A 144,179-nucleotide genomic window follows, 5' to 3' on the forward strand; every position below is an offset into this window, starting at 1 on the left:
ACAACATGGGGGTCGTGGAGTCCAATTGGGTGGACTTCACCACATTTTAGCTAGAGGGTAAGGCCCATAGATGGTGGAAGTCTTATCTCTCCAGAGCAGGCTAGGAGGTTCACCTCCCTTGACTTGGGATCGGTTCACACATCTCTTCTTGGAGAAGTATATTCCACCTTCATAGTGAGAGGAGCTATGAGGTCAGTTTGAGCGGTTTTGATAGGGTCAGATGTCTGTGATCGTATGAGATGAAATTCATTGACTTGTCTCGTCATGCAGCTCTAATACTCCCCACAGATGCAGGGATGGTGAGAAGGTTTATTACAGGGTTGCACCCTGAGTTCCAGGTTTTTATGGCCCGAGAGGTAGAGATGGGGACTCTATTCTTCCAGGTTGTGGAGATAGCTTGGAGGATCGAGCGTCTCCGCAACCAGAGTAGAGAGATCGTGTCGAGGGATAAATGGCCTCAGCATTTTTGTGGATTTAGTGGCACCCCGTATGGAGGAAGGGGTCAGTTTATGAGGGGCCATCATAGCAGGCCCATGCATTCAGCACCACAGCCTACTCGGGGTGCTCCAGCGCGACCTAACTTCAGCACTATTCCAAAGAGTACTTACCGTCTGCTAGATATTTAGGGTTCCTCCAATGGGTATTCAGGCTATCAAGGTCATACTTTTGAGTGCAGGGAGTTGGGCCACGTGAAGAGGTTTTGTCCCAAACTTCGAGGCAAGGTAGTGCAGCAGGACCATTGACCCATGATTATCGCACCAGCTGCAACACCGCTGACACGTACGCCAGACCCATATTGGGCTAAGTGTTATTGCTTTGGGGCGACGCATGCTCCGGACTTCGCTATTGGGCTAAATGATTATTATTAGCGCTTGGGTAGGATCCGCCCCTCCCCCCCAGAGTCTGACATACCAGCACTGGGCACAGGCACAATATTTCACATATGTGTTTGATGATGGTCAGTTATGCCAGGCACCCGTACAATGTTAAGTGTAAATATTCGTGATGGATCCATTATGATACTTTTGATGTACATGTATACTTGACATGTAGGCATATAGATGTACTTTCCTCATGCTAACTAATAATTATCCTGATGTATCTGTGTTGGGCTTTAATTGTTATATTTGTAAGCATGCCGAAATTACTGAAATGTGAACAAGTTGAACTTGATATTATTGAGCTACTGTTTCTACGGTTTATCCATTATATTCTGAACTATTATCGGTTATTGGTATTGGCATTGGATTGTTTTTCTAAGCTCGTCACTGCTTTTGACCTGAGGTTAATATTGTTACTTATTGAGTACATTGGGTCGATTGTACTCATACTATACTTTACACTTCGTGTGCAGATCCAGGTACATCTGGTCGAGGTGATTTCCAGGCATTAGTTGTTGCCAGCTTTTGGGAGACTACGAGGTAGCTGCCATATCGTCCGCAATCCTTGAAGTCCTCTTTTTGTTATCTTTATCTTTATCAATACTGATCTTACATTCAGACAGTTGTATTAGAGGATTTTTGGCTTGTACCTTGTTATTAGTAGTGCCCGTGTACTCGTTGACACCAGATTTTGGGATTAGTTGTCGTAGCATTTTGGCTTTATTCTCATATATTTTTATGATATTTTTTTGATGTTTGATTATTAAACCATGTTATTCCATGTTCATTGATATCATATGATGGTTGGATTAACTAGCAGGTTGGGTTAGGTGCCATCACGACTTGTGGATCTGGGGTCGCGACAAGTTGGAATTAGAGCACTAGGTTGCTTAGGTCTCACGAGTCACGATCATGTTTAGTAGAGTCTTATGGATCGGTACGGAGACGTCTGTACTTATCTTCAAGAAGGTACCGAAATTATTAGGAAACATAACTTTCTTGCATTCTTATCTGTGAATTTGTTAATTCCGAAGTTTGAAAATTGACTCTTCTATTCTCTTACAGAAGGTAAGGACACATGCGATCAGATCAGGCGGATGTCCACCATTACCACCAGCTAGGGCTGCGAGAGGCCGGAGCCGCGGTAGAGGCCAAAGTGTGGCTCGTACTACAATTAGAGTAGCACCTATAGAGCCACTAGTTGCTCCAGCTGACGAGCAAATACCAGATGATGTTGAGCCGGTGGGACCAGTTGTGCCTATTTTGATCCCAGGCCTTCAGGAGGCCTTAGCCCAGATTTTGACTGTGTGCACGAGCCTGGCATAGGCAGTCTTAGTTCCAGCTACACCAACCATTTCTAAGACCGGGGAAGGTGCCAAGACTCCTGTTGCCCGTACTCCAGAGCAGGTAGCTCAGGGACTCCAGACACCGGGTCTACTACCAGCCCAACCGGTTATTGCTGCTCGGGCCGAGTTTGGACTACATATGAGTGATGAGCATCAGAAGATACTAGAGTGGTTCGCTTAAGCCTCTGGAGTTCAGTGGGGAGAAGTCAAAGAATGCTCAGGATTTCTTAGGCTAGTGTCACCCGATTCTTTGCACAACGGGTATTTTGGAGACCAGTGGAGTTGCATATACCACCTTTCAGCTGACTGGGGCAGCCTATAGATGGTGGCAGGACTATGAGTTAAGCAAACCAGTTGGCGCATCGCCACTTTCATGGCATGAGTTTTCCATTCTCATTTTAGAGAAATTTGTCACCTAGACTCGCAGGGAGGAGTTGCGTAGAGATTTTGAGCAGCTACGCCAGGGAGATATGACTGTGACACAGTATGAGATGAGATTCACAGATTTGGCCCGTCATGCTATATGTTTGGTTCCCATAGAGAGAGAGAGAGAAAGAGGATCAGGAGGTTCATTGATGGCCTCAACTATGGCCTACGTTACAGTTTGGCTCGAGAGGCTGAGACGGATGCTAGGTTTCACTAAGTGGTCAAGATTGCTAGGTGCTTGGAGATGGTTCGAACGCTTGAGTGCGAGGAGTGCGAGGTCAAGAGCCCCCGTGGGTTTGGTGATGTTAGTGGTACCTTATCTGGAGGTCAGTCATATCACAGTAGAGGTCGTCTTTATAGGCCCGCTCAGATGGCTCGTTCGATGCATCGTGGTGCATCAGCTAGTCATGGTTCATAGAGTGCTTGTCGGGGTCAGCCAGCTTTCTATGCCCTCCCAGCTCAGAGTTCATCCCGTGCTCCATCAGTTCAGGGTTCGTCAGTACCAGGTTCTTCCAGTGGCTATTCTAGTTCTCGGGGTCCGATTCAGGCCCTACCATCATTTCCAGCTCGAGGTTGTTATGACTGTGGAGAGTTGGGCCATGTGAGGAAGTATTGCCCCCATCACTAAGAGGTTCAATATAGTATGGAGTTCATTTAATAACTCTTGCACCAGTTGCTTCATCACCCGCTCAGGCAGCTCGGCGTCGAACTCAGACAGGGGGAGGTCGATCAGGTGGTCGTCAGGCTCGATGCTATGCTTTTCCCACCAGGCTAGAGACAGTGGCTTCCGATGCTATGATCAGATGTATTATTTTAGTGTGCCACAGGGATGCTTCTATAGTATTTGACCCTAGTTCAACTTATTCATATGTATCATCATACTTTGCTCGTTACTTGGATATGCCCCATGATTCTTTAGTTACTCATGTTCATGAGTCTACGTCGGTGGGTGATTCTGTTGTTGTGGACCATGTATATTGATCGTGTGTTGTGACTATGGGGGATTAGAGACGAGAGTTGATCTTTTACTACTTAGCATGGTTTATTTTGACGTGATTCTTGTCATGGATTGGTTGTCACTATGTAACACTGACGCATTAAGACCATGATATTGGCGATGTCGGGATTGCCTAGGGTTGAGTGGAGAGGTTCTCTGGACTATGCTCCCTGTAGAGTGATTTCATATCTGAAGGCCCAACGGATGGTTGGGAAGGGATGCCTTGGTGTCGGACACTCAGCCCATCTCTACTCCTCTGCATCGTATGGCACCAGCAGAGTTGAAGGAATTGAAAGAACAACTTCAAGAGCTACTTGATAAGGGATTCATTAGGCCTAGTGTGTTGCCTTGGGGTGCACTGGTTCTGTTTGTGAAGAAGAAGGATGGTACTATGCGGATGTGCATTGATTACAGGTAGTTGAACAAAGAAAGTTACAATTAAGAACAAACACCCATTAACGCACATTGATGACTTATTTGACCAACTTCAGGGTGCTAAAGTGTTCTCTAAGATTGACTTGAGGTCTAGATATTACTAGTTGAAGATTCAGGATTCTGATATTCTGAAGACGACATTCAGGACCCTAGCAGCATTTATGCATTTGATGAATAGTGTATTCCAGCCATATCTTGATTCATTTGTCATAGTATTCATTGATGATATACTAGTGTACTCACGCAGCCAGGCGGGTCATGAGCAACATATGAGGATTGTACTCCAAACACTGAGGGAGAAGAAGTTATATGCTAAATAGTGTGAGTTCTTGCTTGATTCTGTGGCGTTCTTGAGGAACGTGGTGTCCAGTGAGGGGATCAAGGTAGATCCGAAGAAGATTGAAGCAGTTCAGAGTTTTCCTAAACCTTCTTCAACTACTAAGAATAGGAGTTTTCTTAGCTTGGCCGGATATTATCGTTGTTTTGTGGAGGGTTTCTCGTCCATTGCTGCACCTTTGACTAGATTGACCCAGAAGGGTGCCCCTTTCAGGTAGTCTGATGAGCGTGAGGAGAGCTTTCAGAAGCTCAAGACTACCTTGACCACAACTCCAGTTCTTGTTTTGCCATCAGCATCTGGTTCATATACGGTTTATTGTTATGCTTCACGGACTGGTATTGGGTGTGCCTTGATGCAGGAGGGTAGGGTAATTGCATAGGCTTCGTGCCAGTTAAAGCCCCATGAGATAAACTTCCCTGTTCATGGTCTTGAGTTAGCAGCCATTCGAGTAAAGAACACAGACGACAACAGTGTCATCATCTAGAGTACTACAGAAATAAGAAGACATGATCTGAGATGAGCGATGTCATGTGGTCAGTACTTCAAAGATAATCTTGTACTATAAATTATAACATGGATGAAAGACTCTCTAGATCGACCATTCAGTTAAAAAGTGACTACTAGGACAAGCTATGATAAAAATGGAAATGTGCGAGCGTTTACAGAAGTACAACAATTTAAAAGATCAAGAATGTGATGAGCTAACATGAAAAGTCAAGTAAAAATTCTTACGAGACCGGAAAAAGTCAGAAGGCTAGAACACGATGTTGAAAAGTTGAAGCCTATCCTAAATCACTCACTCCTTAAGCGGAGCAGAAATATATGTATATCACTATACAAGGTACAATAGAAGCATTGAATAGAAGTTTTACAAGTACCAAATTGATAACTAAGATTGTGAAAAGTAAAGCGAGAACCAAGGTGAGGATTGTATTTGGGTCAAAGTGCATCAAAACAAAAATTATAAGATGGCCAAGGTCGTAGAATAAAAATTCCTGAAGTATGAACGTATGAAAAGTCATAGACGACTGGGTATTCCTAAAGATGTCGTCTACGAAAGGCATCATGAGATCCAGTAAGAAGGGCAAGCTTAGACTGAGATATATGGAACCTTACGGAGTCATTCGACGGATAGATATAGTAGCTTATGAGCTTGAATCACCTCTGGAGTTAGATTCAGTCCATTAACCATGCTATGGAAGTGCATTGGAGACCCTTTTCGGGTTGTCCCAGTAGATGGCATTCAGATCACAGAGGATCTATCCTACGAGGAGATTCCAGTGGCTATCTTAACGACGGATATTTAGGTTGAGGACAAAAAAGGTAGCCTCCGTGAAGGTTTTATGGAGAAGAAAGAATGTGGAAGAGAGGACGTGGGAAGCGGAGTAAGAAATGAAGTCTAAATGCCCCCACCTATTTCAAACTTCAGATATGGCTCGAGATGGTATATTTAAACCAGTAGATCGTGAGGTGAGCTCTTATTTTTGAATTGCAGTACTTATGATTGACGGCCGTGTGAGGCCAAGTGTTGCTATTTATTGACATTGGCCCTATGGGACATGTATAGTATGATTTCTGGCTGCGTACAAGTTGGTTTTAGTCCAATGTACAGAGGAGACTCTGGCGGAATTTTTTGCAAGTATCCAATATTTAACATTCGAGGACGAATGTTCTCGGGGGGGGGGGGAGGATGTTACACCCCATATTTTCGTACGTAAAAGTATGTCGTAAGTCAACTGATGTAAGCTTGAAAATAAAATCATCTTTGAAAGTATATAAATTGAGTTAATCATATTACCTTTGAGGTTACAAATATTTAAGATCATGAACCACAAGTACCAAAAGGGTTGGAAGGCTTTGAAGCTAAATGAATTTAAGAAAATAAGTTTCATCGAAAGTCGACAAGTTGGGAATATTATAACACGTACTTTTGGGGTGAGACTAGGGTGCTTAAAATGATAAGGAGATTATGTTATGAGTTATTTTAGTTGTATGATAGTTGTGTGCTATGTTTTGAAGTCCAGAGAGTTGTGGAACAAAAGTCGATGAATGTCATCACAAGTTTTACTGATATTTGGGTCTAATGTCACCGAGATTTTATCCCTATATACTTAGAGTTACAGGGTGATGCACCCATAAAATTTAATATCAATGAGTATAGTTTTAAAATCATTAAACCGTTCATCAATACAATATTAGAATAGATAGGTATTCACATTTTTGCGGGACTGCACAAGCAGCACCCCAAGGAGCCCACTTAGGCGGTGGACGACCCTTGAATATTTTAAAGTGGTTGGAAGGCTCATTTTCTGTCATTTTAGACCCAGGAAAGTTCCCAAATTCTCTCAACTCCTCTCTAATAGTTCTCCAAGGTTCCAATTTGAATCCAAGGTGGTTTTACCTACATCTAACCTCAAAAGTTAGCCTAAGTAAAGAAAAGAGTCTCTATGGTGTTGTGATGTCATTAAGGGTTGGGGCTTGGTTCCAATCCAAGCTTGTCACTCATCGTGTTAAATAGTAGTTTCATTGGTGATGTTTGTGCACCTCTTGTTGTGTAGATTGATTTTTGTTGTTGGACTGTTGGGTGTGTCGTAGTGCTGAAAGTATATAGTTGAAGGTTGTATGTGTTCTTATTGTTTTTATGGACTTGGGGAAAGCAAGGAAAACAAGGGATATACTGCCCGTTTTAATATAAAATAAGTTTGTCATTCGTTGTACGATAGTTGCATCTTTCATAGCTTAACGATAGCATTATTATCGTTGTTGTAGATTAAAGTGCGATGAGACGAGTTCAACCTAGTTATTGGACAGATTGTGATAAGGTATGTAAAGGCTAAACATTTCCTTCATTTTGGCATGATCCCGTAACTACATGCATTTGGTAATGAGACATAAAGAGAAGTTCGTAGTTCTAAACTTATGTACATTATCCAAGTCTTATATGTTACTGTATTCTCCCTTATTGGGAATTTATATTCAGTTAAGTATTAACTTTTTTCAGTTAAGAGAGCATAGGGTATATATATATATATATATAACACACACACACACACACACATTATTACAGTATTTTTCCCGCCATCAAGCTATAATCAGTGGACAGACCCCTATTGGGAAACCTCTGATCAGATGGTAAATTATATACCGAGCTTATTGTGGTCGAGCTCATGTGAGAGAGCCCAGAATGGCAGAGATATCGTTCCTATTATGGCCGAGCGCCTATGAAAGAGCCTACTACAGTAGAGCAGTTACACGTACCGAGCCATATAGGGCCAGACAGATATTTTACTTACTGTATTGAGAGAGTTGAGTCAGTATTAGTAGGTAAGCATATCTTTAGATCATCTTTGACTCACATTTATATCAGTTATTCTATTTCCTTATATACTCGGTACATTATTTCACACTGACGTCCCTTTTGCTGAGGATGCTGAATTTCATGCTCGCAGGTCCGAATAGACAACAAGATAGACCTTCCCAATAGACAGAGCCAAATATCAGCTTGATTGGTAAGCTCAACTCCCCCAGAGTTACCAGGCCTAGACTTTAGTGTCCATTTTGTATATACAGGTTTGATGGGTAGGTCAAGGCCCTGTCCCGACCATGATACAGTTCTAATAACTTTTGAGGCTTGTTGATGTCACGACCCAATTTTTCCCTCCTTGAACCGTCATGACAGCACCTAGTCTCTACGACTAGATAAGCCTAACACTTTGCAGAAATGAAACAAAAGCATGAACATTAACTACTAACAGTAAACAAATATCTAATAAGAAACTAAATGCCACTCGGCATATACAATTATCACCTCTGAAAAGTACGAAAAACATTCCCAAAACTTGAAAACCCTCAAGTCACAAGCTACTAAGAAGTCTTAACTATTCTATGCATCATTTATACAGAAAGAGGAAAAAATGAACATAGAGGGATAGAGGGGGGATCCGAGGATCTTCGGGCGTGGGCATAAGTACCTTGAAGTCTCCAATAAGCAGCAGCGATTGCAACTAGTGATGAGGCTGGTAAGATAAACCTAGATCTGCACAGAAAAAACATGTGCAGGAAAGGGCGTGAGTACAACACAACGGTACCTAGTAAGTGCCAAGCCTAACCTCGGTCGAGTAGTGACGAGATCAGGTCAGGGCCCTACTAGTATAAATAAAATGAAATAAGACAGAATGAAATATCGCAGTAAAAATAAATACGGAAATCTAACAGGAATAGAATCAATGAAAGACAATAGCTCAGAACACAGTGATAACAATAGGGGATCTCCCAAGATACCGTCTCGTAGTCCCAAATGTAAATGTGTAGGGGGATCTCCCAGAATACCGTTCCGTAGTCCCAAAATAAATATGTTGAATGAGGATCTCCCAGAATACCGTTCCGTAGTACCAAAGTAAATATGCTGAGCAGGGGGATCTCCCGAAAAACCGTTCCGTAGTCCCAAAGTAAATATGATGTACAGGGGGATCTCCCGGAATACCGTTCCGTAGTCCCAAAGTAAATATGCTGAGCAAGGGGATCTCTCGGAATACCATTCTGTAGTCCCAAAGTAAATATGCAGTACAGGGGGATCTCCCGGAATACCGTTCCATTGTCCTAAAGTAAATATGCAGTGCAACCAACCGCAATAACAGTTACAGCAAGAACTCCTACAGTTTAGACTAAGTTCAAGTCATGGAGAGCAGGAAAATTTCACTAGAATTGCTGCACAGAGTTCAAATAAGCAGCTAACCAAGTAGGCATGCTATTCTAGTCTAAACAGGATAGTTACATATGCTAGCATATTTCAAATAAGGAGAAAACAAGTTATGACTTAATGAAAAACGGAGTTTTACAACAAATAGCCCATGTTCGTACTCGTCACCTCACGTACACGACGCTCACATATCAAACAGTACCAGATCTTAAGGGGAGTTCCCCCACGCAAGGTTAGGCAAGCCACTTACCTCGAACAAAACTCAAATCAATCTGTCATAATGCTCTTTCCACGGATATCCGACTCCGAATGGCTCAAATCTAGCCAAAACCAATTACATAACATAAATATAGCTACAAGAAACTAATCTAGCTAACGAAATCAAAGCTAAGGCAAGAAATTAGAAAAATGCCCAAACAAGTCTCCCTGGGCCCACGTCTCGGAATCCGATAAAAGTTACCAAATATGAACACCCATTCATTAACGAGATCACTCGTACCAAAATTATCCAAATCCGATGTCTAAATCCCACTCAAAACTAAGAAATTCGGTTGGGGAACTTTTCCCCCATTTTCCCAACTTTGTCACTCAAATTCCTTAATTAAATATAGAAAACAACAATAGATTAATGAAATATGATCAAAATCAAGTTAGAAATCGTTACCTCAAGGCTCTCTCTGAAAATGCCTCAAAGAATCGTCAATTTCCGAGCTCCCAAGTCCAAAAATGGAGAAATGAATCAAACCCTCGAATATTTCCCTTTTTTGCCCAGCAAATTCGCTCTTGCGACCTATTCATTGAACTTGCAGAAATTCCATCGCAGGTGCGGAAATAACTTAAGGGACCTGGGACCGCTTCTGCGAGAAAGTGGGCGCACCTGCAGAAACTGGTCCGCTTCCATGGTATCTCTTCGCACCTGCGCTCCAGGGTCGCATCTGCGGGCATCGCAGATGCGGAATAGTACCTTACACCCACGATCCCTGAGCTCCTCCTTCCAAACCGCTTCTGCGCCTGATCATCCCCACATGCGAGTGCGCACCTGCGGTTCCCCAACCGCAGATGCAAAAACACCAGCAACCAAAAATCTTCAGCAATTGCATAAGTCCAAATTTCAACCCGTTGAGCATCTGAAACACACCCGAGGCCCCCGGGACCTCAATCAAACATACCAACCAATCCTAAAACACCATAGGAACTTAGTCGAGCCCTCAAACTACATCAAATAATGCTAAAATCACAAATCATCCTCCGATTCAAACCTAAAGAACTTGAAACTTCCAAATTCGATGATCGATGCCGAAACCAACCAAACCACGTCAGATTGACCCCAAATTTTGCACACAAGTCATATTCAACAATACGGACCTACTCCAACTTCCAGAATTGGATTCCAAACCCGATATCAAAAATTCCACTACCGGCCCAAAACTCCAAAAATTTGACATTCGCAATTTCAAGCTTAAATGAGCTACGGACCTCCAAAACACAATGCAGAGTTTCTAAGCCCAAACATCACCCAACGGAGCTAACCAAATCGACAGAACTCCATTCCGAAGTCGTCTTCACACAGTTTTGACTACGGTCCGAATCCTAAAACTTAAGCTTTCCGTTTAGGGACTAAGTGCCCAAAACACTCCAAAAACCAAAACGAAACCTCCCGGCAAGTAACAATAGCAGAAAATAGATACGGGGAAATCAGTTAATAGGGGATGGGTGCTATAACTCTCAAGACGACTGGCCGGGTCATCACATCTTCCCCCTCTTAAAACAATCATTCGTCCTCGAACGAGTATAGAGACATACCTGAAGCTGTGAAAAGATGAGGATAACGGCTGCGCATATCCTACTCGGTCTCCCAACTCACCTCCTCGACCGGCTGGCCCCGCCACTGAACCTTTACTAATGCAATGTTCTTTTACCTCAGCTTCCGAACCTGCCTATCCAAAATAGCCACTGGCTCCTCAACGTATGATAGATCATTGTCCAACTGGACTGAGCTGAAATCCAACACAGGAGACGGATTGCCGTGATACCTCCGGAGCATCGAAACATGAAATACCGGCTGAACTCCTGCTAGGCTGGGAGGTAAGGCAAGCTCATAAGCAATCTTCCCAACTCCCCCCGACACCTAAAAGGGGCCAATAAACCTTGGGCTCAGCTTGCCTCTCTTTCCGAACCTCATATCTCCCTTCGTAGGCAAAACTCGAACCAGGACCCGCTCTCCAACCATGAATGCAACATCGCGAACCTTCCAGTCCACATAACTCCTCTGTCTGGACTGGGTTGTGTGAAGTCTGTCCTGAATCACCTTCACCTTCTCCAAGGCATCCTGAACCAAGTCCGTACCCAATAATCTGGCCTCGCCTGGCTCGAACCAACCCACTGGGGACCGACACCGCCTACCATACAGAGCCTCATACGGTGCCATCTGAATGCTGGAATGATAACTGTTATTGTAGGCAAACTCCGCAAGTGGCAAGAACTGATCCTAAGAACCTCCAAGCTCCATCACACACGCACGAAGCATATCCTCATGAATTTGAATAGTACGCTCGGACGGCCTGTGCGTCTGAGGGTGAAAAACTGTGCCCAACTCCACCCGAGTACCCAACTCCTACTGTACGGCTCTCCAGAACCACAGTGTAAACTGTGTGCCCCGGTTAGAGATGATAGATATCGGTACGCCATGAAGTCTGACAGTCTCACGAATGTAAATTCGAGCCAGCTCCTCGGAAGAATAGGTAGTCTACACATGAATGAAATGAGCTGACTTAGTCAGCCTGTCCACAATCACCCAAACTGCATCAAACTTTCGCTGAGTCCATGGGAGTCGAACAATGAAGTCCATAGTGATCTGCTCCTATTTCCACTTCGGAATCTCTATCTTCTAAAGCAACCCACGCGGTCGCTGATGCTCATACTTAACCTGCTGGCAATTTATACATCTTCCCACATACTCTACTATGTCCTTCTTCATCCGCCTCCTCCAATAATGTTGCCACAGGTCCTGATATATCTTCGCGGCACTCGGATGAATGGAGTACCGCGAGCTGTGAGCTTCCTGGAGAATCAACTCACGCAAACCGTCCACATTGGGCACACATAACCTGCCCTGTATCCTCAATACACCATCCTCCCTAATAGTGACCTCCTTAGCATAACCGTGTTGGACCGTGTACTAAAGGACAATCAGATGGGGGTCATCATACTGACGCTCCCTGATACGATCGTAAAGAGAAGACCGAGAGACCACATAATACATTACACGACTCGGCTCAGAAATATCCAATCTCACAAACTGGCTGGCTAAGACCTGAACATCCAATGCCATAGGCCTCTCTGATACTGGTAGATATGCTAAACTCCCCAAACTCTCTGCCCGACGACTCAAAGCATCGGCCACCATATTGGCCTTCCCGGGATGGTACAAAATAGTAATATCATAATCCTTAAGCAGCTCTAACCACCTCCTATGACGCAAATTAAGATCCTTCTACTTTAACAGATGTTGCAAACTATGGTGATCAGTGTAGATCTCACAAGGAACGCCGTACAAATAGTGCCTCCAAATCTTCAAAGCATGAACAATAGCTACTAGCTCAAGGTCGTGGATAAGATAGTTCTTTTCATGCACCTTCAGCTGTCTGGAAGTGTAGGCAATCACCCTACGGTCCTGCATCAACACCGCATCGAGGCCAACTCGCGATGCATCACAATAAACTATATAAGACCCCAAACCTGAAGGCAATACCAATATTGGTGTTGTAGTCAAAGCTGTCTTAAGCTTCTGAAAGCTCTCCTCACACTCCTCTGTCCACCTGAACAGAGCACCCTTCTGGGTCAGCCTGGTCATAGGTGCTGCAATAGAAGAAAATCCCTCAACAAGCCGATGGTAATACCCCGCCAAACCTAGGAAGTGGCGGATCTCTGTCGCTGAGGACGGTCTGGGCCAACTCTGCACTGCTTCCACCTTCTTCGCATCCACCTTGATCCTCTCACTCGACACAATATGACCCAAAAATGCCACGGAATCTAACCAATACTCACATTTTGAGAACTTTGCATACAACTTCTTTTCTCTCAAAGTCTGAACCACTGTCCTCAAGTGCTGCTCATGATCCTCTCGAGTCCGGGAATACACTAGAATGTCATCAATGAATACGATGATGAAAGAATCAATATAGGGTCGAAACACACTGTGCATCAAGTGCATAAAGGCAGCTGGGGCATTGGTCAGCCCAAATAACATCACAAGGAACTCGTAATGGCCATACCAAGTCCTGAAAGCAGTCTTTGGGATATCTGGCTCAGGAATCTTCAACTGATGATAACCCGATCGCAAGTCAATATTGGAAAACACTTTGGCACCCTGTAACTGATCAAATGGGTCATCAATAGGAGGCAAAGGATACATGTTCTTCACTATGACTTTGTTCTACTGGCGATAATCAATACACATATGCATAGAACCATCCCTTTTCTTCACTAACAAGACAGGAGCATCCCAAGGTGACAAATTGGGCCGAATGAAGCCCTTATCAAGCAACTCCTGCAACTGCTCTATCAACTCCTTCAACTCAGGAGGAGCCATACGGTATGGAGGCATAGAGATGGGCTGAGGGCTCGGCAACAAATCAATGCCGAAATCAATATCTCTGTCGGGCGGCATGCCCGAAAGATCAGCTGGAAACACATATGGGAAATCCCTCACTACTGGAACTGACTCAACTGTAGGGGTATCAATACTCACATCTCTCACATAAGCTAAATATGTGTCACACCCCTTCTCAACCATTCGTTGAGCCATAAGAAATGAAATAACTCTGCGGGGATTATACTCTAAGGTACCTCTCCACTCTAATTGTGGTAAGCCTGGCATAGCCAGCATCACGGTCTTAGCGTGACAATCAAGAATAGCATAATGGGGCGACAACCAGTCCATACCCAAGATAACATCAAAATCTACCATGCTGAGTAATAATAAGTCAGATCTAGCCTCAAAACCACTAACAACATACAAACATGACCGATACACGCGGTCCACAACAAGAGAATCTCCCACAGGAGTAGACACATAAACAGGGGAACTCAAAGAATCCCGAGATACACCCAAATATGGGGAAACATAAGAGGACACATATGAATATGTAGAGCCTGGGTCAAATAATACCGGCGCATCTCTATGACAGATTGGAACAATACCTGTAATGACCGAGTCAGAAGCAACTGCCTCTGTACAAGCCGAAAGAGCATAATACCTGGCCTGGCCTCCCCCTCTAGGGCGACCTCGACCTCCCCAACCTCCACCTCGAGCTGGCTGAGCAGGTGGGGCGGTAGTTGGTGCTGGAATCATGGCCTGAGGACATGGTTAAGCACGTAGTGGCTGAGAAGTCTGTGGAGGTGCAACCCTCTTAAGTCTGGGGCAATCCCTCACCATATGGCGGGTGTCTCCATACTCAAAACAACCCCTCGGAGGGCGTGGCTAATGTGACTGACTCGGGCCAGGTTCGCTGGACTGGCCACTAAAAGTACCCCAAGCAGAAGGCACACTAGATACTGGCAGTGCATAATAAGGCTCACGAGGCCTAGAAGGGGCTGGAACACCACTGGCAGGTGGAAGAGCTGAATGAATGGGGTGACTCACATAACCCTTACCATGGCGAGCTACTGGGGTACGAGCTCCAAAATAAGAACCAGTCTCTCGAGACCTCTTGGCCTCTCGCTCCTCTCGGTCCTAGGGAAGTATGCCCTCCAATCTCCTAGCAATACTCACAACCTGCTGGTAAGGAATATCCATCTCCAGCTCCCTAACCTTATTAATCCTGATACTGGGGTAGAGTCCCTCAATAAATCTTCGAGCCCTCTATCGAACTGTGGCAACGAAGCCCGGTGCATGTCGGGCCAAATCACTGAAGCGTACTGCATACTCCGACACATTCATAGCACCCTGGCGCAGCTGCTCAAACTCTGCTCGCCATGAGTCCCTGAGGCTCTGAGGGACCATACTCTCTCAAAAACATATCTGATAACTGAGTCCATATAAGTGAAGTTGCCTCATCCGGACTACTCAACTCATAAGCACGCCACCACTGATAGGCTGCTCCTCTAATCTGGAAAGTGGTAAAAGAAACCCAACTCATCTCCGCTACGCCCATAGTTCGGAGAATACGATGACACTCCTCCAGAAAACCCTGAGCATCATCAGTAGCCAATCCGCTAAAGGTAGGTTGGTGGTACTTCTTGTACCTCTCAAGTCTGAGCTGCTCTGCCCGAGAAGCGGCTGTCTTGGTCAGATGCTGAACCGGGGCTACCGGCGGTATAGGAATGAACTCTGGGGCCTGATCAACTTGGACCCTCTTCTGAGGAGTGTGGGCCGCGGGAGTCTGTGCCCCTCCCCGGGCCTGGAGGGAGCTAAAGGAATCAATCCAGCCTGAGCTAAGGTGCTGAGCATGCTCATGAACGGGGCTAGACTCTCCTGAAGGGCTGGTGTAGCAATAGGAACCTCTGGTGCCTACCCTCCAGCTGGAACTGCTGGGGGCTCATCTGTCGTAGTTCACGCGGGTGCTCCGGCTGCACCGCGTGGCCGTTCTCTACCCTGGCCCTGGCCTCTAGCGGCTCTAGCAGGGGGTGCGGGTGGCTGGTTGTCAGATCCTCCAGTACGGGTCCTCACCATCTGTGAGAAAGAATAGAATAGAAATTGTTTTAGAATTTGATGCCAATAACTCGCACGACATGGAAATCAAAAGAAGTATGTTTGTTCCTTATAGTTCCATAGTCTCTCGAAGATAAGTACAGACGTCTCCGTACCGATCTGCGAGACTCTAGTAAACCGGCTTGTGACCCACGACTCCTATGAACCTAGAGCTATGATACCAACTTGTCACAACCCAATTTCTCCCTCTAAGAACCGTCGTGACGGCACCTAGTCTCTATGACTAGGTAAGCCTAACACTTTGCGGAAATGAAACAAAAGCATGAACATTAACTACTAACAGTAATAAATATCTAATAAGCAACTGAATGCCACTCGGCATATACAATTATCCCCTCTGAAAAGTATGAAAAACATTCCCAAAACCCGGAAACCCATAAGTCGCAAGCTACTAAGAAGTCTTAACTGTTCTATACATCATTTCTATAGAAAGAGGAGAAAATGAACATAGGGGGATAAAGGGGGACTCCGAGGATCTGCAGGCGTGGGCAAATGCACCTTGAAGTCTGCAATAAGCAGGAGCGATTGCAACTAGTGATGAGGCTGGTAAGATGAACCTGAATCTGCACACGAAAAACATATGCAGGAAAGGCAAAGAGATAATCTAAACATATTCATGTAACGATCAAACTGTCGAATTCAAGAGCACTAACCAGTTGCAAAGTGAAATGAGCAAAAAATGAGGTAATTAGAGTTTCAGCAGTAGTTTAGTAGTAGTGATTGAAGGAGAACAATAAGTCTCCGGTGCTTCACTGTTTACAGACACCTAAATGGGCTTCGAGCAGTGCTTGAACCGGATGAGGAATTTGAATGGTACCCAAGGTGTCCTCGGATTCCAGCCGGCCAAAAACACGATTAACTAAAGTAGTATTTAGAGAATCAGAACAAAATAGAATCAACACGAGTGAGAGATATGATGACTAAAGTTTGTCCTAAAGGGAAATCGGGGAGGTATTTATATGGTGTTTGATTCACAAAAATCAAAAAAGAAAAATATCAATTAAATCGTATAACAAAGGAAAGAATCACATGCAAACCAATTTTTAATCGAATTAGGGCAAATATATACGAAGAAGGTCAATCAACAATCCAGGCTGCCAGAGGAGTAAGGATTTACTCCTAAATATACTAATACATGATTCTGTGTAGAATCAAATTTCCCAAAATGCATTGAATCTTCTCATTCGATACTTTCCATGTTCATGCAAGTATTGTTAGGTTTTCACACAAATCTTGCAATAAATGGGCAACTACCGCAGAAATGAGGAACCAAGAAAGGTAATAAGATCATAGTAGAATTACTGGTCGATTCCAACCCAGGAAAGGAGAAATATCACGTCGGCTAGATTTTGGGAGGAGTAGGGTTTACATATGAGAGGATTTGAGGGCGGCTGGAGTGGGTAAATGGGGATTAGGGTTTGGTTAGGGGACATAAGGAAAAGGATAGGGCTATTGTGGGTCGTTGATCTCTAAAGATCAACAATAGATATTTTAAAAAGGGAAGTGGGGCAAATAGCGGGTCGTGGTCGTGTATAGGGAAACATACGAAAAAATAATAAAAAACTATTAAAATGTAACACTTTAAAAATAGTAGACTATAATTGTAAAAATAAAAAAAATGCTATTTTGACCTAAATTCATAATAAATATAATTATTGTAAACTATGGGCTATGATTGCAAAACAATATGCAAATGGTATAAAATGCAAATATAATTGTGTGAAATGATGTTAAATACTATAAAATATGCATAGAAAATTAGATAACTAGTTTGGACAACTAACCACTCAGAAATAATTTTAAAGGAATAATAAATAAATATTTATCAATTAAAAATACAAGAATCAATTAGAAATTCTTATAATATGAATAAAATAATTTGTATAAACTTCCATGATAATAATTTGATAAAACGTGTTGTGAAGATAATAGATTAATATTTAAAATATGTCATGGAATAGTAGCGCAAGAAAATATTCTATAAATATTATTTAAAAATATATTATAAATAAACTAGCTAAGTGAAAATATGAGGGTAAAATTGAGTATCAACAGCTACCCTTCTTTACCTGGGAATGATGAAAGAATTATCGGGTAAAAAAATCGAGATGATAATCAATTTTGTCTGAATAGATGAGGATGGGATATGAGATGCTAAAATAGCTACAATGCTATGAGGGAAAACAAACACGTAAGCGGGCCAAGGATTCAAACTCAAACTCAAATAGGATCAGCAGAACTCTAAATCATCAAATGTTTCAAGTCTCATAATCAAGCCGCAATCCAAAGTCATTCTGGGTGCAAAATCTTCTCATCTTGCAGTATCGTCAAAATACGATACCGGGGCAAGTCCTCCAAGCATAAGCTTCTCCAAATCATCATTCCAGAACTACATGAGGCCTGATCCTTGTTAAGCCCGAGGTATATATGCGATTCAAAGTCAGAATTCGGCCATATTTTTCCTAAATTCCCCTGAAACCTTCCTTAACATAGTCCTACAAATCATAACCTTTCTCAAATCCATAGGACGTTCTTGCAATATATGCCTAATGTCGGGACAAAATTGGCCTTTGTTCGATTTCTTCGCCAGAAAACTCTTTCATCGTCTACAGTCAAAGAGGAAAAGTGTTGACGACCAATTTTGACCCTCTCTTTTAAATTAATTTATTTATACTTAATGATTTATAATAAATGTGTTGAAAATAATTTCTAATTAATAATACCTATTTTTATATAAATTAGTAATTAATAGTGTTGAAATTAATAATTTTGTATTATAAAATTGTAAAATATATTACCCTTACTATTTTTGAGACTATTAAAGTTACCTTTATACTTGTTACATAAATTTTATAATTAATTTAACAAGTCAATCCTTAATTTTTTTATTAACCAGCCTACTATTGCAAATAGTCCGAAATAAATGTCATAATTTGAGAAACAAAGTATTTTAATAAATAATTAATTAATAACAGTAATTAGTGGTGTATTTGATGATTATAATTTCTATTATATTTTATTGGAATTAATTAAGTTTAATTAAAATAATTTTTAAAAGGGTCAGAGACTAAATGGCTATAATTGCAACACTTAAATACAAATTGGCAATCTTTTAAATTAAAACCAGCCGAAGAGTTGGTCCACTTCCCATCTGACCCAATACAAATGACCTAATCCATCCATGTTGGCAATCCATGCCACTCAATGTGCGCCAATAGCGGTGCGCCACATCACCCATCGTCCAAACTTACAAAGCAAGCACAAATAAACATACACCGTTGATTCAACTCATCAACGGCCCGTAATTATTTTCGGTTTTTCTCTTTCTTTTTCAATTCTTGCTAAAACCTCATCTCCACATTTGAAATATAAAGATCCAACAGTTCCCATATTTTCTCATAAAAAACTTTTAAAAACTTTTAATACTTGATTTATCAAGACCGTTAAACAAATGATCCAAACACCTAGATATCTTCCCTCAATCTTAACCTCAAATACCTTCGTGGTTATCCCTCAAACCCTAATCATTTTCCTTCTGGACCAGCCGCCCCCTTTCCCAAAACGCTCTCTTTTCCCTTCTTTGCTTTACTCTCCATCAGTCATGAGACCTTGCACAAATTTGTCCAATGTTGACGAAATCAAACCTCAATCAGTCCATCTTGTCCCTGTGAGGCGAATCCTGCCGATTCTTTTCCATTTCACCTATAGAATTCAAAAGCCCCAAATCTGAAACCCTAGCAAAAGAGTGAATCTTTGAATCGTTGAATCTCTCTTATGCTTCATCAAATCAGAGCATGCATGGAGTTCTTTTTAGAGTTTTATCATGCGGATTCGATACCCAGAGATCAAATGCAGTAAACTCTGGGTTTTAGAGTTTTAACCAATTGGTTTTAAGACTCAGAACGCTCAGGTAAATCGTCCAACATTTTTTCCCTCATTCTTCTTCGATTTTCATTCATTTTTGCTTGCATCATCTGGTAGTTGTCACTCCCCTCTACCACTAATTTGAATCTGCTGGAACCCTAAGTCTTGATGGCACTATAAATAGTAGACTTAATTGCTCTCACCTAACAACTTCTAATAACCTTGAAAGATATCAATATACAACCTAATACACAGTAGCATCTAAACTTTTTCACAATCGAAGCGTAGGTTCTTAATTCATTTCTGATTTCTCTTCCTCTCTTTTTGGGTTCTGAGTTTACTCACTGGTCAGAGTTTAACTCATTTCGACTATTTTTGTAAGCTTAATGTATGCTTCTCTAAGTTGAACAAATCCATGTGTTGTTGAACTTTTGTAGTTAACTAAGGACCCCTAGTGATATTCTGTACTTGTTCTGACCTTAGGATTTTTCTGATGATTTTGTTATGGTTTTCATATCGAATGTACCAGTTTTACCTTAATGTTATTTGTTGATTTGTATCATGCACTTGAGTTATTGTTTTGCTAAATCTAAGACTATGGTAATTGTTAACAGTTAAAGGACAAATACAGGGCTGTCATTGTTGCTAAAAATGCCTCAACTGAGTTGTTTAAGCTACCTTCTCTCTTCAAGTGTGTTTATGTAATTCTGTAACATCATTGTAAAGGTCTCCTGTTAACCTCCATGTCTGTACGGCCATATCTGTGACTTTCACTGTATAAATATGTCTTGAAGTAATTGAACAAAGTTCTAATGAGTTTTTGCAGTTAATCTTGTATGTATTCTGTCAGCTATTGTTAACCTGGCTTAAGCTATGCTCTTGATTTGTTATCAAGAATTTGGTTAAGAGTTGCAGCTGTTGTATTTGTGCACTATCTCATGGAGTGGTTATGCTAAACTAAACTTCATCATGTCTAGGCTATCACACTCAACCTATTTAACTGGTCTAATTATCCTGCTACTAGAAGCATGCCTACTTAATGTGAAACTTTCATTGTTCTGAAACTTCTGTAATGAACCTGATTCTATGTCACTTAATCATCTACTATGTTCTATAGTCTTGCAAATCTTTTAAGAACATCTTCTGTATGTGTCTGGGTGCCCTCTCTTAAGATTCTACACTCATTCCGGTTTTAAACAGACTTCTTACTTGCCCTTCATGCTTATGCTTCTGCTGTCATACCTCTCTTAGAACTGTATTATCCTACAAATAAGGGAACTACTCCTTCTTTATTCTAAAGTGATTAACCACATAGAATTTGGGACATAAGTCAGTTGTTATCACCGAAAGAACTTGAGGGAAACTTCTGATCCTTACTTGCCCAATAAAAATACTACATTGTGTTTATATGAGTGCCCGATCAGTTATTTTGTATAATTGTGCCCTGTTACCACCTTTTATTACTTCACACACGTGTGTTTATGGTTTTATTACTTGTGGGGTTGGTTTGTTTCGCTCTAGAAAGCTTTTGGGTTGATTTGGACCCTTAATTCTTGACGTAGAAGTTTAAATTAGAAAATATTGACCAAACTTTGACTTTTGTAAAAATTACCCTAGAATTGTGTTTTTATGGCTCTAATAGCTTCGTATCATGATTTTGGACTTGGACATATGCGCATAATTTATTTTGGAAGTCCGTATGTTGATTAATGTTGATTTGACAAAATTTGGCTATTTAAAGTTGAAAAGTTTGACTGTAAGTTGACTTTTAGCTATCGAGCTTCAAATTTGATTTTGGGACTTGGAATAGGTCCATTATGTTATTTAGAACTTGTCTATAATATTTGGTGTTATTTGGAGTTTATTTGATATGATTCAGACGTTTAGTTGTAATTCTAGAAGTTCTTGAAAATTTATTTGAAATTCATGCATTTTAGAGTTCAATTCATAGTTTTAGGTGTTATTTATATGTTTTGATCACGCGAAGGAGTTCGTATGATATTTTTACACTTGTGTGGATGTTTGGTTTGGAGCCCCGAGGGCTCGTATAAGTTTCAGACATGTTCCATAGTATTTTAGACTGAAGTTGGGCAAAATCTGGTGTCTAGTGCTCTGGTGTCGCAAATGCGAACACCAAGCTCGCATTTGCTAAGGTGACAGTTGTTGCAAATGCGACCTCCAATTCGCATTTGCGAAGTCCACAAAATTATAGCAGCGTTCGTATTTGCGAACAATTGTTCTCTTTTGCGATGTTCTTCCAGTCCACAATTGCGAAGCTTTCATCGAAATTATGATGTTGACTTGAGCTGTCAGGGTTCGCAAATGCAAGCCCTGGTCTGCAATTGCGAGGTTTTGCAAATGCATTACCTGTGTCGCAAACATCTGCAGTTGGTTAAAGGGATGTGAGACAGGATTTTTGAACTCATTCTCTCATTTTGAGCCCTAGACCCGGTAGGAGGCGATTTGGAGGGAGAATTTTCACCTACAAACCTTGGGTAAGTGATAATAATTGATTTCTAATCATATTCCATCAATATATCTTAGATATTTAACATCAAAATCATGTGAATCAAAGTGAAAATTTATGAAACTTTGTCAAATTTTCGAAAAAAAAAGAAATTGAGTTTTGAAAGTCGATTTGGACTCACATTTTGAAACCAATCACATATATTTGAACTCGTGGGGTAATGGGTAGACGGAATCTATCATTGGACCCGGGATTTGATTGGGTGAGCCCTAGGTTGACTTTTGTTGACTTTTGCAAAAAAGTGCAAAGATCTTAGCTTTATCTATTGCAATTGGATTCCCTAGTATTTGTTGATGATATTAAGTCAATTTTGGTTAGATTTGAGCCGTGTGTAGGCCGATTTTAAGGGAAAAGCTATTTACGAGCGTTGAATTGGCCTAGTTAAGGTAAGTGCCTTGCCTAACTTCGTGTGGGGAAACAACCCCTTAGGATTGATATTGTTTGATTCAATTGTGCTATGTGAAATCTATGTACGCGAGGTGACGAGTGGGTACACGGGTTGTACATGGTATTTGACCAGTTTAGGCCACTTAAACTATTTCCATGCCTTTATTCAATGCCATATCATGTTCTAATTCTCGTAGTCAATCTGTTCTTACTTGTGTTAGTTTATCCTTACATGCCTTAAATGACTACGTTAATACTTGTTCTACCTCCTAATTGATATTTTGCTCTCGTGCTCTAGTTGAACATGTTGCCTCTTTTATTGTTACATGGTATCTTATTTGTTGTTGATTAACATTATTTTAAGTTATTATACATGTTATCCCTTTTATTCTTGATTATCATTTATTGAAGTTATTGTTCATGTTATCTTTTTTATTATTTATTTCCATTATTTGAAGTCATTGCTACATGTTATTTTTTCTATTGTGAGTTATTCCTATTTAACATCATGGTTATACATCGTTTCTCATTGTTGAATTGTTGGTGTTGAGGTTGTGAATGTCGTTATTTTGTTGAGGCAAACTTATTATTGTTGAAACATCTTCCTTTTGAGCATTTTACATTCATTGTTGTTGTTGATATTCTTGTGCCTGTTGTGGTGGAGCCATGGGCTATTGTTGTGGAAACATTGATATTGGGGATTATTGGCAAATTGTGATATATGAGCACATGTGGTGCGAGTTGTTATTGTAATGTGATATTGACGTGCACGCGGCGGTATAAAGCTTGGGGTTGATATGCATGGGGCGGTATAAGGTGGGACTTATGTGCATGTTGCTTGTAGGGGAACTACGTGAAGCCACGCAGCGTCATAAGGTGGGCTAAAGTGCGTGTAGCTATTTCGGAAAAACTATTTTCAAAACCTACTTCAAATGTAAGGCTCACACGGCTGTATAATGAAAGATTGTGATTGAAATTGAGAAATGTGAATACGAGGCGGTACCTCGGTTGTGATTCTTTATTTTACGAGGTGGTACCTCGGTTTTGATTTCATTATACACGAGGTGGTACCTCATTCTGATCCTTGTTGTTTATTCATGTTGCAAAGTGTTTAGGTGGGAAGACTTCTTATTGTTTCCTTATTTGTCGTTCTAGCAGTTGTTGTCCATACATAATATTTGTAGCCCCTTTAGTTGCATCTTTATGCTATTTCCATTGTTGATTTCTGGTATTAGTTCATGATATTATCTTGTTTCGTATCAGTTATTCCTTCTTTTTCCATTACATATCCGCATTACATTTTCATACTGCTTATTTATATCCTAGTAGGTGTCTTGACTTTGCCTCGTCAATACTTTACTGAGGTTATTAGGCTTGTAGCTGCTGCTTGGGAGACTTCAAGGTATACCTGCTCCATGTCAGCAGGCCTCAGAGTCACCTTCCCTTTTATTCTGTTTACTGTTGTAGTTCTTTCAGTCAGTGATGTAGTAGTTATACTAGACTTAATATATAGAGCATATAACTTAGTTCCGCCAATTTTGGGGAGTGTATTGTTGAGATTATGTTTTGTATCAGAAGGTTATATCAGTATTACGCTTTGTTTTTGTATTTTGATAAATTGTTTCTGCCAAGTTATTTTTATTTGTTAGGCTTACCTAGTCGTACAGACTAGGTGCCATCACGACATCCTACGGAGGGAAATTGGGGACGTGACAAGCTGGTATCAGAGCCCTAGGTTCATAGGCATTACGAGTCATAAGCAGGTTTAGTAGAGTCTTGCGTATCGGTATTGGTATCGTGCGAATTGGTTGATTTTGAAAACTGAATCTTTGACTTTCTATTCTCTCACAGGTGGTGAAGACATGTACTGCTGGATCCGATGATCAGACACCCGCGCCCCTGCTAGAATCGCAAGAGGCCAAGGGTGGAGAAAAGTCTGAGGTGGGGCATGTGTTGCAGCTAGAGGACCTGCCCGAGCTGCGATAAAGGAGCCACCTGTAGCTTAGGTTGGGGGATAGGCACCCGAGGTTCCAGTTGCCACCCAAGCACTTTAGGAGACCCTCGCATAGTTCTTGATCATCTCCGGAACATTAGCTCAAGCGGGATCGATCCCACTTGTGCCAGCCACATCATAGGCTGGGAGAGGAGCACAGACTCTTGCGGCCCATACCCCATGGCAGCGGGTCCAGGTTGATCAGGACCTAAAGATTATACTGGTAGTGCCTGTTACTCCGGTCAGCCCGCGGTTAGGGAAGCAGCATCTGAGGGGGAGCAACTTAGGCTCGAGAGGTTCAAGAAGTATCACCCTCCTACATTCAGTGGATTGGCTTCATAGGACGTACCTGGTTTTCTTAAGGAGTGCCACCTTATTCTCTGCACTATGGGTATTGTGGAGACGAGTGGGGTTACTTTTACTTTGTTCCAGCTAAAGGTAACGTCACATCAGTGGTGGCGAGCATATGAGGTGGGTAGCCCAGCCGATGCAACTTCACTTACATGGGATTGGTTTTCAGAGTTATTCTTTAGAGTGTTTGTCCCTCAGACCCTTCAGGATGCATGGCCCGTATAGTTTGGGTAGCTGCGCTAGGGTGCTATGACAGTGTCAGAGTATGTTGTCTGATTCGGTGATTTGTCCAAACATGCACCTGCCTTGGTTTCTACAGCCAGAGAGCGAGTTCAACGATTTATCGAGGGGCTCAACTTTGGTATTAGATTCAGGATGGCTAGAGTGTTGGAGACAAATACTCCATATCATTAGGTAGTTGAGATTGCACAGAGGTTGGAGGGTATGCGGGGCCGTGAGAAATATGATAGGGAGGCCAAGAGGCCTTGAGGTACGGGAGGATTTAGTGGTGGTCACGTTGCAGCTATAGCCCATCATTGTATAGGCTATGTGAGCCGTCCAGTTCTTTCAGCACTTCTAGCTTCTAGCGGTGCTCCGGTTATTCCGAGGTCTCAGGTTGCACACTTTGCTCAACCACTTTCTAGTGCACCTCCTGCACGGGGTGCTTTCAGCAGTCAGTCTAGCCGATAAGGACAAGCCATTCCCAATAGCCACGCCCACCGAGAGCTTGCTTTGAGTGTGGTGTAACCCACCACATGGTTAGAGACTTCCCTAGACTCAGGAGGGGTGCACCTCCATAGGCTATTCAGGCTCCCCGCATTTAGTTAGGTCCACAAACTTCTCAGGCCATGATTGCTGCCCTAGTTGCCGCTCCACCCGCTCAGCCAGTTAGGGGTGGGGAATGGGTGGGTAGAGGTCACCCTAGAGAGGGAGGCCAGGCCAGATTCTATGCTTGTCCGGGTAGGACGAAGGTAGTTTCTTCAGACTCAGTCATTACAAGTATGGTTCCAGTTTGCATAGAGATGCATCAACCTTATTTTATTTGGGAACCACTTATTTATATGTGTCATCTTACTTTGCTCCGTATTTGGATATACCTCATGATTCTTTGAGTTCTCTTGTTTATGTGTTCATGTTTTTGGGAGATTCTATTGTTGTGGACCACGTGTATCGGTCGTGTTTAGTTGTTATTGGTGGTTTTGAGACCAGAGTTGATCTATTGTTACTTAGTATAGTAGACTTTGATATTATCTTGGGCATGGACTGGTTGTCGCCCTAACATGCTATTCTAGATTGTCACGCCAAGACTGTGATGTTGGCCATGCTAGGTTTGACACAGTTAGAAGGGAGGGGTGCATTATATTATGTTCCTAGCAGGGTTTTATAATTTATAAAGTCTCAGCGGATGGTTGAGAAGTGGTGTGATGCTTATCTAGCCTTTGTAAGGGATGTTAGTGCTGATACTCCTACCGTTGAGTCAGTTCCAGTAGTAAGAGACTTTCCAGATGTATTTCCAGCGGACCTTCCGGGCATGCCGCCCGACAAGGATATCGATTTTTGTATTAACTTGTTGCCGGGCACTCAGCCCATTTCTATTCAACCATATCGTATGGCCCTAGCGGAGTTGAAGGAGTTAAAGGAGCAGTTGCAAGAGTTTCTTGATAAAGGTTTCATTCGGCCTAGTGCGACGTTGTGAGGGTGCTCCAGTCCTATTTATTAAGAAAAATGATGGTTCTATACGCATGTGTATTGATTATTGGCAGTTGAACAAGGTTACAGTGAAGAATAGATATCCATTGCCATGCATTGATGACTTATTTGATCAGCTACAGGGTGCCAGGTGTTCTCAAAGACTGATTTGCGGTCAGATTATCATCAGCTGAAGATTCGGGATCCGAATATTGTGAAGACTGCCTTTGGGACTCGCTATGGTTACTACGAGTTCCTCGTGATGTCATTTGGGCTGACCAATGCCCCAGCAGCATTTATGCACCTGATGAACAGTATGTTCCAACCTTATCTTGATTCATTCGTCATTGTGTTTATTGACGATATCCTGGTGTACTCCCGCAGTCGGGAAGATCATGAGTAGCACTTGAGGATCGTGCTCCGGACTTTGACAGAAAAGAAGTTATATGCAAAATTCTCAAAGTTTGAATTCTTCCTTGATTTTGTGGCATTTTTGGGTCATGTGGTGTCGAGCAAAGGGATCAAAGTATATTCAAAGAAGATTGAGGAAGTGCAGAATTGGCCTAGAGCGTCTTCAACCACTGAGATTCTGAGTTTCCTTGGTTTGGCCGAGTATTATCGTCATTTCATAGAGGGCTTCTCATATATTGCTACAATTATGACCTGATTGACTGAGAAAGATGCTCATTTCAAATGGTTTGAGGAGTGTGAGGCGATCTTTTAAAAGCTCAAGACTTCTTTGACTACTGCCCTAGTGTTGGTGTTGCCTACGGGCTCGGGGTCTTATACTGTGTATTATGATACGTCACGTGTTATCCTTGGCGTGATATTGATGCAAGACGGTAGGGTGATTGCCTACGCATATCGACAGCTGAAGACCCATGAGAAGGATTATCCAGTCCACGTCTTGGAGTTGGCAGCCATTATTCATGCATTAAAGATCTGGCGACATTATTTATACGGTGTTCCTTGTGAGGTCTTCACTGACCACCAGAGTCTACAATATCTGTTTAGACAAAAAGATCTTAACTTGCATTAACGGAGGTGGTTAGAGTTCCTTAGGACTATGATATCACCAATCTATATCATCTCAGGAAAGCCAATGTGGTGGCCTATGCCTTGAATCGAAAGGCGGAGAGTTTGGGTAGTTTAGCATATCTATCGACAACATATAGGCCATTAGCGTTAGATGTTCAGGCCTTAGCCAACCAGTTCGTTAGATTGGATATGTTGGAGCCGAGTCGAATTCTTTTCTGCGTGGTTTCTCGATCTTCTCTATATGACGGTATCGGAGAGCGTCAGTATGATGACCCCCACTTGCTTGTCCTCAAGGACACGGTTCAGCACTGCAATGCCAAGGAGGTTACTATCGGAGATGACGGTATGGTGAGGATGTAGGGCCGTTTATGTATGCCCAATGTTGATGGCTTGCGTGAGTTGATTCTTTAGGAGGCCCACAGTTCACGTTACTCTATTCATTCGGGTGCCGCTAAGATGTATCAGGGATTGAGGCAGCACTATTGGTGGAGGAGGATGAAGAAAGACATAGTGGAGTATGTAGCTCGATGCCTAAATTGTCAGCAGATGAAGTATGAGCATCAACGCCCAGGTGGTTTGCTTCAGCGGCTTGAGTTTCTCGAGTGGAAATGGGAGCATGTCACCATGGATTTTGTTTTGGGCTCCCACAAACTCAGAAGAAATTTGACGCGGTGTGGGTGATTGTGGACAGGCTGACCAAGTAGGCTCATTTCATTCCGGTAGTGACTACCTATTCTTCAGAGAAACTGGCTCAGGTTTATATCCACGAGATTGTCCGACTTCATGGCGTATCGGTATCCATCATCTCTGACCGGGGTACAAAGTTCACATCGCATTTCTGGAAAGCTGTACAACGTGAGCTAGGCACGCGGGTTGAGTTGAGTTCAATAGTTCACCCTCACACGGACGGACAGTCCGAGCGCACTATACAAATATTGGAGCATATGCTTCACACTTGTGTTATGGATTTAGGGGGTGCTTGGGATCAGTTCTTGCCAGATGCGGAGTTTGCCTATAACAACAGCTACCAGTGGAGTATTCAGATGGGCCCGTATGAGGCTCTTTATAGGAGACAGTGTTGTTCTCCACTTGGGTGGTTTTAGCCGGGAGAGGCGAAGTTATTAGGATGAGATCTGGTTCGAGATGCTTTGGAGAAGGTTAAGATGATCCATGATCGGCTTCGTACAACCTAATCTAGATAGAAGAGTTGCCTGTATCGAAAGGTTCGCAATGTTGCATTCATGGTTGGAGAGTGAGTCTTGCTCCGTGTTACACCCATGAAGGGTGTGATGAGGTTCGGGAAGAAGGTCAAGTTTAGCCCTAGGTATATCGGGCCTTTAAAGATGAGTGGATTGGAGAGGTGGCCTACAATCTTGCCTTGCAACCTAGTTTATCTGTTGTTCATCCGGTGTTTCATGTCTCTTTGCTCCGGAAGTATTACGGTGATCTGTCTCATGTTCTAGACTTTAGCACAGTCCAATTGGATGAGGATTTGATTTATATTGAGGAGCCTGTGGCAATTTTGGACCGGCAGGTCCGGAAGTTAAGATCAAGGGATATTGCTTCAGTGTAGGTTTAATGAAGGGGTCATCCAGTCGAGAGGTGACCTGGAGACTGAGCACGACATGCGAAGTCGTTATCCTCGTCTATTCATCACTTCAGGTACGTCCTTATGCACGTTCAAGAGGGGGAGAATGTAGCGACCGGATCGGCATTTTGTTTAATTACGTCCCCCCGTTTCTCCCTTTTCAATATTCACATAAGTGTGTTTATGATTTTCTGACTTACGGGGTTGGTTAGTTTCGTTCCGGAAAGCTTTTATGTTGATTTGGACCATTGATTCTTGACTTAGAAGTTTAAATTAGAAACTGTTGACCAAACTTTGACTTTTGTGAAAATGACCCTGGAACTGTGTTTTTATGGCTCCGATAGCTTCGTATCATGATTCGGACTTAGGCATAGGCCCGTAATTAAATTTGGAAGTCCGTAGGTTGATTTATGTTGATTTGATGAAATTTGGCAATTTGAAGTTGAAAAGTTTGACCGTAGGTTGACTTTTAGCTATCGAGCTCGGAATTTAATTTTGGGACTTGGAATAGGTCTGTTATGGTATTTAGAACTTGTCTGCAAAATTTTGTGTCGTTTGGAATTGATTTGATAAGATTCGGACGTTAAGATGTTATTTTTTGTATTTTGATCGCTCGAACGAGTTCGTATGATGTTCTTGTACTTGTGTGGATATTTGGTTTGGAGCCCTGAGGGCTCGGATGACTTTCGGACATGTTCCGGAGTGTTTTTAACTGAATTTAACACGAATCTGGTGTTTCGTGCTCTAGTGTCGCAAATGCGAACACCAGGCTTGCATTTGCGAAGGTGACAGAGGAGGGGCAGTTATCGCAAATGCGACCTCAATTTATCTTTTGCGATGTCCACAGAATTATAGCACAGTTCGCATTTGAGAACAATTATTCGCTTTTACGATGGCCCTCCATTTTGCAATTGCAAAGCAGTCATCGCAATTGTGATGTTGACTTGAGCTGTCAGGGTTCGCAAATGCGAGCCCTGTCCGCAATTGCGAGGTTTCGCAAATGCGATCCCTGTGTCGCAAATGCGACATCTGCAGCTTGTTAAAGGGCTGGGAGACAGGATGTTTGAACTCATTCTCTCATTTTGAACCCTATACTCGGCAGGAGGCGATTTGGAGAGGAAAGTTTCACCTACAAACCTTGGTTAAGTGAATATAATCCATTTCTAATCATATTTCATCAACATATAATAGATTTTAACATCAAAATCATGTCAATCAAAGTGAAAATTTATGAAACTTTGCCATGTTTTTGAAAAATAAGTAGTTAAGTTTTGAGAATCGTTTTGGACTCGGATTTTGAAACTAATCACGTATATGAACTTGCGGGGTCATGGGTAGACGGAATCTACCATTGGACCTGGGTTTTGACCGGGCAGGCCCCGAGTTGACTTTTTTTGATTTTTTGGTAAAATTGTAATGATATTAGCTTTATCTATTGCAATTGAATTCCCTAGCATTGTTTGATGATATTAAGTTGATTTTGGTTAAATTTGAGCCATGTGGAGGCGGATTTTATGCGAAAAGCTATTTCCGAGTGTTGAATAGGCCTAGTTAAGGTATGTCTCTTGCCTAACTTCGTGTGGGGGTACTACGCCTTAGGATTGGTATTGTTTGATTCAATTGTTCTAAGTGAAATCCGTGTACGCAAGGTGGCGAGTGGGTACACGCGTTATACATGGTATTTGACTAGTTTAGGCTACTTGGACTATTTCTATGCTTTAATTGAATGCCATATCATGTTCTAATTCTCTTAGTCAATCTATTCTTACTTGTTTTAGTTTATCCTTACATGCCTTAAATGATTACATTAATACTTGTTCTACCTCCTAAGTGATAATTTGCTCTCACGATCTAGTTGAACTTGTTGTCTCTTTTATTGTTACATGCTATCTCTTCATTGTTGATTCTCATTAGTTGAAGTCATTATATATCTTGTCTCTTTTATTGTTGATTATCATTAATTGAAGTTATTGTTCATGTCATCTCTTTTATTGTTGATTTCTATTATTTGAAGTCATTGCTACACGTTATCTTTTCCTTTGTGAGTTATTCCTATTTAATATAGTCGTTATACATTGTCTCTCATTGTTGAATTATTGGTGTTAAGGTTGTGAAAGTCATTATCACGTTGAGGCGAAATTGTTATAGTTGAAACATTTTCCTTTTTAGCATTTTACATTAATTGTTGTTGTTGATATTCGTGTGCACGTTGTGGTAGAGCTGTGGGCTATTGTTGTGGAAATATTGATATTGTAGAATATTGGCAAATTGTGATATATGAGCACATGTGGTGCATGTTGTTATTGTAATTTGATATTGACGCATATACGGCGGTATGAGGATTGGGGTTGATGTGCATTCGGCAGTATAAGGTGGGACTTATGTGCGTGTTGCTTGTAGAGGAACTATGTTGTTACAACCCAAATTTGCATACCATAGATCACGCCGTAAGTTAGTCGACGTAAATCCAGGAAGAGATTATCTTTGAGATGATAAGAAGTTAATCCTATTGGTCTTAAACGATACAAGGGTGTATAAGAGTGGTTAACAAGTATTAGAAGTTAAACGAATCAAGGATGTTGTAACCCGTATTTTTGGGTAACACTAGAGGTGATTAACTGTCCCAAGAGGTCTTGTTTTAATGTATTTGAATCATATAATATCCGTATCATATGTCTTGATGTCAAGCGAGTTATGAAACAAAAGTCGATAAAAGTTGTCGCAACTTAGGTTTATAATTTTACTTAAACTTTGGGTCATATGTTACTGCATTTGTCTCCCAATGTGCTTGGAATTATGGGGTGATCTACCTATCAAATTGAATATCTATGAGTCTAGTTTCCAACACATTAAACCGTTCATCGATACGATCTCGGAATAGAGAGATATTCGCATTTTCGTGAGAGTGCGCCAAGCTGCTCTCTATGGGGCCCACAAAGGCGGTTTAAGACATATGGACATATATAAGATACCTCAACCCCGTTTTAAGTCATTATTTTTCAGCATATTCAGACCTTAAAACCCTAAAAACAGTCTCTCAAGGTTCTCTCTTGATCCAAGACGCAAACAAAGGGCAAACAATACAAATCAAATGTCGGGAATCCCGTGGGGCAAGTAAGTTTCTTGTTCTTCTTGTTGTTGCTGATTTTTGTGTTGTTCCATCTCGTGTGGGAGGTTGTTTTAAGTGTTTTATGTTCTGTAAATACACCTTCATGTTTTTAATATCAACCCTAGGTGATTTCAAGTCTTCTAAAGTAATTCTAGTGCTGAAAAACCCGAATTAATTGCTAGTTTCGCTTCCTTGTTCTTGTGGCAGAATTGAAGGGATATTTCGTGGAAAATTAAGGTCAAATTGGAGTTGTTCTTTCTGTTTAAAGGTAAGGAACCTCTTACTCTATATATATTTAAGATTATCTAAGTTGTGGCTAAGTCGTTGATGCTAGAACTTGTGAAATATATATCGAAAGGCTTGGTAGTAATGTTGTTAGTTGGTGGACTGTTTTGGAGGCTCAATATGATTATTAATGATGTTGTTTGGGCTGTTTGGTGATTGTATTGACTTGTGGGAAGTCATATAAATAGGGGAGGTGCTGTCCGTTTCATCGTAAAATAGGTTGCGGTCGATACATAATAGTTACGACGCTTAAACGATAATGATAGTGTCATTTCTCTTATTGTAGACTAAGGAGTCGTGACATTTGCATAGCTTGAGGTTGGGCAGTATATACAAGGTATGTGAGGCTATCCCCTTCATTCTTTTGCACGACTCCGATTGTACATAATGTAATGAACGAGCTCCCAAAGATACTCTACTCTTAGAAGCTAGCAGTACTTACATTGCTGCCCTTCTTATGAAACGATTGATATTGATGTTACTTCTCTTATTCTTATATTATCAATGTTGTTGGTAGTTCCTGATTCTTATAAGATTCTTGATGAAAAGTTAATCCTAATAACGTGTACGAAGGATACCGACCTTATGTCACTCTGAAAGGTTCAAAATGTGATTCCAATGAGTCCAGCATGCATCATATATATGTATCTATTTTACTCTACCGAGCCGCGCTATAGTTGGCCGGGTATGGCACCTATTGTGTAACCACTGATCAGTTGGGTTTTACCGAGCTCCACGTGGCCGGGTACGATTCTACCGAGCCCTATGATGGCCGGGTATGTTTTACCGAGCCTATTACAGCCGGGTACGATATGATGATGGTGATGCCCACAAAGACATATGTTTTAAAAGTTTATGTATATATATGTATGTATGTATTTCATGTCAGTAGCCCTCAGAGGTACCCTGATGTCACAGGTTGTATATTCTCTATCCCTGTTTACATTACTGTTCTCACTTATGCTCTCCTGCCTTACATACTCAGTACTTTATTCGTACTGACGTCCTTTTTATTTGTGGACGCTGCATATCGTGCTGCAGGTCCTGGTAGACGGGTAGACGCAGCTCCCCCACCACAGTAGGTTGTCCAGTTCAACGGTTATTGGCGAGATCCCTTCTCCGGACTTGCCGTGGTCATGGTATGCATTTTTGTTATAGACATTATGGGTATGTCGGGGCCCTGTTCCGGCAATGTTGTAGCACTTATGTTCCTTTAGAGGCTCATAGACAGGTGTCGACTTATGTATGATTTAGAATGCCTTGTCGACTGATTTTTGTTGTATAGTCTTTCATGGCAGCATGGTAGCTCGTACCTTATATATAGTTTCTTGACAGTCTTGTCGTCCCATGTTATGTATGTTCATGACATTATCTTTCATTGTTGGATGTTCATGATCCATGTCTACTATTTATATTGATATTGTCGGCCCTTAAAGATAATAAGGAAGGTTAGATAAAATGTACGTTGGTGCTCCGCAAGTATGGCCCGGGTGCTAGTCATGACCCTCCAGTTGGGTCATGACAAACTTGGTATCAGAGCAAGTCTTTCCTAGGGATTGTCTATGAGCCGTGTCTAGTAGAGTTTTGATTATGGATGTGTAGCGCGCCACATTTATAATCAGGAGGCTACATGACATATAGGGTTGTTACCTTCTTCCTAAATCTAGATCGTGCATAGAGTTGAGTTGTAAGTGTTCATATCTAATATTCACCTTGTTTTCTTTCAGCGATGCCTTCGGTTAGGAAGCAAACGATTAGTAAACAGCTTGATACAGCTGTGGGAAAGGGTAACATTCAAGTCCCTCCAGCCAGAGCAGGCCAAAGTGAGGCTCAGAGTGAGATGCCGTCTCATACCTCTCCGTCTCCTTCAGAGGATATTAGGAGGCACCCAGTACATCCAGTTCCTCCGTCTGGCACTACAGACCATGATATGCGCAGTGCGGTGCAATTGTTGACTAACTTGGTAGCTGCTCAGGCTCAGAGGCAGAATACCGGTGCTGCTGATAAACCGGTTAGTGCGAGAGTTCGTGATTTTATTAATCTAGACCCTCCATTGTTTATCGGATCAGACCCCAAGGAGGACCCACAAACATTTATTGATCAAGTTCATCGTACATTGCGGGTTATGCATGCTAGTGATATGGATTTAGCGGTTTTCTGGTATGATAGTTGGGAGAGATCTAGGGGTCCGAACGCTCCTCCAACCGTGTGGAAGGAATTTTCTGAGGCCTTTCTTCGTCACTACTTGCCAGTTGAGATACGACGAGCTAGAGCTGATAAGTTCTTGAACCTTCGACAGGGTAATGTGAGTGTACGAGAGTATAGTATACAGTTTGATTCTTTAGCAAGGTATGCTCCCCATATGGTGTCCGAGATGAGTGATAGGGTGCATCTGTTCGTGAACGGGTTGGGACCACATCTGATAAATGAGTGCACAACAGCCTCCTTGGTAGAGGGCATGGATATTTCCCGTATTCAGGCTTATGCCCAGACCCTAGAGGATTGTAAGCGCCAGCAAAGGGCAGATAGGGAGCAGGATAGGGGCCAACATAAGAGGGCGAGATTTGCAAGGTATTCTGATGAGTTCAAAGGCAGTATCAGGCCCCAATCTTCGAGGAGTTCGGCGCCACCTGTAGCTAGTGCTCCTCCATAGTTTTAGAGGACTCGGTATGATCGATTTACCTATTTTGGTTCAGGTCAGAGTGTGAGGGCATCAGGCTCACAATTTCATAGAGATACTAGTCAGACGAGACCCCCAACACCTCGTTGTGATCAGTGCGGCAAGGCCCACTTTGGACTGTGCCGTCGAGGTTCCGATGCGTGCTATTCTTGCGGACAGCCTGGCCATATGATGCGGGATTGTCCTAACAGAGGAGGTGGTGGTATGGCTCAGCCGACTGGATCTGTGTCTGGTTCTTCCTCATCAGTTCGACCTCCAGCACAAGGTTTTCAACAGTCGACAGGTCGTGGTAGAGGTAGAGGTTCAGTGCCGAGTTCGAGTGGTGCTCAAAATCGAACCTATGCTCTAGTAGGTCGACAAGATCTCGAGTCGTCTCCGGATGTTGTTACAGGTATATTGTCTGTGTTTTCCTATGATGTATATGCGCTAATTGATCCAGGATCTACCTTATCATATGTTACACCCTTTGTGGCTAATAAGTTTGGTATTGAACCTGAATTGATAAGTAAACCACTTGCGGTATCCACTCCGATAGGAGATTCTGTGATTGCTAGAAGGGTATATAAAGGTTGCACTGTGATGATTTGTAGTCGTCAAACCTCGGCAAATTTATTTTAGTTAGAAATGATTGATTTCGATATGATAATGGGAATGGACTGGTTGGCCTCATGCTATGCAAATGTTGACTGTCGTACGAAGATGGTTAGGTTTCAGTTTCCGGGTGAACCCGCCATTGAATGGAAGGGGAACATTGCTACGCCAAAAGGTAGGTTTATTCCCTATCATAAGGCAAGGAAGATGATCTCAAAATGTTACATTTATCATCTTGTTCGCGTTAGGGATGCGGAGGCGAAGCCGCCTACTCTACAATCAATCCCCGTGGTCAATGAATTTCCAAATGTTTTCCCAGATGAACTCCCAGGCCTTCCTCCTGAAAGGGAGATTGAGTTTAGCATTGATGCGCTACCTGACACTCAACCGATCTCTATCCCTCCAGACAGGATGGCCCCGGCAGAGTTGCGAGAGTTGAAGGCGCAGTTGAAGAACTTGCTGGATAAGGGTTTCATTAGGCCTAGCACTTCACCTTGGGGTGCACCAGTCTTGTTCGTGCGGAAGAAAGATGGGTCGTTAAGGATGTGTATCGATTATCGACAGTTGAATAAGTTTACAATAAAGAACAAGTATCCACTTCCAAGGATTGATGACCTGTTTGACCAACTCCAGGGTGCCAAGTATTTCTCCAAGATTGACTTGCGTTCAGGGTATCATCAGGTAAGGGTTAAGGAGAAGGATATTCCAAAGACGGCCTTCCGGACAAGATATGGGCACTTTGAGTTCTTGGTGATGTCGTTCGGGCTAACAAATGCCCCATCAGCTTTTATGGATCTCATGAATAGTGTATTCAGGCCCTATCTTGATGTGTTCGTGATCATATTCATTGATGACATTCTGGTGTATTCTCGTTCGGAGGCGGAACATGCGGGCCACTTGCGGATAGTATTACAGACCCTTCAGGATCATAAGTTATATGCTAAGCTCTCTAAATGTGAATTCTGGTTGAACTCAGTAGCATTCCTTGGCCATGTGATATCTGATAAGGGTATTAGTGTCAACACTCAAAAGATCGATGCAGTGAAGAATTGGCCGAGACCTACAACACCGTCAGAAGTCCGCAGCTTTTTGGGGCTAGCAGGATATTATAGGCGGTTTGTAGAAGGGTTTTCCTCTATATCAGCACCATTGACTAAGTTAACACAGAAAGCTACCAAGTTCCAGTGGTCTGATGCTTGTGAACATAGTTTTCAGGAGCTAAAGAATCGATTGACATCCGCGCCAGTGCTCACTCTCCCAGAAGGAACAGAAGGTTATGTGGTATATTGTGATGCCTCAGGTATAGGTTTGGGGTGCGTATTGATGCAACGTGGGAAGGTGATTGCTTATGCATCAAGACAATTGAAGAAGCATGAAAAGAATTACCCGACTCATGATTTGGAATTGGCTGCAGTAATATATGCTTTGAAGATATGGCGGCACTACTTATACAACGTCCATGTTGACATCTACACAGATCACAAGAGTTTATAATACATCTTCAAGTAGAAGGAGTTGAATTTGAGGCAGCGTAGGTGCTTTGAATTACTGAAAGACTATGACGTCGAGATATTGTACCATCCCGGTAAAGACAATGTTGTGGCAGACGCTCTCAGCCGTAAGTCAATGGGAAGCTTAATACATATTGAGGTAGGTAGACAAGGGTTGACCAAAGAGCTTCACCAGCTGGCCAATATGAGAATCAGATTGTTGGACTCTGATGACGGAGGTGTTACTGTACAGAATACAGCAGAATCATCTTTGGTAGCCGAGGTAAAAGCACGGCAATATGAAGATCCTACCTTAGTAAGATTGAGAGAGGGAATTCAGCAGTGTAAGATTACAGCTTTCATGATCGGAGGAGATGGGACACTGAGATACCAGGGCCGATTATGTGTGCCTAGTGTGCCAGGGTTGCGAGAGAAGATTATGATTGAGATTCATCAGTCCCGATATTCTATCCATCCTGGCTCGACAAAGATGTATCATGACGTTAAGGAGCAGTATTGGTGGGATAACATGAAGAAGTCTATTGCAGAATTTGTAGCCCAGTGTCCTAATTGTCAACAAGTAAAGATCGAGCATCAGAAACCCAGTGGATTGATTCAGAATATAGAGATTCCGACCTGGAAATGGGAGGTGATTAATATGGACTTCATTATTGGATTACCTCGCTCTTATCATAAGTTTGACTCCATCTGGGTGATAGTTGATCGACTTACAAAATCTGCCCATTTTCTACCAGTTAAGACAACTTACACGGCTGAAGATTATGCGAAGTTGTATATCAAGGAGATTGTTAGGCTTCATGGTGTGCCGGTATCTATTATATCAGACCGAGGAGCTCAATTTACGGCTAACTTTTGGAGGTCTTTTCAGAAGGGTTTAGGCACACAAGTAAATCTCAGCACTGCATTCCATCCGCAGACTGACGGACAGGCTGAACGTACCATCCAGACGCTTGAAGATATGCTACGAGCATGTGTTCTAGATTTCAAGGGGAATTGGGATGACCATCTGGCACTTATAGAATTTGCCTACAATAATAGCTACCATTCCAGTATTAAAATGGCCCCGTATGAGGCACTGTACGGGAGGAGATGTAGATCACCAGTTGGATGGTTCGAAGTCGGTGAGACAGAATTATATGGGCCAGATTTGATTCACCAAGCCATTGAGAAGGTGAAAGTGATACAAGAGCGACTGAGGACGGCACAAAGCAGGCAAAAGTCTTATTCCGATGTCCGACGTCGTGATCTGGAATTTGAGGTTGGTGATTGGGTTTTCTTGAAGATCTCGCCGATGAAGGGTGTTATGCGTTTTGGGAAGAAGGGTAAGTTGAGTCAGGTATATTGGGCCGTACAAAATTCTTCGACGAATTGGACAGGTTGCTTACGAGTTAGAATTGCCATCTGAATTGGAATTTGTCCACCCGGTATTCCATGTATCTATGTTGAGGAAATGTATTGGAGACCCTTCTCAGGTCGTCCCTATCAAAGATGTACAAGTTACAAAGGATCTATCATATGATGAAGTGCTAGTGGCTATATTAGATCGACAAGTCCGCAAGCTGAGAACAAAGGATGTAGCTTCCGTGAAAGTATTATGGAGGAACAAGAATATAGAAGAAATGACATGGGAAGCAGGAGAGGAGATGAAGTCTAAATACCCTTACCTATTCCAAAGTGAAGATAACGAGGATGCCGGGGGAAAGAAGGACGCAATATAAGGTGAAACGGCTCTATGAGGTTAGCAATAGCTTGTGAATACTCTTTTTTTTAATACAAAATGGTGATATGCAGATAATGTACATATCCATAATGCTTTGTATAGTCTTGTAAGGCCATAGGTTGGGTTTAACTGCTTGCAAGTTTGGCTAGTGTCCATTTTATAGGGGAAACTCAGCCGGAAATCTCCGTCGGAATCCACGATGAGTTAGAAACCCCATAAACCCTTACATTCGAGGACGAATGTTCCTAAGGGGAAGAGGGTGTTACAACCCAAATTCGCATACCATAGATCACGCCGTAAGTTAGTCGACGTAAATCCAAGAAGAGATTATCTTTGAGATGATAAGAAGTTAATCCTATTGGTCTTAAACGATACAAGGGTGTATAAGAGTGGTTAACAAGTATTAGAAGTTAAACGAATCAAGGATGTTGTAACCCGTATTTTCGGGTAACACTAGAGGTGATTAACTGTCCCAAGAGGTCTTGTTTTAATTTATTTGAATCATATAATATCTGTTTCATAAGGCTTGAAGTCAAGCGAGTTATGAAACAAAAGTCAATAAAAGTTGTCGAAACTTAGGTTTATAATTTTACTTAAACTTTAGGTCAAATGTTACTGCATTTTTCTCCCAATGTGCTTGGAATTATGGGGTGATCTACCTATCAAATTGAATATCTATGAGTCTAGTTTCCAATGCATTAAACAGTTCATCGATACGATCTCGGAATAGAGATATATTCGCGTTTTTGCGAGAGTGCGCCAAGCTGCTCTCTATGGGGCCCACAAAGGCGGTTTATGTCATGACCCAACTGGAGGGTCATGACTAGCACCCGGGCCATACATGCCGAGCACCAACGTACATTTTATCTAACCTTCCTTATTATCTTTAAGGGACGACAAGATCAATATAAATAGTAGACATGGATCATGAACATCCAACAATGAAAGATAATGTCATGAACATACATAACATGGCACGACAAGACTGTCAAGAAACTATATATAAGGTACGAGCTACCATGATGCCATGAAAGACTATACAACAAAAATCAGCCGACAAGGCATTCTAAACCATACATAAGTCGACACCTGTCTATGAGCCTCTAAAAGAACATAAGTGCTACAACATTGCCGGAACAGGGCCCCGACATACCCATAATGTCTATAACAAAAATGCATACCAAGACCACGGCAAGTCCGGAGAAGGGATCTCGCCAATAACCGCTGAACCGGTTAGCCTACTGTGATGGGGGAGCTGCGTCTACCTGTCTATCAGGACCTGCAGCACGACATGCAGCGTCCACAAATAAAAAGGACGTCAGTACGAATAAAGTACTGAGTATGTAAGGCAGGAAAGCATAAGTGAGAACAGTAATGTAAACAGGGATAGAGAATATACAACCTGTGACATCTGGGTACCTCTGAGGGCTACTGACATGAAATACATGATACATACATATATATACATAAACTTTTAAAACATACGCCTTTGTGGGCATCACCATCATCATATCGTACCCGGCCATAATAGGCTCGGTAAAACGTACCCGGCCATCATAGGGCTCGGTAGAATCGTACCCGGCCACGTGGAGCTCGGTAAAACCCAACTGATCAGTGGTTGCACAATAGGTGCCGTACCCGGCCGACTATAGCGCGGCTCGGTAGAGTAAAATAGATACATATATATGATGCATGCTGGACTCATTGGAATCACATTTTGAACCTTTCGGAGTGACGTAAGGTCGGTATCCTTCGTACATGTTATTAGGATTAACTCTTCATCAAGAATCTTATAAGAATCAGGAACTACCAACAACATTGATAATATAAGAATAAGAGAAGTAACATCAATATCAATCGTTTCATAAGAAGGGCAGCAATGTAAGTACTGCTAGCTTCTAAGAGTAGAGTATCTTTGGGAGCTCGTTCATTACATTATGTACAATCGGAGTCATGAAAAAGAATGAAGGGGATAGCCTTACATACCTTGTATATACTGCCCAACCTCAAGCTATGCAAATGTCACGACTCCTTAGTCTACAATAAGAGAAATGACACTATCATTATCGTTTAAGCGTCGTAACTATTATGTATCGACCGCAACCTATTTTACGATGAAACGGAAAGCACCTCCCCTATTTATATGACTTACCACAAGTCAATACAATCACCAAACAGCCCAAACAACATCATTAATAATCATATTGAGCCTCCAAAATAGTCCACCAACTAACAACATTACTACCAAGCCTTTCGATATATATTTCACAAGTTCTAGCTTCAACGACTTAGCCACAACTTGGATAATCTTAAATATATATATAGAGTAAGAGGTTCCTTACCTTTAAACAGAAAGAACAACTCCAATTTGACCTTAATTTTCCACGAAATATCCCTTCAATTCTGCCACAAGAACAAGGAAGCGAAACTAGCAATTAATTTGGGTTTTTCGGCACTAGAATTACTTTAGAAAACTTGAAATCACCTAGGGTTGATATTAAAAACTTGAAGGTGTATTTACAGAACATAAAACACTTAAAAAAACCTCCCACACGAGCTGGAATAACACAAAAATCAGCAACAACAAGAAGAACAAGAAACTTACTAGCGCCACGGGATTCCTGACATTTGATTTGTGTTGTTTGCCCTTTGTTTGGGTCTTGGATCATGAGAGAACCTTGAGAGACTATTTTTAGGGTTATAAGGTCTGAATATACTGAAAAATAATGACTTAAAACGGGGTTGAGGTATCTTATATATGTCCATATGTCTTAAACCGCCTTTGTGGGCCCCATAGAGAGCAGCTTGGCGCACTCTCGCGAAAACGCGAATATCTATCTATTCCGAGATCGTATCGACGAACGGTTTAATGCGTTGGAAACTAGACTCATAGATATTCAATTTGATAGGTAGATAACACCATAATTCCAAGCACATTGGGAGAAAAATGCAGTAACATATGAACTAAAGTTTAAGTAAAATTATAAACCTAAGTTGCGACAACTTTTATCGACTTTTGTTTCATAACTCGCTTGACTTCAAGACTTATGATACGGATATTATATGATTCAAATACATTAAAACAAGACCTTTTGGGACAGTTAATCAACTCTAGTGTTACCGAAAAATACGGGTTACAACATCCTTGATTCGTTTAACTTCTAATACTTGTTAACCACTCTTATACACCCTTGTATCGTTTAAGACCAATAGGATTAACTTCTTATCATCTCAAAGATAATCTCTTCTTGGATTTACGTCGACCAACTTACGGCGTGATCTATGGTATGCGAATTTGGGTTGTAACAGTTTAAGACATATGGACATATATAAGATACCTCAACCCCGTTTTAAGTCATTATTTTTCAGTATATTCAGACCTTATAACCCTAAAAACAGTATCTCAAGGTTCTCTCTTGATCCAAGACGCAAACAAAGGGCAAACAACACAAATCAAATGTCGGGAATCCCGTGGCGCAAGTAAGTTTCTTGTTCTTGTTGTTGTTGCTGATTTTTGTGTTGTTCCATCTCGTGTGGGAGGTTGTTTTAAGTGTTTTATGTTCTGTAAATACACCTTCAAGTTTTTAATATCAACCCTAGGTGATTTCAAGTCTTCTAAAGTAATTCTAGTGCCGAAAAACCCGAATTAATTGCTAGTTACGCTTCCTTGTTCTTGTGGCAGAATTGAAGGGATATTTCGTGCAAAGTTAAGGTCAAATTGGAGTTGTTCTTTCTGTTTAAAGGTAAGGAACCTCTTACTCTATATATATTTAAGATTATCCAAGTTGTGGCTAAGTCGTTGAAGCTAGAACTTGTGAAATATATATCGAAAGGCTTGGTAGTAATGTTGTTAGTTGGTGGACTGTTTTGGAGGCTCAATATGATTATTAATGATGTTGTTTGGGCTGTTTGGTGATTGTATTGACTTGTGGGAAGTCATATAAATAGGGGAGGTGCTGTCCGTTTCATCGTAAAATAGGTTGCGGTCGATACATAATAGTTACGATGCTTAAACGATAATGATAGTGTCATTTCTCTTATTGTAGACTAAGGAGTCGTGACATTTGCATAGCTTGAGGTTGGGCAGTATATACAAGGTATGTGAGGCTATCCCCTTCATTCTTTTGCACGACTCCGATTGTACATAATGTAATGAACGAGCTCCCAAAGATACTCTACTCTTAGAAGCTAGCAGTACTTACATTGCTGCCCTTCTTATGAAATCGATTGATATTGATGTTACTTCTCTTATTCTTATATTATCAATGTTGTTGGTAGTTCCTGATTCTTATAAGATTCTTGATGAAGAGTTAATCCTAATAACGTGTACGAAGGATACCGACCTTATGTCACTCCGAAAGGTTCAAAATGTGATTCCAATGAGTCCAGCATGCATCATATATATGTATCTATTTTACTCTACCGAGCCGCGCTATAGTCGGCCGGGTATGGCACCTATTGTGCAACCACTGATCAGTTGGGTTTTACCGAGCTCCACGTGGCCGAGTACGATTCTACCGAGCCCTATGATGGCCGGGTACGTTTTATCGAGCCTATTACGGCCGGGTACGATATGATGATGGTGATGCCCACAAAGACGTATGTTTTAAAAGTTTATGTATATATATGTATGTATCATGTATTTCATGTCAGTAGCCCTCAGAGGTACCCAGATGTCACGGGTTGTATATTCTCTATCCCTCCAAAGCTGAATAGTCCTTCAAACAAAGAAAACTGGACAAAAACTACAGCATAACCAACATATCCAAATACAACAAAATTTACCAAAGCAACCACAATCATCAAAGGGACCTTATTTTCCTCCACCAAACTACTGACCACCTATCTACTACCAACACCAACTACAACCCCCAATCACACATCAACCACCACAAGTACCTCAACTAAAAACATATCAAACTTCACCACTACCTAGACCACAAGTAACTTGTCAAGAGTCTCGGATGATGAATAACCCACTCTTTCAACATGATCAAGAGAACACCTTAAATGAGTTGGGCAACATCTAACAAGTTTTCAATGACAAATGTATACGGGCGAAACCAAGTCCATGGGATGCCTTGATTTTTGATGAAGTAAACGGAGCGAGAGACACGACGGTATGGAACTGGAATCAAGGCAAGGAGCCCCTTGAGCCGGGGTCCGGGCAAAACGCCTACCCTCGGGAGTATCGGGATCATTATCCCTTGGTTCGGTTGGAATCCCAAAGGCCTCGGAGATCATTACTGGATAATCGAGCACGACCAACAAAAGGCTGTGATATTCGTGACCATCCGGATATTACAACGTGAATCTCGATACGTATCGACAAAGAACTGGTGAATAGTTAAACTAATAATTTTTACCTTTTATGGAATTGTACTTAGGTTAAAATAGAATTGTACTTAGGTTAAAACACCCCTACTATATAAAGGAGGGGTCTGATTATTCATTAGAGACCATGGCAAAAACAACAACATGGAACCCAACAATGAGGTGCCCCCTGCTAACCCCAACGGAGTCCCAGTTGCTGATCCGATCGATGCTAACTCACACATGGCTATCGAAACAAACTTGCCTACTAACCCCGAAAACAACATTCGCGGGGGAGCCTGGTCGATAGCCCGGAGTACACACGATGACGAAGGTGATTGGATCAACTTGTGTGTGATCTTCTAAATATTACATTCTCAACAGGAAGCCATAGCCCAGTTGCAGAACCAAAGCTGCGTCCCCAGAAGAGTTGACCCCGAATCGACCCGGGAAAATGCCCACATAAATGAACCGGCCACAGAAAGGCCGGGTAAAGCAGAACTCGGGACCAACCCCTAGATAATAAAGATGCTTGAAGAGCTGACAAAATGGGTGGAATCGGGAGAAAAGAAAATCGAAGCCAACGACAAAAAACTGGAGACCTATAACTCTAGGGTTGACCAAATCTCGGGAGCGCCACCGATACTAAAAGGCCTAGATTCCAAGAAATTTGTCCAAAAACCTTTCCCTCCGAGCACACCTCCGAAGCTGATCCCAAAAAAGTTCCGTATGCCCGAAATTCTGAAGTATAATGGGAAAACCGATCCAAACAAACATGTAACCTCTTATATGTGCGCCATCAAAGGAAACAACTTGGAGGATAATGAAATTGAATCTATTCTGCTAAAAATGTTCGGGGAGACCTTGTCGAAAGGAGTTATAATATGGTATCATAACTTACCCTCTAATTCTATTGACTCGTTTGCTATGCTTGCAGATGCCTTTGTAATAGCACACGCCAGGGCTGTCAAGGTCGAGAGCAGGAAGTAATACCTTTTCAAGGTAAAGCAAATAGATAACGAGATGCTTAGGGAATTCGTATCGAGGTTTCAAATGGAATGGATGGACATGCCTCTAGTTGCAGATGATTGGGCCATTCAGGTCTTCACCTAAGGACTCAATCCTTGACTCCGATGCCACCAAGTCAACTGTCAAGGAGCTGGAGCAAGTCATACTGATCGAGCACTTGCCTAATCGGAAGGTATACCTAGGCACGGGGCTCATACCCGAGCTCAGGAAAAGACTCATTAAATTTCTTATAGCTAACATAGATTGTTTCACTTGGTATCATGTTGACATGACAGGGATTCCGCAAAATATTACTACACACAATTTGAGCTTAGATCCGAAGTTTCACCCGGTTAAACAGAAGAGGAGGCCTCAGTCCAAAGTCAAGCATGCATTCATCAAAGACGGGTATCCAAAATCCTTAAAATAGGATCCATTCGGGAAGTTAAATACCTAAACTGGTTAGCAAACGTAGTGGTAGTGCCTAAAAAGGGAAATAAATTCAAAATGTGTGTAGACTACAAAGACTTGAACAAGGCATGCCCTAAGGACTCTTTTCCTTTGCCTAACATCGATCCCATGATCAATGCGCCAGCCAGCCATGAGATACTCAGTTTTCTCGACGCCTATTCCGGGTACAACCAGATCCGGATGGATCCTGGTGACCAGGAAAAGACTTCCTTCATCATAAAATATGGCACCTATAGTTATAACGTAATGCCATTCGGACTAAAAAAATGCTGGTGCCACTTTCCAATGCTTAGTAAATCGGATGTTCGAAGAGTAAGTAGGAAAATAAATGGAGGTTTACATTGGTGATATGTTAGTTAAATCCCTGCAAGCAGAGGACCATATGAGACATTTGCAGGAAACCTTCAACATACTGAAGAAATACAATATGAAGCTATACCTAGAGAAATGCACATTCAGAGTCGGGTCCGTGAAGTTCTTGGATTCATGGTGTCTAACCGGGGGATCAAGATCAATCCCGACAACATCAAGGCCATAGTAGACATCACCGTGGTGGACAATGTCAAGGCCGTTCAAAGACTAACAGGCGTATAACCTCCTTGGGTCGATTCATTTCAAAATCTTCTGATAAGAGCCATCAGTTCTTCTCGTTATTGAAGAAGAAAAATAACTTCTCATGGACACCATAGTACCAGCAAGGTTTGGAAGACCCAAACGGTACCTTTTGAGTTCGCCTTTACTTCATACTCTAAAGGCAGACGAGCAGTTGTACCTGTACTTAGCGGTATCCGAGATAGCGGTAAGTGGAGTCTTAGTCCAGGAAGAAGAAGGTACAAAATTCCCTACATATTATGTTAGCAAGTCTCAAGGCGAGGCCTAAACGAGGTATCCTCACCTGGAGAAATTGGTGCTCGCTTTGCTAAGCGCCTCCAGGAAGTTAAGGCCATATTTTCAATGTCATCCCATTTGTGTCGTGACTACTTACCCATTAAGGAATATAATGCACAAACCCGAGCTCTCGGGACGGTTGGACAGATGGGCCGTGGAAATTAGTGGGTACAATATTGAATATCGACCACGAACCGCAATTAAGTCTCAACTTTTGGCAGACTTCGTGGCCGATTTCACACCAACCTTAATACTCGAGGTAAAAAAGGAATTGTTGTTAACCTCGAGGACCTCCTCGGGGATCTGGACCCTCTTTACGGATGAAGCTTCGAACGCAAAGTGGTCCGGACTCAGCATCGTGTTGAAGCCGCCCACGGGTAACGTAGTTAGGCAATCTATTAGAACTGTGAAATTAACTGACAATGATGTCGAGTATGAGGACATGATTGCAGGTCTCGAACTGGCTAAAAGCCTGGGGGCCGAGGTGATCGAAGCTAATTGCGATTCCCTCCTTGTGGTGAATCAAGTCGATGGGACGTTCGAAGTGAAAGAGGAACGGATATGAAGATACTTGGATAAACTACAGGTAACACTACATGGATTCAAGGAGTGGACCCTACAACATATAACCCGGGATCAAAACAGCGAAGTCGATGCTCTAGCTAACTTGGGGTCGTCGGTTGATGACGATGAGTTCAGCTCAGGAACGGTCGTACAACTCATGAAATTGGTAGTGGAAGAAGCCCACACCGAGATAAACTCGACAAGGTTAACCTGGGACTAGAGAAACAAGTATATAGATTACCTGAAGACCGGGAAGCTACCCTCGGATCCTAAAGAATAGATAGTTATACGCACAAAGGCGGCCAGGTTCAGCATGTCATAAGATAACACCCTATTCAGAAGAACGTTTGATGTCGTGTCTTGAGAGAAATTCACGAAGGCACCTACGGCAACCATTCAGGTGCCAATTCGTTGGTTCGAAAGATAATCAGAGCCGACTATTACTGCATCGACATGGAGAAAGATGCGAACGAGTTCGTATGGAAATGCGACGGGTGGATTCGGTCTTCTCACCTTAGCCATTCATGAAATGGGGAATGGACATCGTCGGTCCTCTGCCATAGGCACCCAATAAGGCTAAATTTATATTATTTATGACTCACTATTTTTTTTAAATGTGTTGAAGCTCAGGCATTCGAGAAAGTCAGAGAAAAAGAAGTCATTGATTTTATTTGGGACCACATAATATGTTGGTTCGGAATGCCGGCTGAGATCGTATGTGACAACGGGAAGCGGTTCATCGGCAGTAAGGTAAGCAAATGTTTCGAGGACCATAAGATCAAAAGGATCGTGTCAACACCCTATAACCCTAGTGGGAACGGGCAGGCAGAGTCTACAAACAAGACCATATTCCAAAATCTTAAGAAGGGATTGACTGACGACAAAGGAAAATGGAAGGAAATTTTGCCTGAAGTCCTGTGGGCATACCGTACGACCTAAAAGTCTAGTACCGGGGCTACCCCATTTTTGTTGGTCTACGATGCCAAAGCGTTAATACAGGTCGGGGTAGGAGAACCAAGCTTCAAGTTCCGATATACGACCGAAGAGTCAAATGGTGAGGCCGTGAGCACGAGCCTGGAACTATTGGATGAAAGGCGCGAGGCCGCCCTCGTCCGGTTGGCCGCCTAGAAACAACGAATCAAAAGGTATTACAATCGGAGAGCCAACCTCGGACACTTCAATATCAGGGACTTGGTGTTAATAAAAGTGACACTGAACACCCAGAACCCGAACGAAGGGAAGCTAGGACCGGAGTACGGAACGGTGAGCAGCTACCGACCAACTGTAATGTAACCCACTTAAAACGATACTGCTGCTAAGGTACGATCCCGTTCAATCATTTTTTTATTATTACATATATTACGAATTGGACTAACACTTGCAGGCAACATCCAAAGGAAGGTGTAGTTAGGCTTGAAAGCACGCGTTACACCTTTTTTTCCTTGAACCGGTTTTGTCCCAAATGGGTTTTCCGGCAAGGTTTTTTACGAGACAACAGTGGATCGTGCTAACTTAGAATCAAAGACTGGTTGTGAACCAGAGTCGATGGTCACATCATTAGTATCTAAGCCCTCTCGACGATCGACCTCGAATACTGGGGGCTATCACCCTCGGGTATTAATTTTTAGCAAGGAAGGAAACTTTGTGCTTGAGCAGTCTAGGCTCGGAGGATAGGAGTTATTGTAAGGGCCAAATTGTCAAATGAACCATGCCCGCGTAGACCACCTAAGCCATAACACGAAGCTTATATACACTTATAGTCTTGTATATTACGCACAGGAATGAAAGAAAGGTTTTACCTTGCAGATACATATTTTGTCCCTTAAGAGTATTACATTTTGTTCCTTAAGGATATCGAGCCCAAGGTCCGCCTCTATCTGGGTCCAATAGATCACCCCCACTCAGGGACTGTCATCCAAGACAAACTCGGATGGCTCGGGTTATCAAAGCCAGAAGGCACAAAAGCCTATTAGGCAGTGCCTAAACTTAAAAGGCTACGACCACCCCCACTCGGGGAGTGTCGTCCGAGGCAAGCTTGGACGGATCGGGATATCGAAGCCCGGAGGTACAAAGCCTATTAGGCAGTGCCTGAACTTAAAAGGCTACGGCCACCCTAGAAACGGCTCGGAGACGTCCGTATCCTGTAATCAAAACATAAGGCCTTCAAAATTCCAAACCGGTTCAAAGGTTACCCTTTGCAAAATTATAGTCTAAAATCATCTAAACAAGCACTTCGGGGAAAGCCTCCGATCATACTGAGCCCCCATAAGTTCCAAAACAAATTCATATCGAGAACAAGTCTGGTTTGAATCTCCGAACAAAAACTTATTACTACGTTTTACTTCGTGCCAACGCAATTGAAATCTTTGCAATTATAAACAGGATGCCAAAAGTAACAGACTCGAAAATTGCCAAAAGGGAAAAAAACCTTATATATTTTCCCAAAAAGCATTTACAAAGGCCAACGAAAATGGCCTCAACAAAATAAATGTACAATATACAAAAACAAAGATTCCTAAGGCACCTACGCCTGATCTTCACATGAACCCGCCTCGTCACCAGAGCCGTCAGGGTATTTTCTATCCTCGGGGTCGCCGGAGCCCTTAGAACCTTCCTCGCCCTCGGGTTCAGCCAGCGTTTTGGCCTCAGCCTCGAGCTCTTTCGCTTCTTCAATCTCGGCCGACGGGATGAAACCTCGGGCATGGATCTCCTCTAGGGTCTCCATTCGAGACAACCGCTTCACATACTCAACAGTAACTTTCAAGTGGGCCTTGACTGTATCAACATCAGCCCTATACTAGGCCACTATCTCTTCAAAATTAGCCCTGGTTATTTTTGACACGGACTTCACTCTTTTGAGCTCCTTGCCGAGGGCATTCCGCTCAGCAATGGCCGAGCTCAGTTGAGACTGGAGGTCTTTGATTTGTTGAGCCCGTGCTTGGGCCTTCTCTTTCGCCCCTCAGAGTTGGACTTCTTCCGATGCCAGCTGTTCCCGAGCGGTCTCCTTCTCTGAAGCTAACCGGTCCATTTTTTCCTTCCAGACATCGGCCATGGCATTGACTTCATTCATTTTAGCCCGGAGTTGGTCGACCCGATCATTTTTCTGCTAAGTTGGCACCAAGTCTTTACCTGTTCCACCAAGTCGGCATGCTGCTTCTGAGCCGCATCTAACTCGGCCCGGAGACACTTGACAACTTCTTCGTGTTGCTCGCTGAGAAGCTTATATGTGTCCCACTTCTCAGCGAGCTCCCTAACCTCAGCCTCAAGCTAGTTAGCCTCAGTCGGGTACCTGAGAAAACTTTCAAGATGAAATACCGAGGCCTGCCAAAAGTTAAAAGTGAGAAGACATGAGTGACATCAAAAACTAAGTCAGGAGACGAAAGAGCGTAATGACTCCTTACCCGGTTCAGCGCCTGCTACGCTTCATTGAACAAGCACAACAAATCCACCTCGTTCATTTTCACCTGGCCTTCTTCGGTTACCAGGCACCGAAGGTAGCTCGCTACTCCAACATGGGCGTAAAGAACCCGGGCATCCTACGGGATGTTGATGATTATTGACCGCTTTCGGCCAGGATCCGTACTCAGGGAGGGAAACTGGTTGATCAACTTTGGTCTTGAATTCAGCCTGTCGGTTTCTGAAGACGGCTGCTTCCTCGACACCTCCAGGTCGCCCAAACCGATGAAGTCTTCCAAAGAGGCCGAATTTGCACCCTCGAAAAATAAACAAAGGGGATCATTTGTACCATGCGCCCTTTTGTTGGATCGCTCCTTCAACGTTCGAGCCTCTTTAAGCATGGACTCGGTATAAGAAGGCAACCCTGAAATATCTATTACATCGGGTACCTCCTTCGTGGCATGGCCAACATGCCGGGATGTCTCGGCCTCCATCTCCTTATCGACCTCCCTAATTTAAGGGAGATCGGCCTCATGAATCTCCTGTTCAACAGCCACCCGATCTTCGGAGGAGATCAGTTTACGGGCCACACGAATATCATCCTCCTTAGACTCATCCCTGTGCCGAAAAAGCGAGTTCGAGTTGGGTGCTCAAGAGCCAGAATACTCCTTTGGTTTGCGGGCCAACCTACTCCTTGGCTTCTTCTTCTCAGAGCTTGGGGAACCCAAAGCCTTTCTTTTCTTCTTCTCTCCTGTTGTGGCCCCGAGCTGCCCCGAAGCGGAGGTATCAACGGACAAGTCCTCGTACCCTACTGGAGGCTTAAGCTCAATGGTCTTAGGCAGGCCTGCGAAAAGAAAAGAAAGGAAATGAGAATGTGATGATAAAAAGGGAGCATAATATTACTTATCCGGGAAAGAGATCTTACCGTGAGAAAGGGCCTCCCAACGGCCCTTCGAGAGCTCGCACCATGAGTGCTCTGAATAAGGCATCTGTGAACAAATAACCTAGATCCACTCCTTGAGTCGAGAAATGGCGTTTGGGACTCGAGGAATAGCTGCACCACCGCAAATACCGGTAAGGAAAAGAGAGATAAACGTAAAATCGACATTTAAAGGAAAGTTGTGCCTATGTGATACATTCTACTTCTCGGGGAATGGCCTAAATTTGGCAGGGTTCAAGTCCGAGGTCCTCACCCGGACGAGCTTTATCAGTCCCCCTCGGAAGATTCGGGGACTGTACAGGTGGAGTAGATAATCGATGGTGAACCGACATGAGTCGATTTTGTTCATGAAGTATCAAAGGAGGATTATGATCCTCCACATCGACGGGTGGATCTGACCGAGGCATACTTCATACCTCTTACAGAACTCCAGAATGACCGGATCCACCGGGCTCAGTGTGAAGGGATAAGTACAAATATCCAGATACCCTTCCACGTGGGTAGTAATGGCTTCTTGGGGCCCTGGGATTACTATGTCCTTATATGCCCAGCCGCAGTCCTTTCGAACCATAGGAAGGACTTCTTCAGTGATGGAGAAAATATACCTAGATAATGCCTCACATCGGCCTTGCACCGACGAGGGAATTTTGACCTTAAAGTCATCCGCAACCGAACATCCCCTGCGGATGAATATTTTCAAGGGAGGCTCGGCAACTGGTTCATCGGGAGCCGCACCCGGAGCGGATCTCTCAAGGACGACCATATTGGGAATGGCCTCCTCGACTTCGGTGGTCGGCTGCGAAGAAGAAGAAGTAACTTTTTGGGGAACAATTTTGAAAGTTTTCGTCATTGTTATCTGGGAAAAGTCTAAAAAATATGAAGAAAGATTGGGAGATGAAAGGTAAAAGCTTTGCTGAGAAAATCAAGTGCGCTGGTTTGGGTCGAAAATCAGTAAAAGCTTGCAATTTAATAAGAAATCTTGAAGAACGGAGGTAAAAAAGTTGGAGTATGAAGAAGGGCAGTAATATCCTGAAGATTCGAAGGTAGAAGCTTGGCCAAAAGGTAAAAAATGAACAAATGAGGGGAGAATTTGTAGAGGCTTCGCGCCGTTCCGCATCAGGGATGGCGTGATGATGGCTGACATGCATTTGAAGTCATTATGATGTGACTGACGAGACGTTCTGAATTCATTGTCGTTTCCGTCACGACGTGTTGAAGAAGGGATCAAGGTGCACATGTCATTTCTCATCATTTCCGTAAAATTATTCTTCGATAAACCAGGGGACTCTCTGTATACGGGCAAAACTGAGCCCATTGGACACCTCAATTTCTGATGAAGTAAATGGAGCGAGAGACGTGACAGTAAGGAACTGGAATCGAGCCAAAGAGCCCCTCGAGTCGGGGTCCGGGCAAAATGCCTGCCCTCGGGAGTATCGGGACCATGACCCCCAGGTTCGGTTTGAATCCCAAAGGCCTCGTAGAGCATCACCGGATAATCGAGCACGACCAACAAAAGGCCGTAATATTCGTGACCAGCCAGATATCACGACGTGAATCTCATTACGTATCAACAGAGAACCAGTGATTAGTTAAATAGAAGAGTTTTACCTTTTATGGAATTATACTTAGGGTAAAACTCCCCTACTATATAAAGAGGGGTCTGATTTTTTGTTGGAGACACTGTAACACGTATATCAAGGCAATATACTCTTATTTTCTCTATTATTTAAAGTACTTACTTTTCTTCATCAATCAATTAGTAATGTGAGTGTGGATCGAAGGCAGGCATTTCATTAAGCTGTCACTAAGTTCGAGATCACTCCTCTTGATTGGTTTGACAATTTATTCGTCCTTTATCTTTTTAATCTAACGCAATTTATCGTTTGTATTGAATTAACCCGCGTATCCTTAAAACCACTTATAAATTTAATTGGTATCCATTTTTTAGGGTAAACAACAAATATAGGGGGGATGAAGTGAACCAAAGGGGAAGAGTCCAAATGAGTTTGAGATCATCCTTGAAAATGCGAAGAGAAAAAGTAGGATGAGAGACAAAAGATAGAGAGAAGTGAGGGAGAGAAAAGTGACAACTCTAGAGTGGAAAAAGGAGAGAAAATGTGGAGTGAAGTGAGTGAGTTGTCACAATAAAAGAGTGAAGAACTTGAAAAGAATATGAGAGAAAAGAAAGAGAGAAAACAAAAGGAGAGTGAAGATTTTTCTTATTCTAATGCTAATAATCTTTCTTCTTTCTCTAGCATTGTATCTTGTGAAGGAACTTTTGGAGATGAGCCATCAAGTGAAATTCAATTTACTTTGATGAACTTGGAAGAAGATCAAGCTACCTTTTCAAGAGACCTTTTGAAATTCAATGAGCAAGTTCAAGGTAAAGAGAATTTCACTTTAGAAGAGCTTCAAGCTAAAATAGCTTATCCTTTTACTCATGACACTTTAGTTAATTTTGGTGAAACTTTGAGTTTGAAAGATAACTATGACATTGATGAGTTTGATACTTCTTTATCTTGTAATGAGAAACATAATTATGGCTTGTAACTAGCTAGGAGTCCTTCTGCATTATTGGATTGTTCTAGTTCTTTGTTAAATGACTCCTTAGCTAGTGATGTGTGTGACGTCGAATCTTATGATACTCCACCTTTATGGGATGATTCATGTGATGATTCTTTTGACTCTACTTTAACTTTGTTGGACGGAAGTTTTGACCTTTATGAAGAATTGAGTCAAGAAGAATGTGTTGATGATTCTTTTGATTTTATTTTCATTCTTTTGGCAAAAAAATTTAATTTTTATGGTGAAATGAGCAAATGTGAGTGTGGAGATGCCTTGTTGGAGAGTAAACAAGTTACTTACAATGACATAAACATAGAAGAAGAAAACATCCATTTGTATCCCAATGAGTTGACTTCTCTTGTATTTGATCTTCATGACTCTTATGTATATTTATGTGATAATTTTTTTGAGTGTGAAAAGGAAAGTAAAGTTTTTGATGTTAACACTAGTATTAATTGCTTTACTAATTTTAATACTACTTTTGAAAGAACATTCTCGTTTGATTTTGCTAATGCTTCTATGAGAAAAGGTAAGAATGTTTCTTTTGGTCTTTTGAGTGACCATTTTAAGCAAAAAGAACCTAACTTTATTGATTATTTTGTGAAAGTTCAACAAGAGAAAGTTCCTAAGGGAAAGAAAAGCCTTGAACTAACACTTTGGTACATGTTTTGTCAAGAACTTTTTCTTTTGTCCAGAAGCAAGAATGATATGTATGTTTGGCTTATGATTATCTTGTGTTTATCTAAGGCCATTGAGGTAAAGACTCTTAATTTTTGGTATTGTGATATTCTTTATATGATGATTCATGATGAGCTTGGCATATCTCTTAAATTGTCATGTGAAGTTGTTGGAAAGTGGGTAGATATTTGCGGATTAAAACTTGTGTTTAACCCCAAAGTTGTTTCTTATCATGGTGAATTTCTTTCTTTAGATTGGAGAGTATGATTTTTATTGCTTCTTATGACACTTGGTTATACCATAAAAGTATGCACTTTTTCGAGTATTTTACAAGATTGTGGTTTTGTTGGAAGCATGAAACTTTACACTCTCTTGATTCTTCTCATGAGTATTATTTTTCAAATAGTCAAGTTTGTGTCATTTGTGTTAGAGATGTGTTCTTTATAGATTATGACAGTTGGCCATATCATTGGGGTGTTACTTTTGAGTGCAAGATTGTAATCTTTGATCTTTTAGCTTGGACATACAATGCTTTGATTGTGATTGGCTTGGTACTTGTGTTTGCCCCTTTCTTGGTTTTGCAAGGTCCAAATTCGAGGACAAATTGCTTTCAGGGGAGGGGAGAGGATGATACACGTCGGATGAGCATGCCTAATGATTTTCAAGTCAACATCATAGCATTGGAGCGCTTTAAAGGAGTCAAGATCAAGGAGGCTATACTTGTAATAATTGACTACACTTAGCTCCTTAGAATTAGCTTAGGGGTATTTGGGTTATTTGTGACCAAATACCCACTCTAGTATAAATAGCCCTTAAGGCATTTATTTTAGGTAGACTTGATGAATGATAAGCTTGAAGACATGCAAGTCTCACACTCTATCCCTATCTTTTAATTAATGCATTTATGTTTATGCCTTTAATTCCTTTATTGCTTTGTTTATGTTTCATTAGTGCTAAATTAGTATTAGTTAGTAAGAAATTAGTAGTGAATGCTTAATTACTTAATTACTTTATTCGGGTTTTCAAGAGTTGCCAATCTCTTGTGGGTTTTCATAGCTTAGGATTACAATTGATTGAGTTTATAAAGGTAATTAGGCTTCATATCCTAGTGGGTTCTTGTTCTTTCAATCAATTGTAGGTCTAGCACTTATTTTCATAGCTTAGGGTTACAATTAATTGAGTTCATAGAGGTAATTAGGCTTCATATCCGAATTGGTTCTTGTTCTTCCAATCAATTGTAAGTCTATCTCTTATTTTTGATTCCGCATATTTTGCTATATTTGTGTTTTCGTTCGTAGTTCGTACAACCTTTTGAAGTTGTTTATGGATTTAATCCCCTCACTCCCCTTGATTTGCTATCTTTACCTACTAATGACATAGTTAATCGTAATGGTAGGAACAAGGCTTGCAATTGAATGGAAGAGTGAACAAACTGCCTTAAGAAGAAATAAGGGGCAAAAATCTATTTTGTTTAAGCCTGGAGATTTAGTTTGGGTGCATTTTAGGAAGAAAAGATTTCCTGCCAAATGAAGATCCAAATTAGATCCAAGAGGAGATGGGTCATTTGAAGTCCTTGAAAGGATTGGAGACAATGGTTACAAACATGACCTTCCTAGTGAATATCAAGTTAGTGCTACCTTCAATGGTTCTTATCTTTCCTTGTTTGATGCAGGCTCGAATTCGAGGACGAATTCTCTTCAAGAAGCGAGGAATGATAGAATCCATGGAAGCTCAACATCATTAAAAGAGAAGGATGAAGCTCTGGAATCTCCAAGAAGGCCCATGATAAGGTCTCAAACAAAGAAATTTCAAGACAAGCTCAATGGGCTTCAATTGACTATCAAAAAGTGTCTTAAGATAGAAGAATGTAATGACCAGACTGGTCGTTTTGAGCATTTGCTCTTCGCTCGGTGGTTTGCGGGCATGAGTAGCTCCGTATGGTGTATTATGACTTGTGTGTATCATCGGTTTCGGTTTTCAGGTGATTCAGAATTACTTTGGAAGAATGATTCTCAACTAGGAAGCTTTAAGTTGGAAGAATTGATCAAGTTTGACTTTTGAGTATTTGACTTTGGATCGGAGTTTTGATGGTTCCGTTAGGTCCGGATGGTGATTTTGGACTTTGGCGTATGCCCGGATTTGCATTTGGATATTTCTAGAAGGTTTCGGCACTCATTGGCGAAAGTTAAAAATTTGAAGGTTTGGAATGTTAGTAAGTTTGACCGAGAGTTGACTTTGGTGCTATCGGGTTCGGATTGTTGTTCCGCGAGTTGGAATAGGTTCGATATGTCATTTGAAACTTGTATGCAAAATTCAGATTCATTCTGGATTGGTTAGGCTTGAATCAGATTCTTGTTTCGAAGTTTAAAGTTTATGAACTTAAGAGATTGATCTTGATCGATGATTCATTATTTTGATGTTGTTATGTGTGATTTGAGGCCTTGAATAGGTTCGTGTTATGTTTTGAGACTTGTTGGTATGTTCGAACGGGGTTCTAAGGGGCTCGAGTGAGTTTCGGGGTGGTATCAGACCATTTCTAAGAAATGTTTAGCTACTGGCTTTTGGATAAAAGGGGGTACATTGCGTTCACGTAGAATTGGTCGTGATCGCGAAGAGTAAAATAGGAAAAATGGACCTGTGAATCACGATCACGGAAGCCTTTTCACGATCGCATAGAAGAACATTCAGCTATCACTGACCCGAGTTTGGAAGCTTATATCTTGCAATCTATAAGGAATTTGGAGATGATCCAAAAATTAAAGTTGTATCTCTTTATGTCTAACATTTAGAAAATCGAACCACTTTTCATTTGGAATTTTGTAGAAAAAGTTATGGCTGATAAACTAAAGGCAGTCTGAGAAGAATTTGGGAAGGGTTAATGGAAGTTTGTTCATCGCGATCGTGGTGTAATGGCCGCGATAGCATAGGGTTAAAATTGTCCTAAAAGGTTTTTAATCGTGATCGTGAGGTTTGTGACCGTGATCGCGAAGGGCACCTCGGGAATAGTGTATAAAGTACTCTATTTCGAAGGTCTTGGTTATTTTATAATATTTTGAGCTATGGAGCTCGAATTTGGGTGATTTTCATCACATGGATTGAGGTAAGTATTTTCTAATCGGCTTTGATTATATTGTATGAATATACCTTTGATTTTGGCATTTGGATTATGAATTTTAAAGAGAAATTGGGGATCTTTGTCTAAAATTTCATAAAGCCAATTTTTGAGTTTTGAACATTGATTCAGAGTCGAATTTGAGTGAAACTAGTATGGTTGGACTCGCAATTGAATGGGTTATCGGATTTTGCAATTTTTTCTAGGTTCCAAGGTGCGGTCCCGGGTTTGACGTTTTAGTTTATTTTGGGCTTTGGATTAAAGATTCCACCTTTATCGATTGGGTTTGTATTCTTAGGCATTATTTGATGTTCTTCAGTTGCTTTTGCTTAGTTTCGAGCTATTCGGAGGTCGGTACGTGCGGGGAGGCATTTTCAGAGTATCGTTGACTTGCTCGATATTGGATCTGGCTTATTTGAGGTAAGTAACACTTCTAAATTTGGTGTTGAGGCTATGAACTCCTAAATATACGTATTGTGTGTTTGATGTTGAGCTGACGCACATACTAGGTGACGGGCGTGTGGGCGTGCACCGTGTGAATTATGACTCGATTGATTCTGTGGTACTGTGTAGTGCCCTAATCTTGTTTCTATCTATGAAATTTCTGTGTGCTAGAGTAATAGAGCTGTGATCCATGTTAAAAACCATTTTTAGGCTATATGCTTATCCCGTTGGGGCCCACTAAGATCATTTCTACTGTTGAGTTATTTGCTTAAATTGCAATTACATATTCAATCCTACTCATTCAATGCGTAGCATATCTCAGTCTCTGTTATCATTTATCTCGCATCATATTATCATTGTTCAGGCTGATCGGCATGAGATTTGTGAGGCCGAGAGACTGGAGAGGATGATGACTGAGTGAGGCCGAGGGCCTGATTATGAGTGATATTTATGGGATCGGGCTGCACGCCACAGCAGGATTTATTGATTCATGCCATGATTGGCTTATATTAGCGCTTGGGTAGGATTCGCTCCTCCGGAGTCTGACATACCAGCAGTGAGCGCAGGTACCTACTGAGTGCGAGCGCCAAGCGCGAGTGTCGAGTGATTGGGAGGTCTGAGTGATTGGGAGGACTGAGTGAGGTTGACTGCTCTGAGAGCATGAGCACATGAGTTTATCACTGTGGTGCATTGCACTTGACATGCATACTTGGCACGTAGGCATAGAGATGTATTTCCTCATGCATTACGATATTGTGACATTCGTGACTTCACATGCACACTAACATTTAGGCATAGAGATGCGCTTTCCTCATGCCATCTGATAATGAAACATACTATATGTTGTTGAAAGTTTCTGGGAAAAATCACAGTTTTCTGATATACTCACATTTTGATGATTTCGGCGAAAGATTTGGGTTTATACCGTTATACCTGAAAAGCATGACTATTTTTCGTAACTGTGAACAAGCTGAGCATCATATCTTTGAGTTATTATTTGTCCTGCTTTATTTATATTGTTATGAGTTGTTCCTGGCTATTGGCATTGGACTCTGACCGTTGTCCAAGCTCGTCAGTACTTTCAACCTAAGGTTAGGTTTGTTACTTATTGAGTATAAGGGGTCGATTGTACTCATACTACATTCTGCACCTTGCGTGCAGATTTTTGATGCTGATGTTGCTGTATATGGCGGAAGCAGATGTACCTGCATTCCAGTCGTAGTTGCCTCTTGTTCTTGGTAGCTTTAGAATTATTAATTTATTCGTGTATAATTTAAATAGATGATGTATTTATTTCATACCAGCTTTGTAAACTCTAAATCATAGAAGCTCATGATTTGTACTACCAGTCCTTGGGAAGTGGATAAAAGTTCAGTTATTTCATCATTTATTTTCTCAGTAAATCTCATTGAATTAGATTGTTGTTAATTAGCTTACCTAGCGGGTTGGGTTAGGTGCCATCACGACTAGTTGAATTTTGAGTTGTGACAAGTTGGTATCAGAGCTCTAGGTTCCTAGGTTCTACGAGTCGTGAGAAAATGTCTAGTAGAGTCTTGTGGATCGGTATGATGACGTCCATACCTATCTTCGAGAGGCTACAGGGCATTTAGGATAAACTTTCCATCTTTCTTTCCTTATCGTGCGGCATTGATTCAGATTGAAGCATATCTCTTTTAATTCCTTCCATTCACTCGTATGCACATGTGAGTGCTCGGTATCAGCTATACATCGATGGCTGGTGGATTCCATGGATGAGGTGTGAGATGTGTTTTCTGTGTTTTGGTGATGGGCTAGTCTGGAGGACTTGTGGCCCGGTTTGGACCGCAACTTAGGCTCAGTAGTTTCAGTTGTGTGAGCATGTGCTTTTGGACTTCTATGTCCGATAGTGTCCTTATGAGTGGAATTTATGGCTCGGTGAGCGGTTGAATGACTATGTGATGAGTATGACGTGATTGCGGTATGCGTTCAGATGGTTTGGATATGGCAAGAAGAGTTTGCATGGGATGTGGAAAAGACTATTGAATGCTCGATTTATGTGGATGTGTTGTACAACCTCGAGTTATGATCGTGTTGAGGGATCTTTTATGCTGTCCAGTTATGGGAAGAAGTAGATTCGCATGTCTTTTAGATGAGTTCAGACATAGGAAGATTAAGTGATTGCTTCGTAATTATGGATGTGAAAGGTATAAGGAGATGTCAGTTTGAGGCTAAGCAGGTGGGTTATCACCTGTGGGGTAATATACAGATGTGTGATTCTTATGATGTTATGTGGAGAGTTTCCTTCAACCAGTGGGTTATATGTGTTGCGATTTGAGTTTGGATTGGTGGTGAAAGTTGACCTGACCGTCACGAGGATGAATGCGAGCTTAGCAGATGATTTGAGGCACTATAAGGTTTGTGTTACATGAGCTTTTGAAGGATTTAGTTGAATCTCACCGCAGAATTATGGCAGTAATAAAGTATGGTCATTGTGAGTTATCGAGTGTTTTGATCTATGGCTTTGAGCCAAGCGTGGGAGTCTACTATCGACGATTTGATTATATGGTTACATGTTGCATTAGTTTCGGTCTAAGGCATACTTGTGGATCGGTTGTGACTTGCAGAGGCTGGTTTTGAGGATGATTTAAGCAAGGAAATTTCTGGATGCATGGTATATTACACTTTATGGGTATATGGGAATCATGGAATGATTTGAATTGTTATTCGTGAAGGATGTACTGTGCATGGAGTAGGAATTTACTCGGTTGCTTAGAGGTGTGGATTACTTCTTTGGGTGTTATTATGCTAATGGGGCACATGTCGTTCGGCCTGTTTGGGCGGTGCAATTGAGATTTGAGCAGAGTGGATGACTCTCGAGAAAGTTCTAAGGGATTCAAGATTTATATGTGGCAATTGAGAATTTTTCGGATTTGTATATGGCTAAGATCTGGGATTTACATCGGATGGTGTCAAGACTTGCAGTATTTCTATATCATTATGGATTCTGTATTTCAATATCATAAGGATTAAGGAAACGACTTTAGATTCACATAAGGTCTCTTCAGAAGGCAATTCAGAAGAAACTCGGAAGAAATAGGACAGCTTGGTAGTAGGTTGGATCAGTATGGTAATGGTATGCTCGATTCTTTTGGTTCTTACGATGTGATGAGGCTTTACAGGTGTTTTGTGGCAATACTCCTGGGTTTGGCGACCTGCATGACTTGGTTGAGTTAGAGAGATTCAGTTCTGATAGCTTGGTTATGTGCATAAGTTCTCGATGATTTCTACCACGGATTAAGATGGATATTTTCTATAGGAATGAGGGGTATGTTGCGTGTTGTAATTTTCTCCTCAATGGGATCAAATGGAAAGTTTCTGCCTAATCGGGTATGTATTCTGCTGGTGACTCAGAGTTGATTATGAGATTCACATGCTTTTCATATGATGGCGTGATAGACGCGGTGTGTGTGGGATTGAGATTTGCATGTGCAAGGTCACGGTTCATTTTTAAAGGGAAGGTCATGAATTCTTAGACAACATGGACAGTTATAGATGACTAGATGAATGCTATTACTACTTGGTATTGCTTGAGAAGGGTGCGCATTTCAGAAGGGCACATTGTGTTTTGACTTACAGAAGCTTCATTGGTATTGCAGTACTCACCTGGTTGATCCACTACTGATGTTCAGATTTTGCTATGTGGCATGGAAGATTTATAGAAGTATTTCTCGTGGGGATGATTATGTAAGAGAGATGTGTTAGTCATTCGAGTGGCGGAGTTGGGATTGACTATAATGATTCATATGTTCTATGGATTTGGAGACTAGGAGTTCTCAGAAGCAGATTGTTTCGGGATTGCGGACTGTGAAGAGATGGCCAAAGTTAGCTAGATGATAGCACGTGCTATGGTTAGATCATTGTGGATTTTGGAGGGCTACTTTCCCATTTGGGGATGACCGGAGTTGATACGGGGGCCCATTAGTAGGCCCAATGGAGAGGTGTATTCCACACCAGGTCGGATTTGTTGACTCAGAACTGTTAGTGTTGAGGGGTGTGGCATTCGGTTAGAGTTGAGCTTATTTGTGCTCTGATATGTTCTATATGTTACTCTTCTATGCTACGAAAGGTTGTGATTTATTGGTTATATGCACACATGATGCGGTTCTGTTTGGCCCTTGCAGCGGAATTCGAGCGAGATGGTTATTGGGGTGTTGAATGGTTTATTGTGCCTTGGTTATGTTCTTTCCGGGCCATGGTATATTGTGCCATTTTCTTCTCCATGGTTATGGTCATGCACTTGTGTACTTGATGTCGAATTGCCTGTGGTTGTTGATTTTGAGCATTGGGGCTCGAGGTATTTCATATGGATCGGTGTTTGAATGGGTCACGTATTGCAACAGGGTTATGATGGGAAATGATTCTTTGTGATAGATTCGTGTGTCTTGGTTCTACTGTGTGTGATTGGTTCTTAGCATTGCGTTGTGGTGGTACTTGTTGAGCTTGCGGGACGGTTCTCTCATTTGAGTCATTTTCCATTATTGGGTGCATTTGAATTGTTGCATATTGGTGCACGAATTGCAAAATTTGTGGCTTGAGATTGTATTGGTGTGGCATGTCATTAGATGGCTGTATTTGATGAGATGAGGTCGTTGGACCTAGAATGGGCGCTATCAGATTTGATTGTGGTATATTTGGAAGGATAATGTTACTGATCGGCTTAGAAATTGGCTATGGTTCTTGTCGAAGGAGGGAGAGCTCCAAGACTTGTTAATATGATGGGTGATTACGAGTTTCTATATGTTTCTTTCATCATTAGCAGTGCACGAAGGTTCAAAACAAGATTTTAGTTGATATGAGGTTTTTTACCGGTGTCGGGTATGTTTCGAGGAGCTATTGTGATCAAAAATTATTGCTACGAGCATGCGAGTTATGTGGTATATCATGTGATTACGTCTTGGGTAATGGTTATGGCTTGATATAGCTTGTTCAGACTTATTCAGTGTGTAGATACGAGATTCGGGTCTTTTAAGGATGCGGATGTTGGAAATTTGGGTTCTAAGGTTTACGGACTAAGGTTGGAGTAATGATCTCCAGTAATGTTGTGTTACCAGGCTTACATGGTTTGGAGTAACATGGGATCACCCCCGGGTATGTGCATGGTAAGGTTACATGGCGATTTGATGGCTTTGGAACGACTCTTGGCACGTTCAACGACAAACGTATGTTTAAGTGGGGGAGGGTGTAACAACCCGACTGGTCGTTTTGGGCATTTGAAGAATGATTCTCAACTAGGAAGCTTTAAGTTGGAAGAGTTGACCAAGTTTGACTTTTGAGTATTTCACCTCGGATCGGAGTTTTGATTATTCTGTTAGGTCCAGATGGTGATTTTGGACTTGGGCGTATGGCCGGATTTGTATTTGGATATTTCTAGAAGGTTTCGGCACTCATTGGCGAAAGTTAGAAATTTGAAGGTTTGGAATGTTCATAAGTTTGACCGAGAGTTGACTTCGGTGTTATCGGGTTCTGATTGTTGTTCGGGGAGTTGGAATAGGTTTGATCTGTCATTTAGAACTTGTATGCAAAATTTTGATTCATTCCGGATTGGTTAGGCTTCAATCGGATGCTTGGTTCGAAGTTTGAAGTGTATGAACTTAAGAGGCTAATCTTGATCAACGATTCATAGTTTTGATGTTGTTATGTGTGATTTGAGGCCTCGAATAGGCTTGTGTTATGTTTTGAGACTTGTTGGTATGTTTTGGACGGGGTTCCGAGGGGCTCGGGTGAGTTTCGTGGTGGTTTCAGACCATTTCTAAGCCATTTTTAGCTGCTATTTTTTGGCTACATGGGTGTACATTGCGATAGCTTAGAATTGGTCGTGATCGCGAAGAGTAAAATAAGAAAAATGGACCTGTGAATCGCGATCGCGGAAGCCTTATCGCGATCGCATAGAAGGAAATTCTACTGTCACTAACCCGACTTTGATAGCTTATATCTTGCAATCTATAAGGAATTTTGAGATGATCCAAAAATGTAAGTTGTATCCCTTTGTGTCTAGTTTTCAAAATATTAAACCGATTGTCATTTGGAGTTTCGTACAAAAAGTTATGGCTAATACACTATAGGTTGTCTGAGAAGAGTTTGGGAAGGGTTAATGGAAGTTAGTTCATCGCGATCGCATAGGGTTAAAATTGTCCTGGTAAATTTTATAATCGCAATCGCGAGGTTTGTGACCGTGATCACGAAGGGCACCTCTGGAATAGTGTGTAAAGTACACTATTTCGAAGGTCTTGTCATTTTATCATATTTTGAGCTATGGAGCTTGGATTTGGGAAATTTTGGAGGCGATTTTCACCACATGGATTAGGGTAAGTATTTTCTACGTGGGTTTGAATATATTTCATTAATCTACTTTCCATTTTGGCATTTGGATTAAGAATTTTAAAGAGAAATTGGGGATTTTTTCCTAAAATTTCATAAAGCAATTTTTTTAGTTTTGAACATCGATTCGGAGTCGGATTTGAGTGAAACTAGTATAGTTGGACTCGTAATTGAATGGGTTGTCGGCTTTTGTAATTTTTGTCGGATTTTGAGTTGCGGGCCTGGGTTTAAATTTTTAGTTGACTTTGGGCTTTTGATTAAATATTCCACCTTTATCTACTGGGTTTGTTCCTTTGGTATTATTTGATGTTCTTGAGTTGCTTTTGGCTAGTTTTGAGTCGTTCGGAGGTCGATACGCGTGGGGTGGCATTTCTAGAGTTATTATTGGCTTGCTCGTTATTGGATTTGGCTTATTCGAGATATTTTACACTTCTAAACTTGGTGCTGAGGGCATGAACCCTTGAATATACATGTTATGTGTTTGGTGTTGAGGTGACACACATGCTAGGTGATGGGAATGTGGGCGTACACCGTGTGAATTATGAATCGATTGATTCTGTGATACTGTGTAGTGACATAATCCTGTTTCTATCCATGCAATTTCTACGTGCTAGAGTAATTGAGTTGTGATCCATGTTATAAACCATGTTTAGGCTATATGCTTATCCTGTTGGGACTCACTGAGGTCATTTCTACTGTTGAGTTATTTGCTTAAATTGCAATTACATACTCATTCATTGCATATTATATCTCGTTATCATTTATCTCACATCATATTTGTCACGCCCCAAACTCGGGGAGCACGACCGGCGCTCAAGCGAGAGAACCTGGCCGAGAAAGCCTATTAGATTTCCTTCTACCCAAACTCATCCATGAATAAAGAGGAGATGTACTCTATTAATCAATCACTGAAAAGATTTTATTAACAACTTCCTTTTCATTCCCATTAACAGCTTCATTCATAATTTCCAAAACATTTCGAGTTTAAAGAATTAATGAAACACATGATTATTAAATACCAACATTTCTAGTTCAATTCCCAACATCAACCACAACCCACAACCTGTCTACGGAGCCTCTAAGTACAATAGAAGAGTAATATGGAAATGCCGGCAACAAGGCCCCGGCTATACCTCAAAACACAGTACATGAGAAACAAAAGATACATGACCCCGAATGAAGTGGGGCTCACCAAATCAGCTGAAAGGAGTGTACTGCTATCACTGATCATTGCCGCCTACTGTAGAACCACCTGCATCCATTAAAGATGCAGCGCCTCCGGCAAAAGGGACGTTAGTACTATCGAATAGCACTAGTATGTATAGCTAAAAGTCCTCTTTCAAAATAAAATGCCCATATAAGAAAAGGCAACACATGGAAAAAAACAAGTCACAATCAACAATATCCAAATGTCCAGTTAACACATAATATTTTTCAAAATACGAACTTCATATACAATTTTGGTTGGGAGATCATTAACACCGATATACCACCGTCTTTATTAGCACAGAGTCTAATCACGCCCGATCGGCTAGGCCATATCCCCATGAACAATGTGGTTTGACATGTGATGCAAAAGAAAGTTGTTACCAAGAGTAGTTCCACCATGTAAGCAACATGGCATCCGATCTCCACCCGATCAGCTAGGCTGCCTTCCCACACATGCTATGTTGGTTGACTTTTCCAATCCACAATTGTTACCAGTTTCATCCCAATTAAGGGAAATAATATCACAGTTTCACCAATATTTCAATTTCATCCCAAATAAGGGGAATAATCACAATCCGCTCCTACACCGACACGTGTAGTTTCAGGTGTGGTCCTTATGACCCACCCTTCCTCGGTTTTGCTAATGATTCTCCCAAAAATATTTTTGATTTGATTTGCACACAAAGGTAACATAAATACAATTGTACTCACCTCAACCTCTTTCACATTGTATAAATCCTCATTAGTATTTCCAGTCACTCACAACAACAATATTTCCTTGGCTCATTTGGCCATTCACAAGATTCTTTATTCCTGGCACGATGGCCGTATTTCATATTCCACACTTTCACCTCTTTCAATTTCAAAGATCGCCATCAAATATCAACATATAGAATATTTTAGAAATCATATACTTCAAATCCATTTGTAATGGAAATTTTAAACACAAATGGTTTCTTCCCAAAGAATGGAGCATACCAACCAGCAATAGAAACATACATCAAAATCATAAATAATCAATACACCACTTATTCTTGCAATACTCTTCCCCATAAATGACAATGTATAATTTCAACACATGAGTATGTAAGAACTCGAATCACACTGGATATATTTATAAAGTAAAGCATTAGTTAAAGTAGTCATTTATGGGCATTATAACACCCCGGAAAATTTTGAAGTACTTAAGTGTAAAGGCCGGGAAAATTTGCAAAGAAAATAATGTTTCATGGTACCGGACTAGGCTTACGTGTTTGAGGACTGTAGAACAATACACCGGAAAGTAAAGGAAAATTTTTGGCGGAAAAGCGCATTTATGCGGTCCATTATGCGACCGCATAATCACTCTCTGGGCCGCATAATGGCCGCAGAAGTGAGCAGGAGAGGGCCATTCTAGAAATAGCTATGCGGTCGACTATGCGACCGCATAACTGTTATGCGGTGCATTATGCGACTGCATAATAGTTATGCGGACCGCATAGTGACCGCATACACAGATAGATTTTTGATCATTTTTGTCAGCAATTATGCGACCGATATAAGGTCCGCATATCCATTATGCGGTCGCATATGCGACCGCAGCACCGTTCCGGAGCTCCATTTTTGGGTTTTTAAAAACCCGGCCCTATTTCGTTAAATACACTCTTTGGGCCATATTTGAGCTATAATCTAATATTTTAGAGTGAGAGAGAGTGCCCTAGAGTGAGAAGGTGTTCTTCAATAATTGTTCTTCAATTCTTGCCCAAGTTTTGGAAGATTAAGAAGGAAAACTCACTAGGTCTTCATCCTAGAGGTAAGATTCTACACCCTAACCCTCACTTTCGAATTTTATGTAGAAATGGACAATTAACAAGATAATTTCTGGGCATGAGGGTTGTTTATTTACATAAATGTGCTATAAAAGTGTTTAGGAAGATTGTTGAGCTAAAAATGGTAAAGATTGGGTTGTGGGATGATGGAATTCTCCATATAAGGACCTTGAAACCTTTTGCACACCTAGTATTTGATAAAATATTCAAATGAGCTAGAACTATGATCATCTTCCTAATTTTGATTTAATTTGTTATATTTCTACAATAGATTGAGGTTGCTAAGAATTTCGGAACATTTAGAGTGTAAGGAAGCTCAAGTGAGGTATGTTGGCTAAACTCTTCTCTTAGAATTGGATCCCACGATATTCATGTGAATTATGTAAGTCCCGAGTGGTTCATTATAAAATTGGCTATTCCGAGTAAGATTGGGTTGAAAGATATATACTCGACAAGTATCTCAAATGCTTTATTCATGTTATGTTATTAATTGAGGATGTGTTAAAATATGGGTTGTGCATTAATAATGTTTCGACTTCAAGTCAAATTCAAACGAAGGTTATTATGCCAAATTTTGTGGAATATCTCTATGTGCCTTAGACTCTAAATTGCTCACATGTATACTACACACCTTGATTTGAATTGTATTTGTTGTTGATGATGATGATGATATTTGAAATTGAAAAGGTGAGCATGAAATACTAAATACGGCCAACGTGCCAAGAATGATTTATATAATTTTGGCCACTAGTGCCAATGAGATGAAAAGATGTAAAAGAAGTATGGAATGCGATGATTGATATAAAAAGGTTGATGTCTCGAATAAGATAGCCTGGCCGATCGGGTTGTGATCGGACACCATGCCACACACATGGTGGTGATTGTGTTGGAAATTGTAATTGAAATTGAGATTTTTGTTGATGTCTTGAAATAAGACAGCCTAGCCGATCGGGTCGTGATCGGACTCCGTGCTAAAATTACGGTGGTATTGGTATTTATAGTAATTATGGTTGATTCTCTAAGGAGATAGCCTTGCCGATCGGGTCATGATCGGACTTCGTGTTAAAGACAGTGGTATTGATATTGAGATTAAATTATGGTTGATGTCTCTAATGAGATAGCCTAGCCGATAGGGTTGTGATCGGACTCCGTGCTGAGAGTACGGTAGTACTGGTATTGTTAATAATGGTATTGTGGACAATGGTATATCGATACTAAAAATCTCCCAATGTGAGATATGGAAATTAACTTGAACACTGTCTTGATCCTAAATTGAGGTTTGATGTTGATTAAGGCTTTCATTGATATTATGATAATCTTGTTTGTATTATTTGTCATTCTATTGAGAGGGTGTTTAGTTATACATACTAGTGCTATTCGACAGTACTAACGTCCCTTTTGTCGGGGGCACTGCATCTTTCAATGGATGAAGGTGGTTCCACAGCAGGAGATATTGATCATTGATAGCAGTGCACCTTCTTCCCAACTGACTTGGTGAGCCCCACTTAATTTCGGGATCATGAATCTTTTGTACTTTGTGTATTCTGTTTGAGGTATAGCCGGGGCCTTGTTGCCGGCATTATCATTGTACTCTTCCTTATCTATAGAGGCTCTGTAGACATAGTATGGGTTGTGTATTGGTGCTGGAAAAGTCAAAATATATTATGTTGTGGTTGTATCATTTGTCCATTTGAGACTTTAAAAATGATGAAACTACTGGAAATGAATTGGTATTGTAGACGTGAACACCTTTTGTCTAATTAATGAAAATATGTATCATCTTCATTCGTGGATGAGTTTGGGTTAAAGAAAATCTAACAGGCTTGTTCGGTCGGGTTCACTCGGTTGAGCGCCGGTCGCGCTCCTCGGTTTTGGGGCGTGACAGACATGAATTGAGTACAAAAGCTTTTAGGCAATTCTATTTTCGAAATCATTTTTAAACAATTGAGTCAAGGCTCATTTCATATTCTTTATCGCATCCTCTCAAATTATTTGCACTACTAGCCACAATCATAACTTAAATTCTTGGCACTTTGGCCACACTCTATATCCCCAGTTCACGTATTTCACTTCCAACTATCTTTATAGATTATCAACAATAAGACATTTCCAAATCAAGACTTAGGTACACATATGAGCAATTAAGAGTCTTAAGCATATTGAGTTTTTCTCACACAATTTGGCATACTAGCTTTCATTTAATACACATATCATTCATGAACACATTCCCGAAGGATAACATAATGTGATAGGAACATTCGGAACAAGTTTTGATTACACAATTCTCATCACTTTTCTTATTCGGGACAACCAAATTTATTTGGAACAACTCGAAACATAGAATAAGGAACTTGAGACAACCATACTTGGAACTTACGGGAACATCATGGAATTCAATTCCAAGAGAGAAAGTTTAGCCAACATACCTCGCTTTAAGCTTTCCTTAAATTACTACAACGTTCCGAAAATTCTAGCAATCCCAATCTATTTTGAGACATAACAAAATTGAACCATAATTAGGAAGATATTCATGGTCTCAGCTCATTTGAGCATTTTATCAAACACTAGGTGTGCAAATTTACCTACAATGTTCTTCTACAAGATTTTCTTCACTCCACAACCCAATCTTTACTTATTTGAGCTCAATAATCTTTCCACAAACCTTATTAGTACAAGCATGTATAAATAATACTTTTACTCCCGAGAATTATACTCCTAATCACACATCTTTTACCCCAAACTCGAAATTGAAGACTAGGCATTTGAATCTTACCTCTTAGATAAAGATCTTGTGGGGTTTACTTGTCAATCTTCCAAGACTTGAGCAAGACTTGATGAATAATTAGCATAGGGTTTCCTCTCTGTCTAAAACACTCTCACTTCTCTCTAAAACATCAGATTTTGACTCAAAAATAGTCCTTTGCGTGTACTTAACGAAGTGGGGTCGGGTTATAAAAACCCAAAAACGAAGCTCCGGAACAGGACATGTGGTCGCATATGCGACCGCATAATGGATATGTGGTCCGCATATCGGCCGCACAATTTGACCCCCCAAAGCTGATGTCTCTTGCCTAGGTCTGCGGTGATTATGCGGCCCGCAGACCTATTCTACGGTCGCATAATGCACCGCAGAACTGGTCTACGATCGCATAATGTACCACAGACTTCCTCTAAATTTTTACCGCTCACCTGCTTCACTCTGCGGCCATTATGCGGTCCACAGAGTGATTCTGCGACCGCATAGTGGGCTGCAGAAATGCCCTCTTCACCCGAAAATTTTCCTTTACTCCCCAGTGCATTCTACTCCGGCACCATGAAACCTTGAATTCATTTGCAAAATTTTACGGGGCTCTACACTTAAATACTTTAAAATTTTCCAGGGTGTTACAATATTATAATTGTTCGGGCTGATTGGCATAAGATTTGTGAGGCTGAGAGACTGGAGAGGATGATGACTGAGTGAGGCCCAAGGCCTGATTATGAGTTATATTTATGAGATTGGTCTGCACGTCGCAGCATGATTTATTGATTCATGCCATGATTGGCTTATATTAGCGCTTAGGCAGGATCCTCCCCTCCGGAGTCTGACATACCAGTATTGAGCGCAAGTACATATTGAGTGCGAGTGCCGAGTACCGAGTGATTGGGAGGATTGAGTGACTGGAAGGACTGAGTGAGGTTGACTACTCCGAGAGCATGAGCACGTGAGTTTATCACTGTGGTGCATTGCACTTGACATGCATACTTGGCACATAGGCAAATAGATGCATTTCCTCATGTTGTACGGTATTGTGACATTCATGACTTCACATGCACATTGACATGTAGGCATAGGGATGTACTTTTCTCATGCCATCTGGTAATGAAACATCTTATATGTTGTTGAAAGTTTTTGGGAAAACTCACAGTTTTCTGATATACTCGCATTTTAGTGATTTCGGTGAACGATTTGTGTTTATACTGTTATACCTAAAAAGCATACCTGTTTTCCATAACAGTGAACGAGTTGAGCATCATATCTTTGAGTTATTATTTTTACTGCTTTGTTTATATTGTTACGAGTTGTTCCTAGCTTTTGGTGTTGGACTCTGACCATTGTCCAAGCTCGTCACTACATTCAACCTAAGGTTAGGTTTGTTACTTATTGAGTACATGGGGTCGGTTGTACTCATACTACACTTTTGCACCTTGCGTGCAGATTTTGTATGTTGATGTTGCTGTGTATGGCGGGAGCTGGCATTGAAGATGTACCTGCCTTCCAGTCGTAGCTGCCTCTTGTTATTGGTAGCTCTAGAATTATTAATTTGTTCATGCATAATTCAAACAGATGATGTATTTATTTCATACCAGCTTTGTAAACTCTAAAATTTACAAGCTCATGATTTGTACTCCCAAACCTTGGGAAGTGTATAAAAGTTTAGTTATTTCATCATTTATTTTCTCAGTAAATCTCATTGAATTGGATTGTTGTTAATTGGCTTACCTAGCGGGCTGGGTTAGGTGCCATCACGACTAGTTGAATTTTGGGTCGTGACAAAGAAGAGCTCCAGCACAAGGAGAATCTTTGGGCCAAGTCTTACAATTATTTGGAGGCCCAAATTAAAGTCCAAAAGGAGATGGAATGAGACCCAAATGTGCCCCAAAAAGAGGCATTTTAAGCCACCCAAATAAGCCTAAAAACAGTTTCTATGTTGACTTACATTGGTTTATGTGTATGTTGACTCATTGGTCTTAGTGTAGGTAGTCTTCTATGCTTCTAGAGAATATAATTTTCATTTATTGAAGTCTTGACTAGCTCCTTATTTACTACTATATAAAGGGGTGCTTGTCTTTCATTGTAGGCTACAAAATTGAAGATTAATATTATTATTGTGAGTTCTTTTTGAACCTTTGCGAACTTTACTTTGAGATTTATCTTGCAACCCTAACTAGTTCATAGCTTAAGGTAGTAAGTTTCTTTTGATACTCTTCGAAGGCGACTAGTATCTTTTACTAGTTGTTGTCGTAAGTTATTCAAACTAGAAGTGAAGATCTGAATCAAGTTACTTCATTAGTTTATCTCTAGTGAAGGAAATTGGTTTCATAACCAACTTGTTGTCATTAGGATCTTGTCAAAGTTTAGATTACGATAATCTCGGGGTTCTTGGACCTTTCCTTGAATATCTACATATTTAGTTTATTTTCTTGCTTTCTCAAGTCAATTGCTTCTCTTTACTACTTCTGCAATTCTTCTACTTATTTTCTTTAAGTTCTTGGATATACCAACCTCTGTGTTATCACCTGGGGCAAAATTTTGTGACATGCCTTAGATCCCCACAAGTATAACAAGCCCTCGACTGAAATGACTGTTGACCTTGGAATTGTCCCTGTCGACTTGAATAACCACCTTGGTAACTCTGTATCGGAGATGCACTAACCGGAGCTGTAGGTACACTGTATGCTAGCTACTCAGGACGAGATCCAACAATATTGTGGCTGCTTGAAGCACCCTGGTTGACCTATAGAGCTGATTGAATCGGCCTGATATGATGGCCTCTACCAAAGGAACCCCTGCCTCTAGACGAGGCACCACTGAATCCTCCAAAATGACGGGGCCTGTTGTCAGATGTCATCTTCCTAGCCTGGCCTCTGATACGCTCGATCCTCATGGCGATCTCCACTACATGAGTAAACGAAAACTCATCCTCGGTCTATCGAGACATCTGAAGTTTGATGCCATATGTGTTACACCCCATATTTTCGTACGTGAGAATACGTCGTAAGGCAATTGATGTAAGCTCAAAAATGAGATTATATTTATAAATTCATAAAGTAAGTTAATCATGTTACCTTAGAAGCTACAAATATTTAAGATCATGAATAACAAGTACCAAGAGGGTTGGAACGCTTAGAAGCTAAACAAATCAAAGAAAATAAGTTTTCTCCAAAGTCGACAAGTTGGGAATGTCATAACATGTACTTTTGGGGTGATACTAGAGTGCTTAACATGATAAGGAGGTTATGTTATGAGTTATTTTATTTGTATGATAGTCGTGTATTACATTTTGAAGTCAAACGAGTTGTGGAAAAAATGTTGGCAAGGTCATCACAAGTTTTATTCGTAAATTTGCTGAAAATTAGGTCAAATATAGTAGAGTTGTTCTCCCAATATATGTGAAATTATGGGAGGATCCACCTACCAAATGGATGATCTACGAGTCTGGTTTATAGCTCATAAAAACCATTTGTCGATGCACATCGGAGTAGAGAGATATTCGCATTTTTGTGAGACCGCACAAGTAGCTCCCAAAGGGACCGACTTAGGCGGTGGACGAGCCTTGAACGTTTTAAAGGGGTTGGACGTCTCATATTTGGTCATTTTAGAACATTTTAAAGGGCTTACCAAACTCTCTTAACACCTCTCTAATAGTTCTCCAAGGTTCCAAGTCGAATCCAAGGTGGTTTTATATAGACCTAACCTCAAAAGTTGGCCTAAGTGAAGAAAAGAGTCTCTATGGTGTTGTGATGCCATTAAGGATGCTTGTAAGCTAAGGGAAGCTTTGGTTCGAGTTTATTCTGATTATTTAAGGAATGTATAACACCCTATTGCTTGGTCTTAAGCTTATCTATGTGTTGGTTAAGTTATTTGGATAAAGAATTACAAGATAGAACTTGAAGTGTATAAGAAGTTGTTGTCTCTTATTAGACTATTTTGCAGTAGTGTATATGGCTTCATATGGCTGGAAATGGTGGGGAATAGCTTGGTTATAATTTTATTATTGTTGTTATGCTTTTCCATATGTTGAGTATGTTCATGATGTGTTACACCCTATATTTTCGTACGCAACAATGCGTCGTAAGCAAACTAATGTAGGACCAAAAATGAGATAATATTTAAAAGTATATAAAGTAAGTAAATCATGTTACCTCTGAGGTTACAAATATTGAAGATCATGAACAACAACTACAAAGAGGGTTGGACAGTTCAGAAGCTAAAGCAATTAAATAAAACAATGTTTCGTCGAAAGTCGACAAGTTGGAAATGTTATAACATGTACCTTTGGGGTGAGACTAGGGTGATTAACATGATAAGGATATTATGTTATGATTTATATTAGTCGTATGACATCCGTGTGTTATGTTTTGAAGTCAAGCGAGTTGTGGAACAAAAGTCGATGAAAGTCATCACAAGTTACATTCATAAGTTTTACTGAAACTTTGGGTCAAATGTAACTGCGATTTTCTCCCAATATACTTAGAGTTATGGGGTGTTCCACCCATCAAATTAAAGATCTATGAGTCTATTTTCCAATGCATTAAACCGTTTGTCTATACGACATTGGAGTAGAAAGATATGGGCATTTGTACGATACTGCGCAAGCTGCTAGGTGACAAGTAGGTGTGTCACCTACTTGCTTAAATGAAAGCCCAAAAATGGGCCATTTCGGGTCGTCCAAAGAGGCCTTTTAAGGGCCTATTTTCTTCATATATTAGACTTAAAATAGAGCATAATAACCAGACATAAGCTCTGCAAAGAATCCTCCCAAAAATTTCCCACAAACCCTAATTGATTTTCTCTCCCTTTCAAGTTCCAATTGGAGGTAAAACCTAGAGTTTGAAGAACCAAGATAAGAGCTGAGTTATCCAACAAATGAGGTGAGTTTACTTCTCTCTTTCATCCAATTTTTCTTCTGTAAATTCATGGTAAGTCGTTCTATACTTGTAAGAACTCACGGGACGGTGATCGAAAGCCGTGAGTTCGAGTTATTCACTTGTAGCGGACTGTTTTGTGGACTGTTTTGTGTTGCTGTTGGGCTGCGTGTTTTACTACTATTTTGTGGAGTTTTGGAGGAGGAAGGGGGTTTATAAACACCATATAAATGTAGGGTGGTTGGCTGGTCGTTCGTCATAACATTTTCGGGTCGTTTGACACTACTACGGTGGTCGTTTTGTGTACGAAGAGATTGGGGTGTGTTGGGCTGTTTTGTAGTATTTGATGGTGTATATAGGGCTGGAAAATGATGTATATATGTTTTTATTGTTCTGTTCTTGTATTGTTGGTGTTATCTTGAATTTGGAGGAAGTAAGGATTATAGGGGAGATGCTGCCCGTTTTAATACAAAATAAGTTTGTCGTTCGTTGTGCGATAGTTGTACCTTTCGTAACTTAACGATAGTATTATTATCATTCTTGTAGATTAAGGTGCAAAGAGGTGAGTTCAACTTGGTGATTGGAAAGATTGTGATAAGGTATGTTAAGGCTAAGCCCTTCCTTCATTTTGGCATGATCTCGTAGCTACATGTGTTAATAATGAGACATAAAGAGAAGTTCGTATTCATGAATTTATTCACATTATTCTAGTCTCATAAGTTACAATATTATTCCTTATCGGGACTTCATATTCAGTTTAGTTTTGTCTTTATTCAGTCAAGAGAGCAGAGGGTCTATATATATATACAGTATTACACTATTTTCACCACCATCGAGCTATAATCGGTGGGCAGGCCCCTATTGGGCAACCTCTGATCAGATGGAAAGTTATATACCGAGCCTACTGTGGCCGAGCGCCTATGAGCGAGCCCAGCATGGTCGAGATACATAGCCTAGTATGGCCGAGCGCCTATGAGCGAGCCTACTATGGCAGAGCAGTTATATATACCGAGCCTTATAAGGCCGTACAATTATTTTACTTACTATATTGAAGGAGTTGAGTCAGTATCAGCAGGTAAGTATATCTCCAGATCATCTTTGACTCCCAGTTACTTCCAGTTATTATATTATCAGTTCAGTTTCGATTTTCAGTTATGTTATTGCCTTACATACTCGGTACATTATTTTGTACTGACGTCCCTTTTCCGGGGACGCTGCATTTCATGCATGCAGGTTCAGATAGACAGACGAGTAGATCTCCTCAGTAGGTGTTTCCCGAGTTCAGCCTGATCGGTAAGCTCCACGTCTTTCAGAGTTGCCAGGTCTAGAGTGTTGTGTACATCTTATGTATATCTGTATATATGTTATGGGTAGGTCGGGGCCCTGTTCTGATCATAGTACATCTATCAGTAGAGGCTTGTAGACATATCCTGTTGGTTAGTGCAGTATGTTGGGTTTGTAGGCCTGGTATGTATAATTTGGTGGTTTGTCAGCTGTAGTAGCTATGACGGCCTTTTCAGCCTAGCTTTATATTAATGTTTAGTTAGCGCTAGTTTCCATTCAGTTTTATATTTTGCTTCGCAAATTGTCTTGCAAGGTGGCCCCATGGCCAAAGTATGACATTATGTGTTAGAGTCCCTTAGTCGCAATTTGGTACGCCAGGTTAGGTGAGGCACCGGGTGCTTGTCTCACTCCTAGGTTCGGGGCGTGACATGATGTAAATAGGAGAAGAAGCAATCACACAATACCTAGAAGTTGTCCATGTTGTTGTTATATTTTGTTGAGTTGTTTGATGTTATATTTATGATGGATATAAGGTTGGAATGTCATGTCAATATATATGTTTGTATGCTGGACCTTTTGATGGTGTTGTATGTACATGGGAGATGAAAAAAAGAGTTGGGGGTTTGGTTCCAATCCAAGCTTGCCGCTCCTAGTGTTAAATAGTAGTTTCGTTAGTAACGTTTATGCACTTGTTGTTGTGTAGATTGATTGGTGTGGTTGGGTTGTTGGGTGTGTTATGGTGCTGAAGGTATGTAGTTGAAGGTTGGATGTGTTCTTGTTATTTTTATGGACTTGGGGAAAGCAAGGAAAACAATAGAGATGCTACCCATTTTAATATATTATAAGCTTGTCGTTTGTTGTACACTAGTTGCATTTTTGGTAGCTTAACGATAGCATTATTATCGTTGTTGTAGATTAAAGTGTGATGAGACGATTTCAACATGGTTATTGGACAGACTATGATAAGTTATGTTAAGCTATCCCTTCTTTCCTTTTGGCATGATACATATGATACAAACGAAACGAGTAAACGCCCAACTTTTACAAATGACTCTATTCATAGAAGTACTAGGGGTACCTATATTCTTGTTTCCCCATGTTTCCTATTATTATATCATATGTTCATGGGTCTCATAAGATACGTAAGTTGATAAAGTTTCTTTCGTGATATTAACCGAAGGCATATTGATCTTATGACATTCCGAGAGATCTTATTGACTTACTTCATTATACATTGCATTCATTTATACATGTACATTGACCCATGACTAGATGGCATTATATACGCGTATATTATATATATATGGGGTATGGGGAAAGGTTACAACGTTATATATGCATCACCACCTGATCAGCTGGCATACGTTTATGATTTCACCCACTGAGGCCGAGATGATATGATGGGATGCCCTCAGAGGCTTGATGATGCAATGTACGCATATACCTATGCATGATATGACATATATATGCATATACATGGCACTATAAATGTTCCATGATTCACAGAGCTATTCAAACTTACAGGTTGAGTCCTTTAATCCATGTTTCTTTCATGTCTTTTAAATACTACTTTTCATGCATTACATACTCGGTACAATATTCGTACTGACGCCCTATTTCCCGGGGACCTGCGTTTCATGCCCGCAGGTCCTGCTATATAGCTGGATAGACCTCCCCAGTAGACAGAGCCAAACATCAGCTTGATTGGTAAGCTCCACTTCCCCAGAGTTACCATGTTTAAACCTTGGAGTATACAGGTTTGATAGGTAGGTCGAGGCCCTGTCCCAACCATGATACAATTTAATTATCTCTAGAGGCTTGTAGAAGAGTCTGTATATTTTGTATATTAGTAGATGTTCATGGCAGTCTCGTCGGTCTACATAGTTATGTATATGAGCTTTTGGGTATATTTACCCCTCAGATGATAGAAAACGTTATTTTCAGATGATTTAGAATATGACCCCATCGGCCTTGATTGGTATTGTCAGCTTGCAGGTAGGCCTCGTCGGCCTCAGTTGAGGGCTACCCCTTCGGAGTTCACAGTTATTTAGTGGTACGCTCAGGCCGAGTATGGCATCAAGTGCTGGCCATGCCTCCCTAGGTTTGGGGCGTGACAATATGTAAGACAATCAATGAACCTCCTCTCCTTCTCCCTCTTAGAAAGGATCAGGATAGCTGTATGGCATGACAAAACCACAAATGTGGTCTCATACTGAGTAACTGTCATGTTACCCTACTGAAGGAGCTCGAACTAATTGTAGAACTCCTCTCTTTAAGTGAAGGGAATGAACTTCTCCAAGAACAACTACGATAACTTAGCCCATATGAGAGGAGGTGATCCCCCTGGCATGACCTGCACATACACCTGCCACCACTTCTTGGTAGAACCATGCATCTGAAATATTGTGAAATCAACTCTGTTGGACTGCACTATCCCTATCCCCATATTGTGTAGAATCTCAGGGCAATGGTCCAAGAAGTCCCAGTGGTCCTCAGAAGGCGTACCACTAAAGTGAGGGGGATACACCTTGGTGACCCTGTCCAACCTCTTCGGCTCATCAGCTGACATCACGGGAGAGCCTCGAGCGATGTAGCAATAATAGGCTGAACTGCCCTAACTGGTAGAACTACTGGGATTTGATAACTGTGAGCCATCTGCTCTGGAGTGTGAGTAGCGGGAGTCTAGGCTCCTCCCCCGGCCGAAGAAATGACCGGTGCTAGAGGAAACACACCAGCTTGAGCCATACTCTCCATAAGACCAGCCATGCAGACTAAGGCATCCTGAAGCACTGAGGTAGCAATGAACCCCTCTGGGACTTGAGCTTGTCCTACTGGCTTGGCCAAAATAAGGATCTCATCATCCTACTCTATCTGAGTCTCAACAACGGGTGCCGCTACATGTGCTCTAGCCTGAGCTTTGCCTCTACCTCGGCCCCAGCCCTTACCCTTAGTAGTGGATGCAGTCTAGGGCTCCGGCTCCTGATCAGCTGCATATGCCGTAAGAGTCCTCACCATCTATGAGGGAATAAGAGAAAAATGATTCAAACTCAGTTATAGAACAAAATCACACAATAGGGAAAGAAAGAAAGTGAAGTTCCTAAAGCCTTATAGCCTCTAGAAGATAAGTATAGATGTCTCCGTACTGATCCTTAAGATTCTACTAAGCTTGCTCATTACTCGTGATACTTATGCAACCTAATGCTCTGATATCAACTTCTCACGATCCAAAATCCCTACAAATCGGGGTCGTGATGGTGCCTAACACTATTTTTTAGGCAAGCCAACACATAAAAGATAAATATGAAAGACTGCAATGATTAACTAGCAATAGAGTAATAACATAGTGTAAAAGCAACTCAGAGATATACATAATGCGTCTAAAACCAATATCTAATGCAAGTCATCCCAAGATGTGAAGTCACAAGTACATGAGCTACTAGAGTATACTAAATACAATATTTCGAAAGAAGTACACCTCTATTCGGGAAATGGAATCATTACAATAGAAATAAGATGATGACTATGCAGCTCTACCTCGAATCACCAACCCGTTATCTGCTAAGCACCTCTCAGGACTCTGTTGGTACCGATATCCAGATCTACGTAAGAAGTATCGAAGCGTAGTATGATTACAACCGACTCAATGCACTTGGTAAGTGTCGAGCCTAACCACAACGAGGTAGTGACAAGGCTAGGACAAGGCACCCGCATAATCCTGTGCAGTTATATATCAAGAAGTAACAAAATAACAAGTATAGAATCAGATATAACAACGGGATAAGGACATGTGAAATGGGTTAACAATTACACAAGTAAGGGAAACAAACGAAACATAAAGTAAAGTATCATAGAGTAAACCTCTTTCGAGAATAAATAACGATACCACAAAACCAAGTCCACATTCCAAATATCAAAGTAAAAGTAATGAAATCAACAAAGTTGCACGGTATCATCCTTCGTGCTTTTACTCTCATCCTCACATATAATAGAAAAGCAAGTGCACAACATCACCCTTCATGCTTTTACTCTCATCGTTATATAATAATATAAAAGCAGGTGCACGACATCACCCTTCGTGCTTTTACTCTTATCCTCATGCAATAATAATAAAGCAAGTGCACGGCATTACCATTCGTGCTTTATCCTCACAATCACTCAAGCAATGATACCAATATGTAAATAACACGCGGCGCCACCCTTCGAGCAATTAACTCTTCCTCACCAAGTAATCATATGAGAATCTCCCAACCATTACTGCCAAAAACCAATCAACAATTTCCACGATCTCAACTACCATTATCACAATAATCTCAATATAAGAAACATCATGAAAGCGAGTAATCAAAGAGTTAAACAATCAATCTAAAACATGGAAGACAAAATACACAAAATAATATGGCACAAGTAAGGCTAATGCTACCTACATGCTTATCCAATGGCCAACACATATACACTTGTCATCTTAGGTATACACCACTCCAACACATAGTTCACAAAGCAAATGGACTCGATTGTACCTTATTTCCCTCAAACCAAGGTTAACCAAGACACTTACCTATTTCCGGAACACAATAAAAAATCCAACACGACTTTTCCTTTAGAACAAGCCTCCAAACCAATCAAATCTAGTCAAATATCATTCAAACAATTCAAAATAAGCTCTAGAAACTACCCACGAATGAAAAAGGTTCAATCTTTATCATAATTAAAAATTCCAACAAAAGTCAAACCGGACCCACATGGTCAAAATTCGAAATTAAGACTAAATACCAATTACCCATTCACCCATGAGTTCGAATATGTGATTTATTTCGAAATCTGACCTCAATTTGAGATCTAAATCTCAATATTTTACAAAATCCTAAGATTCAACTCTAAAAATTCTAGATTTGATGATGAATTCATGAAAAAGTAATGAAATTGAATGAAATAAAGTTAAAGTTGCCAACCTATAAAGTTTGGAAGAAATTGCTCTCCAAATATTTCCTCTATGGAGTCTAGGTTTCAAAATGGTGTAAAATGATCTAAGTCCCGAAATTCCCACATTTTATCTAGCTGCAGATATCGCAATTGCGAACTCTTGATCACAATTCAAATGTTCGCAAATGCGAACCACGGATCGCATGTCCAGTGCCTCTGATGTCCCAAATGTTACTCTTCCTTTGCATTTGCATAGGACCCTTCATTGCAAATGTGGACCAAGCTTTGCATTTGCGAAGCTGCCTTGCCCTTGCTCGACCCTGCCATCGCAAATGCGACCCCCAATATCGAAAAAGCAATCCCGACATTGCATGTGCAAGAATCACATTTGCGAGTAGGTTCTCGCAATTGCGAGACCCACAGTTCAACAACACCAGTTGTTGCATCAACTATTCAAAACTATCCGCAATGCATCTGAAACTCACCCGAGCCCCTCGGGCTCCAATTCGAACATCCACACAAGTGTAATAATATCTTACAAACTCGCTCGCTAACTCAAATCATCAAAATAACATCAAATATCAAGAATCGATCATTAAAACTCAAGATTTTCAAATCCAAAACACATTTTTCCAACTTTTCACATAAAGCACTGAAATGGCCTCAGGTCACCCCGGATCCCAACCAAACATGCGATACAAGTCCAAAAATTTATATGAACTTACCAGAATCGTCAAAATACCGATCCGAGGTTATTTACCAAAAACGTTGATCGTGGTCAACTATAGCAACATTAAAAGCCAAAAATCAATTGTTTTTCAAAATTTCACATATAAACGTTCCGAAAATCGACATGGACCATGCACGCAAGTCATGAATCATCAAATTTATCTATAAAAGTTCTCAAAACACAATAAAGGGAGCTAGTACTCAAAATGACCTATCGGGTCGTTACATGCTCCCACTTCCACTTCGATATATCTTGTCTCTGAAGCAAACCACCCGGTCTCTTATGCTCATACTTAACCTGCTGACAGTTCAAATACCGAGCAACATAACCAACAATGTCTTTCTTTATCCTCCGCTACCAATAATGCTTCTTCAAATCATGTAACATCTTCGCAGCACCCAGAAGAATGGAACTTTGAGCCTCATCAAGAATCAACTCTCGCAACCCATCCACATTAGGAACAAAAATCCGGTCCTCAAGCCGCAACACACCATCATCACCCATAGTCACCTCCTTGGAACCACCTCATGATAGAATCCTAGGAAGCTCACCTCTATTCAAGGACAAGGATGAAGTTTTGGAATCTAAAATAGAGAATTTAAAAAGATATCAAGCTAAAGACTTGCAACACAAGGTCATTAAACTTCAAGTGTAAATAAAGAAGTTGTTGATTGGGAGGAAGAGCTCAAGGATAAAGGATATGAATTGGCTAGTTTCTACAATTATTTTGTGGCCCAAATTTATGCCCAAGAAAAGGAGGATTGGATCCCAAGAGACATCCTTTGAATAAGGTCCTAATCAATCCACTTTTGGACCCATTTGGCACCTAAAATGTGTCCAAACTTGCAGCCCAATAAGTACTACATGAAGACACATTTTTATAATATAAAAATGACTTACTTGCTTCCCAAGAAGGGTTTAATAGACGTTCTAAAATTTGAGTGCATGTTCGTGCCAAGTTGCTTGCAAGTTGCCTTCAAGATTTCCAAGATTTCCAAGATCCTATCCAAGATTGGTTTGGGACTTTCAAGATCCTATCCTAGATTTATTTTAACTTATTTTCATATATTTTGGTACTAGATTTATTGCTTTTCTAGGTAGTTAAGGTTATGTTATCCTTTTTCTAAGATTGTTGGAATTACTTTCCAAAATTGACTTTGTTTTTGGTTCCTAGTATTTTTCCTTTTCCTAAGGTAGTTGGACTTGTTGTCCAAAGTAGTTTAGGATTTTATTTCCTTATTTTTTTAGACTTAATTTCGTGAACCCTACTACCTATATAAGGGGTGTCTTATTTGTTTTTAGTTATATTATTATAGACAATATCAATACAAATTATGAAATTTTTCTTGCACTCTTGTGTGTGGCTACTGTTGGATTTATTCTTCAACTTTCAAGACTCAACATAAGGTGGTAAGATAAGTTCTCCGAAATCTTAGATCACTTCTAGGTGTTGATACCTAATTTTGCCCTCATATTTTATAAAGTATTCTATATGCTTTCAAAATATCATTTTGCATTATTACCCAATTTACAAGAGTCATATAAGTATTTTCTATAATTTTCTATAATTTTTAAAGCTTTAGAATTTATTTTCTTGCAATAATTTGTTCAAATATTTATCAATTATCCCTTTAAATTATTTTAGGGTGATTTAATCATCAAAATTTATCATTTTATACCCACATGCATTTCATAATATTTTATCTCATTTCACTTAATTATATTTGTATTTTTTCTATTTTATCTACACTAGTTACTATAATAGCCTATATATAAAACAAAAATTGCGTTTATTGTATTATTTATGATAAAATAGTATTTATATTTTTAAAATGATGAGTTATCATTTTCAAGTGTTTTCAATATCTTTTACTATTTATTAGACATTTTAATAATTTTATTTTAATTAATTCCAGGTATTTTTAAGAGCTGGCCCAAAATAGGCAATTTCCTGACCAATGTAATGGCCCAAATGCTCAAAACCCTGGCTCAATCCTTTTTAGCCCTAACCAAATGGTCCCTTCAGTTCAACCCGGTCGCGACCCGCCAAACGACTCGCCCCGCTCAGCCTTTTAATCCTGGCCATTGACCTCTCAAGATCAACGGCCCTCGCCTACCCTACCCCCTTTAATTACTCAAAACCCCCAAACCCTACCCATTCTCTCTAAGCCGCCGCTCCCAAAATCTACTCATCCTCTCATTCTCTCTGAAGAACCCTAGCCGCCTCCCCCTTAAATCCCACTCCTAATCCTGTTGATAATAGGATTCCTCCATTATTGGTTTACCATATCTATGTTCCTCCGCTACTGGTCACGTGTTTGTAGTATTACCTAGGTATTTGTCCGAGTTTGGCAAGTACCATCTCTTAGATCAGACTGGATTGACCACAATCTTTGAGTTTTAGATAGTATTTTATCCATATACATGAAGAAGGTCATGATTCCTCACACTAGTTGACTGATTTCTAACATTGAACCCTAAATAGGGTTTGGGATTCGATTTCTTTCCTTTTCGGTTACTTTACTGATTGCACGTATATTTTTTTTTCCTTGTTTATATTTGCTTAATTTCTTTTCTTGTTTACTCATTTGATTTAACTACTATAAAACCCATCCTCTAATTCCCTAAATGAATCGGAATAACTACTACTATTCTCTCACTCTCACTCGTCATATACTACTCTAAAACTTAAGCTCTTGGCCGGCTGAAAGACAAGGCCACCAAAATTTGATTATTGGATCTTTCTCAGTGTGAGCACTGCCCGGGGTTCATCTGAAACTCTTGGGAACTCTTATGCACTAATATTCTAGGGTTCTACTACTCATCTTGCCATTGACGATTGAGATATTGATGAAATTGTTCTTCTTGTTTACTTGTTTGTCAATTGGTAACTGGAAAGTCCTTTGGCCTTCGCAGTTTCATCTTTTGTTTGTGTTTATGCTCCGTACCTCTGGAACTTTTGTGAACCAATGTGTTACCATGCTATCTCTGTTTACAGCCCTACTTGCCTTAAAGTTATTTTGTGGTTCTGAACTTTTTTTAGCACTAGAACTTGCCTGATTTTAACCCTGATTCTAGATTTCTTAAGCATGTTTAGCTTAATGTTCTGTGTGTTTAAGAGTGCTTATGCCTGCTGCCTATTATGATCCCATCTCCCTACCTTACTTAAGACTCTTGTGAGGAACCAGTTCATTGCCCTAAATATGTTCGGATGCATTACATTTATTAGGTCATTCATGTGTAGGCTGTTAACTTCCTCAATGATCATGTAATTTCTGAATGTCATTACTGCCTGAATCTCTAAAAACCAATATGACATGTTTTCTGTAACTCTAATGTGTGCTCTTTGACCTGCTCAATTATGTGTTTCTAAGTATTGCCCAAGACTTTCTAGGGTGAATCTCAATGTTTAGCCTCTTCCTGCGTATGATCAATTGGCATTAGGCTTGATAATTACCTATCATGTTAACCTAGGGTTGATGTTTTCATCTACAATGAATCCTGGCATTGTTTTGAACCATTATGCTATGATCAATATTTAATGTGTTAAGTCTCTCGTATTTGAACTAAGTGGTTGTTTGTAAGCTGGTTTGAACTATGTCTACTAGTCTTCCTACTTTTAAGAAATCCTGCTTGACTACCAATTAGTTGTGACCATTCCTTCCTTATAGTCCCTATACAGTTATGTACAGTCTGCTAATTTGTAAGGCCTCGTAAAATTTTGCAAAAAGAAAAATAATATTTCATGGTGCCGGATTGGCTCGGACTTTTTGGGTTGAACAATGCACCGGAAAGTAAAGGAATATTTTTGGCAGAAAAATGCGTTTCTGCTGTCTATTATGCGACCGCAGAATCACTCTGCGGGCCGCATAATGCCCGCAGAAGTGAGGCAGGAGAGGGTCAGTCTGGAAGCAATTATGCGTTCGACTATACGACCACATATCTGTTCTGCGGTGCATTATGTGACCGCAGAATAGTTATGCGGACCGCATAGTGACCGAAGACACAAACAGATGTTTGCCCGTGTTGGACACCGATTATGCGACAGATATGCAGTCTGCATATCGATTATGCGATCGCAGACCTTGTTCCGGAGCTCCATTTTTTAATTTTTAAAATCCGACCCTATTTCGTTAAATACACTCTTTGGGCCATTTTTGAGCTATAATTTAATATTTTAGAGTGAGAGAGAGTGCCTTAGAGTGAGAAGGTATTCTTCAATAATTGTTCTTCAATTCTTGCTCAAGTTTTGGAAGATAAAGAAGGGAAACTCATTAGGTCTTCATCCTAGAGGCAAGATTCTACACCCTAACCCCTAATTTTGAAATTATCTGAAAATGGGTAATTAGCAAGATAATATTTGGGCATGATAGTTGTTTATTTTTCGTGCATGTGATATCAAAAGTTGTAGGAAGATTGTTGAACTAGGCATGGTAAATATTGGGTTGTGGGATGATGGAATTCTCCATAAAAGGACCTTGAAATCTTATGCACACCTAGTATTTGATATAATGCTCAAATGAGCTAGAACCATGATCATCGTACTAATTTTTGTTCAATTTGTTATATTTCTAAAATAGATTTAAGTTGTTAAGAATTCCGGAACATTTAGAGTGTAAGGAAGCTCAAGTGAGGTATGTAGGCTAAACCCTTCTTTAAGAATTGGAATTCCTATTATCCTTGTAGGTTCCAAGATGTTGATTACAAATCGAGTATTCCGATAACTTTTGTGATGAACATATATGTTCAATTCATGTTTCAAATGCTCTTATCATATTGCATTATAAATTGAGGATGTGTCCCAAACTATGGGTTGTGTATCCACATGTTATAATTTCAAGTCGTGATTTATATGAAAGTTATTATGCCAAGTTGTGTAGAGACTGTGATTGTGAATACCTCCACCCGCATATATTGGGGTGAGGCAGCATGACCGCTTTGTGTGGGGAGTATGGTATTGTGGGACTGCACCTCCACCCGCATACATTGGGGTAAGGCGGTACGATCGCTTTGTGTATAGTTTTGGTATTGTTGTGGCACCACCACCCGCATACATTGGGGTGAGGCGGCATAACCTCTTTGTGTTGGTAATGGTATCGTTGATGTATTTCCACCCGCATACATTGGGGTGAGGCGGCATAGCCGCTTCGTGTTGGTATTGGTATCGTTGATGCATTTCCACCCGCATACATTGAGGTGAGGCGGCACAGCCTCTTTGTGTAGGTTCTTGGTACTGTGGTTATACATCCACCCGCATACATTGGGGTGAGGCGGTAGGGCCGCTTGAGTAGAGTTGTGGTATTGCACGTACACCTCCACCTGCATACATCGGGTGAGGCAGCGGGGCTGCTTTGTGTGAAGATGGTTACAGAGGATATAAATGTTATTGATAGCTTTTAATAAGCTTGCTCTGGTTTAAACGGTTATCTATATTATTCTATTGCCGCCCCGATTCATCATATTCATATTGTATTTCTAAATTCTTAAATTGGTGTTTGGTTTTCATACTAGTACTATTCGACGGTACTAACGTCCCTTTTGCCGGGGGCGCTGCCTCTTTAAATGGATGCAGGTGGTTCCACAGTAGGAGGTATTGATCAGTGATAGCAGTACACCTTCTTCCCAGCTGACTTGGTGAGCCCCACTTCATCCCGGATTCATGTATCTTTTGTTCTTTGTGTATTCTGTTTGAGGTATAGTCGGGACCTTGTTGCCGGCATTATCATTGTACTCTTCTTTATCTATAGAGGCTATATAGATATAGTGTGGGTTATGTATTGGTACTGGAAAAGACAAACTATGTTATGTTGTGGTTGTATTATTTGTCCCATTTGAGACTTTATAATGATGAAAACCATTGGTAGTGAATTGGTATTGTAGACATAATCACGTTTTTATCTAAATTAAGGAAAATATGTATTATTTTCATTCGTGGATGAGTTTGGGTAGAAGGAAATCTAATAGGCTTGCTCGGTCTGGTTCAGTCGGTTGAGCACCGGTCGCGCTCCTCGGTTTTGGGGTGTGACATAATTTCCCTTATAATTAATCCATGATCGTGTGACCTTATACCATTTTGAAACCCTGCCTTCTAGTGTTAAATTTAGTTGAGTCTAATACTTTTGGGCAATCTTGGATGCATAGCTGAATTTGTCATGTGTGATCAACCTGTAGTATCTCTCGATTTTTTTGAAGTAAGTGAATACCTGTTATTTGCTCTGTCACCCCATGGAACTGTGTTTATATGATTGCTTTGCCTTGGACTTTCATGATAGGGATCTCTGTTTGGTTGTAGGACTAGTTCCAAGCATGTCTTACCTTAGGCCCTCCTGTTAGACCTTCTATGTATGAACTCCTATTGAATCAGTTCTGCACCATGTTTGTTTTAAACCCCTGTTTGTTGAAATCTTTTGAGTTTTTATTCTATTCTAATTCATGTGCTTCTTTACCTTTGGGATATCATGTTTAACAAGTTCAGTTTCCTTATTAGCTATGACACCTAAGTATTCCCCTGTATATGTGTCTATATCTGAGGTTTGTGAGCAATTAGTTTGCATGGGTTGTTACTTGTGTCATTTGTTGTTGGTTACTGGGTAAGAAAGACAATTGTCTTCATGTTTGGGCCTGGTTTGTTGGGTCGTATGTGTTGTTGGACCTAAATACTGGACTCAAGTACATTCTATTTGTCGTGTGAGCTTGGAATTTTGGCATGCTGGTTGTCCGGAGAGCAAGACTAATGAAAGCCCAGATTATCACTTGGTTACCTTGTGTTGGGCTTATAGCTGTTCTACTGGGCCTATGATTATTTTATTCTATTTGCATTATTTATTTGGCCTGTAATAATTTATAATAATGAATGATGGGGGAAATTAGTAAAAGGGGGGTCGGGTATTCTAATTCTCGCATGAATGGGTAAAAAATATGTCTATAGGGTTCAATTGCTTTGTTTGCTTTTGTTTGACATGCTTTATTTTATACACTAATAGAAATCATGCCTATAGGAACTAAACACTTCACTCACTTTACATGTCCTATTCCCGCACACTTTCAGAAACATGTCTATAAGAACTTATGTGTTTCATTTGTTTACATGCTTACTTCTATGCACTATTAGATAGCATGCCTATAGGAATCAAACATCATTGATTATTTTTCAACTCTTGCAATTGTAGTGTGTTAGATAACATGCCTATAGGATCATGTTAAGTAATTAAGATATTCTTCCACCGATACTCATCTAGGAACCATGTCTATAGGGCCTTAATTGATTAACTAATTGTCCGTTTCGTTCATACTGCCCTCCTAGACAACGTGCCTATACGAATAAGCATGACGAATATGTGTTCAAATACCAACTATTAGAAAACCTTCCTATAGGACACTGCTACTCGCTTAGAAAGCATGCCAATAGGATCAAAAATGAGTAATTCTGAGTTTTTCCAATGGCTTCACTGCCCTAGGAGCGAATCACTTTGAGATCATGTCTATAGGTTTTTATAACACTTGTATGTGATTTCGACAATCTGAATAGCAACACTGCCCATGAGATGTTTTTATGTTGTGTGGTCACATAGAAGCTCTGCCTATAGGTTTTAAATGACTCTAATCCATCTCGATTCTAAAACTGCCTACACCAGAATCTGAAATCTATCCGCGTGCTTTTGTTGCTTATGTGTGGCGGCTAACTTGAGCCATTCATTGCTATTATGTGTAGTCCTACTCGTTTTAAATGAGCGCCATGTTTTATCCTTTTGAGTACCCTAAGTAAAGTCTAGAACCACCCAAATAGTAGGTCCAAAGCCTCCTAGACCATAGGCTTGGGATCGAAGTGCACGCGTAGGACATGGTTTAAAATTGAACTAGAGTGCTTTAGGTAAACAACTTTAACATAGTAATTGGGTAGCAGAAGATGACATCCTGTCCCCATTGAATAATATGAGCAACCCCTACCTTAAGGAAGTTGGGAAGTATTATTTATGTTGCACGAGGTGATCCTTTAGGCTAAACAACTTACGAACCCCCCCCCCCTCCCCCTTTTATGTTTTGTCACATCCCGACCATGGAAAACACGACCGGTGCACAACCGAGATATCCCAGTCGAGCAAGCCTACTTGATGCCCTCTAACCGACCTTACCCATGAATAAAGTGAAGATGTATACTGTAAGGCCCCGTAAACAATTACCTAAAACCCGAGGTTTTGTGGTGCCGAGGTAAGCTAATGTGTTTGAGGATTGTAGAAAATCTTCGCGGGGAGAATGCTCGCCGCGGTATAGACTTTTGGGGTTGCTCAATGGTCGAGGAGTTGAAGGAAAAGGTTTGCATAACATGGCAGTTCTGCGGTCCACTATGCGATCGCAGAACCAGTTTGCAGACCGTAGATCAGCCGCGGATTGAAGCAGAAAGATTTGCCAATTTTTAGGACCATTATGCGACTGTAGAATCGTTTGTCAGGCCGCAGATCCAACATGAGGAATTTTGGAAGGAGGTTCTGCGGTCATGCGACCACAGAATTGGTTTACGGACAGCAGACCTGTAGCAGAGTGAAGTAGAAATGCCCAGTTTTGGAGGGCCATTATACGGTCCATTTTGCGGACCACAGAAGTGTTATGCGGTCGCATATGCGACCGCAGATCTTCGTCGGGGATCTATTTTTTCCAATCTTATAACCTGACCCCCATTTCATTTATCTAGCCTAAGGGTGCATTTTTGGAGGATTAACTGACATTTTAGAGAGAAGAGAGCTATTTTAGAGAGAGGAAAGGGAGGACTAAGGATTTCACTACCCTAATTTGATTAAACCTTGGAATTCCATCAACAGGAACTTGCTAGGGCTTCAAAAAGGTAAGAATTTCTTCGCCCAAATTCTTCAATTTCGGGTTTGGGTTGATTATGGGTGATGACGATTGATTTATCACATGCATGAGCTAATAGAGACTGTGGGGAAGTTGATGAACCATCTTAGGTGGTTTTGTTCTTGAATTAGTTGTGGAAACGGTCGGGTCATTGTCGTAACAGCCCTTGCCATGTGAATTCCTCTAATCGTGCTTATATTTCTCTACTCCTCTATCGATTGGCATCGTTAGAAGTGTTGGGACATTATTGTGGATCTACGAAAAGCTCTTTCAACCTATGAAGACTAAACTCGAACCAAATCTATGCCCAATAACCTAGACTCACCCATCTAAAGCCGACCAACTGGAGAGCACCACCGTCTCCCATACAGGGCCTCATAAGGAGCCATCTGAATACACATTTTGGTAGCTGTTGTTGTAGGCGAAGTCTGCAAGCAGTAAGAACTGATCCCAAGAACCCCCCAAAATCCATAACACAGGCACAAAGAATACCCACTAATATATGAATGGTGCTCTGGGACTGTCCGTCCGTGTAGAGTGAAATGATGTACTCAACTCAACCCCTGTGCCTAACTCATGCTGTAAAGCCATCTCGAAATGCAATCTGAACTACGTGCCCCGATCAGAAATAATGGATATCGGCACACCGTAATGACGAATAATCTTGTGGATGTATATCACAGCCAGCCGCTTTGATGAATAGGTAGTCACAACCGAAATGAAATGTGCGGACTTGGTCAACCGGTCCACATTCACCCAAAATGCATCAAATTTCTTCGAAGTCCGTGGGAGCCCACCAACAAAGTCCATGGTAACATGCTCCCATTTCCACTCGACAATCTCAAGTCTTTGAAGCAAACCGCCCGGCCTCTGATGCTCATACTTCACTTGCTGATAGTTCAGGCACCGAGCCACATACTTCACTGTATCTTTCTTCATTCTCCTCCACCAATAATGTTGCCTCAAATCCTGATACATCTTAGCGGCGCCCAGATGAATGGAGTGCCGCGAACTGTGGGCCTTCTCCAGGATCAACTCACGTAACCCATCTACATTGGGCACACATAACTTGCCTTGCATTTGTAACACCCCGTCATATCCAATAGAAACCTCCTTGGCATCGCCGTGCTATATCGTGTCTTTTAAGACAAGCAAATGGGGGTCGTCATACTGACGCTCTCTGATGCGCTCATATAAAGAAGACCGAGAAACCAGGCAATCAAGAACCTGACTGGGCTCTGAAACATCCAATCTAAGAAACTCATTGGCCAAGGCCTGAACGTCCATGGCTAGTGGCCTCTCTGCTGCTGGTAGATATGCCAACTACCCAAACTCTCTGCCTTTCAAGTCAAGGAATCGGCCACCACATTGGCCTTTCTGGGATGATATAGAATAGTGATATCATAGTCTTTAAGCAACTCTAACCATCTATGCCATCGCAAGTTAAGATCTTTTTGCTTAAACAGATGTTGAAAATTCCGGTGATCAGTATAGACCTCAGATGGCACACCGTACAAGTAGTGCCTCAAAATCTTCAAGGCATGGACAATAGCTGCCAATTCCAAGTCATGGACAGGATAATTCTTCTCATGAACCTTCAGGTGCAGAGATGCGTAGGCAATCACCCTATCGTCTAACATCAACACTGCGCCAAGGCCAACACATGACGCATCATAATACACAGTGTAAGACCCCGAACCCGTAGCCAACACCAACACTGGGGTTGTAGTCAAAGCAGTCTTGAGCTTTTGAAAGCTCGCCTCACACTCCTCGGACCATCTGGAAGAAGCACCCTTCTGAGTCAATCTGGTCATAAGTGCAACAATGGATAAGAAGCCCTCTACGAAACGACGAGAATATCCGGCCAAACCCAGAAAAATCCGAATCCCAGTAGCTGAAGACGATCTGCGCCAACTCTGAACTGCCTCAATCTTCTTCGGATCTACCTTGATCTCCTCACTTAACACCACATGACCCAAACACTCAACTAAATCGAGCCAGAACTCACACTTCGAGAATTTTGCATGTAACTTCTTCTCTCTTAAGGTATGGAGCACATTCCTCAAATGATGCTCATGATCCTACCGGCAGTAGGAGTACACAAAGATGTCGTCAATAAACACAATGATGAATAAATTAAGACATGGTTGGAATACACTGTTCATCAGGTGCATAAATGTTGCAGGGGCGTTGGTCAGCCAAAATGATATCACAAGGAATTCGTAGTGACCATACCTAGTCCTTAAGGTAGTCTTTGTAATATCAGAATCCCAAATCTTCAGCTGATGATACCCTGACCTCAAATCAATATTTAAGAACACTCTAGCACCCTGTAACTGGTCAAATAAGTCCTCAATGTATGATAATGGGTAATTGTTCTTCATTGTAACCTTGTTCAGCTGCTTATAATCAATACACATCTTCATAAAACCATCCTTACTCTTCACAAACAGAACCGGAGCACCCCAATGTGACACGCTAGGTTGGATGAAACTCTTATCAAGCAACTCTTGCAGCTACTCTTTTAACTCCTTTAACTCCGCTGGTGCCATATGATATGGTGGAATAGAAATGGGCTAATTGCCCGACAACAAGTCAATACCAAAATTGATACCTCTATCGGGCGACATGCCCGGAAGATCTGCTGGAAATACATTTGGGTAATCTCTGACCACTGGAACCGACTTAACGGTAGGAGTATTACCACTGACATCTCTCACAAATGCTAGATATGCATCATACCCCTTCTCAAGAATTTGATGTGCCTTAAGGAAGGACAAAACCTTGCTAGGAATATAATCCAATGTACCTCTCCACTCTAACTACAGCAAACATGGCATAGCTAATGTCAGGGTCATGGCATGACAATCCAGAATAGCATGATAGGGCGACAACAGTCCATGCCCAGGATAACATCAAAGTCTACCATACTGAGTAACAATAGATCAAATCTGGTCTCAAAACCACCAATTACAACTGAATACGACTGATACACACGGTCCACAATAATAGAATCTCCCACAAGAGTGGACACATATATATAGGAGAACTCAAAGAATCACGAGATATATCCAAATACGGAGCAAAGTAAGATGACACATATGAGTAAGTGGAGCTAGGATCAAATAAGACAGCATCTCTATGACAAACCGAAACAATACCATTGATGAATGTGTCTGATGCAACCGCCTCCGTCCTACCCGAAAAAGTATAGAATCTGGCCAGGTCTTCCAATCTAGGGCGACCTATACCTGCCTGACCTCCAACCCTAGATGGCTATGCAGGTGGAGTGGCAGCTGGAGTAGCAACCATGGCCTGTGAAGTCTGTGGACCAGGTGGAATCTAGGGAGCCTGAGTAGTCTGTGGAGGTGCAACCCTCCTAAGTCTAGGGTAGTCCCTTACCATATGTTTGGTATCCCCACACTCAAAACAAGCTCTCGGTAGGTATGGCCATCTGGTAAAACTGGCTTTGGCCAGTTTGGCTAGACTAACCGCCAAAGGCACCCCATGTAGGAGGTGCATTAGATAGTGGCTGAGCAAAATGTTCAACCTGAGTCCTCGGAGTAGCCGGAGTACCACTAGAAGCTGGAAGTACTGAATGGACATGACAGCTCACATAGCCCCTGCCACGACGGGCTATAGATAGGGCACGGGCACCACTATATCCTCCAGAATCTCGAGGCCTCTTGGCCTCCTTATCTTCCCTCTCACGGCCCCGCATACCCTCCAACCTCCGCGCAATCTCTACCAGCTGATGGTACGTAGTGTCTGTCTCCAATTCCCAAGCCATGCTGAATCTAATACCATAGTTGAGCCCCTCGATGAATCGGCAGACTCGCTCCCTAACTATATAAACCTAGCCAGGTGCATGTCGGGACAAATCACTAAATCTAGTAGCATACTCTGACACTGTCATAGTACCCTGGTGTGGCTGCTCAAACTCCACGCGCCATGCATCCCGAAGGGTCTGGGGAACAAACTTTCTTAAGAACATCTCTATAAACAGAGTCCATATGAGTGAAGCTGCATCGGCTGGGCTACCTTCCTTGTAAGCCCGCCACCACTAATATGCTGCTCCTGACAGCTGGAATGTGGTAAAAGCAACCTCACTCGTCTCCACAATACCCATGGTGCGGAGAATATGGTGGCACTTCTCTAGAAAACATGCGCATCCTCTGTAGCTACGTTACTGTAAGTAGGAGGATGATACTTCTTGAACCTCTCAAGTTTAAGCTACTCCTCCTTAGATGCCACTGCCCTAATCTCGAGCTGGCTGGAATAACATGCAGCGATGGCATAACTTCTAGGACCTAATAAACATTGACCCGCTGCTCTAGAGTACGGGCCGCAGGAGTCTGAACTCCTCCCCCAGCTTAAGATATAGTAGGAGCAAGTGGAATCAGGCCCGCCTGAGCTATAGTACCGAACATGCTCAAGAACTGTGCTAGGGTTTCCTAAAGTGCAGGGGTGACAACAGGCGCCTCGGGTGCCTTTCCCCCAACTAGATATACTGGTGTCTCCTCAGTCACTACTTGGGCAGGTGCTCTAGCTACACCACGTGTCCCTCCTAGGCCTCTGCCCCGACCTCTCGTGGCTCTAGCAGGGGGTGCAGGTGTCAAATCGTCGGATCCAACAGTGCGTGTCCTCACCATCTGTGAGAGAATAAAAAGACAAAGATTCAAATTTCAAAGTCAACAAATTCGCAAGATAAGGGATCAAACAAGTGGAGTTTCCTAATATTTCTGTAGCCTCTCGAAGAAAAGTACAGACGTCTCCGTACCGATCCGCAAGACTCTACTAAACCTTCTTTTGACTCGTAACACCTATGAACCTAGAGCACTGATACCAACTTGTCACGACCCCAATTTCCTTCCATAGGATGTCGTGATGGCACCTAGTCTCTAAGACTAGGTAACCCTAACAAACAAGAGAATATGACAGAAATAAGGACTGAAAACATTATATAAACTACTAAGCCACAAAAAGATATCAATAATGAACCACAATACAACATTTCCCAAAACCCAGTGAGACTAAGTCATACTCTGAAACTGTCATAGTACCCTGGTATTGCTGCTCAAACTCCACGTGCCATGCATCCCGAAGGGTCTGGGGAACAAACTTTCTTAAGAACATCTCTATAAACAGAGTCCATATGAGTGAAGCTGCATCAGCTGGGCTACCTTCCTTGTAAGCCCACCACCACTAATATGCTCCTCCTGACAGCTGGAATATGGTAAAAGCGACCTAGCTTGTCTCCACAATACCCATGGTGCGGAGAATATGGTGGCACTTCTCTAGAAAACATGCGCATCCTCTGTAGCTAGGTTACTGTAAGTAGGAGGATGATACTTCTTGAACCTCTCAATTTTAAGCTACTCCTCCTCAGATGCCACTGCCCTAATCTCGAGCTGGATGGAATAACATGCAGCGATGGCATAACTTCTAGGACCTAATAAACATTGACCCGCTGCTCTAGAGTACGGGCCGCAGGAGTCTGAACTCCTCCCCCAGCTTAAGATATAGTAGGAGCAAGTGGAATCAGGCCCGCCTGAGCTATAGTACCGAACATGCTCAAGAACTGTGCTAGGGTTTCCTAAAGTGCAGGGGTGACAACAGGCGCCTCGGGTGCCTTTCCCCCAACTAGATATACTGGTGTCTCCTCAGTCACTACTTGGGCAGGTGCTCTAGCTGCACCACGTGTCCCTCCTAGGCCTCTGCCCCGACCTCTCGTGGCTCTAGCAGGGGGTGCAGGTGTCAAATCGTCGGATCCAACAGTGCGTGTCCTCACCATCTGTGAGAGAATAAAAAGACAAAGATTCAAATTTCAAAGTCAACAAATTCGCAAGATAAGGGATCAAACAAGTGGAGTTTCCTAATATTTCTGTAGCCTCTCGAAGAAAAGTACAGACGTCTCCGTACCGATCCGCAAGACTCTACTAAACCTTCTTTTGACTCGTAACACCTATGAACCTAGAGCACTGATACCAACTTGTCACGACCCCAATTTTCTTCCATAGGATGTCGTGATGGCACCTAGTCTCTAAGACTAGGTAACCCTAACAAACAAGAGAATATGACAGAAATAAGGACTGAAAACATTATATAAACTACTAAGCCACAAAAAGATATCAATAATGAACCACAATACAACATTTCCCAAAACCCGGTGAGACTAAGTCATACGATCTACAATAAATACTAAGATCTCAGTGCACATCACTATTTGAATAAAGGAATAACAGTAATAAGGGATAGTAGAAGGTGACTCCCAGGCCTGCGGACGTCGAGCAGGTATACCTTGAAGTCTCCAAAAGTAACAATCAATCACTAGCGTCTGGCATTGGTAGATGTACTTGGATCTGCACAAAAGATATACAGAAGCGTAGTATCAGTAAACCATAATGGTACCCAGTAAGTATCAAGCCTAACCTCGGTAAAGTGGTGACGAGGCCAGGTCAAGACACCTACTAGGACAAAATAAATAGAACAATAATATGATAACGGGATGTAATGGAAAGCGGAGAAATGAGTGATAACAAAGCGGTCTAGCACGTAAGCTAATGATAGAATTCTAAGCAAAGAGGCAACAAGAAGGAATTACATAATGAGAACCACAAATAATCAAATATGGACAAATAAATATACAACCCCTTAAACTTGTCCAATTTTTTTATTTAGACACTTAAACTATGGCTTGTTTCAATTGAACACTTGAAGTGAAGATAAATTGTGTCAATTAGACACAAACTGCTGACATGGTACAGTATGTGTAAAATGGACACAATTTATATTCACTTCAAGTGTTTAATAGGAACAAGACTAAGTTTAAGTGTCTAAACCAAAAAATCTGGCAAGTTTAATGGGCTACATATATATTTATCCTAACAAAGCAGTCTAGTACGTAAGCTAATGACAGAATTCTAAGCAAAAAGGCCAAAAGAAGGAATCACATAATGAGAACCACAAATAATCAAATATGGACAAAACTGGTAAGAAAATGAAGAATAAAAGCAACAAGAACTATTCAACCAATAAATCCTTACAATACGAAATGTACAATAAGAATCACAACCGGGGTACCGCCTCTTATTCACATTTCATAATTTCAATCACAACTTTTCTTTATATAACCGCATGAACCTTATATTTAGTTTTAAAAATCATTTTTCCTGAAATAGCTACACGCGATTTAGCCCACCTTATCTCACCACGTGGCTTCAAGTAGTTCCTCTACTAGGAACACGCGTATCAAGATACCTTATCTCACCGCATGCATTTCAACCCCTAGCCTTATACTACTGCATGGGCATCAATATCATAACACAATCACAACTCGCACCACAAGTGCCCATATGCCACAACTTGTCACAAAGTCAACAATATCAATGTTTCCACAACAAATTGCCCATGGCTTAACCACAATGTGTACAAAAATCTCAACAATAACAAAATGAAAGTGAATTGCTCATCAAGAAGTATATCTCCACAATTAACAACTTCATCTTAATGTGATAATGACTTTTACAACTTCAACACCAACAACTCAACAAGAAGATATTCCATTAAATAACAACTCTAAGTAAAGTAATTCAACAGTTAAGGAAGTAAGAATACACTAAGAAAGGCAATAACTTGAACTAAAGCATATAAGAGCAAAATAACAAGTAAGAGGTAGAACAAGTTTTAGCAATGTCAAATAAAGCATGTAAGGGTAGATTAACAATGAAAGTTACAACATGTTATGACAATTCAAATAAAGTCATGGAAAGAGTATAAATAACCTAAACCGGTCAAATACAACATATGCTCGTGTACACACCCATCACCACGCGTACACGTCTTTCACATGATACAAATAGAACATTCAACCCAAATCCTAAGAGGTAGTTTCTTCTACACAAAGTTAGGCAAGATACTTAGCTCAAACAAGTTAAATCAGCCCACTAATAAGTGTATTCAACGAAAGTCCAACTCCAGGCGGCTCGAATCTAGCCAAAATAACTTAATACTATAAATACAAACAAGAGGAAACTATTCCGGATAATAAAGTTGCAATCTTTAAAGAAATTCAATAAGTCAACTCAAATATTTAACCCCGGGCCCGTTCCTCGGAACCTGATCAAACTTACAAAATTCGAACACCCATTCTGATACGAGTCCAGCCACACTAAAATTATCTAATTTCGATCTCAAATCGGCCTTCAAATCCTCAATTTATAGTTTAGGAAGTTTTCATAAAAATTCACAATTTTTCCAACTCAAAACATTAAGTAAATGATAAAAAAAAATGAAGGATTCATGAATAATAAGAAAATTCGAGTCAAAAACACTTACCCCGATCCAATCCTTGCAACTCCCCTCCAAAATCACCTAAAAGCGAGCTCTCTAACTCAAAGTGTGGAAAATGAAATAAAACGCTCAACTCTAACTCTTTTCTGCTCAGTTATTCCACTTCTGTGGACACTGGGTCACTTTTGCGACTTCACACCTGCGAAAAATCCATCACGGGTGCGGCCTCAATTAAAGTCCAGAGATTTCCGCTCCTGCGGACCGAACCCGCACCTGTGGTTCAGCTTTTGCGGACTAGAGTTCGATTTTGCGAGTCCGCTTTTGTGGAAGTCTGACCATACCTGCGGTCCATAGGCAACTGACTAAACTTCCCTTCTGTGGTAGAATATCTGCATTTGCGGACACGCACCTGCGCATGGGCCTCTGCACCTGCAGTCCCATTTCGCACATGCGGCCACTTGAACGCTTCTTCGGTGCCGCACATGCGGCCATGCCTTCGCAGGTGTGATTGCACCAGAACTTAGTTGTTCATCAGCCACCATCCTAAGACCAAAATGAACCCGATTTCAATTTGAATCACAATCGAGGCCCCCGGGACTCCATCCAAACATACCATCGAGTTCCAAAACACATAACGAACCTGATCGAGGTATAAGATCACATCAAACAACATCAAATCTACGAATCGCACCCCAATTCAAACCTATTGATCCATGAACATTCAACTTCTAAAACTAACAACGAATCATATAAAACCAACTCCGAAACCAAAATTCGGACCCGATATTCATAAAGTCAATTATCGGTCAAACTTCTCAACCTTCCTAACCTTGAACTTTTCCATTTTTTCCATTTCAAGCCAAAACGACCTACGGACCTCCAAATCAATATCCGGGCATACTCCTAAGTCCAAAATCACCATATGAAGCTATCGAAACCATCAAAATTCCATTCCGGAGTCATCTACACCAAAGTAAAACTCCGGTCAACTCTTGCAACCTAAGCTTCCAACTTTGGGACTAAGTGTCCCAATTCACTCAGAAACTCACCTGAAACTAAGCCAACCACCCTGGAAAGCCACATAACCACAATGTATTATGGAGGAGGCAATAAATAAGGGAACGAGGCTAGAATAGTCAAAACAACCGGCAGGGTAGTTACATTTCTTGAACTCATTCCACACTCTCAAGTTGGTGAGCATAATGACCTTCAACCAATTATTTCATTTGATCTTCTAAGGTGCGGATGGTCTCATCACTTCGATTTAATACTCCTTTCAAGTCTCGAGTGCCATGTTCCGTTTCTCCTCATTTTTAAGGATGGCCTTTAACATGAGCATTATCCTCTCATTTTGAGCATTTGAGAGTTCTTCTTGATTTTTATCAAGTGCCAAAGAAGGATTTTTGGTTTCAGCCTCTAAGGGAGGTTCTTGGATATCATCCATTTCTGATGCTTTTGGACCTCTAAAGCTTCAAGCATTTCTCCCATTTGTGAGTTCAACCTTTCAAGCGCCAAATCATTTTAGAGACTATTTTCCAAAAGCTCTTTTAACGCATTTTGCTCTCTATTTACTCCTTCAAGTAGGCATTCCATCATGAGCTTGAACTCTCCATTTGATCATGCTCAACTTCTTGCACTTCCATGTCCCTATAGTTGTCATCACAAAAATTAGAATCGTCATAGTGGGGTTTCGAAGAAGGGAAGGACAAATAAACACAATTAACCCGACAAAATTCAAAAAATCCGAACACCATTTCGATAAGAGTCCAACCATACAAAAATCATCCAATTCCAACCTCAAATCGGCCTTCAAATCATCATTTTATATTTTAGAAAGTTTTTACAAAAATCCCCAACTTCTCCAATTCAAATCACTAGTTATATGATAAACACAAAGATGAAATCATGAAATATAACCAAATACGAGTCGAGAATACTTAACCCAATCCAAATCGTGAAAATCCTCTCCAAAATCGCCCAAATTCGAGCACTCTAACTCAAAAAGTGATAAAACAAAAGCCCTCGAAATAGAGTACTTATAAGCCTGTCCAGATATTCCTTTTCGCAATCGCAGAAGCTCAAAAACATAAGCTGCCAAATAACCTTATGCAGATGCCATATTGAGGTCGCGAACGCGATGCCCAGCAAGGAAAAACTACGCGAACGCAAGGTACTAACCATGAACACAAAGGCTTATGCTGACCAATCCCAGGCTGTCCTTCTACACGAATGCGTAATGATGCCCGCGATCGCAAAGAGCTGCTAACTGATCCTGCATCCCAAAGCCCCACTCGAACGCGATAATCGACTACCTATCGTGAATACGAAGACACCAGATATCAGAACAACAATCCAAAATAGGAGGAAATAGCCCACAGCCTATTCGAAACACATCTGGGGCGCCCGGGACCCCGTCCGAACATACCAACAAGTTCAATAATATAATATAGACCTGCTTGAGACCTCAAATCACATAAAACAACATCAAATCTACAAATCGTACCTCAATTCAAGCCTAAATCGTACCTCAATACAAATCGTACCTCAGTTCGCCAGTACCGAGCTATTCTAATGGTTATTTTAGTTCACGGGGTCCGATGCAGGCCCCGCTATCATTACCAGTTTGAGGTTGCTACGAGTGTGGGGAGTTGGGGCATGTGAGAAGGTATTGCCCCCGTTATCTCGGAGGTCCCGTGCAGCAAGGAGGCCAGACTATGACTCTTGCACCAGTTGTTTAACCACCCGCTCAGCCAGTTCGGTGTTGAGGTGGTACAGGATGAGGTCGCCCTGTAGATGGAAGTCAGTCAAGTGGTGGACAGGCCCATTGCTATGCCTTTCCCTCTAAGCTAGAGGTAGTTTCTTTCGATGCCGTGATCACAAGTATTGTTTTCGTGTGCCACGGAGATGCTTTAGTGTTATTTGACCCTGGTTCCACTTATTCATATGTGTCATCGTACTTTGCTCGTTATTTGAATATGCCCCGTGATATTTCATATATGTTTTTTCATGTATCTACATCGGTGGGTGATTCTATTATGGTGGACTACATGTATCGGTCTTGTGTGGTGACCATTAGGGGTTATAAGATTAGAGTTGATCTTTTGTTGCTCAGCATGGTGGATTTTGAGGTGATTTTGGGCATGGATTTGTTGTCGCCACTTCACTATATTCCCGATTGTCATGCTAAGACTATGTCCATTATGAGTTTTTGATAATGTCATTTGGGTTGACCAATGCCCCAGCAACCTTCATGCACTTGATGAACAATGTATTTTAGCCATACCTAGATTCCTTCGTCATAGTTTTCATTGATGATATATTGATGTATTCTCGCAGTCGGGAGGATCATGTGCAGCACTTGAGGATCGTGCTTCAGACTTTGAGGGAGAAGACGTTATATGCTAAATCCTCCAAGTGCCAGTTTTGGTTAGACTCAATAGCATTCTTGGGCCACGCGGTGTCCCGTGAGGGGATTAATGTAGATCCCAAGAAGATCGAGGTAGTTTAGAGTTGGCCCGGAAGTCTACTGCTACCGAGATCTAGAGGTTCCTTGGGTTGGCTAGGTATTAATGTTGTTTTGCGTAGGGGTTTTCATCTATTGCAGCCCCATTGACTAGATTGACGCAGAAAGGTGATCTATTCAGGTGGTCTGATGAGTATGAGAAGAGCTTCCAGAATCTCAAGACTACCCTGACCACATCTCCAATTCTAATATTTCCTTCGGGATTGGGTTTTTATAAAGTATATTGGGATGCTTTACGACTTAGCATTGGGTGTGTGTTGATGCAGAAGGGGAGAGTGATTGCTTATGCTTTGCATCAATTGAAGCCCTATTAGAAGAACTACCAGTGCCCGACTTAGAGTTGGCAACCATTTTTCACGCGTTTAAGATCTGGCGGCACTATCTTTATGGCGTGTCTTGCGAGGTGTTCACGGATCACTTGAGTCTCCAGCACTTATTCAAGCAAAAGGATCTGAACTCGAGGCAACGTAGATAGTTAGAGCTACTAAAGGACTATGATATTACCATTCTTTATTATTCAGGGAAGTCCAATGTGGTGACCGATGCATTGAGTAAGAAGGCCAAGAGCATGTGAAGTCTTGCTTTTATTTTAGTTGGGGAGAGACCGTTAGCTTTGGATGTTCAGTCCTTGGCCAACAGGTTCGTGAGGATGGATATTTCGGAGCCTAGTAGGGTTCTTGCATGTGTTGTATCACTGTCGTCATTGTTTGAGCATATCAAGGTGCTTCAGTATGATGATTCCCACTTTCTTGTCCTAAGGGACACAGTGCAGCACGACGATACTAAGGATATTACTATTGGGGATGATGGGATGTTGAGGCTATAGGGTCGAATCTGTGTTCCAAATTTGGATGGATTGCGTGAGTTGATTCTAAAGGAGGCCCATAGTTCGCGATATTCAATTCATCCAGGTGTCATGAATATGTACAAGGATTTGAGGCAGTACAATTGGTGGTGAAGGATGAATAAGGATATTGTTAAGTATGTTGCTCGGTGTTTGAACTGTCAGCAGGTGAAGTACGAGCATCAAAGACCGGTTGGTTTGCTTCAGAGGCTAGACATTCCGGAGTGGAAGTGGGAGTGTATCACTATGGACTTTGTAGTTGGGCTTCCAGAGACCTTGATGAGATTTGATGTGGTGTGGGTTATTATGGACAGACTGACTAAGTCCACACACTTCATTCCAGTCATGACTACCTACTCTTCAGAGTAGCTAGATCTGATTTATCTTCGTGATATTGTTCGTCTTCATGGTGTGCCCGTGTCTATTATCTTGAATCGAGGCACTCAATTCACATCATATTTTTGAAGAGCAGTGTAGCGTGAGTTGGGCATACAAGTTGAGCTGAGTACGGTATTTCATCCCCAGACGGACGAATAGTTTAAGCGTACTAGCCAGATATTAGATGACATGTTTCGAGCCTATGTCATTGATTTCGGGGGACGATGGGATCAGTTTCTATCATATGCAGAGTTCGGCTACTACAATAGCTATCAGTCGAGTATCCAGATGGTTCCGTATGAGGCCTTATATAAGAGGCGATGTCGTTCTTGGGCTGGCTTATTTGAGCCTAGGGAGGCTAGGTTGTTGGGCACTAATTTAGTCTGTGACGCTTTGGAGAAGATGAAGTTGATTAAGGACCGGCTTCGTACAGCACAGTCCAGGCAGAAGAGTTATGCTGATACGAAAGCTCGTGATGTGGCATATATGGTGGGTGAGAAGGCTCTACTCAGATGTTTGCCCATGAAGGGTGTAATGTGGTTCGAGAGGAATGGCAAGTTGATCCCTAGGTATATTGGTCCTTTTGAGGTGCTAGAGAGAGTTGGAGAGGTGGCCTACAGACTTTCCTTTCCACCTAGTTTATCGAACGTTCACCTAGTATTTCATATTTCCATGCTCCGAAAGTGGGGATCTGTCACATGTATTAGACTTCAACACCGTGCAACTAGATGCGGATTTGACTTATTATGTGGAGTCAGTGGCCATTTTGGACCGGCACGTTCAAAAATTGAGATCGAAGAATATAGCATCGATGGAGGTTCATTGGAGAGGTCATCCGATCAAGGAGGCTCCTTCAGAGACTGCGCAGGAGATACGGAGCAGATATCCTCAACTTTTTGAGACTCCGGGTATGATTCTAGACTCGTTTGAGAATGAACGTTTGTTTAAGAGGGGGAGAATGTAATGAATCGGCTAGTGATTTTGAGTATTTTAGCCTCATTTCCCTTATATGATTCTTTACATATGTGTATTTGATGTTATGGGACTTGTGGGGTTGGATGGTTTGGTTTCGGGGGAGTTTTGGATTAAATTGGGACACTAAGTCTCAAGGTCGGGTGCTTAAGTTGAACGAGTAGACCAGAGTTTGACTTTTGTGTAGATGAGCCCGTAATGGTATTTTGTTGGTTCCAGTGGGTTCATATGGTGATTTTGAACTTAGGCGTATGTCCGGATTTAGATTTGGTGGTCTGTAGGTTGATTTGGTGCTTTTTGGCGAAAGTTGGAGAATTGAAGGTTTGGAATGTTCATAGGTTTAACCGGGAGTTGACTTTGATGATATCTGGTTTGTATTGCAGTTTCGGGAGTTGGAATAGGTTCGTTTTGTCATTTGGGACTTGTATGCACAATTTGAGGTCATTCCAAGTTTATTTGATATGGTTCGGCATGAGTTTTGGATGTTGAAGTTCATTGTTCCTTAGGCTTGAATAGAGGTGCAATTTATGATTTTGATGTTGTTTTATGGGATTTGAGGCCTTGAGTATGTCCGTGTTATGTTTTGGGATTGGTTGGTGTGGCTGGACGGGGTCTCCGGGGCCTTGGGTGTATTTCGGGGTGGTTTCGAACCATTATTCCTTGTTTTGGATTTGCTGATTTCTAGTGCAGAGGTTGTTCATCGCGGTCGCAGTTGGTGGCTCGCGATCGCAAAGTGGAGTTTTTGGCGGGCAGGTGCTACACTTTGCGGTCGTGTGGAATGCATCGCGTTCACGGAGCTCTTTGAGGTGATGATCTGCGTTCGCGCTCTGATGTCGCATTCGAGAAGCCGTGTGGCTAGGCTGGAGTTTTGCCTACGTGATAGCGCATGTGTGGTCGCATTCGCGGAAGCTTGTTTTGAGAAGGGATGCGTTTGCGTGAACGACTTCACGTTCGCGAAGGGCATTTTTGGGCCGGTGAGTTTTTATTCTTCGCGATCGCAATGTTGGTCCCGCGATCACGATTCATATGCCTGGGTAGATTATTTAACTTCTCTATCTCAAAGGTTTTGGCTATTTTATCACATTTTGAGATCTAGATCTCGAATTTGGGCGATTTTGGAGGGGCTTTTTACGATTTGGATTGGAGTAAGTATTTTTTACTCAGATTTGTTCATTATTCATGATTTCAACCTTGAATTTATCATTTGATTGATGAATCTAAGTGAAGAAATTTGGGATTTCAGTAAAAACTTTTCGAAATGTAATTTTGCGGATTTGTACCGCAATTCGGAGTCGGAATTGGATGAAACTAGTATGGTTGGACTCATATTCGAATGGGTGTTCGGGATTTGTGAGTTTTGATGGGTTTCGGGGTGCGGACGTGGGATTGACTTTTTGGGTTGATTTTGCATATTAGAATAAAGCTTTATGGTTTGGGATTGTTTCCTATGGCTTCTATAGATGATATTAAATTATTTTGACTAGATTCGAGTCGCTCGGAGGCCGATTCTCATGGGAAGGGATATTTAAAGTATTGATTCACGCATTGGGAGGTAAGTAACATATCTAAACTTGGTTTTAGGGTAATTAATTATCCATGTGGACTATGATATTTGAGATGTGTTGGAGTGACGCACATGCTAGGTAACAGGCGTGTGTGCATACATCGGGGTTTCATGATCCGATTAGATTTTAGGCTACAAAGAAAGGGCTTGTTTGCTTTCATGCCTCATTATATTCGTATTTTCTCTACTTGTATAATTATTTGAACTACTACTCATATTAGAAATCATGTCTAGGCTATGTACTTTTTTGTTTGAAACATGATAGGGCTATTCTTGTTGTTTGAGATGTTTGCCTTAATTATAGCCATATCCTCAATCATAATTCTCTATCTTCATGTTATATCTCAGTCTCTGTACATTATTTGTTTGTCATATCACATGTTGTTGTTGCCTTCTATATGTGATAATGAAGGGCTGAGTTCTATGAGATGTGAGCCATTGAGACTTGAGTGGTTGATGACTAATGTGGGTCATAAAGCCATCTTGTGAGTTATGTTGGATCAGGTTGCACACCGCAACTTGTTGATATTTGGATCGGGTTGCATGCCGCAATGCATTTATATTGATTATTGATTAGCGCTTGGGCTAGGATCCTTCCCTCCCGAGTCTGACATTATAGTGAGTGCAGGCACAATGATATGTATATGTGCTTTGGTGAGGGACATTTATTCCAGGCACCCGTACAGTGCTGAGTGATTGTATGAGTGTGATGGTGAGGGGCATTTGTACCAGGCACCCGTACAGTGCTGAGTGTGGTTGTGTGTGGTGGTGAGTGGCATTTGTGCCAGGCACCTTGAGTGTGTTGAGAGTGAGTGTACTTGATGACTTCACTATGATGTTGTTGACTTGACATGTTGGCATAGAGATGCATCTTCCTCATACTAGTTGGTAAACGAAATATCTTATATGTTGTTGAAAGTTTAAAAAACCACATTTTCCTTGTTAAACTCATGTTTTGGTATTATACATGGAAATCATGTCTTATTTTTCGAATTTATGAACGAGCTGAACATGATATCTTTTGAGTTATTTACTTATACTGTCTTCATTATATTATGAGTTGTTATTGATTATTGGTGTTGGACACTGACTTTCTTCCGAGCTCGTCACTGCTTTTAACCCGAGGTTCGGTTTGTTACATATTGAGTACATGGGGTCAGTTGTACTCACACTACACTCTACACTATATCTGCAGATCAAGGTACTTCCGGACGTGGTGATTTCTAGAGTTCGTACTGGTACCAGCTTGCGGAGACTACGAGGTAGCTGCTATGACATTTGCGGACATTGAAGTTCTCTTTTGGTTTATTTTGTTATCACTGTTCTAACATTCACACAATATTATAATGAGTATTGACTCTGTATTTTGAGATTCGGTAGTGTACATATACTAGTTGACACCAGATCTTTGAGATGGTTGTAGTTATGTTACTGCTGTTATTTCAGATATTTTATGATTACCCCCCTGTTGAGATTTATTTAGTTCCATTATCATGATTATTACTATTGTGAAATTGTTGTCTTGACTTGAGAGTAGTGTTAGGAACCATTACGACTCCGGTAGGAGTTTGGGTCGTGAAAAAAATCTTGACAATTCATTATAATTAGTGTGTAAAAATTTCAGCAACATGTGTTAGCTTTAAAATTGGTTAATAATAAATGACTCCAAATTTAATATCTAACACTTAAATGCAAATCACAATATTTTCAATGGTAAGGCTCAATCTAAGGTCTTCAATAGACATATCTTATTCTTTATCTTTTTCAGTAAGTTCTTTTCAAGTTCAACAAAATTAAGCAATAGATCTTCAATACCCAAATCTCATCTTTTACAATTTTAGTTATGCGCGCTCATAATTTATTGAAAGAGAAGAAGGAGAAAGAAGGAGAAGAAGAAATACTAGCAAAACTTTATATTTGCATATGTTTTCTTATGTAACGACCCGACCGGTCGTTGTGAGTTCTAGCATTTTGTTCGACGATCTGAGATTTTGAGCAGCTTCATACGATGCATTATGACTTGTGTGCATGGTTGACTTTATTTTTCTATAGGCCCGGGATTGGTTTGGAAGAGTAATTCTTGTTTTAGAATCTTTAAGTTGGAAGAGTTAACCAAGATTTGACTTTTAAGTAAACGACCCTATAATCGGGATTTGATTATTTCAATAGGTTCATATGGTCATTTTGGACTTGGGCATAGGTATTTGAAGTTGGATGTTCCTAGAATATTTTGACTCTATTTGTCGAAAGTTGGCAAGTTGAGGAATTGGAGAGTTCAGAAGTTTGACCGAGAGTGGACTTATGCCACGACCCAAAATAATAATTTGATCGTGCTGGTACCTAACACTGCTTGCTAGGCGCATAATAATAAATAAGAAAGAAAGGAATCTAATGGTTTACTGCATTTTTCTATCATATAATAAAGATAACTCAGAAACATACGATATGAGTCTAAAATCCAACACTACCGATCAACCATCACAATATGTGAAGTCACGAGTACATGAGCTACTAGAATTTACTACATACATTATTTGAAAGAAATACAATACCGTCTAGTAAGAAAAGAAATAGTACAGAAGAAGTGGGAAGAAGACTTTAAGGCCTGAAAACGGTATGCAGCACTACCTTGAGTCTCCTCTCTGGTATCCGCTAAGCACCTCTCGCGACTCTGCTGGTTTCATTATCCGAATCTGTACAAGAAGTGAAGAAGTATAGTATAAAAATAACCGACCCACTATAATCTGTAAGTGACGAGCCTAATCCTGACAAGGTAGTGACGAGACTCAAACAAGACACCTACATATGAACCTGTGCAATTAAGTGACTAGAAATAATGAAATAACTAGTAAAATAGCAAGTAAGATAACATAATAACAACATGCGAGAGAGTTAACAAGTGCATAAGTAAAGAGATATAAAACGAGAAAGTAAAGGAAGGTACAACTAGAGTAAACCACAACTTATGCTTCCACAACCAACTCCAAACAACCATTCAAACTAACATAGCCAAGCCCTCTGATCGTATAGTAAGAACACAAAACATAAGGTAACATAACAATAACACAGAAACACCTGTCATGCATGTACACTCTTCCTCACAAGCATATAAGCACCTGTCGTGCAATATCTCTCGCCTTATAGTATGGAAATACCCGCCGTGCAATATCTCTTAACCTCACAGCACGGAAAAACCGGTCATGCAATATCTCTCAACATCACAACACGAAAACACTTGTCGTGCAATACCTCTCAACCTCACTACAACACATAGAATCAGTACCAAACACGATGGGGAACAACAATAACAACAACAACAACAACAATATTTACGTAGTATGTATTATAAGAGAATATTCTCCACTTTTGCAACATTAGCCAAACTAACATTTCATGAATTTCCAACGTAGTTTAAATCATAAATAGCATCAAAGAAAATCTCACGATGTCACGCCCCAAACTCGGGGAGCGCGACCGGCGCTCAATTGAGTGAACCCGGCCGAGCAAGCCTGCTAGATACTTTCTACCCGAAACTCACTCATGGAAAAAGAGGTGACATATATTCATTAATTAGACAATATGGAGATCATGAATACAATACCAAAACCTTTCTATTAGTTACTTCACTTTTAAGTCTCAAAATACACACCTTTTTATAGTCTAAAGTGGAACAAGAGATCAAAATACAACATAATCTGTTTGACTTTTCTATCACCCATGTACAACCCGCATAATGTCTACGGAGCCTCTAAGAGGTACAAAAGAGAGTTATGACAGTGCCGGCAACAAGGCCCTGGCTATACCTCAAAACGTGATAATAAAATGTACAAAGACCCCGGAATGAGGTGGGGCTCACCAAGTCTGCTAGGAGGAAGGTGTACTGCTATTGCTGATCAACACTGTCTGCTATGGAACCACCTGCATTCATTTAAAGATGCAGCGCCTCCAGCAAAAAGGACGTTAATACTATCGAATAGTACTAGTATGTAAAGCTAAACACCATCTCAATAGAATGAATAATAATACAAGGGGAAAACAGTCATGAGTTCAATAAGGGCTTCAAACAATACTAAAACATCAAATACGGATCACATAAGTTTTCAAGTCAATTTCCATGTTATTAGGTTGGGTGATCTTTAGTGCCGATATTACATAATTCACAATACTTCTGTATTCTTACACGGAGTCCGATCTCGACCCGATCGGCTAGGTCGTCCCATTTGAGACATCAACCATAACCACAATTTCAATTACCATTTTTAGCATAGTCACCACCATGTGTGCGGCATGGCGTCCGATCACGACACGATCGGCTAGGCTGTCTCACCCAAGACATTACCTTTTTCAGTCAATCATCTCACATCATACTTCATTCTTATTCATTCGATTCATTGGCACTAGTGATCACGATTAAAAAGTCATTCTTGGCACTTAGCCGTATTTCATAGTTCTTGTTCCCTTTTCCACATTCAAATATTATTATCATTATCAACAACAATAGGGCTTCCCATTCAAGTCATTAAATTCACATATGAGCAATTTGGGAATCTTAGGCACATAGAGGCTTTTCATTTAATTTGGCATGACAATCTTTATTTCGATATTAACATGAAGTCTTAACATTTCTAACATATATTCCACATTTTGAACACATCCTCAAATGACAAGATGACATGATGAAGCATTTGGAATAAGTATTGAACATACATCCTTCAACACAACCACATTAGGAATAGCCAATTCAATAATTATCAAGGACTTACTCCAATTACATGAACACCATGGGATTCGATTCTAAGAAGAAAGGGGTTTAGCCAACACACCTCAATTGAGCTTCCTTAAACTTTACAACGTTCCGGAATTCTTAGCAACTTCGATCTATTTTAGAAATATAACAAGTTGGACTAAAATTAGGAAGATTATCATGATTCTAGCTCATTTGAGCACATTATCAAACACTAAGTGGGCATTAATGTTTTAAGGCCCTTTTTTGTGGATGATTCCACCATTCCCCAACCCATTCTCTACCATTTTTAGCTCACAACCTTTCCACATACTTCAAGGATACATGCATGCAAGACAACAAACCCCACACCCAAGAATTGTCTTTCTAATTATCCCCCATTTTAGAAGATTTTCGAAATTAAGAGCTAGGCATAGATTCTTACATTTAGGATGAAGACCTAGGGTGCTTCTCTTAATAATCTTCAAAAGTTTATGCAAGAATTGAAGAGTAACGTGATGAAGATCACTTTCTCCCTCTAGGACTCTCTCTCTCACTCTAAAGTATCAGGTTTTGCTCAAAAATGGCTCCTTACATCTATTTTAACGAAGTAGGGTCGGTTTTTAAAAAACCAAAATGAAGCTCCAGAATAGGTTCTGTGGTCGCATATGCGACCGCATAATGGTTATGCGGTTCGCAAAATGACAGCAAAATTGGGATGCCAAAACAAGAAAGGAACTGACCAGGTCTGCGGTCACTATGCGGCTCGCAGACCTGTTCTGCGGTCACATAATGTACCACAGAACGGTTCTGCGGTCGCATAGTGCACCGCAGAACCTCCCTCTGAAAAATCCCAAAGTGGGATACACGACAAGAGTGCGGTCCATGAAACGGTTATGTGGTCGCATAATTGGCCGTGAAATTGACTTCAAAATTGGCCAAAATGACTGCTTCACTTTGCGGCCATTATGCGGCCCGCAGAGTGATTATGCGGCCGCATAATGGGCCGCAGAAATGCCTACTTCTGCAAAAATATTTCCTTCAACTCCACAGCGTACTGTTCAATCCAAAGAGTCCGAACCGCGGTGAGCTACTATTATTAACCTCTACGCCTACTTCCGCATCACGGAATCCCGGTTTTTAGGAAAACTTTTACGGGACCTTACACAGGATCAATTAAAACCAAGTAAGACATGGTGTATAAAATCAAAATGGCATAGATAATGCTAATTTTGCTCGCATGCTTAACCCATTGCAAGCACATACATTCGTCACCTTGCACATGCGCCACCCCAAACGTATATAACACATAACAATTAGATAAAATTACATCCCAATTCATCCAAATCATGTTTAACCAAGACACTTACCTCTTTCCGGCACAGTTAAACCCTCTAAAATAGCCCTTCCTTTAGAAACCACCTCCAATCGGCTTAAAATTAGACAAAAATAACTCAAAATCATCAAATAATATTGTAGGAATCAATTTCAAATAATAAAGTCCCAATCTTTACCCAATTCTCAAAAGTCAACCCCGAGCCCACAAGGTCAAAACCTGAGCCAAGGTGTAGATCCCGACTATCCATAACCCTACGAGTCTAAATGTGTTATTAGTTTCAAAATTAAGTCCAAATCAACTTTCAAATCCCTAATTTTTATTTTTCAAAACATAGTCAAAACCCCCCTAATTTCTTTTCCAAATTCCATGATTTAGATGTAAAAATGCATGGGAAATCAAGATATAGTATCAAGTGAAAATCACTTATCCTTGTGCATTGTGTGAATATCCTCTTCAAAAATTGCCCCTCTCCAAGAATAGGGTTCATAATATGAGAAAATGGGTCTATGTCCCAAAATCCCTTCTAAATAATAAGCTGCGAAAGTCACAATTGTGACCAGGGATTCGCAATTGCGAGCCTAGCAAATGCGAACTAGATCCCTCCACCTAAAATATCGCAATAGCGACCAGGAGGCTCGCAAATGCGACCAAGTGTGGCAAATATGAACTGCCTTTCGCAATTGCGGATGTCGCATTTGTGACACCAGCTTCGCAAATGCGAAATTGACCTTCACTTCCTAACATCGCAAATGTGATCCTCACTCCGCAAATGCGAGGTGTCACAAATATGAGCAGACCATCGCAATTGTGAGGTCTGCAGCACCAACAAAAGTCTGAACCTTCTCCAAACTAATTTGAAACCAATCCGAAACTAGCCCCTCGGGCCCCATACCAAACATCCACACAGGGTTATTAACCTCAAATAAACTCGCTCACATGCTCAAAACATAAAAATAACATCCATAATCACGAATCAAATACCAAAACTCCTCATGCAACCCTTCAAATTCAAGAACATATATTCACAACCACGCATCTAATTCCTATCAAACCATCTCAGAATGAGGCAAATCATTGCACACAAGTTTTAAATGATAAAATAGACCTATTCCAACCCCCAAAACGACAACCCAAATCCGATAGCCTCAATGTAACCTCATGGTCATACTTAGGAAATTTCTAAACCTTCAAATTGCGGCTTTCAGCAAAAAGAGCCAAATCATCCTAGAAATCTCTAAATCCAAATCACGGACATACGCCTAAGTCTAAAATTACCATATGAGCCTATTGGAACCGGCAAAATTCAAATTCGAGGTTGTTTACAAAAAAGTCAAACCTTGGTCAACTCTTATAACTTAAGCTTCTAAAAATGGAACTAAGTGTTCCAATTCGCTCTTAAACCTCCCCAGAACCAAACCATCCATCCCCGTAAGACATAAAAATAAACTGAACATACAAGAATCATCCAATAGGGAAATGGAGCTCAAATACACAAAATGACCGGTTGGGTCATTACATTCTCCCACTCAAAAACAAACATTTATGCTCGAACGAGTTTAGAGTCATACCTGAAGTGCCAAAAGAGGGGGTATCTGGTCCGCATATTATGCTCGATCTCCCAACTTGCCTCGGATCCACGTCCAATCCGCACTCAATAGTGAGTGGAAGCGGTCGCTAGAAGAATAGTACTCAACAAGAGTCGGGGTCGATTTCCATAGGGAGTTTAATATGGGTGTTAATACACTTGATGAAAGCAAATGGAACAACTAGATTGCACATCCAAACAAAGGTTTTTATTTCTAATTCTAATTTTATTCTAACAATTATAAGCTGAGAGAAGAAACTAGAAAGCGAATGATTATTTTTGGTATATTTCCGAATAGTTAAAAAGCCTAGGGATATGACCTTAACCTAGGTGTTCACCTAATGGGTTAAATAGGTTAATATTTGTTTTGTTGATTGGCGTGTATATAGCTCTCAACTCTACGTTACCCACTCAATACCTCTTGGTCATAGAGTGATTTTGCCCAATTTGGCTTTCTCAAGCCCAAATGTTTATCGAGCTAAATAGTTGATATGAGCTCAAGTCGGGTTCTCACTATCTCTAGTTTTAACCCTTTAATTAGGCTAATCAAACTCTTAATTAGCCCAATTTCTTGTTAGTCAAGTTTTTCTAAACTAGGTCTCTCTTTCTCAATCAAATACCAAGTCAAATAGGCATGAATCATTATTTGCGACCATTAATTCTAAAATTAAAGCATAAACTAGGCTAAATAATCAACACCAAATCATAAACATGCATTAAATTAAATACCCATAAGGTTTACACACTAGGGTTGGGTCACAACCCTAGTAAGAATCTAGCTACTCATAGTGAGAAATGAAGAAAACAAAGAAGAAATACTAATTAAACTCATAATCTAAGATTAAAATGATAAAATGTGATTCGTAAAGCCTAAAATAGTCACAAACTTCCTAAAATAGCAAAATACAACGACTACAGCAACTCAAACTTCGAAACTTGACCTAAAAATATGATTCTCTCCTATTTATAGTGGCCTAAAATTCGCTGACAAAAATGCCCTTTGGGAGGTTCTGCGGCAGCACAATTCCATGTGCGATCCGCAGATTGCTTCAGCTTGCATGGACTTGCAATCTGCAGCCGCACAATTTGATCTACAGTTGCAATGTAGCTTCTACGGCCGCACAATTCTTGTGCGGTCCGCACTTCAGGCAAGGCTTCAAGTCTCGGTCATTTGCACACTCTTTGAACTTTGAAGTCTTTATCAGTGCAGACCTTGTTTTACGGCCACACAATTTATGTGCGGTTCGCACATTAGCTAAAACTCTGTTAGGCTTCTTCACTTGTTCTGCGGCCGCAGAGGGAATTCTGTTGTCCGCACTTTCTTCTGCGGACCGCACATCTTATGTTATACGCCCCTTCTTGCCTTGTTAGTCGGAATACTCCTTTTTGAGTCGGATTTCATCATGGGAGCCCAAGCTTCCTACATTCCTGCAATTTGCACACTTTCATTAGTTTTGGGAACATAAATCAATACTTTTGGACTAAAACAAAAGCAAAAATGAGCTAATAAGTGGTCAAAATCCGCACTTATCAGCCTCATCGACTGGTTGACATCTCCACTGAACCTTTATTGATGCAATAACTTTAGATCTGAGCTTCCGAACCTGCCTATCCAAAATGGCCACCGGCTCCTCCTCGTAAGCTAGATTCTCATCCAACTGAACTGTGTTGAGGTCCAAAAGATGGGACTTATCTTCATGATACTTTGAAAGCATAGAAATATGTAACACCGGATGAACTCCTGAAAGAATAGGAGGCAAAGCAAGTCTATAAGCAACTTTGCCGACCTTCTCTAACACCTCAAACGGGCTAGTAAACCACGGGCTCCATTTTCCCCTCTTTCCTAACATCATCACTTCCTTCATGGGTGAAACTCTAAGAAGAACTTTCTCGCCCTCCATGAAAGCCACATCAAGAACCTTCTGGTCCGCATAACGCTTCTTTTTATATTGAGTTGTGCGAAGCCCCTCCTGAATCAACTTCACCTTCTCCAAAGCATCACGAACTAAATTTGTGCCCAACAATATAGCCTCCCCAGGATCAAACCAACCAACTGGAGAACGACATTGACTCCCATATAAGGCCTAATACGAAGCCATATGGATATTTGACTAATAGTTCTTGCTGCAGTAAAACTCTGCTAGAGGTAGAAACTAGTCCCACTAACCTTTGAAATCAACAGTTATTGCCTTCAACATATCCTCCAAGATCTAAATGGTCCGCTCAGACTGCCCATCCATCTGAGGTGAAATACAGTACTAAACTCAACCTTCATGCCCAACTCACGCTGAACCGTGCTCCAAAAGTGCAAAGTAAACTGAGTGCCACAGTCTGAGATGATAGAAACAGGTACACCATGTAGGTGAACAATCTCCCTGATGTAGATCCTAGCCAACAGCTCCGAAGTGTAGGAAGCCATGACCGGAATGAAATGTGCCGACTTGGTCATTCGATCCACAATAACTCAAATGGCATCACACTTCCTCAAGGTCCATGGTAAGCCTACCCTGAAATCTATAGTGATGTGCTCCCACTTCCACTCTGGTATATCAATTATCTGAAGCAAACCACCCGATTTTTGATGCTCATATTTGACATGTTGGCAATTCAAAAACACCGAGAGACATGTCCAACAATGTCTTTCTTCATCTTCTACCACCAATAATGTTGATTCAAGTCATGATACATCTTCGTGATACCTCGGTCAATAGAATATTTTGATCTACGAGACTCCTCAAGGATAAAATCTCTCACTCAACCAATCCACATTCGCAATACAAATCCGACCCTGAAGCCGCATAGCACCATCATCCCCAATCACCACCCCGCTGCACTGTGTCTTTGAATACCAACAAGTGAGGATCACCAAACTAGCGAGCCTTATTGCACTCTAACAAAGATGAATGCGCCACAACACAAGCAAGAACCCAGCTAGGCTCTGTAATATCAAACCTTACGAACCTGTTAGCGTAGGCCTGAACATCCATAGTCAATGGCCTCTCCACTGTCGGTATAAATGCCAAACTACCCATGCTCTCTGCCTTCCTATTCAGGGAATTGGTAACCATATTAGCCTTGCCCGGATGATACAATATTATGATATCATAGTCTTTCAACAAATCTAACCATCTTTGCTACCTCAAGTTCAGATCGTTTTGCTTGAATAGATGCTAGAGACTCCGATAATTGGTGTAGACCTCACATGACACACCGTATAAGCATTGCATCCAAATCCTGAACGCGTGCACAATAGCTGCCAACTCCAAATCATGTGCGGGATAGTTCTTCTCATGGACCTTCAATTGATGAGATGTGTAGGCAATCACCCTATCATCTTACATCAATGCCGCGCCAAGCCCAATACGTGATGCATCACAATACATAGCATAGGACCCCAAACCTATGGGCAACACCAACACTGTGGATGTCATCAAGGCAGTCTTCAGCTTCTAAAAGTTGTCCTCACACTCATCAGACCATCTGAAAAGAGCGTCCTTTTGAGTCAACTTTGTCTATGGGACTGCTATGGATGAAAACGCCTCCACAAAATGAAGGTAGTAGCTTGCCAAACACAAGAAACTCCGAATCTCTATAGCTGTAGTAGGTCGTGTCCAACTCTGAGTGCCTCAAACGTTTTAGGATCCACCTTGATACCATCACTAGACACAACATGGCCCAAGAAGGCAACTGAGTCCAACCAGAACTCACATTTCAAAAACTTGTCATAAAGCTGACAATCCTTCAAGGTCTGGAGTACAATTTGCATGTGCTTCTCATACTCCTCTCTACTACGAGAGTAGACCAGAATATCTTCAATGAATACAATCACAAAGGAATCCAACTAAGGCTTGAACACTCGGTTCATCAAATCCACAAAAGCTGCTAGGGCATTAGTCAGTCCAAATGATATCACCAAGAACTCGTAATGACCATAACCGGTCCTAAAAGCAGTCTTAGGGACATTCGATGCCCTAATATTCGCTGATGATAGCCCGATCTCCAGTCAATCTTGGAAAACACCTTGGCACCCTGAAGCTAGTCAAACTAATCATCAATCCTATGCAACACATACTTATTCTTGATGGTAACCTTGTTCAACTGCCGATAATGAATGCACATCCTTGTCGATCCGTCCTTCTTCTTAACAAACAACACCGATGCACCCCAACGTGAAACACTCGATCTAATGAATTCCTTATCAAGCAAATCCTTCAACTGTTCTTCCAGTTCCATTAACTCGGTTGGACCCATACTGTATGGTAGAATAGAAATAGGATGAGTGTCCGAAATCAAATCAATGCAAAAGTCAATATCTCTGTCGGGTGGCATGCTCGACAAATCTGCAAAAAATACCTCTGGAAACTCTCTCACCACCAAAACTGAATCTATAGAAGAAAACTCCACATTAGAATCCTAGATGTAAGCCAAATACGCTAAACACCCCTTCTCAACCATACGTCAGGCCTGCAAATATGAAACTACCCTACTAGTGGAATGAACTAGGGTCCCTCTACACTCTAATCTAGGCAACCCCAGCATAGCTAAAGTCATAGTCTTGACATGACAATCAAATATAGCGTGATACGGGGACAACCAGTCCATGCCAAGAATAACGTCAAAATCCACCATATCCAATAACAAAAGATCAACTATAGTATCAAAACCATTAATAGTAACCATACAAGACCGATACACTCAATCGACCACTATAGAATCCCCAACCGGAGTGGACACAGAAATAGGAACATCAAGAGAATCACGAGGCATACTCAAGTATGATGCAAAATATAAAGTCATATAAGAATATGTAGAACTTGGATCAAACAACATCGAAGCATCTCTATGACAGACTAAGATAATACTTGTAATAAATGCATCAAACGACTTCGCCGCGGGCTGACCTAGAAATGCATAACAACAGGGTTCAGCCCCACTAACCTGTCCTCCACCTCTAGGATGACCTCTCACTGATTGGCTTCCACCTCTAACTGGTTGGCCTACACCTCCGGCTAACTGACCCTCGCCCCTAGCTGGCCAAGGAGGTGGTGTAGCAACCGAATCCGAAATCCTGGCATGAGTACCCTACTGTGGAATACTACTCTGCAACCTGGGCCAAAACCTCTTGATATGGCCCGTGTCACCACACTCATAACAATTAGCTTGAGGATGTGGCTACTGAGTTCAAAGTGTTCCCTAATGACCGAAATAACTACCGTAGAAACTCTGCACCGAAGGTGCCCTTATGGGAGTTGGAGATGCATTGTATGCTAGCTGCTCAGCACGAGGCCTATAAGACATGTAGTTTCCTGATATACCATGTGTGACCTATAGTGTTGACTGTACCGGCCTGATCGAATGGCCCCTACCAAAGGAACACCTACCTATAGACGAGGCACCACTGAATCCTCCAAAATAACGAGGCCTCTTGTCAGAGGTCATCTCTCTCGCCTGGCCTCTAATGAGCTCAATCATCTTGGCAATCTCCACTACCTAATTGAAGGATATCTCAGTCTTGGCCTCTTTGGCCATCTGAAATCTAATTCCATGGTAGGACCCTCTATTAACCTCCGCACCTTCTCCCTCTTAGTAGGGATCAAGAAAGTTGTATGGTGAGAAAAATCAATAAATCTAGTCTCATACTGAGTAATGGTCATGCTACCCTGCTAGAATCGCTCGAACTGGCTGCGCAGCTCATCCCTCTGAGCGAGGAGAATAAACTTCTTCTAGGAACAACTGCGAAATCTGAGCCCATGTGAGAGAAGGTGATCCTGTAGGCCTGCCCAGCTTATAAACATGCCACCACCTCTTGGCGGAACCATGCATCTGAAAGACGGTGAAATCCACTCCATTGGACTCAACCAGTCCTAATTGTCGCAAAATCTCATGGAAATGGTCCAAGAAATCTTGGGCATCCTCTGAAGGTGCACCGCTAAAGTGAGGGCGAAACAACTTGGTGATCCTATCCAACCTCTTCAGATCATCAGCTAACATCGCGATCCTTCCCCAGGCTGTGCGGCAATAATAGGCCGAACCACCCCAACTGGTAGAACTCTCGGGGTATAATAACTATGGGCCATATGCTATGGGATATGAGTAGCGAGAGTCTGAACTTCTCCCCCGACCTAAGAACCGGCTGGTGCCATGGGAAACAATCCGGCCTAAGCCATACTCTCCATGAAGCCAACCATGCAAACTAAGGCATCCTAAAGCACTAGGCAGCTATGAACCCCTCTGGGACCTGAGTTGGTCCTACCGACTGGACCCGAACTGGTACCTCACCCTTCGAAGCCAACTAAGTCTTGACTGTGGGTGCCGCTATGTGTTACACCCTATGTTTTCTTACATAAAAGTATGCCATAAGTAAATTGATGAAAGCTCGGAAATAAGACATTACATCCCGCATTTTTGGTACGTTAAAGTTTCATCGTAAGTTAATCAACGTAAGTTCGGGAATGAGATTATTCTAAGATTATAAGCATTATGCTAATTGAAACAAGTGATGAGTAAATTCGTGAAGGTGAGAGGGTAAGCAAATCGAAGAAAATGATTTTCGTCGAAGTTTGATATTTTGAGATAAAATACGGCCCGTGCTAAAATACCCGGTATTTATGGACTAATACCATACAAGGTACCACATGGCCATGATAGTAAAGTGTATAAGGTTTGTTAAAAGTGAATAGTATTTTAAGTAAGTTGAGATAATTCTTGATTATGTGGGTAATTGGTTAATTATAGGGTAATGGGATATTACCTAAATTATTGGATAAAGGTTAAAATTCCCCAACGTGGCAGCCCACCCTTCAAACTAATGACTCTTAACTCAAATTGAAAGGTGGAAAATTAATGTTATGTGGCTAAGCCACCACATGAAGTGGGCCCACACCTATTCAAACACATTTCTTCATTACGTGTTGCAACATACTTAGAAATTGTGACCATTTTGCTTAATTTTGTCTTTCAGATTTTCAAGTGATCCAAATATAGTGCTCTTTGCATTACAAAGACATATTAGAATATATCAAAAAAACACATAACATCTTCCTACTACAATACCAAATTACACACGATGGAGCACTTGGTAGGCATCTGGTTTATGCTATTGTTGTGATTGAATTTGGTCGTTCCCTATTTCGATCTCGCCGTTACGTGTTTCGTCGCAAAAAACAGTATTAAAGGGATTGTCAAGAGAATCGGTTCAGGTATGTTAAGGCTATCCCTTCTTTCCTTTTGGCGGGATCTAAATAATACAAATGAAACGAGCAAAATACGCAACTTTAATAAATGACTCTATTCATAGAAATACTAGAGGTGTCTATATTCTTGATTCCCCATATGAATTATTATTATATCTTCTATTCATGGGTCTCAGAAAAATACGTATTTGATAAAAGTTATCTGAAAACCATATTGATTTTTATGACATTCCGAGAAATCTTATTAACGTAATTCTTATGCATTTCATGCATTTATACATGTACATTGACCCATTACTAGATGGCGTTATATACGTGTATATTATATATATATGGGATATGGGAAAAGGTTATGGCGTTATATACGCACCGCCACCTGATCAGCTAATATACGTTAATGATTTACCCACAGTGGTCGAAATGATATGATGAGATGCCCTCGGAGGCTTGATGATGTTATGAACGCATATACCTATGCATGATATGACTTTTATACGCATATGCATGACATTATAAAAATAAAATGATTCACAGAGCTATGCAGACGTACATGTCGAGTCGTTTACTCCATGTTTCTCTGATGTCTATTATTTACTAATTTTCATTCCTTACATACTCGGTACATTATTTGTACAGACGTCCCTTTTGCCTGGGGACGTTGTGTTTCATGCTCACAGGTCTCGATAGACAGGTCGGGAGTCCTCCAAGTAGGTGATCAGCTCAGCGGAAGATGTTAGTGCACTCCATTTGCTCCGGAGTTGATTGTTTGGTCAGTATGATTTAGATGTGTATTGTTTGGTATGGTGGGGCTCTATCCCGACCTTTATGACAATTATGTATTCTTAGAGGCTTGTAGACAGATGTCATGTATATGAAAGGTTGTATGGCCTTATCAGCCTATGTTCAGTGTACGAGTGATCATTTTGGTTTTTATGGGCCAGTATGTCATATTTATAAGTTTATTCCCTCATGCTTTACTCCGGTTCATTTACCTATGATGGAATGATACGAAAGATACGTTATGTTGGTACTCAGTTGAGTAACGTAGCGGGTGCCCGTCGCGGCCCATCGGTTTGGGTCGTGACACTATGTGTGCTTTAGGTTGAGCTCTATCTCTGCCTCTCCCCTTGCCCCGGTCCCTACCCTTGGTAGGGGCTGCAATCTGGGGCTCTACCTCCTGATCAGCAGACGAAGCATGCGTCCTCACCATCTGTAAGAGAATAACAGAAGAAAGATTCAAACTTCAAGATAGAATAAAGTCGTACGATAGAGAAAGAAATAAAGTGAAGTTTCCTAAAGCCTTATAGCCTCTAAAAGATAAGTACAAACGTCTCTGTACCGATCCACAAGACTCTACTAAGATTGCTCAAGACTCGTGAGACCTATGCAACCTAGAGCTCTGATACCAACTTGTCACAACCCAAAATCCCAATACAAGGGGTCATGATTGCACCTAACACCGCTTGCTAGGCAAGACAACACATAACAATAAATAAGAGAGAAAGGAAACTAATGATTTACAGCATTTTTTATATCATAGAATAAAGATAACTCTAAATATATAATACGAGTCTAAAATCAAACAACGCCGGTCAACTAGAGTCACGAGTATATGAGCTACTACAATTTACTACATATAATATGGGAAAGAAATACAATACTGTTTGGTGAGAAAAGAAACAGTACAAAAGAAGTGGGAAGATGACTCTAAGGCTTGCGAATGGTATGCAACACTACCTTGAGTCACCTCTCTGATGCTAAGCACCTCTCGAGACTCCGCCGGTACCAATATCTAAAATCTGCACAAGAAATCTAGAATTATAGTATGAGTACAACTGATCTAATGTACTCCATAAGTGTCGAGCCTAACCCCAACAAGGTAGTACCTGGCTATGACAAGATACCTACATATGAACCTATGCAGTTAAGTGACCACAAATAATGAAAAACCAAATAGCAAGTAAGATAACAGGATAACGACATGTGAGAGAGTTAACAAGTCCATAAATAAGGAGATATAGAACGAGAAAGTAAAGGAAGCTACAAATAGAGTAAACCACAACATATGCCTCCACAACCAACTCCAAACAACCTTTCAAAATAACCGAGAATAACATAGACAAGTCCTTTGATCGTATAGTAAAAAAAGAATTTTTTTTTAATTTTTTCAAAACGTAGTGAAAAAAAACCCAAAAGTTCTCTTCCGAATTCCATGATTTAGGAGTAAAATTCCATGAGAAATCAAGATATAATATCAAAATTAAGTGAAAATCACTTACCCTCTTGCCTTGTGTAAATATCCTTTTAAACAATTGCCCCTTTCCATGTTTGGGATTCAAAATATAAGAAAATGGGTCTAAGTCCCGAAATCCCATCTAAATAATAAGCTGCAGAAGTCACAATTGCGACTAGGTGTTCGCACAGGCAAGCCTAGAAAATGCGAGAAATGGCTTGCGAAAATGAACTGCATCCCTCAGCCTCAAATATCGCAATTGCGAATAGGAGGCTCACAAATGCGACCAAGTGTCACAAATGCGGACTACCCTTCGCCATTGTGGATGTCGCATTTGCGACACCAGCTTCGCAAAGCAAGTTGGCCTTCACTGCTAACATTGCAAATGTGATCCTCACTCTGCAGATGAGAGGTATCACAAATGCAAGTAAACCATCGCAATTGTGAGGTCTGCAGTACCAGCAAAAATCTAAACCTTTTCCAAACTAATCTGAAACAAATTCGAAACTCACTCGAGCCTCTCACTCGAGCCCACAACAAACATCCACAAAGTGTTATAAACCTCATAAAAACACGCTCGCAATGTCCAAACATAAAAATAACATCCATAACCATGAATCAAACACCAAAACTCATCATGCAACCCTTCAAATTCAAGAACTTCATATATTTACAATCACGCGTCCAATTCCTACCAAACCAACTCGGAATGAGACCAAATTTTACACATAAGTTTCAAATGATAAAACGGACCTATTCCAAGCCCCGAAACAACAACATGAACCCGATAGCCTCAAAGTCAACTAATGGTCAAACTTATGAAATTTCTAAACCTTTAAATCGCCAACGTTCGGCAAAAAGAGCCAAATCATCATAGAAATCTCCAAATCCAAATCCGAACATATACCAAAATCCAAAATCACGATACAAACCTATTGGAACCATAAAAATATAAATCCAAGGTCATTTAAACAAAAGTAAAACCTTGGTCAACTCTTATAACTTAAGCTTCCAAAAATAGAACTAAGTGTTCCAATTCTCTCCAAAACCTCCCCGGAACCAAACCAACCATCCTCGTGAATCATAAAACATCAACTATGAGAATCATAAAATAGGTAAATATTTCTCAAATGCACAAAACAATTGGTCGGGTCATTACAATTTTGGTGTTATCGAACTCCTATTGTGATTTTTCGACATAGATAGGTTTGTTTTAGTTGAATGGAACTTGTGTACAAATTTTGGTTGTGATTGTCATGACCCAATTTATCCCTCCGTGAGTTGTCGTGACGGCACCGAGTCTCTACGACTAGGTAAGCCTAACACTTTGCAGAAATGAGATAAAACTTGAACACAAACTACTAACAATAACAAATATCTAATATGCAACTGAATGCCACTCGGTATATACAATTATCACCTTTGAAATATACCAAATAATTCCCAAAACCCGCAAGTCACAAGCTGCTAAGAAGTCTTCATTGTTCTATACATCATTTCTACAGAAAGAGGAAAAATGAACATAGGGGGATAGATAGGGACTCCGAGGATCTGCGGGCGCGAGCAGATGTACCTTGAAGACTCCAATATGCAGCAGCAACTACAACTAGTGATGAGACTGGTAAGATGAACCTGGATCTGCACACGAAAAACATGTACATGAAAGGGTGTGAGGACACCACAACGGTATCCAGTAAGTGCCAAGCCTAACCTCGGTCTAGTAGTGACGAGATCTGGTCAGGGGCCTACAGGTATAAATATAATGAAATAAGACAGAATGAAATATCGTAGTAAAAATAAATACGAAAATCTAATAGTAATAGAATCAATGAAAGACAACAGCTCAGAACACAGTGATAACAACAGGGGATCTCCTGAGATGCCGTCTCGTAGTCCCAAATGTAAATGTGCAGGGGGGTCTCCCGAAATACTGTTCTCTAGTCCAAAACTAAATATGTTGAGCAGAAAGATCTCCCAGAATACCGTTCCCTAGTCCCAAAGTAAATATGCACTACAGGGAGATCTCCCGGAATACCGTTCCGTAGTCCCAAAGTAAATATGCAGTGCAACCAACCGAAATAACATGTACAACAAGCAATCCTACAATTTAGACTAAGTTCAAGTCAAGAAAATCAGTAAATTTCACTAAACATGTTGCACAGAGTTCAAATAGGCAGTTAAACAAGTAGGCATGCTATTCTAGTCTAAACAGGATAGTTACATATGCTATTGTGTTTCAAATAAGGAGAAAACAAGTTATGACTTGGTGAAAACAGAGTTTTACAACAAATGGCCCATGTACGTACTCGTCAGCTCACGTACACGGCGCTCACATACCAAACAGTACCAAATCCTAAGGGGTGTTCCCCCACGCAAGGTTAGGCAAGCCACTTACCTCAAATCAAGCTCAATCAATCAGTCACAATGCCTTTCCCATGAATATCCGGCTCCGAGTGGCCCAAATCTAGCCAAAATCAATTACATAGCATAAATATAACTACAAGAAACTAATCTAGCTAATGAAATCAAAGCTATCGCAAGAAATTGAAAAATCGCTCAAAAAGCCTTCCCGGGCCCACGTCTCGGAATCGGGTAAAAGTCAAAAAATACGAACACCCATTCACTCACGAGTCTAACAATACCAAATTCACTCAAATCCGATACCAAAATCTCGGTCAATATTTTCCAATTTTTTCACCCCAAATCCGAAATTAAATGATAAAAATAATGATAGATTAGTGGGTTATAACCATGAAGGAGTTAGGAATCATTACCCAATGACTTCCTCTGAAAATCTCTCGAAGTTTCGTCTTCTACCGAGCTCCCAATTCAATTTATATGATATGAACTCAAAACCCTCGTTTTTGAACTTTAAATTATGCCCAGGTATGCCATTCATCGCGAACGCAGTCAAAGCCTCGCGTTCGCGAAGCACAAGCTGCTTCAGACCAAAATATGCTCATCGCGAACGTGATGCACTAGTCATGAATGCAAAGCTCAACTAGCCTGACCCTACGCGAATGTAGGACACTCATCACGAATGCGTAAGCTATCATAGCCTGGAACCCACCCGACCGTTGACTCTACGCGAACGCGAGGTCCTTATCGCGAATGCATAGCCCTAGTGTTACATACCTTTGCGAATGCGGGAACGACGTCGCGAATGCAAAGAACAACCTCAGCTGCTATTCCCAGATGCTCTACGCGATCGCGAGACCTCTCTCGCGAACGCGATGAAGGATTGTCTGCAACAAAAACACCAGAAATCTGCTATATTTCAAGTCCAAAAACTAGTCCGTTAAGCACCCGAAACTCACCCGAGGCCCCCGGGACCTCAACCAAACATACTAACCAATCTTAAAATACTATACGAACTTAGTCGAGCCCTCAAACCACATCAAACAACGCTAAAATCATGAATCACCCTCCAATTCAAACTTAGAGAACTTGAAACTTCAAAATTCTACAACTGATGCCGAAACCTATTAAACCACATCCAATTGACCCCAAATTATGCACACAAGTCATAATCAACACTAAGGACCTACTCCAACTTCTGGAATTGTAATCCGACCCCGATATCAAAAATTCCACTACCGGCCCAAAACTCCAAAAATTTGACTTTCGCCATTTCAAGCCTAAATGAGCTACGGACCTCCAAAACACAATCCGGACACGCCCCTAAGCCCAAAATCACACAACGAAGCTAACGGAATTGACGGAATTTCATTCCGGAGTCATCTTCACACACTTTTGACTATGGTGCCTATCCTAAGGCTTAACCCTCCATTTAGGGACTAAGTTTCCCAAACACTTCCAAAAACCAAAATGAAGCCTCCCGGCAAGTCACAATAGCAAAAAAGATACGGGGGAAGCAGTTAATAGGGGATCGGGGCTCTAACTCTCAAAATGACTTGCCGGGTCGTTACATCCTCCCCCTCTTAAAACAATCATTCCTCCTCGAACGAGTATAGAGACATACCTGAAGTGGTGAAATGATAAGGATAACGGTTGCGCATATCCTGCTCAGTGTCCCAAGTCGCCTCCTCGACCGGTTGACCCCGCCACTGAACCTTTACTGATGCAATGTTCTTTGACCTCAGCTTCCGAACCTGCCTGTCCAAAATAGCCACTGGCTCCTCAACATAGGATAGATCCTTATCCAATTGGACTGAGCTGAAACCCAACACATGAGACAGATCGCCGTGATAGCTCCAGAGCATCGAAACATGAAATACCGGATGAACTCCTACTAGGCGGGGAGGTAAGGCAAGCTCATAAGCAACCTCCCCAACTCGCCGCAACACCTCAAAGGGGAAAATAAACCTTGGGCTCAGCTTACCCCTCTTTTCGAACCTCATAACACCCTTCATAGGCGAAACTCAAAGCAGGGCCCGCTCTCCAACCATGAATGCAACATCGCGAACCTTTCGGTCCACATAGCTCTTCTGTCTGGACTGGGCTGTGTGAAGTCTGTCCTGAATCACCTTCACCTTCTCCAAGGTATCCTGAACCAAGTTCGTACCCAATAATCTGGCCTCACCCGGCTCGAACCAACCCACCGGGGACCGATACCACCTACCATACAGAGCCTCATATGGTGCCATCTGAATGTTGGACTGATAACTGTTGTCGTAGGCAAACTCTCCAAGTGGAAAGAACTGATCCCAAGTACCTCCAAACTCCATCACACACGCATGGAGCATATAGTGTGCTCGGACTGGCCGTCCGTCTGAGGGTGAAAAGTTGTGCTGAACTCCACCCGAGTACCCAACTCCTGATGTACGGCTCTCCAAAACTGCGATGTAAACTGCGTGCCTCGGTCAAAGATGATAGATACAGGTACGCCATGAAGTCTGAAAATCTCATGAATGTAAATTCGAGCCAGCTGCTCGGAAGAATAGGTAGTCATCACTGGAATGAAATGAGCTGACTTGGTCAGCCTGTCCACAATCACACAAACTGCATCAAACTTCCGCTGAGTCTGTGGCAGTCCAACAACAAAGTCCATAGTGATTCGCTCCCATTTCCACTACGGAATCTCTATCTTCTGAAGCAACCCACCCGGTCGCTGATGCTCATACTTCACCTACTGGCAATTTAGACATCTAGCCACATACTCTACTATGTCCTTCTTCAACCTCCTCCACCAATAATGCTGCCTCAGGTCCTGATACATCTTCACGGCACCCGGATGAATGGAGTACCGCGAGCTGTAAGCCTCCTGGAGAATCAACTCACGCAAACCGTCCACATTGGGCACACATAACCTGCCCTGCATCCTCAATGCACCATCCTCCCCAATAGTGACCTCCTTAGCATCACCGCGCTGGACCGTATCCTTAAGGACAAGCAGATAGGGGTCATCATACTGACGCTCCCTGATATGATCAAAAAGAGAAGACCGAGAGATCACACAAGCCAATACTTGACTCGGCTCAGAAATATCCAATCTCACAAATTGGCTGGCTAAGGCCTGAACATCTAATGCAATAAGGCTCTCAGCTGCTGGTAGATATGCTAAACTCCCCAAACTCTCTATCTGACGACTCAAAGCATCTGCCACCACATTGGCCTTCACGGGATGGTACAAAATGGTAATGTCATAATTATTAAGCAGCTCTAACCACCTCCTCTAACGCAAATTAAGATCGTTCTGCTGGAACAGATGCTGAAAACTCCGGTGATCAATGTAGATCTCACAAGGAACGTCATACAAATAGTTCCTCCAAATCTTCAAGGCATGAAAAATAGCTGCTAGCTCAAGATCATGGACAAGATAGTTCTTTTCATGCACCTTCAGCTATCTGGATGCGTAGGCAATTACCCTACGGTCCTGCATCAATACCGCGTCGAGGCCAACTCGCCACACATCACAATAAACTGTATTAGACCCCAAACCTGAAGGTAGTACCAATACTGGGACTGTAGTCAAAGCTGTTTTGAGCTTCTGAAAGCTCTCCTCACACTCCTCTGTCCACCTGAACGGAGCACCCTTCTGGGTCAGCCCGGTCATAGGTGCCGCAATAGAATAAAATCCCTCAAAAAACTGACGGTAATACCCCGCCAAACCAAGGAAGCTCCGGATCTCTGTCGCTAAGGACGCTCTGGACCAACTCTGCACTGCTTCCACCTTCTTCGAATCCACCTTGATCCCCTCACTCGACACAATAGGACCCAAAAATGCCACGGAATCTAACCAGAACTCACATTTTGAGAACTTTGCATACAACTTCTTTTCTCTCAAAGTCTGAAGCACTGTCCTTGGGCGCTGCTCATGATCCTCCCGAATCCGGGAATACACTAGAATGTCATAACTGAATACGATGATGAAAGAATCAATATAGGGCCGGAACACACGGTGCATCAAGTGCATAAAGGTTACTGGGGCATTAGTCAGCCCAAATGACATCACAAGGAACTCGTAATGGCCATACCGAGTCCTGAAAGCAGTCTTCGGGATATCTGGCTCCCAAATCTTCAACTGATGAAAACTTGATCGCAAGTCAATCTTGGAAAACACTTTGGCACCCTGTAACTGATCAAATAGGTCATCAATATGAGGCAAAGGATACCTGTTCTTCACTGTGACTTTGTTCAACTGGCGATAATCAATATACACACGCATAGAACCATCATTTTTCTTCACAAACAAGACAGGAGCACCCAAAGGTGACACGCTGGGCCGAATGAATCCCTTATCAAGCAACTCCTGCAACTGCTCCTTCAACTACTTCAACTCAGGAGGAGCCATACGGTATGGAGGAATAGAGATGGGCTAAGTGCCCGGTAACAAATCAATATCTCTGTCGGGCGGAATGCCTAGAAGATCAGCTGGAAATACATCTGGGAAATCCCTCACTACTGGAACTGACTCAACTGTAGGGGTATCAATACTGACATCTCTCACATAAGCTAAATACGCATCGCACCCCTTCTCAACCATTCATTGAGCCTTAAGAAATGAAATAACTCTGCGGGGATTATACTCTAAGGTACCTCTCCACTCTAATTGCGGTAAGCCTGGCATAGCCAGCATCATGGCCTTTGTGTGACAGTCAAGAATAGCATAATGGGGCGACAAATAGTCCATGCCCAAAATAACATCAAAATCTACCATGCTGAGTAATAATAAGTCGGCTCTGGTATCAAAACCACTAAGAGCAATCAAACATGACCGATACACGCGATCCACAACAAAAGAATCTCCCACAAGAGTAGACATATAAATAGGGGAACTCAAAGAATCCCGAGATATGCCCAAATATAGGGCAAAATAAGAGGACACATATGAATACATAGAGTCTGGGTCAAATAATATCGACGCATCTCTATGACAGACTGGAACAATACCTATAATGACAGAGTCGGACGCAACTACCGTTGTACGAGCTGGAAGAGCATAATACCTGGCCTGGCCTCCCCCTCTAGGGCGACCTCAACCTCCCCGACCTCCACCTCGAGCTGGCTGAGCAGGTGGGGCGGTAGCTGGTGCTGGAATCATGGCCTGAGAACCCGGTGGAGCACGTGGTGGCTGAGAATTCTCTGGAGGTACAACCCTCCTAAGTCTGGGGCAATCCCTCACCATATGGCGGGTGTCTCCACACTCAAAGCAACCCCTCGGAGGGTGTGGATGCTGCGACTGACTCGGGCTAGGTCTGCTGGACTGGCCACTAAAAGCACCCCGAGCAGGAGGCACACTAGATACTAGCGGTGCATAATAAGGCTCTTGGGGCCTAGAAGGGGCTGGAACACCACTGGCAGCTGGAAGAGCTGAATGAATGTGGCAACCCACATAACCCCTACCATGGCGAGCTGTTGGGGAACGAGCTCCAGAATAAGAACCAGTCTCTCGAGACCTCTTGGACTCTCTCTCCTCTCGGTCCTGGGCAAGCATGCCCTCCCATCTCCTAGCAATACTCACAACCTGCTGGTAAGGAATATCCATCTGCAGCTCCCTGACCATACTAATCCTGATACTGGGGTGGAGTCCCTCAATAAATTGTCGAACCCTCTCTCGAACTGTGGCAAGCAAGGCCGGTGCATGTCGGGCCAAATCGCTGAAGCGGACTGCATACTCCGACACCGTCATAGCACCCTGGCGCAGCTGCTCAAACTCCGCACGCCATGAGTCCCTGATGCTCTGAGGGACATACTCTCTCAAAAATATGTCCGAGAACAGAGTCCATGTAAGTGAAGCTGCCTCATCCGGACTACTCAACTCATAAGCACGCCACCACTGATAGGCTTCTCCTCTAAGCTAGAAAGTGGTAAAAGAAACCCCACTCGTCTCCGCTATGCCCATAGTATAGAGAATACGATGACACTCTTCCATATAAACCTGAGTATCATCTGTAGCCAATCCACTGAAGGTAGGTGGGTGGTACTTCTTGTACCTCTCAAGTCTGAGTTGCTCCGCCTTAGAAGCGGCTGTCCTGGTCTCATGTTGAACCGGGGCTATCGGCGGCATAGGAATGAACTCTAGGGCCTGATCAACCTGTACCCTCTGCTCAGGAGTATGGGCTGCGGGAGTCTGTGCCCCTCCCCCGGCCTGAGCTAAGGTGCTGAACATGCTCATGAACTGGGCTAGAATCTTCTGGAGGACTTGTGCAGCAATAAGAACCTCTGGTGCCTGCCCTCCAGCTGGAACTGCTAGGGGCTCCTCTGTCGCAGCTCATGCGAGTGCTCTGTCTACACCCTCTGGCCCCGGCCTCTAGCGGCTCTAGCAGGGGGCGCTGGTGTCTGGTCGTCAGATCCTCCGGTACGGGTCCTCACAATCTGTGAGATAGAATAGAATAGAAAACTTTTAGAATTTGATGCCAATAACTCACACGACAAGGAATCAAAAGATGTATGTTTGTTCCTAACAGTTCCATAGCCTCCCGAAGAAAAGTACAAACGTCTCCGTTCCGATCTGCGAGACTCTAATAACCGGCTTGTGACTCACGACTCCTATGAACCTAGGGCTCTGATACTAACTTGTCACGACCCAATTTATCCCTCCGTGATTTGTCGTGACGGCACCTAGTCTCTACGACTAGGTAAGTCTAACACTTTGCAGAAATGAGATAAAACTTGAACACAAACCACTAACAGTATAAAATATCTAATAAGCAACTGAATGCCACTCGGCATATACAATTATCACCTTTGAAATATACCAAACAATTCCCAAAACCCAGAAACCCGAAAGTCACAAGCTGCTAAGGAGTCTTAACTGTTCTATACATCATTTCTACAAAAAGAGGAAAAATGAACATAGGGGGATAGAGGGGGACTCCGAGGATCTCCGGGCGCGAGCAGATGTACCTTAAAGTTTCCAATAAGCAGCAGCAACTGCAACTAGTCATGAGGCTGGTAAGATGAACCTGGATCTGCACACGAAAAATATATGCAGGAAAGGGCGTGAGTACACCATAACGGTACCCAGTAAGTGCCAAGCCTAACCTCGGTCGAGTAGTGACGAGATCAGGTCAGGGCCCTACTGGTATAAATATAATAAAATAAGAAAGAATAAAATATCGCAGTAAAAATAAATACGAAAATCTAACAGGAATAGAATCAATGAAAGACAACAGCTCAGAACACAGTGATAACAACAGGGGATCTCCCGAGATACCGTCTCATAGACCCAAACGTAAATGTGCAGGGGGGTCTCCCGGAATACCGTTTTGTAGTCCCAAAATAAGTATGCTGAGCAGGGGGATCTCCCGGAATACCGTTCTGTAATCCCAAAGTAAATATGCAGTACAGGGGGATCTCCCGGAATACCGTTCCGTAGTCCCAAAGTAAATATGCAGCACAACCAACTGAAATAACAGTTACAACAAGAAATCTTACAATTTAGACTAAGTTCAAGTCAAGGAAAACAGGAAATTTCACTAAACATGCTGCACAGAGTTCAAATAGGCAGTTAAACAAGCAGGCATGCTATTCTAGTCTAAACAGGATAGTTACATATGCTAGTGTGTTTCAAATAAGGAGAAAACAATTTAGGACTTAGTGAAAATGGAGTTTTACAACAAATAGCCCGTGTACGTAATCGTCACCTCACGTACACGGCGCTCACATATCAAACAGTACCAAATCCTAAGGAAAGTTCCCCCACGCAAGGTTAGGCAAGCCACTTACCTCGAACCAAGCTCAATCAATCAGTCACAATGCCTTTCCCACGAATATTCGGCTCCGAGTGGCCCAAATCCATCCAAAATCAATTAAACAGCATAAATATAACTACAAGAAACTAATCTAGCTAATGAAATCAAAGCTAATGCAAGAAATTGAAAAATTGCTCAAAAAGCCTCCCCGGTCCCACATCTCGGAATCAAGTAAAAGTCACAAAATACGAACACCCATTCACTCACGAGTCTAGCCATACCAAATTCACTCAAATCCGATACCAAAATCTCGATCAAAACCCCAAAATTTGGGCTAAGAACATTTCTCAATTTTTCCCAATTTTTCAACCCAAATCCGAAATTAAATGATAAAAATTAATGATAGATTAGTGCATTATAACCATGAAGGAGTTAGGAATCATTACCCAATGACTTCCTATGAAAATCTCTCGAAATTTCGTTTTCTACCAAGCTCCCAATTCAATTTTTGTAATATGAACTCAAAACCCTCGTTTTTGAACTTTAAATTCTGCCCAGGTATGCCCTTCTTCACGAACGCGGTCAAAGCCTCGCATGCGCGAAGCACAATCTGCTTCAGACCAAAATATACGCATCAAGAACGCGATGCACTGGTCGCGAACGCTGAGCTCAACTGGCCTGACCCTACGCGAACGTGGGATACTCATTACGAACGCGTAAGCTATCATGCCTGGAACCCACCCGACTGTTGACTCTACGCGAACGCGAGGTCCTTATAGCGAACGCGTAGCCTTAGTGTTCCATATCTTCGTGAACGCAGGAACGACATTGTGAACGAAACAACAACCTCAGCTGCCTTTCCCAGATGCTCTACGCGATCGCGAGACCTCTCTCGCGAACGCGGTGAAGGATTGTCTGCAACAAAAACACCAGAAATCTGCTATCTTTCAAGTCTAAAAACTAGTCCGTTAAGCACCCAAAACTCACCCGAGGCCCCCGGGACCTCAACCAAACATACTAACCAACCCTAAAATACCATACAAACTTAGTCGAGACCTCAACGCACATCAAACAATGCTAAAATCACGAATCACCCTCCAATTCAAACTTAGAGAACTTTAAACTTCAAAATTCTACAACCGATGCCGAAACCTATCAAACCATGTCCGATTGACCCCAAATTTTGCATACAAGTCATAATCAACACTACAGACCTACTCCAACTTCCGAAATTGGAATCCGATGCCGATATCAAAAATTCTACTACCGGCACAAAACTCCAAAAATTTTACTTTCGCCATGTCAAGCCTAAATGAGCTACGGACCTCCAAAACACAATCTGGACACGCCCCTAAGTCCAAAATCACAAAAAAAAGCTAACAGAATTGACGGAATTTCATTCCGGAGTTGTCTTCACATAGTTCCGACTACGGTGCCAATCCTAAGGCTTAACCCTCTATTTAGGGACTAAGTGTTCCAAACACTTCCAAAAATTAAAATGAAGCCTCCCGGCAATTCACAATAGCAGAAAAAGATACGGGGAAAGTAGTTAATAGGGTATCGAGGCTCTAACTCTCAAAACGACCGGCCGAGTCGTTATAGTGATCCGGAATGTCTAAGTGTGATTTGGATGCATTTGGAAAAGTTGAAAAGTTTGGAAGTTAAAGAATGTATTATAATTATTGATTCTTTGTTTTGATGTTAATTGAGGTATTTGGGTCTTTAGATAAGTTTCAGTAATGTAATCGGACCTGTTGGTATGATCGCACAGGAGCGCGGGTGCTCGGATGTATTTCTTCATGGTTTCAGACCAGTGGTATGCATCGCGATCGTCAGGGGAGTATCGTGATCACAGAGAAGGAAATGGGAGCAATAGGGTTTGTTCTATGCGATCACGACGAATAAGGCGCGATCGCGGAGTGAGATGTGTGGTTAAATCGCAGTCATGGCAAGTTTTGTGCGATCTCGTACGAGAGGTCTGACAGGAAGTTGTTCATCACAAATGTGTGGTGCTCGACCGCGATCACGAAGCATTGGAAGGCTATGGAGCATGATCACATGCATTTGTTCGCGATCACATAGAAGGGCTGGCAGGTGGCAGGATTTTTACGTATCGCGATCGCATGGGTAGCAACCATGATCGAATAGGGCATCACTAGGCAGTATATTTAAAGTGGAATTTCGGGACTTTGACTCATTCTCTCATATTTTGAGCCCTAGACTTCGAAAAAAGGAGATTTTGAAGAGCTATTTCACTACTACAATGGAGGTAAGGAATTTTCACTTGGATTTATTTTTATATACTGATTTCCCATGGATTTCCACACCTAAAACCTAGCATATTGAGATTAAATTTGGGGGTTTTGTCTACACTTTAAGAGAGTGTATTTTGGAGATTTGAGTACCAATTTGGACTCCGCTTTGGAATCTAATTATATATTTAGACTCGAAAATTTATGGATCATCAAATTTTGGTATTGGTTTCAAATTTTAGGTGCGCGAGCCCGGGTTGACCTTTGTTTGACTTTGTGGGAATTCTTCAAAAATGGAATCTTTATGGATTAATATCGATTCCTATAGCATTGATTGACTTCTTTGAATGATGTTTGGCTTGGATTTGCAAGATTGAATGTCTAGAGCGAGGTTTTGACACGATTTGAGGTTGAAGACTAGACCGGATGAGGTAAGTGTCTTGCCTATATTTGGTTGAGAGAAATTTTCCTAATAAATAATATTTTTTGCTCCATGCAGGGGTGATGCATATGCGAGATGTCAAGCATATATGCATATGCTAGTGTTATCCATGCTCGGGATAGATTAGGTGCTTCTTTGCGCCTTGTTGAACTTTGTGATCTTATTGACTTATATTTCATTTGCTTCTAGGACTGTATGAGTAATATATTTTGTGCTAGAAATCATGTTTAGACGTATGATATCTTAAATGAGCATGAGAGGCTAATCTTGCAACTCTTGATATACCTGAATTGATCATAGTCATGTATTATACCATGAAAACAAATATATATATATATATATCTGTTATTTTTGTGCTACTTGAGCTTCTTTATTCATAATAAGAGATTATGATTGGGGCCTTAGGAAAATATTTGGCATGATGGGTATTTTCGTGCAGTTGATACGATGTTGGCACAATAAGTATTTTCATGCGGTTTGATATGAGATTAGCATGTTGGTTGTATCTGTGCAAAGAGGATGGGAGTTAGACTTTACGTTATGGTTATTTATTCCTTATACACATACATGCACTTTGCCTTGGTTTACATCTATGCTTTTCATTTTGTATGTTACATGCATGTCTTTGTTTCCTACTTAGTTTACCTCTATATTTCCTATTTGGTTTGTTACTATCAATTCTATGTCCCTACCCTATTTGTTATTGTTACATCTATGCTTTCTACTTGATCTACTACTGTTACATGTCCTTACCGATTTCATGCCTTTACTTGTTACCAGCCTTTACTTGCTACATGTCTTTACTTGTTACATTCCTTTACTTGTTACGTGTTTTTACCTATTAAATGCCTTTATTTGTTACCAGTCTTTACTTGCTACATACCTTTACTTGTTAAATGTTTTTACTTATTAAATGCCTTAACTTGATACCTGCTTTTACTTACTACACGCCTTTACTTGTTTCATGCCTTATTCTTCTATGCTACGTCGGATTGGGTGACTATTAGATTGTTTGCGATGTTTATGATTTGTTGGAGCCTTGTCAATATATGTGTGCGGCTAGCTCTTGGATATTAGGTTGCCTATTATACTTCGTTCGAGTACGTATTTCCTTGTTGAATTATGCATATTCATTCTCTTTGTGCTATGTTGGGAATTTTAAAGTGGTTGATTGTTATTGGATGGTTTCATATGAACTGGAATATTGGAATCGGATTGCTCGCCGCAATAGTATTTATTATTGATATTGGGATCGAGTTACATGCCGCAACAGTATTTATTATTGATATTAGGATCGGGTTGCATGTTGCAACGGTATTTATTATTGATATTAGGATCTAGTTACATGCCGCAACGGTATTTATTATTGATATTGAGATCATATTATATGTCGCAACGGTATTTGTTATTGATATTAGATTGATTTGCATGCTTCAACGATATTTATTATTGATATTGGGATCGAGTTGCATGCCGCAATAGTATTATCTATTGATATTGGGATTGGTTGCACGCTGCAACAATATTTGTTATTGATATATGGATGAATCCTTGTGCGTATTTTATATATATTGTTCCTTTGTATTGGGAAGAGGCGATTAGGCAGGATATAGCGTTACTTTAGCTTACCGAGGACATGAGTCTTGATAGGAAGGTGTGGAGGTTGAGAATCAAGGTAGATAGCTAGTAGGTAGTCGAGAGTTTTAGTGTTAGTCTTGTATTCTATTATTGTTAGATGTTTTTTAGTATAACTTGTTGTTCGTTTTCTTATTATCTTGTTGTTGTTACTGCTTGGTGCTACTATTATTCTTTTCATCTTTCGTGAGCCGGGTGTCTGTCGGAAACAGCCTCTCTACCTTCAAGGTGGGGGTAAGGTCTGTGTACACACTACCCTCCCTAGACCCCACTTATGGGATTATTTTCACAATCAAAAACCCCACCAAGTCGTGATGGCACCTAACACAACCCGTTAGGTAAGCCAAATAGTAGAAGTTACTACTAAACTAAACAATCAGCAATATATATAATAAAAACTGCAACAGAATTTAATACAACTATCCCAAGAACTAATAGTACAAGTCATGAGCCACGAAAATTTAGATTTACAAAGCTGGTACGAAAATAAATACAAAATCTGTTAGGAATATACATGAACAGAGGTACGAATTCAAAGCTACCAAGGACAAGTGGTAACTATATCAAGAAAGTCATCTTCAATGATAACCCCCATCATCTACAACAATTCAGTTCTAATATCTGCATGCAAGGTGCAGAAGTATAATATGAGTACACCATGATTGGTACCTAGTAAGTATCAAGACTAACCTCAGTGAAGTAGTGACGAGGTTTAGTTCATTTGATACTCACTAGTCAAATAACATATGCAATAAATCAAAAGACTAGCAACAGAAAGTATAACAAAAACAATAACATTAATTTAATCAGAACAAGTGATAACAATTAAATGCAAGTAACGGATGAACTTCAACAACAAGTCATTAAATAGAAACACACACATATGGCACCTCGTACCCATATTTTTAGTCACACTCGCACGGCAAAGACCTCGTGCCATAATGCCAATCACACTCGCACAACAAAGACCTCATGCTCGCACGGAAAAAACCTCGTGCCACAATATAATCACACTCACACGTCAAAGACCTCGTGCCATAATACCAATCACACTCGCACAGCAAAGATCTCATGCTCGCACGGCAAAGACCTCATGCCACAATATAAGCACACTCGCATGGCAAAGACCTTGTGCTCGCATGTTAAAGACCTCGTGCCAATATCAATCACTCTCGCACGGCAAAGACCTCGTGCTCGCACTATAATCACATTCGCACGGCAAAGACCTCGTGCTCTCACTATAATCACACTCGCACGGCAAAGAGCTCGTTATCGCAAGGCAAAGACCTCGTGCCACAATATAACCATACTCGCACGGTAAAGACATCGTGCTCGCATGGCAAAGACCTCGTGTCAATACCCAAACAATCCGGTCAACATGTCCACATGTGCCACAAAATCACAAACAGTAAGGCCAAAGTTTCATCAAGGATATGAGTTCATAATTTATCAACGAAATGCATAAGGACATGAAAATATTAAATGTGGATGGGTATTTAACAAATAAAGCATCACTATAGCTAAAAACAAGTGTAGTGATCATGTTCACATATCCACCAAGTGATTAAGCATGTTTCATATACAATACATCCTCAAAATTAAGGCGTATTAATAACTTAAGGTGTAACCTGATCACAAGTCAGACACAACACCCGTATACACGCTTGTAACCTCATATACACGTAGCTTTCCCATGCAAATCGACCCTCGACCGACTCGAATCTAGCAAAAAATAACTCAATAACACCAAATTATGCCATAGGAATCAAACCCAAACGATAAAGGTCGAATCTTTAATCAAAAACTCAAAGTCAACCAAAAGGTCAAGCCGGTCCCGCTTCCCGAAACCCGACCCAAGTTACAAATTCCACATTTCCACTCAAAATTATGAGTCCAACCATACAAGTTTCATCAAAATTCGACTCTGAATCGGTGTTCAAAACCCATTTGTTCACTTTAGAAAAAAAATTCCAAAACACCCCAAATTTTCTCTTTTAGATTCACCACTCAAATGCAAAAATCAAAGATGGAATCATGAAAAATAATCAAATCCGAGTCAAGAATACTTATCCAATCGAAGCGGTGAAAATTGCATCAAAACTAGCCTCAATCAGAGCTCTCAATCTCAAAATATGATAAAATGAGCAAAACCCTCGAAAATAATAACTTGTAGATCTGCTCTAGGAGTACCCTTCGTGATCGCGGCCAATAGCCACATGATCGTGCCAGACCAATTGCAATTCCGGAATACAATCAGCTTCAACATCGTGAACGCGGACACACAACACGAATGTGAGAGACAAAATTACCACTACTCAACTCAGACCCTATGCGAACGCACTACATCCACGTGAATGTGAAGACCTTCAAGCACTGACACTCCGCGAATAGATACCTTATCACGAACGCGATTCACAAAGCCCCAGCTCCCAGCATACACTACACGGTCACGGAAACATCTTCGCGGTCGCGAAGAACATCTGAGGCAATAGAAACCAGTAGCTCCAAATATCACAAAAATGGTCTGGAACCACCCTGAATTACACCCAAGGCCCCCGGGACCCCATCCAATCATACCAACAAGTCCTAAAACATAATACGGACCTACTCGAGCCTCAACCCCCAAAATATAACATCAAAACCATGAATCACATTTCAATTCAAGCTTAATGAACTAATCAAACCTCAAACTTTCAAAACTCATGTCGAACCACATCTAACCAACTTGGAATCACCTCAAATTTAGTACGCAAGTTCCAAATGACATAACAAACCTATTCCAACTCTCAGAACAAAAGTCCAAACCCGATAATATTGAAGTAAACTCCCGGTCAAACCTTTGAACTTTCCAAACGTTTAAATTTTTAACTTTCGCCAAACATAGCCAAAGCTTTCTAGAAATATCCAAATACGAATCCGTACATACGCCTAAATCCAAAATCACCATGCGAACCTATTGGAACTATCAAAACACGAATTCGAGACCGTTTACATAATAGTCAAACCTTGGTCAACTCTTCAACTTTAAGCCTCCAAAAATAAATATTTCTCTTCAACTTTAAGCCTCCAAATACGAATCCGTACATACGCCGAAGTCCAAAATTACCATGCGAACCTATTGGAACTATCAAAACATGAATTCGAGACCGTTTACACAATAGTCAAACCTTGGTCAACTCTTCAACTTCAAGCCTTCAAAAATAAATATTTCTCTTCCAAATCAATCCTGAACCTCTTGATCATCGAAACCAACCATACACGCATTTTAGAATACATCATATGAAGCTACTCAAGATCTCAATCCACCAAACGGAAGGACAATGCTCAAAACGATCGATCGGGTCGTTACATTCTCCCCCACTTAAACATACGTTCATCCTCGAACATGCCAAGAGTCATTCCAGAGCCATCAAATAACGGTATAAACTCACCAGACACATACCCATGGGTTATCCCACAGCACCTCAATCCATATAGGCCCGTCAACACAACCTAATAAAAGATTCTTTCTTCAACCTTAGTCTATAAATCGTAGAACCGGATCTCTAACATCTGAAATTCATTATAAGACCCGATTCTCACATCTATACACTATATAAATCTAAACAAGCTGCATCAAGGCATAACCATATTCCAAGATATAGTCACACGATATACCACATAACTCACGTACTCATAGTAACATCTTCCAACTACCATAGTTGCTCATTGCTAAACCCGGTACTTGTGACATACCAAATAAAACCTTGCTCTAATCCTTCGTACACAGCCAATAATGAATTAAACACGTAGAAACTCATAACTACTCATCAGATCAACAAGTTGTGGAGCTCTCTCGCCCGATAAGAGTCATTGCCAAATTCTAAGCTAACTGATGACATTCCTCTCCAAGCGTACCTTATCCAAATCCGATTGCACAACTTCCAGGTCCAATAACCTCATCTACCCTAGTACAAGATGCTCGACCAATAGGCCATACCAAATGCCCCTAATGTCGCATGTGACACCATTCGTGCACCAAACAAGCAATAACTCGAATGCAACCAATGATGTGAGGAGCCAAATGAGAGAACCATCCCGCAAGCTCAATAGATACAACAACAAAGCATAATGCTATGAACCCATCCTATAGAGGAGAAGCAAAACATATGAAATAAGCACAAAGAATAATACCCAACATAACTCTGTTGCGGTGCGTAAGTCGATCCAAACATACCGATCCACATGGAATACTCATTACAAAAATTCACATACCCACCAAACACGTGTGTATCAACAGCAAACACGCGAAGCGCATGACCATAAACATGGAGAAATAAATAGTACCATATACCACAAAAAGGAATAACATGACCAAATGCAGTACGCAACTCGACATCCCAACATCCATCTCGCTCAAACATCGCCATAGGGCCCAAGCAAAACCACAGTATGTGTAAATAGTCAACAATCTCATAGACTATCATAGCATAATAGAGTAACACATGGAATATATCGGGTCATGAATAAGATCAACTCTAGTCGATGACACACTCCTCAACAATAGATGTACTGAGTGGACAAACCTGATTCGATACAGAATACACAATCCCGTTAAGCCTACTAATGGACCCCCAAATCAATTCTGGTCATCCCAGAATTGATAAAAAACCTTTCAAAAGTCCATAGTAACAGAACCATAATGCATACAATCAGCTGTCAAACTCTTAACATACCTTCACAGTCTGCAACCAGGAATTATCTGCCTCTAAGAACCTCCAGTCCCTAATCCTCAATAATAAGGGAATATCCATATATGATCCCAACTCCATCACTCAATGGACTGACACCACCCTCATAGACAATCATCTCAGGGGAAATACCCCCATAAGTACTATGTGCCACGTATCAAAACTTAAACATCAGCAGTCAACATCCACACGATTACCGTAATAATAGTCAAGAATCTGCAAGTCAAAATACAATGCGTCTTCTGATATGCACACATTTCACAGGTGATACTAGATAGTGCCAACATTCTTCTAAACATCTGAAATCTCTCATGTTGACTAGATCTCATGACCTTCCCATTTAAACTAAACCACAACCTTGTACATGCTATCTCAATCCTACATGGTACACCATATACATCATGCCATCATATGAAAAAATATGAGAATAGTATTAGGAACTCTGAATCACAAGTAAGATAAACACTACACCAGTCAAAAGTATTCCACTTGACATGTACTTTGACATGTAGGCATATAAATGTATTTTTCTCATGCTAGGCAGTAGTCTGACATTTGATAACTTGACATGTATATTGACATGTAGGCATAGAGATGCATTTTCCTCATGATAACTGGTAAACAAAATGTCTTATCTGATGTTGTGAATTGGAAAAATAATGTTCTTTTGATAAACTCATGTTTAATTGATTTCAGTGGTAAGATTTGGACTTTGATTTTTATACATGAAAAGCATATCTACTTTCTCGTAACTGTGAATGACTGAGCATTATATCTCTTAAGTTATTTACTCTTACTGTATTTATTATATTGTTATGGATTGTTATTGGCAATTGGTGTTGGACTCTAACCATATTCTAAGCTCATCACTGCTTTCAACATGAGGTTAGGTTTGTTACTTATGGAATACATGGGGTCGGTTGTACTCATACTACACTTCTGCACCTTGCGTGCAGATCTTGGAGTTGATGCTACTGTGTATGGCGGAAGCTGGCATTGAAGGTGTACCTGTTTTCTAGATATCGCTACCTCTCGTCCTTGGTAG

General features: G+C 41.2%; 1 protein-coding gene across 1 annotated transcript; it reads right to left on the reverse strand.

Annotated features, from left to right (window-relative positions):
* Nucleotides 1-116,066: 116,066 nt before the first annotated feature.
* Nucleotides 116,067-116,971, reverse strand: LOC138895875 (uncharacterized). The gene is made up of 2 exons (XM_070180618.1): nt 116,807-116,971; nt 116,067-116,636 (listed from the first exon to the last, which is right to left on the reverse strand). The coding sequence occupies exons 1-2, from the start codon at nt 116,969-116,971 to the stop codon at nt 116,067-116,069; spliced, it is 735 nt and encodes a 244-aa protein (XP_070036719.1).
* Nucleotides 116,972-144,179: the final 27,208 nt, after the last annotated feature.

This window comes from Nicotiana tomentosiformis, chromosome 7, assembly GCF_000390325.3.
Source record: "Nicotiana tomentosiformis chromosome 7, ASM39032v3, whole genome shotgun sequence".
NCBI lineage: Eukaryota > Viridiplantae > Streptophyta > Magnoliopsida > Solanales > Solanaceae > Nicotiana > Nicotiana tomentosiformis.

Bases quoted from the DNA above. Each gene is read 5' to 3' on its own strand.
- LOC138895875 (XM_070180618.1), bottom strand. From the start codon at position 116,971: ATGGCTTCCTACACTTCGGAGCTGTTGGCTAGGATCTACATCAGGGAG. The intron at 116,637-116,806 runs GTATTTCACCTC...GCTTCGTATTAG, and splicing joins TGAAGGTTGAGTTTAGTACT to GCCTTATATGGGAGTCAATG.